Genomic DNA, 112,648 nt, shown 5'->3' on the forward strand with positions numbered 1-112,648 from the left:
AAACAATAAAAAAAAAAGAGAAGCCTTATGTTCACCATGTCCAGAAGTGTCATAAAATTATCTGGGCTCTAAAGGCATCTGGGACTGGGGACTGATGCAGTGGGATTCCAAATCTTTTTTGGAAGAAATAGATGCCATATATTTCAGACCAAAGATGAAAAGGACGATCCAGACTGTTATCAGCAACAAGTCAAAAAGCCAGGTCTGTAGTGGTATGGTGGTGTGATGCAGCATTAATGCAGAAAAGTACATTAAGACCTTCAGGACCATATCTTTGTCATGGCTGCAGAACACTTCATCACCAGCTCCAAAACATATTTTAAATGTTTGACAAAAAAGCAACATTAAAAAGTGATACATGCTTTACTGACATAACTTTTCGGAATGTGTTGCAGGCCTGAAATGCAGAAATTGATGTATATTAATAAATTACATTTTTAAATTAAAGTTGACGAGACAAAACATAAAAGATCTTGTGTTCAAAAGACAAAGGGAATGTAGGAAACACTGTGCTTTTTTAATAAGCATTTTCCATACTGTCCCAAACATTTTTCTGATTTGGGGTTATACAATACTGATACCAGTGTGTTTGGGGAGTTGAGGGCAAGCTGGTAACGTATAAGTGCCTTTTGAATTACTTATAAAAATGTAAAGCAATAAATGATGCTAATGTATCAACAATGGAATACAGGCAAGCTCTATTAAATTGTGTTTAATAGTCCTTTTCACACCTTACAGACATTAAGGATTTCTTGTCTTTATCACATTATCCTCCAAGTGTGTAACTGAATCCACACTAGCAATGGCAGCCTACACAGAGTAGTTAAGGGCTGTAGTTCATGAGTACTCTTATACACTTACATACACACATTTTTGGACACTGGTAAACAGACTTTTATTTACCATTCTTTCATTACATTCACATTAAATACAGCAATGGCATATTAAAATATGTGTTTCTATGGAAAGAAATTTGGCTACAGTTGATTAGACTAGATAGACTAAATAATAAATGCATTTACGGTATTTGTATTAATCTTTTATGTTAAAAAGTGCAGAAGACAAAGTTACTAAAAGCACAGAGAAGACAGAAGACCCGACAATAAGAAGCCCACATCCAAGCCAAGCTCACATTCAACCGTCACGGTAAGGCATTTTTTTTATTTCATACTGAGAAAAACATCTTTGGCGCTTCTCTTTTTTTTATACAGCAGATCATGTCAGGCTTTAATCTGTAAAGTTCACTGACCTGTTTCCTTTGTAATTTCAGGCATAGCAATCTTAATAAAGGAGTAATAGGTAAAGTAAGAGCATCTCTATACCACTTTTTAAGACGTGACTTGAAACTACAGTCATCGAAACCACAGTTAAATCATACTTAGTAAGATTGACCTTAATATTAAACCTAATATTTTAAATCTGTAGAGAACAGGCAGATCATGAAGTACATACTGGAGCTTTATCTGTGGTATTTTTGTAATCCAGTATAATTTTGAAGTATGTGTAGTTATTATAGTCTGACTAACAATTTTTAAAACAATTTTAATCCAATATGAATTTGCCTTGTGTATAATCCCAGCTAACAAAAACACAGATGTTATTTTCTGACAGTTATCACTGTGTTTGGCTTAATTCAAGTATGAATCTGCAGTGTGTATCTGCAGTCTCTTAGAAATAATCGTGGAGTGACTTTAATCCAATATGAATTTGCAGTGCCTGTAGTTCCTACTGTTTAAGTGATGGTAGTTGTGTTGTAATATGTTGTAACAACATATTTTGACAGAAATTACCACAAAACATTATAGCCTGTGGCATCAGTGGGAATATGGGAATTTATGGCAATTACACTGGTACTTTATCCTAAACCACCTAACCAATCATACTACACTTGTTAAAATACAATTCTTACTCAGATGAAACTTACTCAGCTCCAATCGGACTTCAATTAACCTTCTTGCATGTAATAAGGTACTGCGGGAATGCCTGTGTGTCATTAAAGATAACAAACAACGTTGGGGAGTCTATTTTATCCGTCACACTGTGATACCGGGCAGCTATTTCAGAACCCTCCTTCGGTGGCGCAGCTTTCATTTCATGTCTTCCCACGGTGTAGTCTCCGGTCAGCACTTTGGCTACAAATATAAACTTGTGTCCGTCAGCGTTTTGTGGGGAGTAGGTGTCCGACACAGACAGAGCAGATTCTACAGCGAAGTACACACCTTGCCCATATACAGTAGCTGTGGGAAATAAATATATATTTATGTTAGTATCAATGACTGAATAAGGTAATAAGGAAGCATAATGTCAAGTTCGGTGTCTAATGTTTTCTTCTAGTAGTCTAAATGTAGCTAACACCAACAATTAGCCTTATGCTAACTGTAGATAGCACATGCCTAAATCAACACATACTCACTTACAGTTCTTTGTGTAGATGCCATTTCTGTTGGTTAATTTAATTAACCAATTAATTTCCTCTAATTAATAACATAATTCATCACTGATTTCAGATTCAGATTACTTTATTTATCCCCAAGGGGCAATTCAAACATCTATGTAATGCTGCAGGCCGGAGCCCAAGTGGGCGTGGCTAAAGGGTGGAGCATGTGTCAATCATTGTCGACTGCAGCCAATCAGATACTACACTTTTGTTGTCAATCACTTTTTATTAAGCCAATCCTCAGACAGACCAAGCTGTCCATCATTTTTTACTGCAGCCAATCACCTTAACAGATCTGTTAAAAGAAGGCGGAAACTGCGTTGCTACTGGTTAAACGTAGCGCGATTTAAACATCTGAACAGCGGTGAAGCTGAATGTGTTTTACAAAATACTACATTAACAGTTTAAACACATTTATGTGATACTGTAGTTAGTCCTGCTTATATGCCACTCTTAAACAGAAGTAACTGAATGAAAACATTAGAAAAGCCCTGACTTTAGATATTTTTAAATCAAAGATACTCGTTTTTCTGGAATGGCACTTTCGTGATTTTTTTCCTTTATTGCAGTAATTCCAAAATTTCTCCTCGGGGATCAATAAAGTGTCTGTCTGTCTGTCTTGCATTAAATCGTGTATACGTATGTGTACGTATATATATATATATATATATATATATATATATACAGGTGCTGGTCAACGAATTAGAATAATTTGAAATAGTGCAATCATGAAATTCTTTGAATGCATTTTTTGTGCAGAAAGCAAATCAGGTGTTCACCGCACCTGTCCTACTCGTTAGACTAATCACAGAACTCGTTACCTGGAAAAAAATTTGCTCAGCTGAGCTTTCCAAAAGGCCCATTTAGGCCATTTAACTGTGACACTGTTGTTTTATTGAATTAGAATAATGGAGAAACCGTTTCATTGAATTAGAATAATTTTTATTATAATTACAATCATCACTTTCTCAGTATTTTGTGGCTGCCCCCTTGGCTTGTATGACTGCCTGAAGTCTCCGCGGCATCGATTTGACCAGCTTGTCGCAAGTTTCCGCACTCACAGCTTCCCAGGCAGTGGCGATGTTCTGCTTCAGTTGGTCCAGCGTAGTAGGCTTTCTGTCGCGAATTTTCCGCTTGACGATGGCCCAAAGGTTTTCAATGACATTGAGGTCAGGCGAGTTGGCCGGCCATGCCAAAACTTCAAGCTGTTTTTTAGTGAACCAATCTTTGGTCGACTTTGCCGCATGAGCCGGTGCAAGATCCTGTTGAAATATGAAGTCTTCTTCGCCGAACTGTTCCTCAACAGTCGGAATCAGGAACGTTTCCAGAACATCTTGATATACGGCAGCATTGACAGTCTTCTTGAGGAAGCAGAGTTTCCCTACACCTTGAGCGGACATGCATCCCCAGACCATAACGCTCTGGGGAAACTTGACGGATCTTTTCACGCACTCGTGGTTGTAGGTTTCGCCACCACGACGCCAGACATGAGGACCTTGGTCACCGAAGGAGATGCAGAAGCGTGATTCGTCACTGAAGACCACTTTCTGCCAGTCTTCAGCAGTCCACTCGCCATGTTCTTTGGCCCACTTCAGCCGTTTCTCCATTTGTTTCTTGTTCAGCATCGGTTTTACTGCTGGAACGCGAGATTTGAAGCCGAGTTCGCGCAGACGACGGTAAGTGGTTGATCTGGAGACGTCAGCGCCGGTCTGCTTGTTCCACAAGTCGGTGAGCTCGGAAGTGGACTTGAACCGGTTGCTGACTGCGATCTTTCTCAGCTGCTTGTTGTCGCGAGCAGAAGTTTTTCGGACGCCGGAACAGTTGGTGCGCTTGCTGCAGTTTTTCTTCAGAGCTTTGCAGACGGAAGACTGGCTGATGCCGAGCTGCTCTGCAATTTTAGTTTGGGTCAAGCCTTGTTGGCGAAGAGCTTGAATTTGAGCCACTATTCCGGTTGAGAGGTCGCGCTGCTTACCCATGATTGATTTTACAACTTAGAAATTCTACTCAACCCTGACTTTATACTGCACAGTGAACACTCTTCACAGAAAACAAAAATTTGAGCATTTATTCTAATTCAATGAAACGGTTTCTCCATTATTCTAATTCAATAAAACAACAGTGTCACAGTTAAATGGCCTAAATGGGCCTTTTGGAAAGCTCAGCTGAGCAAATTTTTTTCCAGGTAACGAGTTCTGTGATTAGTCTAACGAGTAGGACAGGTGCGGTGAACACCTGATTTGCTTTCTGCACAAAAAATGCATTCAAAGAATTTCATGATTGCACTATTTCAAATTATTCTAATTCATTGACCAGCACCTGTATATATATATATATATATATATATATATATATATACACACACACACACACACACGTATACACGATTTAATGCAATAACAGCAATAAAGGGAAAAAAATCACGAAAGTGCCATTCCAGAAAAACAAGTATTTTAATCTTTAAAAAGTCAGGGCTTTTCTAACGTTTTCATTCAGTTACTTCTGTTTAAGAGCGGCATATAGGCAGGACTAACTACAGTAGCACATAAATGTGTTTAAACTGTTAATGTAGTATTGTAGTATACACATTCAGCTTCACCGCTGTTCAGAAGTTTAAATCGCGCTACGTTTAACCGGTAGCACCGCAGTTTCCGCCTTCTTTTAACAGATCTGTTAAGGTGATTGGCTGCAGTAAAAATGATGGGCAGCTTGGTCTGTCTGAGGATTGGCTTAATAAAAAGTGATTGACAACGGAAGTGTAGTATCTGATTGGCTGCAGTTGAAAATGATTGACACATGCTCCGCCCTTTAGTCACGCCCACTGGTGCTCCGGCCTGCAGCATTACCCTTCTCAATTCAAAGGGCATGGTGTCAGAGATACCCCTCGCTGCAGAACCACAAGTCCAGGGGGTGGGGCTGGATCTGATCCAAGGGGTGGAGCCTGACCTCCTTTCATTGGTTTTAAGTCATCGCATTTCAATTCGTCGTTAAACTTAACACGTGTCGCTTACGTTTCCCGACCAGGACTTATTTTATCTTATCAAATAAATCCTGGAACCCAACCTTAAGACTTTTACCGTTTATAGATCAAAATGTTATTTGCTACGTAGCACATTTAAATCACACAATACAGATTTAAAAGAAGGAACATGTCTGTGATTACAAACATAATAAAATGCTGTAAATTTCCTATATAAATATTAACTATTTCATTTTTATCTTTAATAAAAAGGGCCTAAAGACAAAATAAAAAATAAATAATTAAAATAAAGGATGCCAATGAGTGTCTTATCTACCAGCTACCATGTTCATTTATTATTACAGATATTAATACACAATCAAAACGGCGAACAAAAAACAGAGTTCTATAAAAAGAGTGTAACGATGTATAATTTTTTATCTTTAATAAAAAGGGCCTAAAGACAAAATAAAAAATAAATAATTAAAATAAAGGATGCCAATGAGTGTCTTATCTACCAGCTACCATGTTCATTTATTATTACAGATATTAATACACAATCAAAACGGCGAACAAAAAACAGAGTTCTATAAAAAGAGTGTAACGATGTATAATTTTCACGTTCGTGATTGTTTACTTGACTCCGAAAGGCGAGTGAGTAAAACCGGATGGGGAAGAGTCCGATCTGCTTCAGACCAATGAAAACACGACGTAGGAAGAGTTGGATCAGATCCAGCCCCACCCCCTGGACTTGTGGTTCTGCAGCGAGGGGTACTTGTGGCCAACATCTGACGCTCTGAGAGGCACTTTATGCCCAAATAAGGCCTTCCCCTAATCAGAGCACATGCGCGCACACACGCACAGCCACCCAGCCCTGATTAGAGATCGGCTTCACCTGGGGAGAGTGGCTAACAAGCCCGCTGCTTCTCTTTGCTGTCGCTGAGTATTGGTCGATCTCATGGTCTGTGTTTTCTCATGCTTCCAGTCGGTTAGCTACTCTACGAAGCGTTCTTTATTCCCAAGCATCCTCCCTGCCTAAGTATACCTGTTTCATTTCTTATTTTGTTTGTTTGCCCAGTTATTTTTTTTAGTCTAGCTGTTTTTTTCTAAACTCTGCTTAGCAGTTTTCTGTTTGCTATTTTTTAGTCCAGAGCTCCCTTTGTTTTTCCCCATTCCCAGTGCTACTTCCTGGTCCTATTGTTTGGCTACTCCCTGGTCCTATTGGTTTGGCAGTCTCCCTTATTCCCTGTTTGAAAGAGAAAGCTTCAATAAATGTATAAATAGAAGGTGGTAAGAATGTTCTTAATAACCCCCAATGATTTCAACTTCCTCAGCAAGTTCTGTCTGTGTCTGATGGCATTTCTTTAGTATCGTCTCTGTGTAAGAGGAAAACTTCAGCATGTTGTTGAAAATTGTGCCTAGTTACTAATATTCCTTCACAATCTCCAATTCCTCCACCTGTATGATTTCACAGGATTTGCTTAATGTGTAAGGTGATAATAAAATAAAAAGCACATACTGATTTAAACTGCCCTCTGAATGTGCTAGCAGGAAAAATACAGCGCATCCAATAAGAATGCAAACCTTGTACATGTTTTATACAGCAATAAAACGATTATTTGCCAGCAATTCCTTAACTACAACTTAATCTATTTTACTGTATACAGCATAAGCTGGTTTACATATTGATACTCATATTTTACCAGTATACTTCCAATCCACCTGCGGAATGAGCACTTCTAGGCCTGCAGGATGAGGTAATGTAATCTCCAATAACCTGCTTATGTGTTTTTTTTTCTATAACACACGTTTATCTATAAACGTGGATTAAAGTTTGTAATGAAGCTTAAAAACAGCAGCTGACTCTTAAGGTTAAATTTTGCGAACATTTTTTATTTTATTTTATTTTTTTTACCTCAGAACTACACTTGAAGAAGAAAATGGTGCAAAAGAATTTTGGCTGAATAATTGTTTTAGTTCGGGTCAGTTACGTACCATTTTTTCCACAGAAGCTCCTGTTGAAGCCATGAACACAGATTTCTTTGACGCTGGTCTCGCTGGTGCCGTGGAACAGAGAGCGCTCCACCTGTGGCTGAGTCGAGCTCTGTTCCACACTCGCCTTCTTCAGCCTGTACTGATTATACAGCAGCTTGTTCATCAGCTTCTCCACCTGCACACACACACAGCATCAGTCAAGAGTAATAAGGAAACAAGACAAATAATTACTTTGAACTAATTCACAAAATAAAATATACAAAGCATTGTACACATTTTACCTTAATGATTTTTATTCTGTTGTGGTATTCGTGAATGCTGTCATAGAATTGGCTGATGACATCCTGAAACTCCTCAGAGCCCTCATCAACTTTAGATGTGTCTGGCACATCTGAGAGCAGGCTATAATCATCATCTAAAGAAAATGATATATGGATGCACAGTATTAGAATTAGCTTCAAGCAGCAAGTGTACCGGTACACATACAATCAATGTACTTAATGTCTATTTTTCATTTACAAATTGAATTTCCTGCTATACACATCAAATCAAATGTATTTATATAGGGCTTTGTCACAAAGCAACTTTACTGAACAAAGAATCAGATAAAACACTGAACATAAAATACAGAACCCCCAGCGTAGAGGCAAGCAAAAACTCCCTCAGAGCCTGTAGTCTCTATACAAGGGCTTCAAAGCAGGACATTTATCAATAAAATGTTTTATGGAAATCTGTTAATGTTTGGAATTTACTTAACACCAAAATGCTTTGAGAAAGTTAAAATAAATTTAGGTTCAACATCCAAAAATAAATTTAAGACAATAGAGCAGAAATTGATTTAAGTCAGGGGTGTCCAAACTTTTTTTGTTGGGGGCCAGAAGGAGAAATATATTTGAAGACATGGGCCACACTCTGTAATAAAACAAATAATGAAATATACCACTTAAAATAATACATTTTCCTGATTACTTTCATTTACACACCATTTTGCTTGAGTTACTATCTTTATCTGTATTTGACAGTGTTGTGTAAACTAAGATTTTTCAAATTTTCATTTCATGATGTCTCTTAATATAAAACTGCTTTATTACGGCAATTTTTAGACTCATTTGCCCTTTTTCTGCGCTAAAACTGCACACTCTCTCCGCTTTTAGACTCTTTGGCCTGTTTTTCTGAGCTAGAAATGCGCACTCTCTCCGCTTTTAGACTCTTTGGCCCGTTTTTCTGAGCTAGAAACGCGCACTTTCTCCGCTTTTAGACTCTTTGGCCTGTTTTTCTGAGCTAGAAACGTGCACCCCCTCCGCTTTTAGACTCTTTGGCCCGTTTTTTTGCGCTAGAAATGCGCACTCTCTCCGCTTTTAGGGCGTTTTCACACCTGTAGTTCGTTTCTCTGGTCCGAATCAGTTGATGAGTTTGTTTACTTGGAGCGTTTTCTCCCTCTGTTTAGTCTGGTTTCACACAGGCATAAATGTAAACGCACCAAAATGCGCACCAATAAACACGCAAGCGGGCTGTGTCCTCTGATTGGTCAGAGCGTGGTCTGGCGTGGAAGTAAATATACATAAACAAAAAAAGTAAATATAGCGAGAAGATTCTGTGTTCCAGCGCATATATGTGTTTTAACACTGAACGCTGAAACTTTGCGCTTTTAAACACAGTGTTTCTATGTGCAGCGCAGATGTAAACATAGTAAACAGAGTTACACGGCCGTGAGCAGTGAATGCGGCGCAGATGGCGCGCGCACGGACACAGCGTTTGTTCTTAGCTGTGGTAATTAGCGTTATCTGGCTAATATATCAGTTTAGACTGCGTTATATCAGCCGTTTAGCTCAAATAAATGGACTACATTTAATAGCTGGGTCGGATCGAGACTGGATCACGTTCTCACCAAAGCGAACCGCTCCAGAGTTCGTTTGGTACCAGACCGAGACCACCTCCTCTAGCTGGTCTCGGTCCGGTTCTTTTGATCCGCACCCGAGTGCGATTACTGTTTTCACACCTGCTCAATCGAACCGCACTAAAGTTACAAACGGACCAGAGTTCGTTTAAACCGGACCAAACAGTGCTGGTGTGAAAACGCCCTTAGACTCTTTGGCCTGTTTTTCTGAACTAGAAACGCGCACTCTCTCCGCTTTCAGACTCTTTGGCCAGTTTTTCTGAGCTAGAAACGCGCACCCCCTCCGCTTTTACACTCTTTGGCCCGTTTTTCTGAACTAGAAACGCGCACTCTCTCCGCTTTCAGACTCTTTGGCCCGTGTTTTGCGCTAGAAATGCGCACTCTCTCCGCTTTTAGACTCTTTGGCCCGTTTCTGACACCTAGCGTTCAAACTTTGAATCTCACATTATAAAAACCTGCTTAACAGCGGGCCAACTTTCATTCTATTTCTAAAATACCTCGCGGGCCGCTCCAAAAAGGGAAATGGGGCCGCAAATGGAGAAATCTGGCATGTTGTATATCAGTCTACATTTTTTATTAAATTTATTGTTCCTGATAATTTATTATGTCTTTAAACGTTAGTAATCCAATGCTGTTTGTTTAGACAATTCATTCAGAGTTTGTAACTATTTAAACAATCAATCTAAAAGAGCAAGTCTGGACAACAAGAAACTTTTCAGTCCCTCATTCCAATATTGTTCCCTATTTTAATGACCTATAGGCGAGCAATCAACCGCACACCTTGCAGCTTGTTTTAGGGTATGCCAGTATGTGTTTATTATGTGGTATCGTCATTGACAGACATCATTTAACCAAGGGTGCTCAAACATACGCTGAAGACTGTATATATATATTCTAATTTCTCAATTATAATGACTCCATTCTTACCTGGTAAATCAGTATATAAATCCTCTGAGCTGATCTTCCGTGCAATAGGCACACTCTTTCCAGAGGACACGCTGTACTCCTGCATCTTCTCCAGATCGATGGTGTAGGGCTGACTGTTGAACACAATGTCTATCTTCTTCCGTTTCAACCTCCAGGCGTTCTCAATAAACACGATGGCTTCTGGAGGATATGGAACCGGTCCTGAGCTGCCCTGTTCAGTTCGTACCCACTGTATAGTCTTCAGGATCTCTGTGTCTGAGGTTGTGTTGGCTGCTCTCTTCAGGACCTCCCTCAGGTCAGGCAGCGCTTCAGAGACATAGTCTTTAAAGCCTGTGACAGTGGCTGTGGTGCCCTGGATTTCAATCTCCACTGCATGCTTTTTCTTTACAAGCTCTATACACCTCTTATGGTATGCTGAAAGCTTCCTCAGGCTTCTATGTTCCACTTTTTCCTCACAATGTCTCAGCCCCACCTTTTTACTCAAAGCTATGTCCACTCTGATGAGATCATGAGGGTAGCTGGCAAACACCTTGATCTCTGCAACGTTGGCTGATTTAGCAGCCTCTTGCAGAGAAACGTCCACAGCCTTCTCCAGCATTTGACTCTCATCAACCACCATGCTTTCACTTCTGGACAGCTCCAGAACCTTTTGCAGCTCGTCTTCGGTCAGTTCGCTTGGCCTTTGGTTGGTCTCCATGGACAACTGAATAGCCAGTGAAAGCTCTGCGTCCTCCTCCAGGCTGCAGGGGTTCAGGGATGAAAGTTTGCTCAGATCCGCAGCTGCGGATGAGTCCTCAGCCTGCATTTGCGAGCCATCTCCGTGCTGATCTGCTGAAGGATCAGAGTACAGATCCTCTTCCTCTTCCATAACGGTCTCTCTTAAACTGGAGGGCTCGGAAGAGTGGTCGAAAACAGACAAAATCCTTTTGGCTTCTTCAATACAAGCTGAGAATGAGAATCAACATGACCCTTGTTAGTCTTTCTGAACTAGGCAAATTTATAAGGCTTTAAAAAACATGTTAAAACATCCAGGCAGTTTTAAGTCCCTGTTTACACCTGGTCCCTTTGTGACTAGTATCTAGATTGTCTCCTGATTTTGTTAGTCACTTGAACTGACCAGGTCTAAAAGTAGTCTTTGTTTCTATAGCCTTCTGCAACTAAGGTCCATTGGTATGCAGTGATATACAGCTTACAAGAGACTAATTTAGCTTACAAGAGATCTAGCTTTATTCTATAAACTACAGAAAACATTCCGCTCAAATTCCAAATAAAAATAGTCATTTAGAGCATTTATTTGCAAAATAGAGAAAGATAAATAAAAAAGATATAACAAAAAAATGAGTTTTCAGACCTCCTATAACGCAAACAAAACACGTTAATATTCATAAAGATTTAAGAGTTCAGAAATCAACATTTGGTGGAATAACCCTGTTTTTTATTTTATGGTTTTCATGCATCTTGGCATGTTCTCCTCCACCAGTCTTACACACTGCTTTTGGATAACGTTATGCCACTCCTGCTGCAAAAATCCAAGCATTTCAGCTTGGTTCGATGGCTTGTGATCATCGATCTTCTCCTTGATTATGTTCCAGAGTTTTTCAATTTGGTAAAATCAAAGAAACTCATCATTTTTAAGCCTCTTATTTTTTTACAGAGCTGTATATATAGAAATGCATACTGCACTTTAATTAAAATTACCTATAAAGAATCATTTATAAAAGAGTGTCCTTTAATTTTTTCCACCCAACAAACTATTTTCGCATTCCAATAGTTTGTATTACTAAGGTTTTTTAGAGAACCATTGGCTTTACTAAAGAACTCGCTTATTAAGTATGTAGTTGACATACTTTAGCATATTATTGCAGTTTCTAGTTAGGCAGTACAACCATGATAACAGTAAATGATAAAGCAAAAGAAATTTTGTTTCCATAATTGGGACCCTTTTAGGGAATACAAACACACCCTTTACATAGCAAATGCTTTTGTATGATAGAGTACTAAGTATAAAAATGACTAAGATCAGACAGCAAAAAAAAAAAAATCGCATTTGTTGCACTGCATCTGATAAGTGCAATTACAAGCATTCTGGTAAGTGCAAATGGTAACCATTTAAATGCTCCTAAAAGAGATTTCATTACATTTTGCATTTGCTGAGAAACTGAAACATACAGAAATGACAGTGAAAGTGAACAAAGCATGCAAACTGATGGGGTAGACTAATATTACAGGATCTACTGTAACATGAATATTACTTGGGCTATGCAGTGTTGCACAGCTAAAAGCTTTATCCTTTTCATTTAAGCAATGTAAGTTAGGTGCATGTTGATCCTAGAACTGTAAAACTATCATGATTTAATTCCTAGTAATTACATGTCAGTTGGGCGTCAACATGTTTTTTTATAGTATAATAGAAGTATTTATACTATTTGTACATTAAACAAAAAAGCTATAAATAAGCCACCTGTAGTGCCCTTGTCAGCAGAGGGGATGCCACTGGGGTTCAGCTTAGTCGCCATCAGAGGTTGGTCAGGCTGACCAGAGGAGTCCCGCGAGAAATTCTGACAGGACGTCATTTTCCATGCAAGCTCAAAGATATCCTTCAATAAGAGCAAATAAAAGACCAATGCAAAATTTACACATGCGCACATGATGATATAAGAAACACAGAGCCTAATTTTAGAAACATATCATATTGAAACATTCCCTACAGAACTTTCATATCCGTTTTATAGTAGTTACTAAATAATTCATAGTACACACTGCATAAATCATAGAGGAATAAGCCATGATGAAAACTAAATAATGCATAGTAGATACTGAATCAGTTAGAGTAGATAATAAAGAATAAATCATAGTAGTTATAATTAATAGTTTATAGTAGATACTGAATAATTCATTAGGGACAATGGATAAGTCATAATGGATACTTAATAAATCATAGTAGTTACTGAATAGTTTATAGTGGATACCGAAAAATTCATTAAGAACAATGGATAAGTCATAATGGATACTTAATAAATCCTAGTTGTTACTGAATAGTTTATAGTAGATACTGAATAATTCATTAGGGACAATGAATAAGTCATAATGGATACTTAATAAATCCTAGTTGTTACTGAATAGTTTATAGTAGATACCGAAAAATTCATTAAGAACAATGGATAAGTCATAATGGATACTTAATAAATCCTAGTTGTTACTGAATAGTTTATAGTAGATACTGAATAATTCATTAGGGACAATGGATAAGTCATAATGGATACTTAATAAATCATAGTAGTTACTGAATAGTTTATAGTGGATACCGAAAAATTCATTAAGAACAATGGATAAGTCATAATGGATACTTAATAAATCCTAGTTGTTACTGAATAGTTTATAGTAGATACCGAATAATTCATAAGGGACAATTCGGGATAAGTCAGAATGGATACTGTAAATAATGGATTAAAGAAGCTTAAGTGAGCAGAATCAGCAGTGTTTACCTGATCCTCCAGAGGCTCCCAGTGCACCTTCTCCATGCTGATATACACCTGAAACTTAGCCGTCATTTCTCCCAGGATGCTGGTGCCCTCCTCCTGCACAAGGAAGCGGGCGATGCCCGGCTGGGTCACAGTGATGATCTTGGTGAGTGTGGAGTCCACCACACTGCCCAAAACCTCCGCTACCATCTGACACTCGCTGGCATTCCCTCGAATCTGCCAATCAAATTCAGAATCTGAGCTGATTAATGAACTTCAGAAACAATCTCCAATGAACAAAGGAATAAACTCTGCTGATATTAATGACAACTGGTAACTTACTGGTAACATCACTTACCATTAAGCCGTCTCCTGACTCCAGGGGTAAAATGGTGGTGAGCTGGTTCATGTCGAACAGCAGCTGCTGATGGTGGAGCTGGATGTAGGTTAGCATGGCCGGCTCCATGCTCAGAACTCTCTCCTTTTGAAGTGGAGTGCTGAGAAACTGGATTATACGCCCTTTCACGTCCTCCTCCAGGCCTCTCAGTGTTACGATGGCGACCGCACTGTCTGTTATTTCAGCACAGCACATGTCCAGCGACTTCTTAAAGTCGTGAAACTCCTGACAGTACAGCATGCTTTCATATTCCGTCTTTAAGGGAACAGCAGCTTCGACAACTAGGCTCTTAATCTTTTCGCAGGCTTGGTTGACCATGTGCATGGTGGGTGAAGTCACAATTAACACGCAGTCTGACAGCATGTAAACAGACGGAAGTCCCTGTTGTCTCAGCAGAGCCAGAACTTTATCTTTAACACCTTTCTTTTCAAGAAGCTCTGCTTTCAGAGCACACAGAGGAAGGTGGACCTGCGTGAAGCCGCTGAGAAACTCCAGGATTTTGTTTTTGAGTTTTTCAGCTTGCAGATGGCCTGCCCCTTTTATATGCACACCATCTTGCTTGAGAGTGATGTCAAAGTTAGGATAAGCCGTTTTCAGATCATCCAAGAGGCCACTCAAGCCAATCAGCTGCAGTTTGGTGGGATCAGGTACAGATAAACTGCAGACTAATGGCTCAGGCTCAGAAGGGACCACCTCCATTGCATCTTTCTCATAATCCACACGTGCAGCAGCTGCAACAGGGGACAATGTTGGAGGTAAAGATGTTTTTGGAGAGACAGGGCTGGAATGCAGTCTTGGTCGTGGTTGTGGTTTTGGAGTTAAAGCTGGCTGATTGTGACTTGCTGTGATGGGCTGTGATGATGTGCTGCTCAGTGGCTCATTTACAGTCTGGTTCTGATCATCTGACGGCTGATTTGTCCCATTTATCAAACTCTCAGATGCCTTGCTTCCTGCTGATTCCAAAAAGGAAAAATAGGGCTTGACTTTTAAGTCTGTTTCCTCTATTCTGTGGGAATTCTGTAGCACACTGTCCACAGCTGTTGAATGCAAGAAATGACAAAAAAAGACATAATTTAAAAGTTAAGAGTTAATTTTTACATACGGACATATGGGCGTTAAGCACATATGAAGTATTTACAAATACCAGAGTATTTCCTTGTTGGGTGACTTACTCGATTTCAAACTCAAAAATCTTATGTCTCAAAATGAAAGAAAAACAAAGCGAGCACATCAATCAGAGCAGAGAAGAGCATGCACAGTGGTTTGAACTTGTTTTGATCTGCTGGACTTGGTTACACATTTCAAGCACAAGGTCCAATTAAAGTGCAGCAGTGTGACATTTTGGGAGTGTCCATGTTTACATAAGTGATGTAATATATAGATGTAAAATAAAAGTCATGTTTGAACTTGATCATAATACATTAACTTGTACATATACAAATTAATCTTAAACGAAAGCTTTGCTTCTTCTCAAAATGTTATTTACAGTCATCTGGTTTGACCTAACAGACATTGTTTTGTTTTTTGGTAGTTTTCATAGGCCTTGGTGTCAAATTAATTATTGACATTTCATTAAAAAAAAAATCACCTAGAATAACCTAGAATAAAATGATAATAGGCATTATTATCATAATAAATTTCAGAAGTTTTGTACTTTTACTTAAGTAAAGACTGAAATGGAGAATGTATGCTTTTAATTCAGTACTAATTTTACTTTAATTCAAGTATATGGTTTGTGGATTTTTGTTTACCACTATAATAGCAATTACACCACAATTTCAGTTAGCATTTATTACAAACTATCAGACGATGGTTATGTTCCAATCTTTTATTCTTTTTCCAAGATTTTAATAGATTTCATAAAATATCTGAAAAAATTGTTTTAATATCTAGCATCTAAGGTTGCAGTTAAGGGTTGTGCTTTAGGCTGTCATTTTTAACATCTTCGGCTAAAGTTTTAGAGTCTAGAATTTGGATCAGGGTAAAAGTTTACAGTTTTAAGATTTAGGATCCAAGCTCTAGAATCTAGAGATCCGGTTAAGGTTAATATTTAAGTTTAATCTAGGGTTAGCGACAGAGTATAGGCTGTAGGGTCTATTATCTATGTGTAGTGGCAGTGGTGTGTGATGGCAGTGGTGTGTAGTGGCAGTGTTGTGCAGTGGCAGTGTTGTGTAGTGGCAGTGGTGTGTGATGGGGCAGCCACTGAATGTCTCTCCATATGATTTATGAACTTACACTTTATGTCCTTAAAAGTGATCTTGGTTTCTCCACCTGCTGTTCTGCTGATACTCATCACTGGCCCACCTCCACTACGACTGCTCTCAAAGTACATTGTCAGAATGTCTTCCGTTACACTGGGGGGCAGATTCTCCACCAGAACAGAGTCAGTGCACTCCACCTGCTCCAGACTGATCTTTGCTCCATCAAATGTCTTTTTAGAGACTTTCTCAGAAATCTTCTGAAAACCTGCCAAAGCACATAAAACACAAAGTCCAGCACTGGTTGGTTTATTTTTCAACTACAGTAACATTAATAGTAACAAGTGTATACATGTCTAAATTAAATAACACTAATAAATGTTTTTGTTCTTTCAAACCATTCTATAGAAATGAATAAAAAAAATTGGCATATTGTAAAATTTGCAACATAAGTCCATTTAAACAGTAGAGACCAAATACATTTGGTGGGCCTGCTTCCTGCTCCCAGAACAAGTATCTCAGACTGCTTTCATTAAGTTTACAAAACAACCTAAAAGACCAGAAGCAACACAGATTTATTAAGCTGGATATCTAGTAAGGGTGTAGTCACATTAGGTACGGTTTGGTTGAATAATGCTAGAGCACGAGGTTCTGCCCCCTCCCCGCTCTCCCGCCAGCCTGCACTCACACTGCGTTTAAACAATCCGTGCCAGAGCACGCTTACAACATTAATCACTGCTTAGTGGGCTTGACAATATTGTGCTGTATTCCACATCCCCACCATGAAAAGCACCCTCTCTCAGGAGTGCCTCTTCTTGATAAATGCAGAGATAATCCGCTTTAACTTACTTAGAAATATGCGCCAAAATCATGGTTATCCTAGTCACCCGAGATGGGGTGCTTTTTTTGGCGGGGGAGCTAAACACTGAATTACTGACGTCATCCTGTTCCGTGCTCATGCACGAATCGCACTCACACTACATGTGCTGTTTAAACAATACAAGTGCAGTAAACTGTGTATTGGCAAGAACTTGGTGACACAATACATATTACAATACAGTGGGGTTACAATTCAATATATAGCAATATTGTATTGTAAACTGAAACAGAATGATCTACACTGGGTTACCCAAGAGCATCTTAGTCTGAAGATAATTAATAAACTAATATTAAATTATTAAACTTATTAAATGTTATCCGAGCACCACACTTACCACACACACCACACTCACTCTTACTGTCTACTAGTTAAATTATCTTTATCATTTATTCCAAATTAAAAGCAGTAACAGCAACAACCTGGGAGTTACAATATTAGCTACTCACCCTCAGTCAGGGGGTTTCGGAGGTGAATCAGGACCAGGTCCCGTCCAGGTGAGGGGTACAGAGAGAACTCGTCGGTTCCAGTTAGATTCTCCACAAACAACTCCACCATGTCAAGGACTGTGTTGGGAGAAAGCCCCCGAAGCACAAACTTCCCATGATCCTTTGAAGGTTTCTTCCGCACGGTCAGTTGGCTATTGCTTATTGAATGAGAGGCTTTGGACAAGACTCTGGCAGCAACTAGCCGAAAAAAAAAAAACACAATTTACTGCTGTAACTATCACGATGTATGCTTTCACTTAGGTTACATAGTAGAAGGTTAGATGTAGCAACCTAATAATAGCAGCAACCTAATAATAACTGTCTTGTTTTTGATCAGAATAATATAATTTCCAACAAATAACAGTTCAAACTGGTGTTTAAATATGTATAATATCTGAAATATCTAAACTTAATCTAACTTGAAGAGCAAAATATTTGGATGACATTAGACTTAAACACTCTTCACTAATAACTTAATGGTACTGCTATTGTAACCTCTATTTGTTATATATCTCTGTAAATCTGATTCAGGTCTTCTCCCAGTTTTAATGTTTATGTATTGCCTTGCAGAGATATACACACCAATCATTAGATACGGATAACGACCCACAATTCCCATATTACTATTGCTTTTTTATTTAGCAAAATAACACCAATTTTTGCTACTTTGTAATATTCTATATCTTATAAGATGTGACTATATATTAGAAAGATTTAAAAAGTCAAAAAATAAGAAATATCATTTTGTGTGTTTAACCCTTTATTGTATCTATTTACTAATGTTTCTAGCTTTAGATGTTGTTTAGTTGTTAGTTTTGAGGGTGGGCACAACTTTGTAATATTTTGTTTTGGGGGAAATAGCTTGTATCTGTGTATAATCAGAGCCATGTAGAATCAAAATAATAAACACGTTATGTGTCATACTGAATCTTGATCTCAGAAACTAAACTCATCACACAATACATTTGAAAATGTGCATCATTAAACCTGTAGTAATTAAAAATATAGTAAAATAATATATAAAAATAGAGTTAAATGAAAACGCTAGTTCCTAACTTTGAAGCGTTCAATATAAAAACAGAACTTAATCCGAGTAACCTTATTCCCTTTATAATGCTACCATTTACCTTCATCAATGACAGATAATCAGCTAAATTAACACTTCTTTTTTCATTAATGCTATGCTATTCCCATTATTAAATCTACACTTTTTCTTTTATTAATGGCAGCATATTGCCTTTATTAATGAGAGTGTATTGTCTAAATTAATATTAATTAGTTACATCCTTCAATGACAGCTCATTATCTGTACTCATAATACCTTTTACCTTCAGTATAATAACCTTTACTAATGACCAAAGGTGTCAAAAGTATTTACATTCATTATTTGGGTTAAAGTATAGAAACTAGGGTTTAAAATGCTCCAGTAGAAGTTCAATTCAGTTCAAGCTTTTCACTCAAATAAAAGTAATGCTTTAAAAACTACTTAAAGTAAAAAAATAAAGTAATGTAAGGGGGGAAATGCCATTAAGGACAAAAACTTATGCCCCACCCACCCATAATAACTAGAATGTCATAAAAAATGTTTCAGCTGAATATGTGCCCATTGAAAATAAATGCATTCTAGTACAATGCATATATATTAAAGAAGATCTTGATACTAGGCTACATTTGCATGCTATTTTTCTTGCATGAGTGTAGTGTGATGTGTGCAGGTGTGATAGATTGTAAATAAACCAATAGGGTGTGAGAATGGTATATGTTTATACTTTTCATCCAACCACAATTAGATTTACTCTATCCGAATTTTCTCTGACTTATTAAAAGGTAGAATAAAAACAAGCTGTAATGAAATAGGAGTAATGAGGGTATTTTTAAAATGTAAGGATTAAAAAGTATAGATCATTGCATAAAAATGTAAGAAGTAGAAGTAAAAGGTTGTCTGAATAATAATTACCAGTAAAGTATAACCAAATGTAAGGTAAAAAATTATTTGTACTTCCTTACTTGACATATCTGCTAATGACAACTTATTACAATTAATAATGTTAGCTTTTAACCTTTATAACATCTACCTTAACTAATACTGTTACCTTATTGATTAAATTAATGCCACTTTTCTACCTTTATGAATGTTTCCTTTTTGTTTTTGCTTGATTAATGGTTTAGTATGCAGTGAAAGTAAATGTTATTAATATTTTTCAGGCATTAGGTTTTCTTACCCTCAGCTTTTTCAAACTCCAGCAGGGCTCGGTCTCCATTTCTGTCCAGTGAAATCACGGTTCCTCCTCCTGACCGCTTGTTTTCAAAGTACAGCGATAGGAATTCGTCGTCCACATCGTCTGGGATTCCCAGAACCTCCAAGATTCTGTCCTCCGGGTTACCATCAGCCATCCTGATCAGCAGGAAAGACTGCATTCACTACAGCGAAGTGCTGCTGCGCTTCCTTAAGCACAGGCTTCAGAGCTTCTTCTACTGACTATCCAAAGTCCATCATCACAGTCCTCCTCCTCCAAATCACCAAACACCAAGCTCTTATTAACTACGTGCACAGAACTGTCCTTAACCAAGTGCTCATGAGTATATGAGAATATTATCCTGTAAAAACACTGAACTGATGAGCCGCTGTTAAAGATAAGTATCTATCTGGTCGTTAGGAAGAAACGAAAACACCGCAGAACTCGACCGAGTGTTTGTGCATTAAATCGCCATTTTTTAAATCTGTTCGTGCTGGGATTCAGAATAAAGACATAATCAGATGATCTGAATAAACGCTCGCCTCGCCTCGCCCTTTTCTCACCCTGTTCACATTTATTATTCAGTTCTAATGAAGAGAAACTGAAACCACGAGCGGCCCATAATCACACAACTCTTAAACGCGCAGTCTTATTCTACACAAACACGAAGCGCGGTCAGTTTTACCTCAAATAACAGTTTAAATGCATAAAATCTGTGTTCATAATGTCAAAATATTCGTTTCAATCAATAATATCCCATATTTACATCCCTGGACTCACCTGCAGTCTTTCTGCTTGGGTTCAGATCATGACGCAGAATAATACTTCCTGTTTCTGTCTTTCTTTTACTGGTTTATTACTTAATGTTTATTTAATTCATTTAATTCTTTTTTTTATTTCAATCCAGCCTGAACATCAGCTAAAGTATTTTTCTTTTAATAAAAAACACAGACAAATATAAAAACAATTGTATAAAAGGCTGTTTTAGTACCAATATGTTTGTAATATAAAAGTGTATGTGTTCGAAACTATGATAAAATAAAACATATTTAGGTGTTAATATATGTGTTATATTATGTGCTTAGTATGATTTAGAACATTCATATTGCCATGAAAATCCCCTGTAAAAAAACTATATGGCATAAAATAATATAAAATATCTAGCTTAGCCTACTTATCAGCATATGTATTCCACTTGTATTAATATATAAGAAATATTATGCAATTCAGTTTAATTTAATTAATTTATTTTTCGAAACATTTAGTTTTATATATAAAACAAATAAATAAATAAAAGTCCTTCTAAAACAACAGGTGACTTAATCGACCAATCACAGCGTTGGAAACTGACCACCAATCACACAGCCGTTTTTTAGGTAGTTAGCGGAGGAGAGGTGCGCATGCGTAGTCTGTTCAGTAGCGTAGAGCTAACGCACGTTAGAGGTAAGTTAGCAATCAACTCTCTCTCTTTTAATTATATATAGATTTATAAAATGATTGATACAAAATAATAGAGCTGCAGTATAATTAATGTACGATACTTACAAACATTTTTGTATAGTTCATTGATCTCACTGCATTGTTTATTTAGTGTCTCACGCTGAAGTTACTGCTAGCATGCTAACGCTAGGTAGCTATAGGTTAGTCGTCTCCGTGGTTTGTGTGGTATTGTGCCCGCGTGGATCTCATAATCTCGTTTTAAAAAAAATTAAACTTTGATGGATTAATCATTGATTAATTGTGTTTTCTTTTTGCAGATGGATCCACAGAAAGATATGCAGCCCCCCAAACAGCAGCCCATGATCTATATCTGCGGAGGTAACTTAACTAAGTTAACTAGCTAGCTAACACGTGTCTCTTGTTTCTGTCGGGGAATATGAGATATAGGGATGGACAATATGATTATGATTATATTTTATGTTACTATAAATTCCGTAGTAGTGTCCCTTTTGTTAGCGTATTTCCAGCCAACATTCCCAGCCTATTTCCCTAGTTAGACTTCTCATACGGGCTCTACATGGGTTTTCTGCGTTGTAATTTTAGGACCCTTACTAGCATAAATAATACCAGATTTGTAACAAAAGTCATTGATCCAGAATATCATGATACTTATAATGCATGCCAAATATCTTCATATATCCAAAATTTAAAGAAAAGATACTGGACAGATAAAATCGTTTTCAAGTAGATATATAATGGGAAATGAGAAGTGTGAATTTTTCTTTTTGCTAAAAACAGCAAAAAAAAGTACTACCCTGATGTGATATGGTTTGATATGTTAGGTTATAATATTGTTCACGATATTCAAAAATGTTAGTGATATCACATACGATTCAATATGGCACACCCTTACTCCCAACTAAACATTAAATAGAACTGTCGCACCTTTTTCTTTCTCTCCATTGCAGTTTTGCATGCCATATGAATACAAGTTACATTCATCTATATGCGGCGGTCGCTTCCTCAGATACAGTGACCACTTGCGCACTACATTTAGGCTCCTTTGTCTGTCTCAGTGACTTTAGGAGTTACGCTTTGGTGCAAAAGGATTATTTAAGCTCTGCCTGGGCTTAAACCCTACAGTGTTTCTGCCCTTCAAGAGTTTTAAGCACAAATAAGCAACGCACAGTTTGGCACACATAGTACCTGCAATACAGATTCTAAAGCTATGCTATATTCAAAAACTGCACATAGTAATAAATTTACATTTATATGTACATTTGAGTGTCTGCTTTTCTCTCCATCATCAAGATTTACTGATACTGGAATTAAAATATAATGCTCAGTAAAATTCTGCATTCTAACAATGTTATTAGCCATATAATCTTCAACTACTCCACAGAGACGTAAATGAATAAATGTCAAAGTAATGCATTTTTCTAAAATTATTAACCCAGATGTTGGGAGTTGATTTATTTTAGAGCATTAAGTGTAGCTGTGCATTTTTATATAAACATCTGCTTAAATCTGCAAATACTTTTGTATTATGAAAAAACATAATCACAGTTTAACAATACAGTAAACAGTAATTTGACAGTGGTTGGTCTATATGTGAAAAACATACTCTACTCCAGTACTTTTTTGCGCCTATATTGGTTGCTGATGCATTATTTGCTAATGCTGTAATGGAAAAAAAACACAATTATTAAATGACATACTTTTAAATGACACTCAACTCCTTTACCTTAATCGAAGATAAATAGGCACCTTCTGCCCACACTATTTTGATTTAATATATTAAATGGTAAATTAGTTTTTTTTACATATTTATTTATTACTGCTTTGATATTGTCTGCAACAAGGTAATGTCACTCTTTGTATTGGCTCCAAAAAATGTCCTTGCATGAGCAATTTCGAGTAAACTTATACAATCATATTTTGTTTGTTTTACAGAATGTCACACAGAGAATGAGATTAAAGCCAGAGACCCCATCAGATGCCGAGAGTGTGGCTACAGAATCATGTACAAGAAGAGGACAAAGAGATGTATCCTTTCTGGGAAATCCCTAAGTTCTTGTGCTTGTGCACTGATGAATAACATCGCTATTAGTCAGGCCAGGGTGGTTTCTGGATGTAGTGATCCCTTAGGCTGCACTACTTTAGGCTCCTTTGTCTGTGTCTGTGACTGTAGGAGTTACGTTATAGTGCAAAAGCACTCCTAAAACTCTTTCTGGGTTTTGACTATTTTGTGTCTCTGCCTAAGAGTTTTAGACACAGAGTATATAGGTCATTTAGGACACTATGTGGATCACACAGTTGCGTGTTGCATCCAGTATTGCAATTGAATGTATTAAATGAAAGTGTTGCTAGGGGCAACAGTGTGCTGTTTGTGAAGTGCCTTCTATGTTTAGGTGAGGGGGGAGGGGCAGGGACATTTAGAGTTTAGATCAAAGAAAAGGAGTGTTTTGTTCCCATGAGCACTTTTTTTTTTTTTTTTTTCCGGGAATATATAAGGCACTTCCATTTAGATTATTATTATTATTATTACTATTACTATTATTATTATAATTTATATGTTTATGTGCATGCAGGGACGTCCTCTACTGGTGTGAAGTCTTATTTCCTTAACTCCAGCTTTCAGTGGTTGTGTTCGATGCACGATGAGCTGGAAACTGTCCTTCTGAACAGACTGTGAATAGGTTTTTTTTTTTTTTTTTTTTTTTTTTGGAAACTCAAATTTTCCTCACCATTTTAAATGGAACATGTAAATACGTGCATATAGTTTGATTGTTAGAAATAGAAATACAGCTTTGTTTATAAAAAAAAGTCTTTGTGTGGTTCTTTGTTGGTGGTTTTAAGTTATTCCTTACTCCTTTTTGACTGAAGATTTCTTTTTCTTGGTACTGCATTAAAAAATAAAGCAATGTTGAGTTTATATTTTGGGACTGTGTATTGGCAAAAACATGCTCATACAGTATGCATCACAACATGAGGTTTACAATTCCATATAATGTGATGCTTACAGAAAGGAATCATATTTAGCAAATCTGAGTAACAAAGTTGTTTTTTTGTCATTATCATATTCCAAGACTAAGTACAGTACTGCTTGTAGTGGTTGGGGTTTAAACACAACACCATCAGTCTGCCACCAATCTTTACCTGTAAACTAATAATGAAAAACCCATACAGCATTGCAAGACTGCTTTGAGATCAAAATGTTCCACACACTGCTGTTCTCTATATTATGTACTGTACAAGAAGGGATGCTTCATGGGAATGCTTTAGTAAATGGATGAAAAACATTCCACTATTGAAACAAAATAACCTTTTTTGAGTTGTAAATTGCTTTTTAAAAATCCATGTCTGTGGTTTTCTTACACTGTGACATTTCTCAGTTAAATGAATAAAAGTTAATCTTATGGGTAGACCTAAGGCTTATTTGGACCTGATTAGTTTTAAGATAAAATAGTAGCTAGCTACAAAATGTTGCTTCAAGAAACAGTAACAAAGCTTTTTAAGCAGGTTTGTTTACTAGCTTAATTTAACTTACTACAAAACCTCAGAGTACACTGATTTTGGAAACATCACACTAGACCTGGCTGTAAGACATAATAAAAAAACTGAATGTCTCAATGATATTCTATGAATATCAATTATATTCTAAGATTTTGAGATGCACTTATTGTCACCATACCAAAATAATTGCCCAAGTGGCAAAATGTATTTATTTATTTATTCGTTTATTTGCTTAAATCATCTCATGATGCTGGATGGTCAACTGTGGTCTTAAACCTTTTACTCGTTTACTTTTTTTTATATTGCAAAGTTATTTAGTCTTATTATTATTAAGTCTTATTAGATTTTTTTTTCGATATTTAGTCTTTATTTTAACTAGGAACTAGCAAAACTAGCAAAAATGGTAATTTTAGGAAACTTATTTTAAGCGATTATTTTATGAAGGTGTTTAAAAACCTGTTATAGTTGACTGCACTACAATAAAAAATATTAATAAAAATAAACATTATTATTAATATCCATATACAGCTAGATTTGTTTTGTTAAACATGAAAAACATTTTTTTGGTTAAATATTTTATTTGTTTAATACTGATGTTCTCTACAGTTGAATATAACAGAAGATTAAGTGATATGGGGGTTCCCTGAATGCTGTTTTTTGCAGTGTGTGAGAAAGAGGGCGAGAGAGAGAGAGAAAGATATAGTGGTGTTTTCCGGCTCTGCAACACACCGCATTACTGCAGTTCCTCCTCCGGCTCCTCCTCCTGTTCAGCGTCACGCGCTGCTGAGCGGCTCTCCCTCTCTCTCTCAGTCCGCAGAGAGGAGCAGGCGGAGCGGCAGGATGAGCGGCGCAGCGGCGCGGAGTGAGAGATAGAGAGAGAGTGGGAGCTGCTGACTCGGCTCTGGAGGGGAGATACAGCCGGACATGGGGAACGCTCAGAAAAAAGAGGGAGGGTCCCAACACTCCCGACCCGGGACCCCCGGCTCCAACTGGAGCTCCAGGTCACAGAGTTCTCCCGGGACTAAGCCTGAGGTTAATGGGACTCATCCTGTGGAGAGGCGGGTGGGGGAGGAGAGCCGGGGCATTAGTCCTGCAGAGAGCAGCGGGACGGGGGCAGAAAACTGTAACCTGGACGCTCCAGCCGGAGCCCTGCCCCCTCCCCTCGCCCGGCTGAAGAACGAGGGAAATCTGCTCTTCAAAAACGGCCAGTTTGGAGACGCGCTGGGGAAATACACACAGGCTATAGAGGGCTGCGAGACAGCAGGTGAAGTATATCAGCTCAGCCGCACTGTAACACTGTAAATACAGGGCATTAACCGGGTACACAGAGGCTTAAACACCGCTTTTATAACGAGTCTTACATTTAAACTGATATCCTAAGAAAAATCAGCTGTCACAGAAAATTGTAACGTAAAGTAACTGAAGAAAAATGTAAAATAATTTTATTACAAGTCATTGTGAAGCAATGAAGCAAACTGTATTGTATTGTATTGTAGTTTTCCAAATATTGACCCATTTATCAAAAATTGTCACAATCTCAAATCAATTTCTGACATAAAATATTTGACTTAATACATTAAAATAGTGTATATATTTTTTTGTATACAAGTAAGAAAAAAATATGTTTCAAAATATTAAAGTGTCACACAAAAACGCTTTATGTGGATTTTTTTCACTGATATTTATTCTTTTTAAACTGATATGCTAACAAAAAAACAGCTGTCACAAAAAAAATAAGTCCAGAAAATGGTAATGTAAATAAAAATGTAAAATTATTTTATTACAAGTAATTGTGAAGCACTCATTGTATTGTATTGTATTGTAGTACTCCAAATATCAATCAAATCATTTTTTGACATAACATCATATGACTTTGAACCAATTCAAATTTCATTTATGTCAGAAAAGTGGAAAATGAAAAATCAATAAAAAGAAAACTCACATACAGTGTTTTTGTGACAGTGACTGTATTTAATATTTTTAAACATAATATTTTCTTAACTGTATACAGAATATTATATCTACAGTATTAATATAGATTTGTATTGAAGACTAAATGTTATTCATGTAAAATGTTAACTTTAATTTAACACAGTAGGTGTGTAACCAATATATCAATAGTCTATATTACTCAAAAACTCTTATACCGCTTTATAGACAAGCTTAGTACTATTTTACATACAGTAATGTTTTAAATATATATTTTTTTTATAATAAGAGCAGTACGTTTGAAATATGTCCATTACAGTGATCTCTCCTGCACACACTTGTACAGACATGGTTTAAATAACGCCCTCGCCTGCAGTGTTTTTTCTCTTTAGAGTGTATTTATACTGAGCTTGAGGAGTGTGTAACTGTGTATTGTGTAAGCAGTGTACACAGTGTATGTAAGAGGTTATGTACTGAGTCATCCAGGAGAAACTGTAGTTGATCTGAGTGCTCGAGTGTTTTTAGCTCTACTGTTCGAGCTGATAGAATCAGCTGGAAGGTTCTAAATAGTCTCTTTTTTTTAACAGAAGTGCCGTATGATTCTAATATTAGTGTAATATGAGTCTAAAAGGAGTGTGTGTATGTGGAAATGGTCTTTAACGGAAGTGACGCAGGCACTGAGGCCTTTAAAGGACTGTGTGTAATTTTCAGGGTGTGTTTAAAAGTGATTAGGAACCAGGTTGGGGCTGTTGCAGTTTGGGACAGAATATGTCCTTGTTTCTAACCCATTGTGTTGCAACTCACAATGAGTGTGTGTGTGTGTGTGTCCTCACTTCCTGTCACCTCTCACCATAGTGACAATAACAGAGCTTCCCCATAGAGACTTCCCGTGCAGAAAACACACAAACTGTATTTGTTAAATTTCATCAATATTTTTTCTTTATTAATGAAACCAAATGCATCCGTATTCTTTCTTTTAATTATTTTTTTCTATTATTATGTTAGGAATAAGAAAAATATTTTGAAATGTTTTTCTAAATGAAACACAATGCATTTGAAAGGTTACACTCTACCAAAAGGCTGACAAATAACAGTACTTACTGAATTAATAAACATTGTTAAATGATTAAGTAATGTCTCAACTGATTATTAATTCTGTTTTCTTTGCAGGTATTGACAGTCCTGAAGATGTGTGTATTTTGTACTCAAATAGAGCAGCTTGTTACCTCAAAGATGGAAATTGTACAGACTGCATTCAGGATTGCACCAGGTTAGACACCACATACACACAAACACACACACACACACAGCCTATACTGCAACTAGAGCTTTAAGAAGAAGGAGCAAAAAAACATTCTGTTTTTAAGTAGAAATAACATTATGCCACCTTAAAGTTTTAATTACTAGAGAGGTTTGAATGTTGTTGTAATTAAATTGTTGCTGTCGATAGTAAACGTCTTCTTTTCTTGTGAAACAAACATGAAATGTTTAGATTTTAATATTTCAAAGTTAGAAAATTGTAATGTAGGGGAGCCCGAGTGGTCCAGTGGGCTAAGTGCTGCCACTATGATCAGGAGATTGTCAGTTCGAATCCTGTTCATGCAGCTTGCCATCAGCTACCGGAGCCCTGAGAGAGCACAATTGGCCTCGCTCTCTCTGAGTGGGTAGATGGTGCTCTCTCCCCACATCACTCCAAAGGGTGATGTTGCTCAGCACAAGGCGTCAGTGAGCTGATGTATCAGAGCCGAGTCGCTGCGCTTTCCTCCAAGCTAGCTGTGATGCTACTCTGCAATGTTGCATCAGCAGCAGCTCGAAAAGAAGCAGTGGCTGACTTCACATGTATCAGGGGAGCCATGTGCTAGTCTTCACCCTCCTTGTGTTTGAGCATTAATAGTGATAGGGGGAGTCCTAATGAGTGGGTTGGGTAATTGGCTTTGTAAATGGGGGAAAACATGGGATAAAAAAAGAAAATAAAATTTTAATGTGGAGGAACTTGTATTGACTTGTATAAAATAGAAATCAGTTGCACTGGCTATAAATAAAAAACGTAAAAATGTAAAAATCTAAAAGTGTAACAATTCCGGTTATTTTACCAGATATAATTTGATTTGAATTTATGCAAGACATAAAATATTACCAAAACCTGACTTTAAATACATTTTTATAGACCTGCAACCAATGTAACAATAAAAACAAATCATATTAAATAATTTCATTTTTACTCATAAAAAGTAAAAGAAGTTATTGAAATAAAATCAAATTTGAATATCAAGATCTGTCTGTTGCACTTAAAAACTAAAGATGCAAAACTGTAGAGTAAAACTGTTAGAGCTTGCAGAGTTTGGATTTTGCATACAGTAGATGTAAATGCTGCTTGAGAAACACAGCCCTTCTGTTCTCACCCCTGTCAGTTCAGTAGGAGTGTAAAGTGTAGCTATAACTGCAGGGAAAGGCTTGTGATTGTGAGTGAGAGATTAGCACACAACACAATTATCCGAGCTAAAAAGAGCTTCACCTCCAGACTGTCTACTGTCATTAAGAGCTTCTACACCAGAGACACAGAGTGAACAGGGGTGTTACATAACAGAATACAGGGAATAAATATATTACAGAAATAAACATTTAATTAGCGTATAGAGTATATAAATTGTGTGAAATAGAGTATATAAACATCAAAATACATTCTTTACAGTTCACACCCCTCAAACTGCTAATATATATATATATATATATATATATATATATATATATATATATATATATATATATATATATACATATACATATATACATATATATGCGCACTGGATTGACAATAATAAATATATATATATATATATATATATATATATATATATATATATATATATATATATATATATATATATATATATATATATATATATTTATATATACATTTGTCTTTTCAACCTGCAGACTTTTAGCTTGGTAAATTTATCTGTCCTGAGTGTCCTGAGTGTGTGTTTTAAATTAGGTACAGGAGAGATAATCAGAAGTCCATTTACATATACCAGCCTTAAAGGTATCAGGTGTTTAATTCTAAAGGATAAAAAAGCAAGTTTAAAGTTTTGTCAGACCAATTAATTTAGCTTTTATACACAGCCTCTGTTTCTAATAGGGTGGGCGATATGGCCCTAAAATAATATGCAGATTTTTCATGGTATTTTTGCGATAACGATAGTCTTGGTGATACGATACACTGTACACTACTGCATGGAACTACATGGAAATTCAATTTTATTGAATTCTAGTAGCTTTTTAATGGGAAATGAGAACAGTGTGTATTTTTCTTTTGCTAAAAAAAAAACAAAAACAGCAAAAAGTAGTACCCTGCTGTGATAATAAGGGGTGGGTGATATGGCACGAGATTTCAGGTTATAATATAATTCACGATATTCAAAAATGTTGATGACATTATTGTGTACAATACGATATGGCACACCCCTAGTAGCTAATTTACAATAATATGCAACAGTTTCAGTTCCTAATGCACAGTTATAATAATGTGTCCTGTGCTAAGTAACACTGCATACTGCAGAAATCACAGCTTATAAACCCTATTTGTAACTGTGAAAGGTCTTTCAGTTCATGTAGTTTGATTTATGTTCTTTGCAGAAGGCAAAGTATAGAGTTCTGTTAGTTCAGATAGTTGCATTCAGAGTTTTAAAAGTCTGACTCCAGTGTCTCTGTTACACTTCTGTAATGATTATGATGCTGCACAGTGCTTCTCCTCCTCAATCCTACTTAAACTTTCATTCAGTTTCACAGCATTTACTTGAATTTCCTGTCCCACACACATATGAGTAGTTCTCTAAAAGAGATGTATTTGGTCCAGATCCTCCAGATTTAATTTTGACTTCCACAGTTCCCCTGAACTGCTATAACCTTTATAATCATCTAATAGGTTTCTGCTGTGTTATGATCATTGGTTCTGTTTAGTTTTAGATCTTAAGACAGATGCTTAGATAAATTCTTGGTTGCTGAGTGTTTGCACAAGATTTCAGCGGTCAAAGAATGAATAAACCTTGGAAATATAGTTTAAATGTTTGGTAGAATTTGCATTAGAATTTGCTAAAAATTTGATTTATATTTGATTAGCTACAAACTGGATTATTTACTGATTTTTAATAAGAAACAGCAACAAAAAAAGTAAGAAAATGTGTAATTTGACCAAGGGTGCAGAAATTTATGCAGAAGATTGTATATGTGAGTACGTAAAATTAAACTTAAAAAAAGAATAATGTTATACAAACATAAATGTTTGCAGTGCAGTGTGCAGTGTTTATGAATGGACATTGCTTGCTAATCCATGTGGCTGAGGTCACTGCAGGACCCATCTGTATTGGTCATGTGCTCACAGATTAGTTCTGATCCCTCTCTTTCTCTCTCTCTCCCTCATCCTATTAAAATCCAGAGCCCTGGAGCTCTGCCCCTTTTCCCTGAAGCCCCTCCTGCGCAGAGCCATGGCCTATGAGTCGCTGGAACGCTACAGAAAGGCCTATGTGGATTACAAAACTGTCCTGCAGATAGATGTCAGTGTACAAGCAGCTCATGACAGTATCCACAGGTAATCTTATGACCAACAGGACACACATGCACTTTATAGTTCAACCAGGAATAACATATTACACAAAGTACACAATCCTTGTTCACTAGAATTTTACTAACATTTTTACAGTTTATAAGCTTATAATGTATACATTCTTGATTTTATATTTAATACAATTTAATACAATACCAAGCATGCATTGCACATATGCCATACAGCCTTTGTACATTTCTGTGGAGCTAATGGCTAGATAAGTTTGAATCTTCGAACAAAAGAGCACAGTTAATTATTGGTATTTTACATCTAACAGTAAAGTGTACATTGTTTGTACACTATGCACAAAAAATGTCATAACCCTAACAGTAGTGCTATATTTACTATATAGAGAACAGGGCACAGTTTCAAACACAGCTGTTATCTCCCAACATTAGTTTATCAATTCTTCTTCGAGTACATACCCAATAGGTTAAACTAACGAAGCAAACCGTAGACTGGACACCAAACATGTCCTGGCTTATTAACAACATCTAGGTTAGAGAGAAAGGGGAAATACAGTTAACGTGAATTTGTTTTTTTTTTCAAAACTATGGCAAAGTCAAAAAGTACAGCAAGTCATCAGTTGGCAGTTGACAGTGTTTAGAAAAATGAACAAATCAACCAAATGAACCAGTGTTAATTGGGGAAAACATTCTAGACCCTTTTAAAAAGCCACAAGACTGAGCAGCACACCAACCACACAGCTGCTTTTGATGTTCCTTTGGTTGTTTTGATTCACAGAACACAAATTATTATACAGGAAATGTGGGCCTATAAAAGCCAAGTGCTTATTAGCAGGAGCAAAATGCTTAGGCTAGGCTGTTCTGAGTAAATGAATCTTGGATAAAGTGCTGTACCTCATCAGGATCACGAAGATGCTGATCGAGCAGGACGGTCCAGACTGGAGAGAGCAACTTCCGGAGATTCCTGTGGTTCCACTGTCTGCGCAGCAGCATCGCAGGGACGAGCCAAGTGCTGAGGTTCTTCAGGCCAGAGCGGCCAGAGCAGAGCAGGAGAAAGGTCTGTCATAGCAGCACACAATCAATCACATGATAAAATCAGAATTAAATTAAGTCCATTTGACAATAGGACCACTGGTGGCAAATCTGGCATTCTACTGCATCCCTTTTTCTCTTTCATCTTTTGGCTCTGAGTTTTTTCTTTTTTTTTACATTTTAATCTGCAGTACTGAGCTGCTTTTGGAAAATTATGTGTATACGCACTGATATTTCTAGGTATATCAATATTTACCCGAATACTAACAAACACTGCATGCTACAGTGTTGTTCTGTCAACATAAGCTAGCTGGCTGGGAGAGGAGTGTCTGAGGACCTGTATGTTCTGTATCTGTACTTTGAGTATTGACTATTGAATGATTGTTTTAACATGGTTCATTCAGAGAAGCTCATTAGAGTGGAGTGCAGCTTCTCTCAGCAGTTCATCAGCTTTATTAGAGCAGGGCGCTGCTGCCCTCAGAGCAGCAGATGCAATATACAATTAAGGAACGGCTGTACTCTAAAACAGTGTAGCAACATTTCACTAATATATTCTATAAGGCCTCTAGCCATTTTAATTACAACTTACACTGCAGTTTTAGGTTTACATTAGAGTTGCTTTAAGTTTTTTTCCATATATACTTCTTTTACTGTACTCAATACTCCTCTGTAGGGTGTTAATTCTTTACTTTAAGACTGTTCTCATTTGTTGAGCACTCACTTTCTATGTGCCAGTTCTGCTTTTTAAGTTTGTGTTTACATTTGAAACAGACTTGAATGATGGTTTTATAGTTGCCTGTTTTAGATTACTGAAGACTCATTTACGCTCTACAATAAATACGGACAAGGGGAGCCTTTTTTCCATATTCTGTGTCCATATTTGTGCACACACTTTAAAATAAATTGTGGGGGCAATGCAGCAAACAGTTTAAGCAAAAAAAAATATCACTTCTATATGGACATGACAAAGAAGAGGTTCTGACAGAAAAGAGATAAATGGTAGTTTAACTCTGTTTACAGCTGCCTCTTTTGTCTTTTTTTGTATAAACAACTTGCTTGTTGTTTAAAAATGCTTATCCCTGAACTGCCGTAATGGATGTATTGCTTAACATCTTATCCAATGTAAATAACGCATAGGGTACATAGGCTATGATGGTTGCGACGTTTAAAAAATTGTAAATGAGCCTTAAGATTATATTATGTACAGTAATTTTCGGGCTATCGAGCACACATGAATGTAGAATTAAAAAAAAAAAGTTCTACTTGAAAAAATAATTTGTACACATACAGGCCGCACCTGACTATACGCCACAGTTGTCCATGTTATAACATCACATATTTACAGAGAAAGGTGTTACAGAAATTTAATTAAATAGACTACGTACACTGTTGTGCTGAATTTCGACTCCCCGGCAGAATGTAACTCCCCTTCGTGTGCACGTGCATCATGTAAACATGCGGGCACTAGATGTTACACACACGCTGCCGGTTATAATGTTTTGGGAAATTATTTCATCCAAGTCTTTCACTCAGCTTTAAGAGGCACGATTCACTCTGACGTCCAGTAGCTGCAAATGCTTAATTGTCCTGACGAGCCCTGAATTAATGTACACACTTCTCTCTCCTAAAAAAAAACAGTTTATTTGAGTGAAAAAGCACTTTTGTTTTTTGTTTCCACAGTAAGCTTAAATTTTCAATGTTTTAATTAAACTGGCGTGTTTTGGTGGCATGAAGCTTGTTAGCCCATATAAAAAAAATAAAAAATAAATTGTTGCCTCACCGCTATATAAGCTGCACTGTTCAAAGCATGTGTAAAATGTAGCGGCTTATAGTCCGGAAATTATGGTATGTTTATTACACAGAGTCATTTAGAGCCATCAAACTGGGCAGAACACATTCTTACTCGCTCTCAGCTGTAGTCTGCTGTATCTGCCTATCTGTTCTTATTTTTCCAGCTGCTCAGATTTAGATTTAGAATTCTCTCTTAATGCAGTTTCTTTTTTATTCTCTGATGAATTATTTAGTTGTGGCTATTTTACACCTCTTAGAGTAGTTGAGACAAAAGCATTTGATCATCTGATAGCTGTTTGAGTTGTAATATTTAGACCCTTAAGAGTTCTCTTACCAGGACTTCACAAAAAAAGGAATATTACTATTTACGTTAAATTACAATGACCCAGCATTACATTTTACCAACATCTTGTTTCTACACCCACTGTCCATTTTTTTCAGCACAGTTGCTTATATAAGTATAATTTGTATTTGTATAATTACAGACTGTAGACTGAATATTTTCTAATATCCTCCTTTCACCCTGTACTTCAGTGGTCAGGACCCCACAGGACTTTCAAAGAGCAGGTATGAGTGGTGTTTCATTCTCAGCACTCCATTGACTGCACTGACACCGTGGTGGTGTTTCGTGTGTGTTGTGCTGACAGGAGTGGATGTGGTGAAACAGAGTGAAAAAAGGATAATGAAGTACGCAGAGAAACAGATACAAGACTATAGGTTGTAATTATCAAACTACAAAGTGTTCCTATATGCTCAGTGCAGCTGAATACATGCATAATAGCTGTACAATCAAGGACATAATGTTATGCTTGATCTGTGTACACTCAAATATTTCTCTCACTTATAATAAATTAAATTAATTAAACTTGAACAGCACAATTCATTTCTTCTCTTGGCATATCTCACCTTAAGAAAGCTGGGGCAGACATTATCCACCTCCAAAGCCCCCAGAGCTGAAATGCTTAAGTAGCTTGCTCAAAGGCTGAGAAGTTGGAGCTCGCTGACACAGGCTTTGTACCCACAACCATGTGAACGATAACCCAGCTCAAGCTTTCGCATAGTAAAGCAGGGGTGGTTCTCATTTGCTCATTTGCAGCTCTGAAGGATGCTAGGTAGGACCAAAGTCCATAAGACTGCAGTCGTAGCAACAAGCCTTGCTTGAAGGAGGAACTTAGAAACTTTAAGCTAAGTCTGACTGAGACTGAGACTTTGTAGGAGATGACTCCTTAAAAATACAGAGATCATACATTCATAGTCTTAAGGCTGGATAAAAAAAAACATACAGTATCCTTTCATACAGACGTCCACTATTGAGCCTTTTGCTCCCTCTCCCAGCTGTAAGGAGGATTACAGGTTAAAGGTGCGTTATCTCTGGTCTTTCCGATTGTATGCCTGGTTAAGATTACATAAGCGTGATAACACAGAGCAGAGGAACAGAACATTCTCTGAGGTGCTTCCCTCTAATCCGTGCTTTAGTGCACGTTTTAGATAACAGTGTGTCATGCAGTGTCAGAAACCATATAATTAATTTTATTAGAGACTACTAAACAACTCTACCCAGTTTCAGGATGAGTGTGTGATGATCTATGTACAGTGTTAATTAGTAGGATGGAAGTTGTTGGATTTGTTACTTGTAAGCTACATTAGCCTCATTATCTTTAACTTGAGTCACCAAACATGAATTGGCTAATCTGCATCATTTTGGATGAAAGGTGGAAAATTGAAATACGATTTATGCCAAACTATTACTGTATTTTTCGCATTATAAGGTGCACCGGAATATCAATAAACTATCTATTTTTAAACTTAATTTAGCTTAGCTAAGATAAGTAATCAAAACTGTAATACTAAGATAAGTAATCAAAACTGTAAAAAAAACATTTCACAAAAGTCAAAGGAGTGCTGGATGTAAATCTACACAGATTCCTCTCCTGAAAACTAAAGGGCTTCCGTTTCTTTACAATGAGCTTAGCTAGCGGTAATACTAATACTGCTCCAGCAGTGATATCCGGGGTAAGCAGCAGGCTACAGTTAGATATACTCACCTCTAAATGGCCAAAGAGCTAGTGCTTAGCGCGGTTAGCGTGTAAGGCTAATACTGCTCCAGCCCCAGTGCTGGAGAACTAAACTTAAACTCCTTTATAATGCTGTATTTCAGCGGAGTGGCTTTACTGCTCCTTACAACCTGACTGATAAAATTAATTCATACATAATGCCAACCGGATTATAAGATTGACGATTTTTGGGAAAATTTAAAGGATTTTAAGTGCACCTTTTAGTGCGAAAAATACAGTACTTTGAATTTGGATATTCTTAACTGACATTAACCTATATGAGCTATATTTATTTATTTTTTCATTTCCTTCAGCCTTTCATATAACATTTAAGGTTAGTAAAGCAGTCATAATGAATCCTATTAGAAGTCTCCTCATTCATTACGGTTAAACAGGCTGCCTTTATAAAAACTAGTGTGCCTTTAACTCTTTGCCATCTTTATTAAGAAAATCAACTATGAAAAAATTGCCTTTTTGTACATGTATTGGGGGCAATTGTATTAACAATAAGCGTTTGTTTATTTCAAGACCGCTTTTTTAAAATGTACATTTCTATAAAATATTTCAAATGACACTTAAAGAACCATTAAGGATTTTATTTTTTGTAGTGACTTGTAACATGATCAGGATGTATCACCAGATATTAAGGAAAAATGCGTTCAAGCACTGGCAGCTCTTGTCAGCAGAGCTTCATCCAGTATTTTTTTTTTATTTTTTTATTTGAGCTGTGTGAAATGTCATGGAAATCTATGTTGGATACATCCCTCCAAATCTGTCCACTTCCTTACCCCAGTCCCATTTCCACACCCCGTGTTGCCAGATTTAGACAGCAGCATGAAAACTATTTTTCTGCTAAACAGGTAATCATGGGCATGCAGCTTGCCATCAGCTGCTGGAGCCCCGAGAGAGCACAATTGGCCTTGCTCTTTTCTGGGTGGGTAGATGGCGCTCTCTCCCCACATCACTCCAAAAAGGGTAATGTCAATCAGCACAAGGCATGTGTGAGCTGATGTATCAGAACCGAGTCGCTGCACTTTCCTCCAAGCTCTACTAAAAAGCTGCACAGAACATTAATAGTAGTCCAGTATATGTAAGCAAGAATTATAGTAAATTGTAGTTTAAATGAGGAGGAGAATGTAATAGAATGAGGAGCAATTGGATAGATAGATGGATGGGTGAAAAGATGTTTAATCCCTGTATTCAAGTCTTTACAGTTAGGAGTCTTGCCGACAGACTCTTATTGGTGTAAAATGGTATACTAGCACTTATTTTAAAAATACATTTAGTATTGAGTGGTAAATTATATCCATTCATTTATAGGATTCTTTCGTCAGTTTTCATTGTAATAAGCCGAGCATCTGGCAGGTGTTCAGTATGACTCACCTGATGCATGACCTTTTCCTGTATGAATTGGTCTCATCTTTACTTTGCACGAACAGTTGAAACAGACCGAGGCCTTCAAACCAGTTTACAAACACACACACACACACATGTGCACCCCCCCGCACGGCTGGCTGTGTTTGTCAGCACAGCAATGTCTGTCAGCTGAATCTTTTATGTGGAAGTGTAATTGAAGCGGCTGGGGTTCGTAATGGAACAGGGCGGCTCAGGTGTCCGCTTGGCTTCAGCAGGGAAGTCGTACATGACTGACTGTGCAGTCGGGAGGCTGTGGAGTTCAGCTGCTCGTGCTTATCTCATATTTACACTGGGGAGTGTGTGTGCAGTCTGTCAGAGGGGATTATGTCAGACTGTGTGAGAAAGTGTCACTAGCAGAACAAGGGGTGGACATAGAGCTGGGCGATATGGGAAAAAATCTTATCACGATATAGTTTTCCATATCAGTCGATATCGATATGTATCACGATATAAATCAAATCACTTTGTGTCACACTTAAAGGTTTGTTTTTATTAGTGAGAGAATAAGGGAGTGATGGAAGTTTTATCACAATATTTTTTTCTGTATCTCCATAATTATTAGGGCTGGCCCGAATAGCATTTTTTGAGCTCCGGATATTTGGCAGTAATTGGTAGCGAATATTCCAATATTAGTTTTTAAAAAAAACAAATTAATCATGAACGCGAGCCAGAACCCGAGCTTGAACGTCAGCCTGACTCAGGCGCTGCATGAACTCGGGCTTTTTTCCAATTTTTTCCAATTTTCCATGACTGAAAAAAAAACTTGGGCTATAAGCTCAATATTAAATATTTCGTTTGTTTAGAAATTATTTTATATTCTTAAACCATGTTAAATTATATTAGATTAGTAGGGCTGGCCCGAATAGCGTTTTTTGAGCTCAGAATATTGGGCACTGATTGGCAGCCAATATTGGAATATTTGTTTTTAAAAAGACGGATTAAAAACTGATTAAAGTAAAACAAAAATTGCAACTCGGCCCCTTTAATTCACCACAAAGTTTTCCAAGACCCAGCCGGAAAAAAAAAGATTTCCCACCTTTTCCTCAGCTGGGTCGGGCTCAAAAAATGATTTGTGATAGGCTGTTTTTTGGTTTGTTTGTTTAAGCACTTAGGCTTTTGTACTGCTGCAGTGCAATATTTAGATTTTATATTCTGAAATTCGTTAGGTTTTATTTCTTTTAGCATTTTGAACTTTTTTTCCAATTTCAAATTTATTTTTTTCTGTTCGTTATGTTCTATCGGTCCTTGCGTTTTTTGTAGTTGAAGTTGAATTTAATATTGAAGTTCAATATTTCTAATTTATATTTTGAAATTCGTTAGATTATATTTATTATTGTATTTTGAGCTCACTTTAGTTGGTTATTTTCCAAATTCATATCTATTTTTCTGTTATTATTAAATGTTATTAGCTTATTAGCTTAGCTTGTCATTTAGCATACAGAACTTCTCACGGATTTTTAATGAATGTTGATTTATTAATTTAAAAGCTGTACCTTATTAAAAGTATTTTAAGCCAGACAGACACTGTGTGATTTTTTAATGAGTTTATCTGCACTTTTAAATGGTTTGTCCTGTAGGAAACGCACACGATTTGTATGCTGACACTGTTGTCTGACTGAGGAGCTGCTTTCCGTCAAATGCAGCCTGTAGGCAGGAAAAAATCCAGCCAGAACCGACCATATCATGAGCCAGTTTTAAAGCCAGTAATTTAGTAGAGCATTAAACTACAAATCTGAGATGTACCTGCTGTACTTCTTAATCTCTGCCCCCAAAACGGTCCATTAACTTGCTTGACAGACGCGTCAAATCCCCCGCGAGCACGCGCGGCGCACAGCGCACCGATTAATTCATGCGTTGAGCTTTAAACGCGCAGCTGAGCTGTAATTGGGGAAATATCACAAAAATCACAGTGTGATTTGTTACATTAAAAAAAAGACCATTTTCTTCCGCCTAATCTGAGAGGAAAGCGGTGTTCTCGACCGGCCCGAGTTCATGCAGCGCCTGAGTCAGGCTGGCGTTCAAGCTCGGGTTCGGGCTCGCGTTCAGGCAGATAATCTAAATGATAAATGATTTTGTGTTTTTGCACTTGGGCCATAAGCTCAATATTAAAAAGTTCGTTTGTTTAGAAATTATTTTATATCCTTAAACCATGTTAAATTATATTAGATTAGAGGAAAGTCATTTAGACATCATTCTTAAGGTGTTTTTGTCCTGTTACCGCTCCGCAAAAAAACCTCTTCCTTTAATCCGCGCCCCACATACACATTTTTGCAGCACCTGCCCCGAGGTCCTAATATAAATTGAATTAATTACATTTAGTGCTTAAAATTTACTTAAAATTTATTTAAAACGTGCTGAACAGTGCGGCCGTTTATTCCCAAAGTCCAAACACTATGGTTGTTTGCGTGTGTCGGGCCATACTCCACTATTCTTTAGGGTTTTTTGTTGCATGCATGAGAATAACTATTACAATTTTCTTAACTATTTATTAATTTGCTCCAGCGTCTTCTGGATTGATTACACGTTGTGTTTTCGTTGTTTGCCGCGCCACTTAGACGGAAATGCAAATGAATGTTTATCGAATTCTATTGCACAGGCTTATCATCGTCATCGAGGGAAAAATTATCGCGAAACAAATCGATATCGTTATATCGCCCAGCACTAGGTGGACATCTTTACCAAGGTATAAAAGGCCCATTATGACTCGACAGACATAAAAGTTTATCACCAATACTGATTATAAACAGATAAAACATCAAAACAGCCAGCATAAAGCCTAGATGATAAAAAATGTAATTCCAGTAACATAAATAGAGGTGTCAGAATGAGTTATTTGGCTCCAGCCATGAAAGAATCACATTTTCATCCAATGGGATTTACAACCAATGGTATTAAAATATCCACAAAGTTTGTGTTATTTATCAGAGTTAACATATCACAACATAATCACTGGCAGAATCCCCACAGTGTATTGTCTCATCGACTCTATCTCCTGATTTTGCTTCAATCCCAGCATGCTCTTTGCCCTTCATTCTTCTTTGTTTGGGAATATTTTAATTAATTTATTAATGTTTGTGGTTCTACAAAGAACTACCTACAAAATATTATTTTTCTACTACATTAATTCCAAAAACTGTGTAAAATCTTTATTTAATGTGTTTCACGGGTGTAAAGTTGTAAAATGTCTGTTATATGTTCTAAATTTTATTTTGTGTGATTTGCAAATCATTGCATTCTGCTTTTATTTGCTATTGTTTACATTTTTCACTGTGTCTCCACTTTTGGGATTAAGGGTATATAAAGAAGCATTTCTCCAGGCAAAAACTATGTATGCACTTATATTGTTGTTTAATTTACACCTTAATCCTAAAAAACCTCTGCTTTAATTTACCGGTAATAAATATATCTTATATATATATATATCTTAAGGTTATTCAAATGGATGTACAGATATAGAGTGTAGTGCTTTACTACTATGACTGACAGGTGTCAAATTTTAGGTGAACAGCACAAAAAACTCACAAAAGTGTAAATAAAAAATCTAGATGCATGATGATATCAGAATCTGTAGATAATTATTTAAAATCTAATTGGTGATATATACTTATCAATTTCAGAAGAGCAGAATGTTTAGGTGATTAATATCAGAACCTTTTTTGTAACTTTGTAAATGATGGGATGGGTATACTCCCAGTTTCAAAACTTTACAATGTATTACCATCTGGAGAAATGTACATGAAAAATGTTTTTTGCATCCCTAAATAAACACATGAAACATGTTATAAAAAGCAAACATGCTATTTTAAATGTTCTTGGATATCAGTGTCCTGCTGTGCGTATTATTACTAGTACTATTTAATAATAATTTAGTTTGTATTTGTAGGTACATGTTGGTATCAGGTACTGCTGGACTTGCTGCACATCTCTGTGTCTCTGATATAAAGTCCTGGAGGTCTAAACAGCTGTTTCTGTATTTTCCTCCTACAGCTAGACAAGCGGAGGCTCGCTTCACTCTGCTGAAGCAGGAGGGCAACGACATGGTGAAGAAAGGCCAGTTTGAGAGCGCCATAGAAAAATACAGCGAGTGCCTCAAGATCAAATCCAGTGAGTGCTCCATCTACACCAACAGGTATTCTTCTGAAGATCTTTTTAATTGTAGCAGCTATTAGTTGTGAGGTTTGTGTTGAAGACATGTTTAATGTAGGGGATGAGATAGAATGTTTAGAAACTGAAGGGGTTGATGTACAAGCTACTGTATTTTTCGCACTATTGGGCGCACCAGATTATAAAGTGCACTGACAATTTTTGGATTGGGGTAGTAATGAAGAGATTATAAACTGTATAGGGGTTGTCATAAGGATTCTTTAAGATGTAGGGGTTGTAATGAAATGTTTACAAATTGTAGGGTTGTGATGAAGATATTCTAACCTGTAGGAGTGGTGGTGAAGGGTTTATAAGCTGTAGGGGTTATTATCAAATGTAGGAGTTGTGATGACTAGATTATAAACTCTAGGGGTTGTAATGAAACATTTATAAACTGAAGGGGATGTAATAAAACATTTATAAAAATGTAGGGTTTGTGATGAAATAGTTAAACTTTAGGGGTTGTAATGAAATATTAATAAAATGTAGGGGTTGTGATTAAATATTTATAACATGTAGGAGTTGTAATGGAATGCTTCTAAATTTTAAAGGTTGTGATTAAGAATTTAAATATTTAAATATATCAATCTATCCATACCTCTCTATTCTCATATCTCTCTCTCTCTATCCTTCCCTCATGCTCAATCTATCCATACCTCTATTCCTCTCTCTCTCTCTCTCTCTCTCTCTCTACCCTTCTCTTTCACTCAGTCTATTCATATCTCTATTCCTTTCTCTCTCTCTCTGTCTCTCTCTCTCTATCCTTCCCTCATACTCAGTATATCCATAATATATTCCTCTCTTTCTGTCCCCCTTCCTTTTCCATTCTCTCTTTACCTGGGGGTTGTGATTCATTATTAAACTCTATGAGTTGTGATAAAGACTTTGGAATTTGTAGATATTTCATAAGAAGTTTATAAACAGTTGTGATAAGTTTTAAACTATAATTTTAAATGTGATATGGGACATGCAGAAGACATTATACGGACAGTCAAACAGGCCTGTGTAGTTTTTTAAATTTTAAGTTTTGTACAACCACCACATTTGTCTAATTTCCTTTTTTTTTTTTAGAGTTCTTAAAACACAAATGGTAGCTGTAATGTTCCCTAAAAAAATACATCATAACACAATGCAATATTGATGATTATTACCCGCCTCTACCACTAATGCTGAACTTGACAAGAAAAGCAATGCTAACGTCAGCAGAGTGCAGACTGAGAGTAGTGCTGCTTGTGTGCTTTAGATTTCACTACACTCCAGACTAATTATAGAGCCTTAATGAAGCCTATAGAACAGCAGGTACTGCAGAACGGTGCTGTCACAGTTTTTGCTCTAAGCAGCCGTTTGAATGTGCTGAGAGTCAACACTGCTGAGAGGTCTGTTTCATGCCAGTATTCAGGATATACAGGCCTATGGCAACGGGCAATAATGCTCAGATTGTTACAGTGATACATTTCATTCATAGTTGTTTTAAAAAGGTGTATGAAGGGTTTGGTCACTACTTACAAATTAAATTGTTAAAAAATAAATTGTTAAAATTTAATAAAAGGTACTACAGTATTTGCTCTTCATGAATTTTATCAAATCAATATATGTATTTTGATGTTTATGCATACACACAAACACAGAAAACTGTGTAATAACCAGTCTTTTTTGAAAGTGCCTTAACTACTAACCTTAAAATGCCATAGCATAGTTTAATAAAATCTGATTCATTTTTTTGTCTGATCTCCAGGGCAATATGTTACCTCAGACTGGACCAATATGCAGAAGCCAAACAGGACTGTGACACTGCACTGCAGATGGAGCCAACAAATAAGAAGGCGTTTTACAGACGGGCTCTTGCACACAAGGGTCTAAAGGTGATTACGGTTTATAATATTAATATGATTATATCCCCAGACGGAAATGATGCAATAGAATATCTTGGGCATTGCACAGGATCAACTGGGGGGTTTGGTGGTGAGGTCTAAAAAAAAAAAAAAGAAAAAAAGAAAAGCATTCACTTTTCATGCAGCTTAACTGACAAACTTTGAATAAGCTAAGCTAAAGTTGTTCTAACTTCACATTCTTCACATCCCCTTCTTTTTTAACTTTCTTACATTCCACCTTAAATTATTTTAGCAGATACATTGTACTGCTGCAATGTACACAAGGTAACTGCTACACTATAAAAGTGGAACAAAATGTATACAAATTAGAAGCCATCTTCAGCCTTGTTTTAAAATAAAGACTAGCACAATGCTATCTGTCAAATATTTGACCATTATGAAGAAACAACAGCTCTTGACCTAGGCCACCTCTGGCAACCAGGGGGAGGCCTCGAGTCAATACTGGACAATGTTGTGAAAAGTAATCACATTCAATATTCAGGTAGAAGTATAGATACAAGGGTTAAAATACTTCTGTAGTTAAAGTATCAACTCAAACTTTTTACTCAAGTAAAAGTGTAAAAGTACTGCTTTCAAAACTACATAAAGTAAAACTAATGTAAGGGGGTAAAAATGCCATTAAGGACAAAAGCTTAGGCTGTGCCACAGGAGCCAATAGTGCACTACCCCCCCTTCCCAAAACACATTTTTCTTAAAGCCACAATGAATATGATGTTATTTTAAAATGGGTTATCTGTAAAAAGTACAGATAACTGTGAAAACGTGAGGAGTAGTAAAAAAAGGAGTACAAAAATTATGATCTAGTAAAGTATAGATAACCAAAACATTTACTTAAGTAAGGTAATTAAGTATTTGTACTATTTGTCAAAATATTTGACTGTTATGACGGGATGGGACAGAGACACTCCTTCCTCTGTGTCTGTGTGTAAAAGAAACACAGGAAAAAGCAGATACACAGCAATAGGTGTCTTAGGCTATATTTACATTGAGTCACATTGCTCAAATTCGATTTTTTGTTCAGATCAGATTTGGCTATCTTGACAAATGTAAGTGATCTGTATCTGTGTGTAATGTAAAAAAAATCTGTCCTTTCACATGCGCACATTGATACGAGTATAAATGTTGCTTTCTTTACCAACAACAAAAAAACAGCATATTTGAGAGACGACTTGTAGCTTTATAAAGGGAAATGGATGCATTAGCAGCTCATATGTGAAGCATATTTTGCTCAGGTCGAGGAGGTGAAAAAAGGCCAGGTGATTTGCTTCTGTTTTTTTTTTTGCACCTATAGCTGCGCATGTGTAAACGCAAAAAATGAATAAAAATGAATTCCGATTTGACTGTTTACATTTATATCGCATGTCCATGGATCAGATAAGTATCTGATTTATGAAAGTGACCCAAATCTAATTAAAAAAAAAAACTCTAATTTGGCACGTGCACGTACATATATATATACATATAATGTGTATATTTATATGTATATATAAATGTATATATAAATATTAAATTAATTTATAAGCCTTATTAGTATATATGTCTGTCTTTGTTTAAAAGCATAATATAAAGTATTTCAGCATGAAAGCTCATATTTGTAATGTGTGACAGCGTCCTGTATCATAACTATATCTCTGCTGTTAGTGTGAAAATCGGGTATAAATGGGTGGAGTTGTGATTATTATTATTATTATTTTACACCTTCCTCAGTGTAAATTATGCACTCTGTGTGCAGGGTTGCCTCCTCCAATATGGCGGCCACGCAGTCACGCCAGGAGGCAGGGTGTGCGGCATCTACTTATAAGATACCTTTGGCCGTTTCTCAATACACAAGTACACAAGGGTGTACTCCCGTACTTGGCAAGTACGGACTTCGGATCGCGAATGCGGACTCCCGAGGACGGGAGGAAGCGGGATGGTTGTTCTGTAATTGAAACAGCTGTGTACTTGATGTACTTGAAAGCGTTGTTCCGAAAACATAGGAGCACATTTTCACCTAGCCGCTTTCTTATCAAATAAACCACATATCTGAAGTCTAAACCTCTACATTCTCACCTAAAAATAACTTAAAACGTTGTTTTAGCACACAGCAGTACTGTTTTGAAAACGTACAGATGCTTACAGTTATGTACCTTCTCATCCTTCATTACGCTGATACTGCTGAGAGGTGCATTCTGGGTTATAGGGCTGTAAGAAGTTCACACAAGTCACCTTCCATGCATCCTTGATAAAGTGGGAGGAGCAAGAACACATCCGGGTATTAGTTGTGTACTTGGCAAACTGCGATCTTCTGAATTGGAACAGTACTTGGGCTGCGACTGATGACGTTTCACGAGTCCACAAGAACGCAGATTGAGAAACGGCCTATGTGTCTTATCCCTTATAAAGATGTCTGTCCAGGTGTTTGGTTTTGAGCTCGATTGGCTCCAGTACTGACCTGAGGCCTCCCCCTGGTGGCATGTACATGTACATGTTTTAGATTTCATGGTCCACTGGCAAATAATTCCACTCAGCAAACTCTAAACTGTTTTGTAGTCTTCTGAGAAGTTGGTCACTCCAGCTGCAGATCAGAATCACATTTGTTTTAGGCATCAAGAGAATGCCAGAGGGCGCTCTGCTACAACTGAACTAAAGAACAGCATTTAAACAGTCAACATTCAATCTATAAGAAAATAGATAAATAAACAGATATAGCTCAGTTGTGTAAAGTTGTAAATCTAAGCACCAGTCTTACAGTCTAGCTAGCAAATTACATAGTATAATAATATTCTGTGCTCTGAGGAGATGAACATTGTGATGTTGGGGTTAACCATTAACAGTTCTCTTCATGTGAAACATTTTGTTTTTTCAGGCTACAGTGCGCTACTTAATACTTAATGTTATAAGAAATTATAAAAGTAGACAGTGAGAGTCCATTTATAATTGAACCAGCATTATCATAGGGGTGTTCATTTTTCAGGGGCCCTCAATCAGTTCTGCTGTCTTTACCTGCTCTCTTCTTTACTTCACAATTCAATTCAATACAATTCCATTTGCCTGTTAAAAAAATAACCACTTCAGCAACCCAGTCATATTTTTCTGAAATAAGATTAAAAATGCTGTGTGTATGTTTTGATCTTATGCAGGATTATTTGTCTGCCAGCACTGACCTGCAGGAGGTCTTGCAGCTGGACCCAAATGTGCGGGAGGCTGAACAGGAGCTGCAGGAGGTTACGGTTTTACTGAGGGAGAGTCTACTGACTGCTCAGGGTAAAAACACACACATACACACATACACACATACACATCACTGCTGAAACAAAACATTCTGCGTAGAATTGAGCTTGTAGGTGGTTAAAGTTTAGGTGTTAAAGAGATTAGAGTTTGCTAAAGGCAAAATGCGAAACTTAATAAATCCTGGTGGATCCGGTATTATGATGTTCCATATCATTAGAATCTTTCTTATTGCTTAATATGCAGCTTAATAACATAAGCAATGATGGCCCTAATGATAGTCCGATGATGATGCACATATTTTTAGAAATATGTCCTCTGTGATTTTATTCCCTTCGGGAACGAGCATGTATGTGTTTTTCTCAGACGTCCTCTGAGTAAATTACAGGCTGAATTATCTACTGTTTTCCACTGAAATCTATGGTCATCCGGTAATTTAAGTCCCACATCTCTGATTTTAGCTATTTGTCCACTGCCACACTCCGTAATTACACTTCGCGTACGTGTTTTCACGGAGATTGACGTAAACACAACAGCGAGTGGAAATAGAGGAGCTACTGAACTGAAAGTCACGTGACAGAGAAAGCCCAAAAAACTCACTGGTCTTCTGTTTTTTTAAATTGCAGTCCGGATGAGTAGAAGTGTGAAATATTTTTCACAGACGTCCCCCTGAGAAACTAATCTTGTCCAGATAGGGCTTAAGTCTGGTCACATGACTGTAGTAGACAAAGATATGACTTATTTTCTTTGGGTACGTTTGTTTGTTTGTTTTTTCCAAAATATCATAATTGTGCATCTCTCACTGTGAGTGTGTGTTCATCTGCTATAAAAGCAATGCTGCATGGAATATTGACAGATGATGTTTCTGTTGAAACATATAGAGAAAACTAATAGCAAATACTACTCAGGCCTGTTTAACTACTAAATATCAGTGTTACATTTTAGCCCTATGGAAAACTTATTGGCCTCTTCTCTGTCCTTTAGGCTGATGGGGTTTGATGGAGATCTTGAATGTGATGGAAAACGGTGGGAAGAAGAAGCCATCCTCCATCAGAGCGAGATACGGTCAGTCCTCCACCAACAGCAGCAGTCAAGAAGGAGCTCCAGCCCACAGAGTATCCAGCTCAAAAGCAGAAAGGGATAAAACGAAGAAAAACCACAAGCAACATTTCATCTGCTAAAGCAGCACCAGGTTCCCCTGGAGAAGAACAAACTGCCAGTTCTCTTAAAGCAGCTGGTGAAAGCGTTTGGCCCCCAGACTCAGCCAGCTAGACTTCCCCGATTCATACAGTATAGATGCATGTTGATTTTGCCACCTGTTAACTGTTGCTTTGAATTAACTTTACTACAGAGTCCTGCTGGATCTGGCTGCATTTGGGACGTATGTTTGGAATGTTGGTCTGAAAGACGCACAGCAGCGTGTGTTTAAGACGTGCCTTCATCCGGAACCACCACTACAGGCCACTCAGAGTACCTCCAGTAACTCAAACTGACTTTGTTCTCTCAGGATCAGGGTTAATGCAGTGCTGGCAACCGCAGCAGCGCAGTGGATCATTTTACTCCTCATTTCACCGACACGCATCTCATGCTTCCAGATTAAAAAGTAAAAACATGGCAGGTGGTTCCCAGTGCGAGAAATGCTGTTTAATGTGGTTCAGCAGCAACAGAACAGCTCTGTAAATGTGTAAATGGGTCAGTTGTGGATTGGTTTAGAAGGTGTTTGAAATGCTGAATGTTGTCTTTTAGGATGTGAGTAGAATGTAAGAAATTCATTTCTGCTGTAAATTGTGCAATATCATAATAAAAGCTTTTTAAAGACTGATATCAATTGTGAATTTTTGGTGGTGAGTTATATGTCACTATAAATTTCTAAATTCCAAAAAAAAAAAAAGTTTATTCTCATCGCTTTTACAATCACCTTTTATTTCCACTATATTGAGGATAATCCTTATTTTCAATACAGCCAAGTATTTACAACTTAAAGTGGCAGTCTGTATTCTTTTGTTCTAAACTGAAAACAAAAGCTTTTCTGAGTGGAGAAGGGATAAAATATTGTATTTAATGGTACCAGTGTGCTGGAACAACCATCCCTGCTAAGCCTAATATATTCATCCTAAAAAATGGAGTGTCGAGTCGCATCTTTATGTATTTAAGTCACACCTACAGCCTCTAAAAGAAGAAAGTTTGTAGTTGAAGTAAAGTTTCTGACTGATCACACTCTCTCTCTTTCTCTCTAAACAAAACCTGGAATTGGATTCATCCGCTCTAAAAGAAGGCCGCATCACAGTCGCCCAGTTTAAAATGATTCTTCCGCACACTTGGTGCAATTACCTTTTCTCACCAGAGAAGATCCTTAATCCCAAAACTTAGACATCCGCTGTAAAGGAACTGAAAAAATTATTTTAAACTTCAGACACAAAACAATAACAATTATGCTAAAGTGGTAAGAGCATTAGAAAAACAAACTAATAGTTAAACTTCAATTAAGAAGAAATACAATAATGCAGCTAAATCAGATTTTCCCACTTCAGTAAAAACTTGAGGAACGTGACAGGTAATCCAGTCATTAGAGCAGGTCTGATAATTAACACAGTTTATAGAAATTTATCCTCAAAAATAATTGCATAATTTTTGTGTGTTTTAGGCCTGCAACTTATTCCAAGAGAAGTTGAAATGGTAAAACACCAAAGGAGTCCGTGGTGATATTCAACATGTGTCACAAACCCGTGTCTGTAGCTCTTATTAACAAATACACACTATAAACACTTAAACTACCTATCTGTAGAACAGACACATTTTGGACAGGTTTGAAGCCCTATAAAACAACTTGTCAAATTACACCACTAAAGGAAACTGAAAATAATACTGAAAATACTGAAAAAGATATTAAAGATATTACTGTATCATTTTGGAGTAATGGGATCTCAAATTTAAGAAAGGTGTCCATTTTTGCATGAATCAGATTTTGGAGTCTTAAAAAACAAGATTATTAATGGCGTCAACTCTAACAAGGAAAGTCTCGAATAAAGCTAAAATATTAATCATATTCATTAAGTTTAAAGTAATATTACTAGAAGAACTTGGAATAATGGAACGGCATCTTAAAAAAATAATTTGCTAAAGAAAAGGATGTTTTAGAAACCAGTAAAACTGACATTTTAAATTAGTTTCTCTAGTTGTCTTATGAGTTTTGTGTTACCATTATAGACCACATTTTAGAGTCCTTTTAAAGGTGCACAGACAGTTGTGTGTTCAAGACTAAGTATTTGATTTGCTTATACTAAAGGAGTCAATGTTACACTGTTCTACAGATGCATAGTTCTCTTTCTGGTGAATATTTGTTTATAAGACCTGGTTAAATTGTGTTTAATGAACTGTTTTTATAAATAAATGTTAGGAGCATCTGAACTGAATATTAGAGAGCAATCTATGCATATATTACCTTTTTTTAAAAAATCCACTGGATAAGGAATTGCTTAATTTCTTTACTGTGTTGTTCGTTAAACTGACTGGAAATGCATATTTATACATATTGTAAAATAAAATTAAAATCAAAGCCACCAGATAATAATAATGACCATATATTATGAAAATCTTGCCTAGTATTTCCTTAAATTCTAATTCTAAACTAATAGGTATTGTGGTATAGAGTGGACAGTGGACCAACACCAGCAGTCTCTCCAAACCATCACTGATTGGTGAAATCTTCCCACTAGACCTTGAGCAGAGTGGACTCTGTTTCCTTGATTTACAAAAGAAATGTAAAATTTACTGATGATCAGTGATGGTTTGGAGTCGTTTCATCTGCTGGCGTTGATCCACTGTGTTTTATCAAGTCCAAAGTTACAGCACTTCATGCTTCCCTCTGCTAAAAATGTTTATTGGAGATACAGATTTCATTTTCCAGCAGGACTTGGCACACTGCCCACACTACCAAAGGTACCAGTTGGTCTTATATAACATTTTCTGAGACTGATTTTGGGTTTTCGGTGGCTGTAAGCCTTGATCACCAACAATAAAATAAATAAATGCTTTAAACAGATCACAGATCACTGTGTGTGTAATACATCTACATATGAGTTTCACATTTTAAACTAAATTACTGAAATAAAGTAATTAGTTTTATATGTAAAATATAGAATTTAGAATTTTACAGGTGTGGCTTTAAATCCTACAGGTCTCAGATTTTCAGAGTCTCAGAGTCTCAGGCCTCTACAGGGCAAGCATACTGCTTCTGGCCTTTGGTTGGTAAAAACCATCCCCTCCACTCCCCCTCACACACACACAAATCACAAGAGACATGACACAGACATTCATTGTATCCATTTCAGCAGTTTGATTCTCTTCTTTTATTATTCTGAAAGACACAGAATGAAGGAACAACAAACGTTTTTTTTCTCTAACTCCAAAAGGCACCATGAGTCAACATAGGTACAAAAAGAATCACTTGTATTAATCATGAGGTGTTTTCTGAAACGACCTGAATGCATTGGTGTGATTTTACCATCATAACCTTTAAACGTCAGAGAGGATTTACAGGGATTTAAGCAGATCCAAACCCTTTTGATTCAAGCATAAAAACCGAATGTGCAGGAATACTCCAGCTCAGCCCAAACTCCACCAAGCTGCTTCAGCATATTCCAATTAACTTTTAATTTACTGTACACGCATTTAGAGTGATCAAGCTCTGTTCTCTTTTTAAAAAGTAATAGAAATGTGCTGACATTCATTCTCATTATGAATGGTAATCGACTGTGTGCTACAGATCCAGTACTTAGGGATTAGGCTGAAAATGGCAGAGTATTCTCTTAAATATCAGTCTCTCCTATTCACATAGCTTTGCTCAATGAATAACAATTTAGAACCCTGTTTCACACAGACAGAACACATTTGAGTAAATGAATCAAAAGGGTTTCGAGCAAGTTTCCTCACCCTACCAGAAGGGGGTGCTAAAACAAGCCGTATGCAGAGCACCCCACACAGGGATTCAACACAAACTTTCCCAAACCAGGAAAGAGAGAGAAACACTAAACAAGGAAATCATAGCTTTAGAAAGTAAAATAATCATTTACAATAAACAAGAAACAAAAATATCCATCATTGCCTGGTCCCTCTTTTTTTTTTTGTCAGATAAACGCAGCTATGAAGGCATCATAACCCCGTAAAAACTGTCTGCAGAAACCTTGAGAGTTATGAGTAGAAGCGGATCCCTCCAACCAGAGATATAACTTGGTCTACATAACTGAGAGAATATATATGGCGTGTGTTTTTTTTATGTGTAATGTCTGACGCCTGAAAGCACTAGCCCACAATTCATGAGGCTCAGGCGGAAAAAAAAAAACAAATAAAAATAAAACCCCCGATCACAGCAACCGTCACTGAAATAGAGGCATATGTGATTAAACAGCTACATCATCAGCCAACATCCGTATCTGTCCATCACTTGCCTTCCTACATTCATCTGTTGCTTTTCACAAGTTTACTCCAAGCTTTAGCCATTCTGTAATAGGTGAAGCCAAAATGGCACCCAGTCACATCAACAGTTACCTCTGAAACCCTTTTTGAGCGACTGCTCACTTTCTCTTTTTTTTTTTTTTTATTTTAAATCTTTTTAAATCGCAGCATGTCCCGTCTTTAAAGACACCCACCGTCACATTCTGTGATCAACGGCCAACTTGGAAAAAAAAAAAACTGCCACAAAACCAAAAGACACAAGCTTTGCTTTTTTTATAATATATAATATATATGAAAGAAAAAAAACAGTCAGTGTGCAATAATCCTCAGCAAGAAAATCGGCTGTGAGGTTAGCTTTGAAAGCTAGCATTTGGGTTAGCTCATCTCCTGGCTCCTGGCTTACGGTGTTGTGATGTCACAACCATTGGTTTAATATTTTTGTTTATTTTTGGAGCACTATATCTCAGTCTGAATGCAGGCATTGCGCACAGGGCTCGCTGGCTGTTGGAGGTTATTATTACGTTCTTTAGGAGAACCTGCAGTAACACTGGGGTCCGACTCGGGTGCACAAACCAGGCCTACGTTCTCCTCAGTGATGTGGCAAAGGGGCCGTTCCACTCCGCTCGTGCTTACAGCAGCAGAAGCCTGGGACAGAAGAACCGGGGCGGGGCAGTTTTCCAGCCGATCGTGCTCTACTTCAGGTAGGGGGCTGACTGCCCCGGCTGCATTCGAAGGCCTAGAATGCAGTTCGTGTGGACGGCAGGCGTCCAGGTCGGAGCAGCTGAACTCTGAGAAGTGGCTGCAGTGCGAATCGGCCACAGACGGCAGGCTCCCGCTCAGAGAGGGCGAATCGAATTCGCTGGAGTTGGTGCTGCGCTGCTCCAACAGTTGAGCGTCCATGTCCTCTCGCGTTTCGTTTATTTTCGTGCCGCCACTCTTTTTGCGTAGTTTGCCTTTGCTCTTCTTGCCGGAGGAGGAGGACGATGAAGACTCCTTGGCCCAGCGGGAAGAGCCACACTTGCCTTCGTGTGGACAGCTGGAGGAACACATGCCGCCCCCGCGGCCCCCCGTGCTGCTGTCGTCCATACTGCTGCTGCCGCTGTGGTGACGCAGCTTCCCAAGCTTGGATTCCACGTCTACCTGCACCTCCATACTGCTGCCATCTCTGCAACATACACACATTATTCAATTAATGTTAGATTAAACAAACAAACAGTAAAGTGAACTTTCATAAAATTAACTGGAACAGAACTGACAAGACCCAACCAAAAATGTTTATCATGAATCTGAGTATTCTGACCGATGCACTAAAGAAGTTTTATTTCTGTTTAAAATCTGAGACTTTAAACAGGTGCAAACTTCCTTGCACTAATCAGTGTCTAAAGTAACTGGAATAAATTCTAAGCTTGTCTTTAAGCGCTGTTCTGTACTTTAGTCCAAACTGGTGGAGATCATTGAGTTACAGCTTAGGGTAAAATTAGGTAGGACACATTGTTCAGCACGTTCACACAAAGGATTTCACCAACCTGTCCAGAGGCATGTAAGCATTTAGAATGGATCCAGCCATTGCTTTGGTACTAGCGTTGTCACTGATTGTCCCCAGGCTAACTGTGCCAGACTCTCCACTCAGACTGCAGCGCTCCTTCTGGACATCAGCCTGAACCTCCAGCCTGTGGGAGTACAGTAGAGAACATTAATGCGTGTGTGCAAAATATATTTAACATTTTATATATTCATGTTAAGTATGTGCACACAACGCTTAGAAAGCCTGTAATAAACAAAACACATCTCTCCTGTAATAAAACTATTCTCAAGGCAAAAAAAAATCATAATACTACATGTGAGTACATAGATATGATTATGCTTCATTCAGAACATCTGGTTCAAATGCTGAAGTACAGGAAAAATGCTAGCACTTAATTTAATTTGGGAAAAGTTCCCACAGTTTGTTTTTATAAAGTAACTCTGTATACATTGGTTTCTTTTTGCTTTGAAATAACAATAATGCAAATTCTGGTCCAAAAGTTTTAAAAGCTCTCATCTTTCACAAATAAGACCAGTCTAAACACACTGATCATAATTTGAGTTCTACTGCCTGACGAGAAGTGCTTGCTTAGACCCCAATTATGTACAATCACTATGTAACGTGAAAGTAAACACTCTGCTCTAATAGTGGCTCTGAAACTACATCAAATTCAGACGTGAACCAAATATTAGTTGGACACATTTCTTTGTAAAAGTGATTTAGATGGAAATACCCATCCTTTAACATTTGAAAGGTAATGAAGATAGAAATTTTAACAGCACTGCACTCAATTGAAACAGTCATTCAATACACTATTTTATAACACATCAATATGTTTTTTTTAAGGAATCAAACTTAAAAGGAGGTCATAGTTTGACATCATTATTAACATACTAAAGAAAATTGTATTTTCCTTGTATTCTTTTTGAATGTTTATTCTCATACCTGTTAAAGCAGTTAACCATGGCACTGCCAGACAGACTGCCGGTGATGCTGGCTCCTGCGAGGGCCATGGTGCTGGCGTTTTCACTCAGGTTGTCTCTCATGGCTCCGATGCGCTCCATGTGGCTTCCGCTAGCGCTCAGGCTGCCAGTCAGTCCTCCCACACTGCCCTCACCGATGCTGGGGTTATTCCTGGTCTCTGCAACGGACGTTGTGTCTGTGGACAAACAAATTGTTGTCATAATTCATATCAGTAGTAAAAAAAGGAAGAGAATCAGTAACAAAACAGGAGGTGCACAGCAGGTGTTAACCTGATTCAGCTCTTTAGTTAATTACCTGTGTCACTGAGATAACCAGTGTCCTCAACACAGGAAACCCTTTAGCTCTAAAAGCATTTCAAGGGTAAACTTAAGAATTTTTTTAACATTGAAATTCTGAAGCACTTTGAAACTAAAATACAGAAAGTCTTTGGTACGGCAGATAAAAACATCTGTTTACCGAGAACTTTTACAGAGGGCTAGCAATATAAAAACGATGTAGCCAATACTAATGACTTTAAACTGATGTACGAATAAAAATGTTGATCAAAAACCTAAGGATTCTAAAATATACCAATATTTAATTCTGTTTCAAATTTAAAACTTTAAACAGGTACAAACCACCTCGTACTCAGCATGTAAAGTAAATGGATTAAAATCTACGCTTGTCTTTAAGCTCTGCACTTTAGTCCATGTTTGTGGATAACAGTAGGTCATGGAGCATCAACAGCATAACCGTAATTGTAAAAGGTACCGTTATACCTGACATTTAGTGAAAATATTTTGCATCACAAATGCTCTTCACTAGTGAGCTGAAGGCATGTAATCCTTGAGCTCAGTGTTTCTTTTTCCTGGTACAAGCAGTGCTTTGACAAGGACAAATTCAAGGAGACAGACATGTTTCAAACTGGAAAAACATTAACAAAGTCACTCAAAGAAATCAGCAGAAATAAAAAAGTGTACTGGCTGCAGTTTAAAAACAAGAACTGAAATGACAATGTATAAAATACACTAAGCTACACTTAAAACAAAAAAAGAAAGAAAGAGGAGAATAAAAGTGCCACACTTTAATTCACTCACCAGTTGCAGGTGCACCGCTCCCCACATTCATGTCGTTTTCATCATCAAACTCGATGCGTACACCTTTACCATTTCCTGCTGATACACCACAGCCTCCACTGCGACACAGTGAGATGGGCACCACGCCATAAACGTATGCCAGCATGATAGGGACTCCAATACCTAAGCGCACACAAACAAAAAAAAAAAGTGCGAACGCACAAGAAGTCTTACTATTTATTTTATTTATTTATTTTCACAGACTATTTTAATAAGCTAATCATTGTGAAATCTACTAAATGAGATCTGTTATTAAACTCTATTCTTGGATAAACATTAAAAAAAATATGGCCACAAAAAGACATCATTACAAGAAAATGTTACTAATTACTCTACTGCTGTCTGTTTATTTATTTTTAATTTTTTTTTGGATACAGTATTTGATGTATACAGTATGTATTTTATAAGTGCTTAATACAACATGGACAACTAATTTGTTATTTCTTATCAGCCAAATGCAGATTCATTATGAATCTCTTCCTGAACAACAAGTAACATTTCCTCATAACTTCATGTTATCGGACAGGGTGACCTTTGTCTCGTTGGCTGCAGACTAGAAGGAAATTGGACGTTACTACTGGAAGTTGCATGAGAAGTAAGCATCTGCTCACCAACAGTCACTGCAGCCACTACGGGTGACACAATAACGGAGAGAGTCACTCCACCCGCTATTACCAGGTTCCTCTTGTGCTTTGAGATGTCCTTTCCCTCGTAGCGGTTATGAATCTAGAAAAAATATAAAAAAAAATGAATAAAAAAAATAAAAACTGCAGTTAGATAAACACCATTTAACCTGTTCAACTGGAATTACACAACACTGCTTTATGTACCAACAAAAAGTACCCTAACTGAAGTACGACAAGTATCTCGACTGCACTCCCAGCTTATAAAATCTCAATAGTAAAGCATTAATCATATGAACTGGAAGCTCTTGAGAAATTAAAAGTGTGCCCAATGTAAAGCAGTGAAACTGTATTCTCTTAAGTAGGGGTTCTTAACTGGTCTCGGTCCAGGACCAACATTTTCTCAAGGTCATTAAGTCGTGACTCACTTATGTTATATAATACAAACCAAACCAAAATGTATTTTTGAAAATAGCTTACCAAAACTCATTTAAATATACATATGCATGCAAAATGAATTTAAAAACATTTTGTTTTTTTTATTGTAGTCACTTGTATACATGTAGTTGTTGTCTCTGCATATCTCTGCATTCAGAGTACATTAATACATTAATAAGAAACACTTTCACTTGAAATCAGATAAGCATTTATTATTTTAATTTTTATAAAATGTATTATTTATTTATTTTAACAAGTTGCCCAGAGTGCGTCTGTGACGCACCAGTTGAGAATTGCTCTAAAATGATGTTGTGCAATCTGATGATTTTGGAAAAAGGTAGCATGACAGAATGGAAAATGCAATAAGATTGTGAAAACACTTAAATTACTGTTGAAATAGAGAATAAATATAATAGAATATTAGAGATGCATGTTAAGATTTAGGATTTATTTAAGTGTATATAAAGCTGTATGTAAGTGTGCAGGGTGCGCTTCATATTATAGTTGCTCATGTTCTAGTAGAACACATATCCAAGCCCACTCATATTTAATTTATCTGCATTTATTCAGCAGACGCTCTTGTCTAACTTACAGAACGAGTGCAGAGCAGATGGCTAAGTGACATAATCTAAACCATGTAAATAAGCTGCAGCACAGATAATAACCTCACATTCAACAGCAGATGCCATTATTTACAAGGTAACAATAGTAAACAGTGGAAAAATTGGGCGAGATGGCGCCCACAAGTGTACTAATTTACTGTATTATTTTTCGCTACATATGAATACATTTTACAAATCAACTGCAGTATCTACAAGTCCTGACAGCATTAAAAGAAAAAATATATAAAATCCACCACAAACAAATACAATAAAAAAGATGGTAAACATGAAACTAAAAGATAAAAATAAACTAATAAAAACAAAACTAAAAGAAACTAATTTGACTTGTCTGGAATCCAGAACATTATAAAAAAATATATTTATCTGGAACCAAGCTGACATACATACAAAGCTAACCACACTGGGAAGCTTAGTTATATGAGAAGAATGTGGAAGAACCAGTTCACTCTTCTGCCTTCATCTGTACAAAAACCACAAGACACCTACTTCTTAAGAACTATAAATAAACAAAAGAACATAAAACACCACACCTTTTAATTAACGATAAAATCCACACCAAACATTTAAAGTTATCTTTTACTTTAACTCTTTATTAGCTTTTTCTTTTCAATTTTTATTCGGGCCACTTTCCTGTGACATAATCTGATATGCGATATAATGCAACTCCGTCTGAACAGTCAGATAGGAATATATGATTTAATGCCAATTAAATAAAAAGATCAAGGTTTACAGTGATGGGATGGAGGTAACAGACATTTGAGTGTGATCTGTCTGTGCAACTAAAATGAAAAAGCTCCATGTTTAACACTGCAGTCACATTCGCCTATTTCTTTTCAAATTTCTTCCAAATAAAATAAAAGGTTAATAAATTAAAGAAAAAAATAAACCAGGATTTGGTTAGGAAATTAGATTAGGGCAAATTTACTGTTTGCAGCTAGAATGTTAGATGGGTTAAATGAATGATAGATGGACAAATACAGATAGATGAACAAACAGATAAACAAATACCCAGCCAGCAAAATGATAGTTACACAACTAGATGGACAGATTAAAGGACAAATGGAAAGAGACATGAATAAATAGATAGAGCTACACTTACATCTGTAAATCTGTATTATCTAGCAAAGTGTAAGACCAAGCCAGACTGTCTGTCTTTGTCTTTCTGTTAGTCTTGTCTCAGATATTCATGCCATTTTTTTCACAGAACGTTCCACAGATGGATGTAAAGATACAAAGTGTGTTTTGTTGTTTCTTTCTTGACAGGCTGGAAAAACCCACACAGTTGCTGGTATGTGTGTGGTGCTGCGTATATGTTTCAGTTTCTTTTTGAAAGTTCTCACCTCCCTCAAAACTTTCAAGTTCACAAACCTGCCCGCACCACATTTACAGATCACCTACAATCATAACAGAATACAGAGAAAATACCTAGACTACACGCTGACAAATAGCTGCCCAGGCTGACAGTGCTGTTCAATGAGTGGGACAACTTTCCATGGGTTAATGGATTTTTGTACAAGTTCACATTTTGCTTCATTGGAGATTATTTCTAGGAATACACAGATGTGGAAATTCTTGACTGATACCAATTCTCAATACTAGACATACATGTACAAAGATATTTGTAACTTACATAGCGATCAGACACCCCATTATAACTTTAAAACTATATATATATTAAAAAAAAAGAACAAAAATCATTTAAATCAAATCACTGTAGAAGTTGCACGGCCAATGTTAACTTACTGTTGTATTATGGCCAGCACCGTCTGCTCCTTTTCCGCCATTTAATAAATACATCAAAAAATAATTGGTTTAAAATATTGGCCAAAATAGCTGATGATTCTCAAATAACCAATTATTGCCTGATAGCGATATAACAAAATTATGAATCAGCAGTGCTATTCTACTTAATTTACTTCAGCAGCGCTTGTCTAATAATGTCCTGTACATATGCAGTATTGACAATAAAAGTACTTGACTTGACTAATAAATTTACCTCAGCAGTGCAATTTTAGTCATATGTTTACTAGGGATGCACAGATTTTTGGGCAGCTGCAGATATAAATGTGTATATCTGCATCGGCAAATACATACATAACTACTACACACCCTGATATAACTTTAGAACTTTATCAACACTTTGCCCGCACTGAGACACTAACATGTTACTGCTCTTCATTCAGTCATCCATGCTGCCTTATGCACTTGCCCTCTGGATTTCATGTTGCTGCTACTTCCCTACGCTCCTATTTCAATTATGCGCATTTATTCGTATATTAACTGTTTTATTCTTATGTTATAATTGATTCTTATTTTATATTAAATAATAGCTCTTTTGGGTGGAACTGGGCCATGAGATAACAATTTCGTTCCACCTCATGTACCACGTGATAATTTAACATTTTTTCCCCTTAGAATTGAGTGTTTTTTTTTTTTTATATTTTTATGGTTTCACATTTATCTAACTGGTCCTTACACATATTGGTCACTTTTGAAAATTAACAGGTTAAATAAAACAATATTTTTGAAGCAGTACAGCCAGTGTCCGTCAACTGTAGAAGCATGGCCAGCATTGCTTGGTCCTTTGCCAACAGTGGTCAATACTGGTGTGATATTGTACATCCAAATTTCATTTGTATTTTTTAGTTGTTCTGTTTGGGACTTAAATTAAATTCTATATCTGCAGGTTGTGGTAGTCTGTGTAGTCAGCTGCTAACAGACAGGCTAGCCAGCTTGTTTGGGAATATAATAAAGGATATCCCTAGCACTGACTGCTAGCAAGCTTGTCAAACTGCAGCCTTCCACAGTTTCACAGCAAGATAGCATGATCATCAGCTGCTACATGATTATTGTCTACTACTATTATTTCCTGTGTGTTCAAAAAACCCAAACAAATGGCATGGCACCTACCTTTCTGCCCACATACACAGGAATACCAATGATCATGGCAGGGATGGCGATGCCAGCAATCAGTGCGATGCCAATTGGCGCACCCACCAGCGTCCCCAACTGCCAGAGGATTTTCTTCTTCCGGCTCCAGGGCTTCTTACCCCAGAATGTGCACCCTGAAGGGCTGCGAGAGGAAGGGAGAAAGAGGAGCTTTAGATGAAACATCTCACCAGGTGGCCGTGACTCAGTGTCAATAACGCAGTGGGCTCCAATCCCATTCCCCAGAAGCCCATTCACTGTGCATTTTTATGCTCTCCTTTCACCAACACACGATTCAGCTCAATTAGAATGAAACTAACGTCATGCCTAAATGACCACGCATGCTTCTTAAACGGACATTAAAATGTGAGTGTTTGGACCTACAACACTTTAAAACAACGCGCAATTCAATGAAGCTAATCAGAACAAAACAGACTTACATAAATCAGTATTAAATCAGTATGAAATAATCCCTGACTGCTTTATATGTGGACATTACAGAAATAGATTTATTGCAAGAAAATTGTAGGATACTGGCTCTTTAATGTGTTTGTGTTTTTAGGTGTGTTGTAGTAAAAAACGCATAAAACTGCACAAAATGGGGTACCCAGGCCTGGCATAAACAGCCAGCACTGCATTTCTTCAAGCATATGTGGTAACTCACCTTAAGTAGTGCAGGTCAGAGATTTCTTTCATGCAGAGCCAGCAGAACTCGCAGCCACAAACAGCACACGTCATGTGATTACAGCTACCATCATTCATCTTGATGATGTAGGCGGCACAGCGGGGACAAGGCTTTATGTCGTCTGCTAAATGAGACAATTACAGAGACACACTTCAGTAAGAGGCTGCTTTGCAAATGTCTTCTGTAGAAAAGGCTGTAGAAAATTTAATTTAACTGAAACCAGTTTAGTCTGATTACACACATTTCTCAGGAACATTATAGCAGCTCTGCCGTCATGGTAGAAAACACAGAAATAGTCACACCGAGAGAAGCTTTGTGGTCCTTCTGTGTCCATGTGATGGCAACACTGATTTTTTTTTTTTGTTCCAAAACAGATCATTTGATAGAGATCTAATTTCCAATACATTTTAAAGCCACGATTAAAAGGTATATAGAAATGAGAGTTTATTTACTGACCACAGCAGATACCATGCTGATTTAGAAGAGATAGGCTACCTAAGCATGACAACTGTCTAAACAACATTAAATGATTTGGAGGTAATACAGAAACTCCGTTAGTAATATTAAAATGTTGTACTTTTCTATCTTCCATCAAGTCTTAATGATTACTGGTTTTAGTAGATTACCAATATAAAAAAGTCCTCACATTTTATTGTTATAACCAGTGAATGATAAGCATTTTTATAATGGCCAGGAATGAAAGGTGGATCTAAAAGTTCTTGCTGTCCTAGATGCCCTGCCACATTAGTGTCGTGTATTTATAGCACTCTATTTATTTATTGCTGTCTTTATTGTCCCGTGTGTACAGCAACGTTTCACGTATCTACGTTCCATTTGGCCCTGTGTGAAGTGCTCTGTGTTGCACTATGGGTCTGAACAGGGTTGGGTGGTATCCACTTCTTTCATACCGTCATACCTTGTCCAAACATTACCACGGTGTACAGTATTACTAGGGCAGGGATTTGCGTTATCTGTGCAAGCCCTCTGTTTATGTGGATACAATAGCATCAGACTTTGCATTCTTTTTAAACTGAAACCTTGTCAGAGAGAGTAAAGTCTCAGCCAGTTAACAAGATAGCGTTAGCCAACCCCTTTCAGAGAGCACCCCTGTCCTGTGACTATCCTAAAAACACACAAATCAATTAGCTATTTTAGCAGCTAGACACATAGCAAAAATGTAAATACCTCTGTATACCGTGTTACAACTCTTCCCCCCAACCCTAGGCCTTAACCATTTCACACACAAGTTCTATTGATTACCTGCAGCCCCGCTCTCCTGGCTGTAGCTGAGTGAGGACGATCTAAAAGGCCGCAGTCGGAGGCTCTGAGCTCTCTGCTGTCTCGCAGCATCGCAGGTTTGGTTTGGGTGCCAAAGTTGTTTGCAGTGGTAACAAAACTCCGTCCCACAGCCATCGCGTCCACACGTGATCTTTGGGCAGCTGGCACAGCCGAAGGCAATAACTGCATACCTGAAACAATCAAAATAGACAAGAAGTTAGAGGTGAAAAAAGAGGAAGCATAAACCCAAACACAGAGAACTGCAAATTCTCTAATTGTAGCAAAAGCTACAGTTTGAAACAGAAATGGCCTGGCAGTAGAAATGGCGGCTTCTGGATGAACATGAAGGCATGTTAGGTATTGTCTTATTCCAAAAGCGGTCAAACCAGCAGCTCTGCTCATCCTTGCCTTTCCATCTGCAATCACTTTAAATTTAACTGATAATCAACCATAGTGCTTTACAGTCTTAGTTAACAGATAAGAACTACTATCCTTTTTATTTGACTAATTATTTAGTACATACAGAGATGCATAAAGTACTAGAATCCCAGGCTTGAGTAAACATACAAGTGCTCTATCCAAAAAAAGTGACTTGAGTACAAGTTGAAGTGTTCCTTAAGTGGAAGTACTAAAGTATTTAACTGAAAGTAAAAGTGCAGTACTGTGTTATTACAGAAAGCAGAGGGAAAGGCAGAATGGGAGCAGCTCAGTGATGAGCAGTTTCATCAAACACAGTGATGGTGAAAGTGTGGTTCATCTACTTCTGGCTCTGGCAGTGATGTCTGTTTGGAATAACATTAATTGTAACGTAAAATGAAGCAGCACATTAAAAAAAACTGATGCAAATTATGAAAATAAAAGATAAAAGTGTGAGAAGGAGAAATATATATACTCCTGTAGAGTACAAATACAGCCTTTTAATACTTTAGGACAGTAGTGAAATGGGTATTATTTTTTATCGTTGTGTATTGAAAGATTGATATAAAAAAAAGGACAGGAAAATTCAAAGTTTCAATAGTTTCAATCAATAGCCCACTGCTAATACAACATGATAAAATTCGAGGAGCAGAATTTTCCAATCATTTTTATACAGGTCAATATACAAAAATACAACCATTAACAAAATTGTATTTATTTAAAAATAAAGCTGCTTTATCCACCAGTTTTAGATTGGGTGCTTTAGAAGGGAATAGATTTAATGAACTTGCTGTAATTCATTTTGACAGATGTTGCTGTTCTGATTGTAGCTGCTGTGTATGGCTTGTAGGTGCTGACAATACTCACTTTATCTTTCATAGTGGATACTGAATCAATTATAGTATATGCTGAAAAGTTTATTCAATTACCTACTAAGAATGATTTAGTATTTACTACACATTATTTAGCAACCACTTTGAATTATTACTACCAAGTTGTGGTGTATCCCCTATGAGCTTTTCAGTAAATACTGTACACTATGAATGATTCAATAATAGCAAAAAAAATTTAGTATCTCTTTATTCGGAATATACTACTAATGATTAAAATTCCCAGTTAATTGTTCTGTTTCCATCATGACATACTCAATACCTGCTATTAAGATATTTAGTTATCTACTATGATTTTGTTTCCTAATAAGATATAACTGAATGGAGCTTTTTCAGATTTAAACAGTCAACAGTTAATAGTGCACACCAGAAAGTGTTAACGTAAAGCACTGAGATTTCAAAAGGAGTGTGTGTTAGTCTTCAGACGCAGACAGCTCCTGTGATTAATTCCAGTGTTAATCCTCCTTCATGAGCATCCCTGACTCATGGGTGTAAAGCTCTGACCTCACAACTATTCATTTTGATTACACCTCTTCAGGACACGTTCCCCTGTCTGACACAGAAATGTTTTTTTAAATTCATTATGATTCAGATAAGATGATTCAGAAGTTAGTTATAATTCCTGATTATAGTTCTTCAAACCTGAAGGCTGTAAATAAAATGATTTCGATATGGATGACATGTCCAAAACAAAAAACAAACAAGAACTGATGACCACAGTACATACTGGGACATAACGCTGGATTTAATTGGTTTCTGCAGTCACACACATGGTCCATAGTTTTATCTAATAATTGACATGGACCTGCAATGTTCCATGACTGAGGATTGTCATGCAAAGCTGCTGTAATCCTTCGGATCAGATGTAAAATTACTGGCTAAGCGCACAAATTGGGTAAATTCTGCAGACATGAACACATTGCTGCTTGATTTTATTTATATTTACTTATTATGACAAAATATTTGCAGTCAATACACTGACCAAATAGTACCAGGATGCAGCACTTTATCCATGTTTGGCTCCATCCTCTCATTTGATCAGAAAAAAAGAAACAGAATTTAAGCGAGACACATTTATTTTTAGGGTAACCATTACGCAAATAAATCCACTGACCAAGCAGAACGGAACACACTATTTGAGTTGGCAAAGCAATTAACACAAGCCAGCTCCTCTTGTCATGGAAAAAGTAGCTCACTAATGCTTTACTAATGACACTGTTCTTCAGACTTCATTATTAGCACTAAGTACTGCATATTTGAAACCGTAACTATTGAAAACAATATGTATTTTTTTAACATGTGGATATCATGTTTAGGCTGATCAGAAATAAGATAATCCACGAGGCTAAAGAAATACAGCTTATGGTGAGGTGTTAAGATGTTTAGTACTCTCTAATAAACTTGTATCTGCAGTTACTGGCACTCTGCTACTGTAAATATGGACTAATACCAAGCAGGAGTTTGGAGAACCCCTTTTACTTAACAACATGGCTGTTTTTCCACAAAAAGACAGAAAATACTAAATATAATATTACATACATGTCTGGGAAAGCAGAAGCACATTTCCAGCCACCACAACATGAGCATGTGAGCGCACACACACAGACACACAGACTACAGTAAACTGAAGTATAAAATATCACCACACAGCCGCATGCTGTTTCACATCATAAATATTTTAGCATAAACGTGCATGCATGGTTCCTCAGCCTTAAAGGCATAGAAACTTAATTTGATACCCAAACAAAACACAGGTCATACATGCCCCATGTATAAGCCTTTTTATGTACTCCATAACTACTCTTGATGTAAGAAATGATCCATTTCTGTAACACTAAAGCCTTCAGATTTATGTTTTGGTGCCCATATGCCCCAATCACCCATAATTCACTTTGTGTGTAAGTATCTATATATAATATGTTCAATACATATTTTCATATACATTTCATAGGTCAATACCTGTGTGTAAATATTCTGGAAATTAAAAATGAAAGAAAAATGGGTGCCAAAAACACACACGCACACAGTTCATTTCTCAGCAGAACCACAGAGAGGGTGATAAAAATTCTCCCCTCCCAAAACACACCCTTGGTCACAAGGAGGTGAGAGATGAGTGGTGCAGCCTGTGCCTCAGTTTAACTGTAAACACTTACTGGACCATCTCTCTGCAGGGTGTGAACAGGGGGGAAAGGACGGCTCAGATAAGTCATGCTAAACTCCTCAGTGAAGAACCCAGTCTTCTGTTCTGCTCTTTTTACATATGCCAGTCAACACCTTGATTTGATTGGTGAAAACAAAATGAACATGACTGATCAGTGCATCTATACACAGTCGACCAGCAAAGATACATTGGGTATTTCATGTGTGCTTATTTAGTTTGCAAAACAGACTGCATAAGAATTCAGTAACCAATCAGGTTAGTCATTTTTCCCTAATATATTGTTCCTTTAAACAATGTGTGCGCTATTGTGGACTTTTATTATCTACAATTAATAAATCAGTATAAAAGCTTTAAGGCTTCTATGTTCTGATATTTTGACACAGGTAATGAGTTCTAATGAGTTCTAGTCCTTCTAATATAAGAAATAAACCATGAACATATGGACTGAAAAGTGAACGGTTGGCTTGGAAACTCAAAGTCTGTTGCTGTTAAAAAATATTGATTGATGGGGGCCTCTTTAAACATGGCATTTCACAAAGATTTTTGCATTGTTTTTCTTTTTTGCCCCACTTATTTTCAAACTTAGGCATTGAATGTGTTGCAGAAATCCTGTTGAATCCCCTAGTGTATATATTTTTTATATGGAAATTTAAGGAAAGTCGAACTGTCAAACTGATCGAATCACTTTTATGACAGCACACACTAATCAGAAAGTCTTAACCAGCAAACACAGTGATAAAGCAGTGTGTTAAAGATAACACACACAGAGAGACAGTAGTGTTAGCTAGCAGATGAATAGTAATCAGGCAGGGGTGAAAGCAGCGGACGGCCTGCTGCGCTGCTGTAATGGGCTGATGACAGAGACTCTATTCAGCCTGACAGTGTCACCAGTGTCAGCCCTGAGAAAGTGCTGATGACGGCACACTGCACTGCTTTTGGCTGGAGGCTTTGCTCTGAATGTCAAACTCTGTAATTCTCGTCCACACAGAGCAGAAAGAGCTTTCTCTGCGGAGAGAATACCTGCATTCCTGACGCATGACGGCACGGAGCGACACGGCATAGCGAGAGCATCCTGCAAAACTTTGGCAAAACTACAGCACAGTAAACTGTAAATGTCTACACACTTTTGTCATTGCATCCATCATCATAATCAGAGATCCAAGTTAATGAAATAGATTTCAGCTATTTTTTTTTTTGTCTTACCTACAATATGTACTCTGGCGCCCTTCGTGCACTATTAATTGCATATGCTGTAAACATTGCTGGACATTTATTTACTTTTTCAATTAGGAGACACATTCACAGATCTTTATATACCAGCACTGAACCATCTGTCAATACAAATGCTACAGAAAAACAAAATCATAGCACATCCACAACACAACCCAGAAGTTTACTCACATCAGTAGCTATAAACAAAATGAACCACAGATCTCAGGCATTGCCAAAAAGTGTCCAATAAGCATTTAAAGAGCACTAAACATAGCACAGCTGTAAAACATGCATAGTGTTAGTAAGAGTGAAGCAAAAACCTATGTGAAACAAATCGATTTGCTGAAATATCCTTTTGTAAAAGTTTGAGTTATAAAAATGGATCTGCCCGTTAATAAATTAAAACTTTACTTTTTGTTTTGTGCCATAGTAAAGCATGCTGGAAAAAGAAGAAGAAAAAAAATACATTGTAACACCCTTTTGATCAGTTGGACTATAATAACTCGCAGGTAGTAACAGAGCTTTCACAATCTCTGTTTTTCAGCACCAAGATAAAGTATTTTGATACAGGTTAATGCCAAAATCAAGAGGGTGAATCTCTAGTTATGAAAACAGCCAGCATGAAGATGCACCTTAAATCTATGTGGTTTTCTAAATTCTAAACAGTTAAACTTACTTAAACTAAACACAATTACACTTACAACCTCTAGAGTTCACACCAAATCCGCATTCAATGACTGTTTACATCTAAACCACTAAGCAGGAACTTTTAAAGATCAGTGGAATTCCCCATAAATTTACCACCACAGGATGTTCAGATGATCTCTATTTACCCAACGCTTTTTAGGACAACCATTCATTCATGTCGTTATCTAATAAGTCTGTCGTGTGGCAGCATGGAAATGCACAGAGCCAAAGGCATCCATTTTCAGATCAACCTTTCGAATGAGGGGAAAAAAGTGATCAGTGATTTTGAGTGTGGGAAGAAAATGGTGCATGGTGGTATTTACTGTCTTCAATGGAACAACCCATTTAAAATCTGTTTCTGTAGGTTAACCTTTTTATGGCCACAATTTAACCCATCTTTTACTGGTTTCTAATTCCATGATCACATCACATGAAGTCTCAAAGCAAAAATTGGTTTCATGAACACAAGTTCAGTGTTCTTCGCTGCATTTGAATTACCAAATCTAAAACAAATATAATTCCTACTGGCAATTTTATGCAAAGTTAAATTGGTCCTGAAAAATCTGCAAGAGTTGTGTGACTCCATCATGCAAACATGGATCAGGGCCTCAAAGGAATGTCTTCAACATGTGGAATTCATGGCATGAGGAACTGAGGTTGTTTTTGGATCAACCAAGTAGTATTACAGTCTTCTCAACAAAGTAGTTGGAAAGCTTATACTTGAAATATTTAAACTGCAGTCGATGACAACCCTGTTCTGCAATGTCTGTCTACATCTCTTCCACAAAGTCCAGCTGCTGACGCTTCGTCACACTCTTCCTTTCATCGCGCTGCTGGAGAACGCACACACGCTAGGTCTCCAGAAAGACTATTTATACACACCCACATACGGGTGAAGAAAGACAAGGAAGACGACCAACTCTCTTTCAAAAGGCCGACAGGCTGCGAGTGCTCACGTGCTTTAGACCAGGGGCCAAGTACTACAAATGTAACCCCCTAAAATACACAGTTAGCTTTACTATATTACCAAGGACTGCTATTATTGTTTGTGCTACTGTAGCCAAGCAATGCACCTAAACATAACCACAATGTCAACTCTACTAACCATAACATCTTAACCCTAATCTAAATACAACCCCAACTAGGGTTGCAGCGGTAACCGGTTTCACGGTATACCATGGTATTAAAATGCACGGTTATCATACCGTGTGTGTTTGCTTATTACCGGTAAAACGCAAGCCAGCGGAGAAACTCAACCGCGCATGCGCAACTCTGCTCCGCTTCAGCTACTCAGCCCTCCAGCACACAGCGGTGAGAACGGCAGAAAGTGCATCAGACTAAACAAATCTCCGTCCGCCTAAAAAAAGGCTAAACTAAAATCAGCAGTGTGGGACTATTTCGGAGACCCGCCGAACGCACCCGAAGATGGTTATCCGATTTGTAATAAGGTAAAGGTGGACATACGTCAAACCTGTTCTCCCATCTCCGAGAACACCACCCCGCTGTGCAGCGCAAAGTATGTGTTTAGTTTAAATTTTAATCTGAACCTAAATAAAACCTCTTTGTAGTCGTGCACAGCCCATGCGGTAAGCGCCCGCAAAAGCGCTGAGTTATCCGAAATTTGGGCACGCAGGTACAGGCGTGAAGTGCGTGCTACGATGGATTCACGTGTCCGTGTAAAGGTCCTAGCCGGACTGGATGTGAAAGACGCCATTCATTTACATGCGTTCATTTTCAAATTCTGACGTGCCTGTTTTTCATATGTTAAAACCAGACTCGGTGTGAAAGCCTTAAAATAGAAATCTCTATTGTCAGATCATGTCAGAAATAAAATCCCCTCTTTCTGCAGTATCTGGTTATATACCAACTTGGCAGTAAAACGGACGTTTACAACAGTTGTTGATCAGACACTGACCCAGGCTCAGTTTATCAGATATTAAAAAAATTAAACTTAAATAATGTAATTGAATATTTTAAATACAGGATCTTTACTTCTTAGAGGACATGTAATGTGTGTGTGTGTGTGTGTGTGTATATATGTATATATATATATATATATATATATATATATATATATATATATATATATATATATATATATATATATATATATATATATACATACACACACACACACACACACTATTTATGCCCTTAAGAGCAGTGGGAAAACTGGTTTCCTTCACCTGATGGTGTACAGCTTATTTTTTTAAAGGAGAACTTAAAATTATAGTTTTTACAGGTTTCTACAATAAATAGTTAATTGAACAAAAAAACTTTGTTGTAATTTCTATAAGGGTCAGTTTAATAATATATGTAACAAACTGTGATACCGTGATAACCGTGATACCGCGGTATTTTCTGAGAAGGTTATCATACCGTGAAAATCTCATACCGTTGCAACCCTAACCCCAACCTATGTATCCAAAAGTTGCATCTAAAGTTTTTGCTTTAAAGCAAAAGTAAAAACTAGAAGAATATCTTATTATGTTGCCTCTTCATTGCGGTGACATTTGGTCCTCACAGAGATAGTAGTACAAGTACACACAAACACACAGCAGCTGCTCCTAAAACTCCTCGCCTGGACGCCATGTATCATAGCAAGCCTTTAAAACAAACTGAAAACAAAACAATAGAAGAGCAGTCACGTGGCATGGAAAGTCATACTGCTGGCACAGCGAAAGGATATTAGCATAACTCCAACACCAATACCATACAGAACAGCAGAGACTATGCCTGTTAAAATAATTAGGTTATCGATTTATTGTGCAATATATAACCATACACAAATCATTTATGCTCACTTCAATAGTGCCCATTGTCTTTACATAGCAATGTGCAAGGTGAGCCTATTCGCGCACATTAGAGTATATCTCGACTGTTAAAATATGTAAGATTTATTTGCAAATTCATGATATCTAAAAATATTCATAGTCCAATTCCAATGTTTGAATCGTACTAATTAAAAGCTTTACTGCACTATTATATTATCATATCAGTGGCATAAAATGGTCTTAAAATACATAATTTATCTTAAATTATTTCTAAAACGATATGCTGTCCAATAAAAAGAAGTTATCATAACCGGCTTAGAAGGGATGGCCTGCAGCTTCCAGTCTCACTGGCTAGTTTATGAAGATGGGTGTGTCGTAGTACAGTCTACTAAGAAATGTGCTTAGGTCTATTTGTATATCTCTGAATATCATGTTACTGATACTCGCGCTCAAGTCCTCAGCCAACATTTATGAAATCATGGATATTAATTACAAACTGGAATCATTACAGTCTGCCAAATACATTATGCTGATAAAGGACTCACAAAGCAAAAGCACTGTAAAGAATGATGTGCAGAATATTCTGTAAGTAAAAAAAGATCCCTGGGAACTCTTGTACAAGCTTCTTTACCTTAAATGTTCAGCTCCACACCACCCCTTTTTCACATTGTGAACATCTAACGTTTAATTCACCTCAGTTTAGCTTGCTGCCTATGATTTCTGCGATATGGAGAAAACTGAATCACAGAATTTGATTGAGGAATATAAGTGGAATTCAGATATCAACATTCATTATGCATAAAAATACTTAGACGTGGAAAAGATCTATAATAAATATCTGAAAACTGCAAATGTTCTTTCAGTACATATAAAAAAACTGCTTCAGTCTGCTTGCATATATCTGACTAGCTGGTGTGAAATGTTCAAAAGAAAAAAATAAATAAACAAAACCGATTTCATAGGGTTTTCCAACTGTATTCTGCGCTCAGACCACCTTCCCTTCTCTTTGTACCGAAAAGCAGTCAAAGAAAAGAATGCTGATTTATTAACAACTTACATTTCACTTGCATCCAGTTTACTATTCTGTATTGCATTCTGCACACAAACAGATCTGTTATACTGCCTAGAATTTAGCATCAACATTAAGCCATCAGTTACCGAGTGGTCCAGCGGTCTAAGGCGCTTCCACTATGATCAGGAGATCCCTGGTTTGAAAAGAGGCAATGGCTGACTTGTGATGGGGGAATATACAGTTGAGTAGCAGCTGAACGGGTGGGACAATTGGCCTAGCTAAATTGGGAGAAAATTGGAAAAATATATAAAAAAGAAAAAACATTAAGCTAGCATGTCAAGCTTGAGCAAAAAGGAAATGGATCACAATCTTAAGTTACAGTTAGAGCTCCCAAGGTAAAAGGTGCAGAGAAGGGTCTTTGGTAGTCCACACTACCGGAGTAATCTTATTTAAAACCCAAATCTTTTATTATAATATGTGCTCTAAATAAATTATCCAGTGTCTGTCTCCATAGCACTACTAGTAGCACCATAGTACCACTACTTCCAATGTGTCAATTAACAGATTATGATTTCTTGCCATAATAAAAACTGAGATAGAGCTACAGACGCTCATTCGGGTTGAATATAAACACCCTGTAAATGTATGTATTGTGGTACAAACTAGGGGTGGGCGATATGGCCTTAAAATATTATCACAATATTTCATGGTATTTTCGCGATACTCTTGGCGATAAATTCGTTTTTTTTTTTTGTTTTTTTTTTTTTCAAGAATACACTACTGCAACAAAATTACAATTTAATTGTATTATTGCATATGATTTATGTCACACCTCTACCTGAGATATTAAAAAAATGCAAGAATTTGATCAGATTTGTAATAGAAGTCAACGATCCAGAATGTCATGATACTTATAATGCACTCTAAACATCTTCATATAACCAGGATTAAAGTAAAATAAATGCTACTGGACAGATATAATCTGTCAGAGAACAATTTAAATTTACTTTTGCTAAAAACAGTAATAAATAAATAAATAAAAAATTAGTACCCTGATGTGATAAGTGGGGATGGGTGATATGGCACAATATTTTTAGGGTATAATATTATTCACGATATTCAAAAATGTCGGCAATATTATCGCGTACGATATGATATGGCACACCTCTAGTACAAACTGAAGCATATGTGTGCATCCCCACAGCAGCTATAAAAGTTCACATAGTGTTCCTTGAGTGAATCAGGCTGTCTCATGACGAGGAAAATTTAAAATGTTTAAATCTGTTGCGACTGCACAAGTTAAAGAGGAAACACGTGTCAGCGCACACTCTCCCACACCGGTGACTGTCATGCACTATGTACAAACACGACCATGCTGCATAAAGGTTATTACACAGTAGGGGCAATAAACAGGTTCTTATGACATTTACAGTAAAACAGCCTCTACACACCCACTTGAAAAACACCACACCAAGACAGACAATAAAATGTGCTCCCTTAAACAGGATTTGCTGCATTCTGTTGTGAATCATAGCAACCACACATCATTATCAGTCATGAAACTTCACAGCTTTCACAGTCTGTGGCAAATGTTTGAAGAGCGGCGGCCAAAAGATCACCACTGCCAAGCACCAAAATGTGTTAAACAGAGAGAAAAAAAAAGATATATAATATAATTTAATAATATAATTAAATACATTTGTTACATAAACCAATTCAGAATGTTACATATTGAAAATTATGACATCAAATCAATGGTTTAGAGTAAATACAAATCAACAAACTTATTTTAATGACAGTCAGCTCCTTGCAACAAAGAGGGAGCGCATAAACCAGTCAAAACTAAAAAGCTGCAGAGTAGAGATACAAGCTTCAAAAATAAAAGGGAAAATCTCAGACATTGTGATTTGAGTCATAACACACATAACTAATCTTACTCAAAATGACCACAGGGTGTTCGGCTGCACAAGAGAACACGATCATAATCATCCTGGGCCAAAATACTTCACACTTAAAATACTATCACACTTGTAATCAGACCCTAGATACAAATGGTCCTTCCATGTAGAACTGAATATGTTAAAAAGCCACAAAAAAAAAAAAAAAAAAAAAAAAAAAAAAACCCTCACCTCACTAAACAGAGATATGAAGCATAAAGGTGGCTACAATTTTAGGATTCCAGATACTAGTCACATGAAGTTAACTGGGTACAGGTTAAAGACTCCGTTAGAACAGATTGGTTAGACACTCAAATTGCAGTTAAAACACAAAGACACGTAACTAGAAAGTGTAAATGCATGTGATTGTAATTGTAATCAGAATACTATACACTAAACACTAGTCTCAGGTATATGTGGGGTCACAGATTAAGCAGGAATTCTGAATATTTGACAACACACAAGTCTCTGTGCAATCTGATAAATGACTTTAAACACCAAAACGGTGGTATTAGTATGCTCATGTGAGCATCATGTGAGCACTTGTAGTGTAATTTCTACTGTCAAGGGGATAGATTTCAGCACCGCAGTGACAGACAAGAAAAAGCAATCCATGTTTTCAGAAATGTGTGGGGAGGGCCTTAAGGAATAGCATAGACTAGCATTTTACCTCCTCCCTCACTCCTAGAAGAATCAGATGTGCTAAATGAGGTACAGTACAGTATGGCGTGCTCTGCCCTGCCGGGAATTGAGCTGGACAAACTGTGCAATGGTTTCACAAGGAAAACATTGCTAATAGACCACTGCAGTCGTGCGTCAGTCTGTAGTCTTCGTATGGCTTTCGTGTCTAAGTGTTTTTTGCCTATGAGCAAAATTAATAGGCTTTTCAAAAACTGGCCTTCATCACATTCTGTACTAAATAAATATGTTCAAAACCCTGCACATTTTATTCTGTGTAAATTTACCCCCCTAACATCACTAGATCCTCTGAATGTCGAGATTGTTTAAGCTTTTGGCTAATGCTACAGCACAGTGAACTGACGTCCCAGTGCAGATGCAGAGATCAGAAGGGGACTCTATTTGGCGCAACACCAGCAAACTCCAGTCATATGTTACACACAGCTGATCCACCTAATGAATCAATTGCCCTCACTGAGGAGAACTGACAGTATTACAGCAGGAAATCACTAAACCAGCAGCACAGAGTAACCACAGAATCAGCTTTAAAAACTATAGCAGGTTTTACCATTGTAACTGAGAAGAATGATAATGGCGTATTTGGGTGTTCTACAAGCTACGGTATGAGCTCTAGTTATACTGGTCCAACACCACCCTGATTATACTCACAGACCAGCTACACCAGCAAACTCAAAATACATCATTTACTGCTGTTGGAGCCTGTTTAAGAAAAAACTACCCTTTTCTAACCCGAACGCTTCTTTACATTTTAAACGGGATACTTGTTTTTCAGCATTACCTCCAACAACAAATGTACCCAAATGTACCCATTCCCACATTCCATTTATATGCTTTTACTATAGTCATCTGAACATTAGCTTCTGCAAAGATAAAAAAGTGACACCACAAAAAGTGAAATCTTAATCTTACCCGCAGTCAGGGGCAGGGCACCAGCGGCAGTCGGGGTCGGCCACGAGCCAGCGGCGGAGCATAAACTCCTCGTACTTCTCCATGAGAACGCGGTCTCCAAGTATCATGCGAATGTCATGCGGATTGAAGCGCTCAGAGCACTCAGGGCAGCTGATGTTGACCCTGCTTTCGGAGATCTCAATGCGTAGATACTGTCGCAGGCAGTCTGCACAGGAGCGGTGGTGACAGGTCATGATATCGGGAAAGCGGTCACGGGTGTGCCGCAGCAGACAGAGCGGACACTCCAGCAGCTCTGAGGAAGAAGAGGAGGAGGAGGAAGTGGAGGCCACTCCGGGAGTGGAGAGAGAGGAGGAATGGTCTACATGCTGCTGCTGATTCTGAAGTTCAGAGTGAACACTCTCGATGCTCGCGATGCCATCCACTCCTCCAGCCAGGGCACGGGACTTACGAGACTTGGGTTCACCACGGCGCCGTCTGAAGAGCGAGCGGAGAGAGAGGCGCCGCTTTTTAGGTGTTTTCCTAACAGAGGGAAGGCTGACTGATGATGCCGCGGAGGGGAGATCCCTCTCCGAGCCCTGGGGCTGATGATTTAGACTCATCTCTCCTGAGGGAATGCTGTGGCTGGGCTGAGGGACTTCAGGGAGGTCAGGGAAAGAGGAGGAAGAAGAGGAGGAGGAGGGAGAGGGAGGGGAAAGAGGGGGAGGGGGGGACAGGGTTTTCGCAGGGGATTGGAGGGTATTATGACATGGCGACGAACCCCCTGGAATCCTGTCCCCTGAGCCGGGCGGCTCGGACTGGGCCAGGTGGGGCAGTTCGGAGTCAGCCTGGCTCTCTGCCGCACCTGAGGAACAAACAAGGGAAAACTAAGTAAGTACAGATTATGAACAACATAAAACAGAAATTTCAATTACTGAGGAAAAAATAAAATAAAAATCAGAACAGATCAAATCAGCTATATGATCTACACAGTGACAAAGTTTACAGGCAATATTTCTGTCATTCCTTTATTTAAATAAATGTTCTAATGTTAATATGACCTATTCAATCAAGTGTTCGTTCTGCAGTTGACTTAATTAATGTGTCTACCTGTACAACGATCCTACTCCTAAAATACATATCCATGTGGACTACAATAAGGACAAATTATATATATATATATATATATATATATATATATATATATATATATATATATATATATATATATATATATATATATATATATATATATATATATATATATATATATATATATAGTGGTATAGCTTCCAGTGAGAGTTTGGCTTCTGGTTGACAAAACATCTCCAGTTCAGACAGATTTGATGATTTCCGAGCATGGACAGTCCGCTGTGAATCACATCAAAGATTTTTAATAATATTCAGCTCTGGGAACTGACAATGCCATTCTGCCTAGATTTCGAGCAGTGTTCAGGGTCGTTGTGTTGTTGAAGTATCCAGCCCCGGCACAACTTCAAAGTTGTCACAGATTCCTAAACATAGTTCTCAAGAATCTGCTGATATTGACTGAAATCTATGCAACCCTCAACTGTAACAAAATTCCCAGTACCTGCACAGACAAAACAGCCCCAGAGCATGATGGAACCACCACCAAATTTTCCTAAGCCAAAAGTAGTTTGGTGTGAGCATGTTAACAGTGTTGCTGCACATGAGTAGAACAATTAGAATTTACTGTTAAGCACAATGCTATTCCAGTTCCTTCAATGTGTTATATAATCAAAATCATACCACAAAAACAATAAACATACAACTTATCATACAGCACTAACATGGATTACTTCAACATATGAGGACCATCTTTATGGGTTCAAAAACGTGCAATTTTCACCTACAGCAGAAGTAAAAGATTATCCTGCTTGGTACTGTTTATTTTTTTCATTACCACTCATAAACCCAAACAAAATCTTCAAACATCTGAGGTTTGCCGCCAAAGTAATAAACTTTAACACTGCAAGAGGAGCCTGGTCAAAAGTCATGTCTCACACTTCCAACTATGGGTAGAAGCTGTTAATCCCACATGCACTCAGTACATTTTATATGACTGGGTTGGTTCAAGCAATAAGTACTTCACAGTAGTGTAGCTTTTCCTATACATTTCAATGGGAGATTGAAGGTAAATGAGGAGATTGCAGGAATGTGGAATGACAAATTTGGGTAGAAAAAAAAAACATTAATTTAGTAAACTTTGCACAAAACAATTATCAACTTTAAACAACTTTCTTGTTTTACATACTGGCTTTAAAACCAATTTAACAAATTAGTCTTACATATACAGAAAGAGAATATTGGGGCAGAGAGAAACTCTTCCCTGATTGGTTACTGCCACTTTGTGTCCTTGCTAATTTACATAAAGTTGATTTCTCAGGGTCACGCTTGCTGTCGCTGCCCCTCATTGAAAATGAATGACTTCTGGCTGCTGAGTTTCACACTCAACCACTTCCAAACCTCTCCATTTCAGTTACTAATTTCCCACTAACCCTGCTCTGCTCTAGGGAGGACACCAACCACTTTTCTCCCATCCCAGCATCGTAAATTAAAAAGAAAGTGCAAAAAGAAAAAGAGAACAAGAGAGAGAGAGAGAGAAAGGGGGAGAGAACATTCTTATCTTGCCAGAAATTAAACAAAGAGATAAAGAAATAAACAGACTCTTCAGTTTCCTGTTGGTGGCAAATTACAGAACATAGACCGGTATTACCGTCAGAATGTCGCATGTCATGTCTGAGATGCTCTCAAAGTTGCAGTGAGGCAATCCAGAAAAGAAAATAGAGGCCAAATAGTGGTGAAACAGATTAACAAACAGGCAAAGGCCAGCTTTCAGGATCTCAAGTGGGCATCAATTTAAAGCAAACAGAGAAAGAGAAAAATGTATCTTTATTCTACAGACTGCAGATTAATAATAATAATAATAATAATAATAATAATAATAATAATAGTAGTAATACTAATAATAAAATATACTCTGACAATGCAGATTATAAAAAATTATTGATATAAAATTTTCATGTTAACTAATCATTTGTAACAGTACACTATGATGCTCAAAGTGCCAGAGGGAAACAGCTGCTCACAAAAAAACAATTGATTAAGCTATGAAGTTTAAGTTTTATCGGTTAATTTTTAAATTGCTATGTTCAGGCAGAATGACAGGGTTTTAGACTAGAGCTGGTGATGTAAAATGTGCATTAGAACAGGAGATGTGATCACACCAATCAGTGATTGATGGAAATGGCAAAAATTGCTGACTAAAAAAAAAATGTTAAAACAATTATTAGTTGCTGGTTTCACACAGGCACACATCACTCTAAACGCTGCAAGCCGTAGGAAGCGATTACAAAGTCTGGAACTCTGGGTGAGGCGTTACACCTCATCACATTCTGTAAATGTTGCCTCCAGTCTTCACAAACACAACAGCCTGCATACGTGTTTCCATCCCTTACTCACACTAACATACAAAAAAAAACAACAGAGAAACTTCCAAAACACATCAGATGCATTTATTTTTAAAGCAGAGCTACCTCTGTGGATTTCAATTATCCAATTATCTACTTTTTATTTGTCAGATTAAAGTCATCAAGCAAGAGAAACTTGAATTTTTGGTAAGTAGTTAAATGAATAGTAAACCATACAGAGTTTGACACCTTACAGGAAAAGATGATCCAAGGTTAAACTGAAAAGACTGAGACTCCTTCATATCAGAATAATCCTACAAATTCATAAATTATAATATAATATTTTAAGGTAGCATGACAACTGATTACAGCTGACTAATCACTGACCCTATTCCACAACCGGACATGTGGTTCCTGCAATTCTTTGAAGATGATAAACACTTATTAACCAGCTAACCAGTTAAGTCTACCGTTTAAACGTGGCACAAACCCCAAAAATATTGGTCTCATCTTCATAGGCAGATCACACAAGTTTCACAACCATCCTTAGCTAGGGCTTTAAGAAAGTCATATAACTGGGCGTTCCATATCAGATCTAATGCAATAGTATCGCCATAATTTTGAATAATGCAAACAATATTATACCCTGAAATATTGTGCCATATCACCCACCCCTAATAATCACATCAGGGTACTACTTTAATAATAAAAAAAAACATTATATATCTACTAATTAGCAGTCATTAAACTTCCATAATTGAAAAAATATAAAAAACATATAAAAAAAAAAAAATCACAGAAAAAAAACGCTCCTGGGTCCAACTCACATTCTATCCCTGGTGGTTTATGACTTGTTCATAGGGTGCTAGCTTCAACATGACACCCAAAGGGGTAGCAAAACATTGCCCGCCATTTTATTACACCAAATGTATCCACCATTCTATCAAAGACACGGGAGAGAGGAAAAAAAAAAAAAAAGATCCTATGGCAAGATTCCTATGACGGAAATCCTATGGCAGCAAAAAAAACAAGTGTTATTCAAACATCCCTCTGCACACAAGTGCAATTAAACATAGCAAAGCAAAGTCAGACAGGGCAAACAAGGAGCTAAAGGCCCTTCAGTTAAGCTGCTGCACTGCTTGTGATCGTGTGTGTTCCACTGGAAAACAGCGCAGATAAAGTATAGCCACTTCAGATCCATTTGGCTCACCTCAGCCAGTTCATTAGGCTTATCAGAGCACAGACCTGCTCATCTGTATAACCTCTAAAGAGAAACGGAGAGCGAGAGCATGAGAGCAAGAGCGATAAACATGAAAATGGCAGAGTGCAAATGCACATTTAACTCCAGCTTTTGCTCCAAAGTCTGATTGTTTTAAATGATGTACAGAGCTAAAATCCAACCAATAACACAATGTATTAAAATCAATAATAAACCATGCATGTCTACTGTATATGTGTATTTTTAAAAACAAGACTTAATCTATGGGATTTTTCATGAATTTATTTTTACTGGTGGCTTCATTAACAATGTTCTGGGGATTTATAAAGCTACTTTTCATTATCCTTTAAAATTAAAACAGGCTGTGATTTTACTGTGCAAATGGAGTTACACACAAATCAAAAAAACCCTTTAACATGGTTAGTACCGACTGTTGAATGTTGGCGTGTTGTAGGTGTGGAAGAGCCCCAATTAGCTCAGTTTAAACTGAGAGTAACTAATGTTTTGTAATTTTTTGTTATTATTTGTAAATATGTAGTCCTCACACTGAAAAGACACAAAATAATGTATGAGTAACAAACATTGATCAGACAATGATATTTTGGTATTGATTCCACAGAGCTTTAGTTCTGTTAACCACAGCTCTAATTTTGTTCTACACAGCTGGTTTAGAGGAAAACTCTAACCAGGCAGTTCTACAAGTCCCTCTCAGACACGGCAACAGCCTCTAACAAAATACACCAATATCACAAGCTCTACAACTATCAAGACCTTTATTGCTATTTGTCTTGCCTTTAGAAGCTCTATAGAAAAATATTGATTGTATAGCATAAAATATTTAGGGTGTGGATGTGTATTACATCAACATATTAAGTAATTTTTAAAACTATCCAGATGTGTGTGGACAGTGCTTGATATTCCACACCCAGATCACTAAGAGAAGTGAGAAACAGTAAACAAGTGACAGTGAAAAAAGAGTGAAGAGAAGAGTTTCTATACACGGTTTAACACTTATTTTCATATACTGTACTGAAATTATTATGGTCAGGTCTGACTGCAAGTCATGAAGGGTGTAGTAAAATAAACCATTACGAATGCTACCACGAGTGTGGGTGTACGTGCACGCATGTAGGGGGTGTAATTGGGAAAAAGATATGTGACCACATGGGCTACTGTGCAAGATTAAGCTAAGATGTGACGATAAAGATAAGAGAGAAAGAGAGAGAAAGAGAAAGAGAGAGAGAGAAAGAGAAAGAGAGAGAGAGAAAGAGAGAGAAAGAGAGAGAAAGAGAGAGAAAGAGAGAGAAAGAGAGAGAAAGAGAGAGAAAGAGAAAGAGAGAGAAAGAGAGAAAGAGAGAGAGAAAGAGAAAGAGAGAGAGAGAGAAAGACAGAAAGACAGAAAGAAAGAAAGACAGAAAGACAGAAAGAAAGAAAGACAAAAAGAAAGAAAGAAAGAAAGAAAAAGAGAGAGAGAGAGAAAGAGAGAGGGTCTCACAGTTTATGTAAACACTAAAGCAGTTGCTATTTACACCCATAAGAGCCTCACTACTGTTCCAATTACATACTATAAACGTTTCTACAGTAAACAAACAAACTAAACTTTAAGTCCCAGCGGATGGCAAAACACACTGGATGAGGTAGAAAATCCAACACACACCAGATTAACTCACATTAACCGCATGAGCAACAGACGGCTAAATAAAATTCTTATCAGTGATTCTAATTGGAGTTGGGCAACTTAATGACAGAAACTGTTCCTCTAGAATAAATATCAGCAAATTAAATAACAAAACAAGGCTGTAAAACTCCAACTACCAACAGATTAAGTTATGATGCTTCAGGAAATTATTATGCGCAGAGACGCCGTATCAGTATAGAAAGAATCGTAAATGGAGAAGGGGGAAATCATAAGCCTGAAAACAATATACACAGAAACTACACCAGATAGTTTCTATTTAGTCTACATCATGGGTGTATATTCCTGGTCCTGCAGATCTACCACTGTGAATAATTCAGAGCCAACACCCTGGCGTCTTAAATGTTCACATGTCCCTAAATAGCTTAATTACCTGACTCAAGGTAACCTGTGCAGGGTGGGAGGTCTCCAGGGCGAGAAAACTGTTTGAAATGTTCTGACAAAAATCATTGGTGTGGCAACACCACCACACTGAACAGGGCAGCCAATGGAAAAGGCAGCAGTTGAACAACATTATGACAAACTTAAGAAGCAACAGTTACTGATACCAAGCACAAGAATTGAAGGCCAGATGATACAATGAGCCACCAAAAGTTCCTGAAATTATACCAAGATGAACTAACTAGAACATGATAAAAGGCCAAAGCATTGAAAAAAATTATTTGCTCATGATCCAAAATGTACATGCCAGTCAGTAAAGCACGGACTGGCAACCTTTTTCAAACGTAGATGAATTTCTGCTGAAGTACAGACAAGAAAAAAAAACTGGAATAACAAGAATAACCAAAAGAATAAAATTCTGGGATATTTGTGTTAATGTGTGTTTTTTTTTTTTTTTTTTTGACGGCCAAGTCCAATGGTTTATCTGTAAAGTAGATAAAGAAAAAGCAGCACTTACCAAAAACCAAAACATGTCCTGGCTGGTAGATTGCAACTGGGGTCAGTGTCCAGTGAGGTTAATTATTTGTTTTTCTGCTAAGTAAAAAAAATCAGTAATTTGTTATTGTTGTGTGTGTGCACGTCCACACGCTCCCCGTTAAAAGTTCTCTTTACAGCCACAGACTTCATTCCATCAGCAGCATAAGCAATTGTGCTTGAGGGAAACCGCTCCCTTTCTCAGGAGTACTGACTAAACCACTCCTGCATGCATGTGCGCTTCAGTCTTTTGGCTCACACACATACTGTCCTTTTCCTGTGGTTGGGAAGTGGCTGAGAAGCAGCTCAGGAAAAGCAGGCCTGTGTACGGAACGCTGTAGGATTTCTGTAATGAGCTTATTTATGGAATTTCCTGCAGCGCTCCTTACAGGACAAATTTCCTCATTGCAACAACACGCTCAGCTCTGCTCCTCATACAGCCAAACAATAAATTGCTTGATCATAATTAATCACAATAATATGTTTTGTACTTCACATTTTAAAACAGAATGCTATAAAAAAAATAATAAAAAAATCAGCTATCTGACCAATCCCTATATTCTGTGGTATAATGTATAAAAATGGCATCAATATCCACCTTATTTTACATGACTAGGGATGGGCAAATTTGTTTACCCTGACAGACACAGTAGGTCTATTGACACATTACAACCAATAATGGGATAATAAACGGTGAAAAAAGAAAGATCAGTTAGAGGGTACTCTAGCAATTATGGGAAGAGGAGGAGAATTTTGCCCAAATAATAATAATATTATGAACACAAAGAGAAAAAAAAAAAAGAGAGAGACCTGTCTATGGTTGAAGGTGTCAAATTTAAAATCAACACCAGGGACCTCATTTATAAATCTCCGCATGGACTGTGGAGTGAAAATGGGCTTACGCACAAAAGCTAGAAAATGGCATTAGCTCAAATAAATACTTATAAAAAATGTGTATTTCCTGTTTACAAAATCAATCTTCTTTAAAATGTGCACAGGTGAACCAGCTCTATATTCAGCTGTTTTTACACCACCCACATATACCCACAAATAGTCCAGACAAATCACATTATAAATACTTAAATTAGGGCTTTCACTTTCATTCTTCATTTCAGGAAATATGATAATTGGTAAGTTTAAACAGGTAATTGTCAATCGTTCTTAATCTTCCTTTTCTAAATCTTGAATAATGCGGTAATAACTAATATGCGTGAGGATGTTTTTTTTCCGTTTACATTTGCTTACTCTATTGCCACACAAGCTCATGACATTTTCATTCTTGTTCCTCCACAATGTATACATTTCCTTGATGTTGTGGATGTTAAAAACAGCACCTTCAACCACAGATGTAAGTCATATTGTGCTCCACAACTTTCTGGTCTCTTGTGTTGTGCAGAAAGCTAGCTGCTTTTATAACATAGTAATACAAAACCAAATATTGGTTGGTAAAATAGCAAAAATGATGCAGCACATGTCTCGATACAACCTGGCATTCTGTCCAATTCATCCAGCACCAGTGCTGGAGCTTAAACGAGAGCTTCTGTTCTCTTGCATTTTCTTTTAACCATCTCCAACCTCTTTTGTACCAATACTCTCTCAAGAAATTTACTTCGGTCAATTGAGGTGCTTAAAATAAACCTTTGCTTATTTAACCGCAACGTAATCCAACACCATCCCAACCAAACCAGAGAAGACCAGAGCCTTAAAACCAGAAAAGCCACTCAACAGAGACAGGTGGCACTCGGGAGACCTACAGCAGAGCCAATAAGCTTCACTCAATATTAGCCATCAAATAAAACAGCCTCTGACAAACAGCCTAGTGTTTGTGGTAACAACATCGAGACAATAAAAGCTAAATGTGTAGAACACTAGCCTGAGGCACATTTATAATAATTATTCAGGGACTGAATCAAGACCAATCTGTAGTGGATTTTAAATATAAATAAAAATTAAAGTGTTTTTCTATATTAGTTTTCCCCATTTTGAACAACAGCACACTGGAGTATGAAGATGTATAAAAATGACAAAATATAACTGACAAAAAAAAAGATTGAATCGAGTGTGAACACATGGCTTACTAAGTTGATAACTTGCTTTTCAGACATCATGATATACTTTAGCCTTCGCAGGTTGAGTCACCTGAATAAATGTAAAAATTATTAATCTGTCCCAACTAAGACCATGAATATTAGGTTACATTAATAATGCAGCTAGAAGTGGCTCAAATCTGATCCCTCTCATCATACGCGACATCATTATGGTGGTAAAAAGGCAAAAATATACTGATTGACATTTTCGATTCTGATTTGGCCAACTTTCATAGCTGATACTGAAATCCGATACATATTCAATATGCAACTTGTCAACTTTTCTTTTAATTGTTGTAAAAATGAAATGCTTAGATATAAACATGAAAAAAGGCACCCATTAGTTGTTTTGCCTTCTCATACGGGAAGGTCAATAGACATTCTTCAGTTCCTGTAGATTTGGTGATTTCCCTGCTCACGTACACATAGAAAGTTTGATAATTAACAGAAGAGTTCTATCTGGTCTGTCCAGGCAGCAAAACCACCACACTGCACTCAACACAAAGTAACCCAGAACTGAAACGGAGGAAACCTGATCTAGAGTGTGTTCTTATTTATTAAAGGACCCCAGTATTCATTTAGTAAATTCATTACATAGCTTACAAGTGAGGATGGCCCAGCCACTTTATGCACTGCAAAAGTGGCTCTGTGTTCAAGACTAATCTGAGCAAAGCTTCATTCATAAGTACGAATGAAAGAAGCAGATTAGCCTGCCAGCTAGCTCAGCTGACCCAGACGTTGCTCATTCACCTGAGCTTGGCAGATCAGACTGTATTTAGATTGAGCTCTAATTTACCATAGATAACCCCAAGATGTGCTATGTTTAGCACCTCCTCTAATCCCAGGGCCGGGCATGGTGAAGGAAAGGGCTGAGGTGAGTAAGCAGACATGAGGACGGACAGAGTGATGACTCAATAAAAAAAGACCATCCCAGAGACCAGCTCACAATGAGCAAAAAATAAACTTTAAACATTAATATATTAAAAACTATTTAATAAAAGACATTAACTTTGCTAAGGTCATTTGTGGAAATGGTATGGTTTCTGGGCAAATTATGCAGTAAAATTAAGAGTTAAAGTAAGAGTTAAGATTAGATTAAAACCGGTGGTTCCTATTTAAAAACGTATTTTACTTACATACCCAGTTACATATTTACTATTTAAAAATACACAACATGCTTTGTTTTTAAGTGGATTCAATCCTTCAGCATTTGTGTATGTTCTCTGAAAGCTTATTGGTACGGAGAGGATAGACCAGCACTACTGAAAACACTAAGGGGACAGTGTAGACAATGACACAGAGCCATTCCATTATAACAAATTTGAAATTTTGGCTAACTGGCATTAGGCCTGGACAATAATTCGATATCGGTATTTATCGCGATAAGAAATGTTTCAATAACGGTGATATCATTTTTGTGGTATATCGATATGTATTATTTACAGAATCTGTCACGGACAGGCGTTTTACTGGCGTCAGCTCGCCGCACAGCTGAACACAATCAGCCTCCGTAGCTGGACTATCTCTGTGCGTGATGATGTAATCACATAGGCACGTAGCCAGATAGGCTAGGCTAGGCTAGGCTAGATTTGGCTAGGCTAGGCTAGGCTCGGGTCCGCTACGCATCTAAAATGCCTTGCGCTGGAGCCAAACGGAGCCGGGACGAGCGGATCCAAGGCTAAGGTAGGCTCGGTTCGCATCTGAAATGCTCCGCGCTGGAGTGGAACGGAGCGGAGCCTAGCCTAGCCTAGCCTTGGGTCCGCTCGGTCCGCCCACGGGTCCGCTCGGTCAGCGGTCAGTCGCGGGTCCTCTCGGTCAGCTGCGGGTCCTCTTAGCTCCCAGCACGGGACATTTTTGATGCAAAATGAATGCCCCTGCCGCTTCCACAAGTGATCAATTGAAGGAGGGAGGTCTAATTCAGTGGTGAGGATTTGGTTCAACTCTCGAAGGTCTGCTAAACTTCAGTTCGCTGCAAATTGTGCCGGAGAGTGGAGCAGGTTAGCAGCGGTAACGTTAAAACATCTAATCTGTTCCACCACCTCAATCAGTTCCACTACATACAATATTTTCCTTATACTGGCTGAATCCCTTTTATAGCGTATGTTGTAAGTTATTTAAGTTATTTAAAGTTTATGAATCCTTTAGGTTTGTTTATTTGACGGGGATATCATGTTCCTTTTATGTTTATAAAGAGTTGTATTTTGGCTGAAGCACTTTTGTAGCTTATATTGTAACTAAGTTATTTATAGTTGATAAAGCCTATAGGTTTGTTTATTTGACGGGAAAATCTTGTTGCTTTTATGTATATAAAGGCTTCTTTTATTCTTTATCCTAGTTGAAACACTTTTGTTTTGATCTGTTAAATTTGTTTACAAAAGAATAAGAAGCTCTGCTTCTGTCCTAATTTAAAGTTATTTTTATTGGTAATAGTTATATAGGCTTATGTTTGACAGGGATGTCATGTTTTTATTTTGCTATATGCAAATAAAATTGAGCATTGATTTATCTTGACTATTTTTTATTTCTTAAGTATTATAATGTTTTCGTGAAAGGAGGTTTCAAAGACTTAAATTAAATTTTCAGACAGTAGTAGGTACATATTTCCATTGCAGGGATTCTTCGCAGTTTTCTGTGGCCTTCTAAGTATTTATATCGATATCGAAATTATATCGTATCGACCGAAATTAAGGAATATATCGTGATATGAATTTAGGCCATATCGTCCAGCACTAACTGGCATGTTATCCACCATTTATCACTGCTTCTTCACATCTTTTCAGATTAGTACATTATCATGACCTCCTCCACAGTCACCATGTTTGTTGTCATCAGAAACTATCGGCCAATACACCACATGAATGAGACAAAATAAGACAGAAAATGATAATAATAAAAAACACATGTACCGTTAAACCCCCTAGAGACTAAAAGGAACATTACCAATAGCTTGTCACACAAATGCTGTGTCTCCAGCATTATTATTTTACAGGAAGCATAAAATGTTTTAAACTTCAATGGAAGTAATTTTAGAGCATTTCTATTAAATCACAACACCACAAGCATCCCATGCCTCAAAATGGAAAAAAATGATTAAATAGGTGCATCTCTTAGAGGAACAATGTTGTCTTTTCGTCACACTGTTTACTTTAGTTAAAGATACAGTCATGGCACCGCCGCCAAACAGATTTCATAATCACTTGGCTGCACTATGCTAAGAGTTAGATAACAGCAGATATGGCCTCCTGATATTGTTCAAAGAATGAATTTGCTCTAATATCCCAAAGAAATTAAATTAGATTAAAATCAGGTGGCAATAAACTGCTCACAGTCACATAACTCTGCTGCATTTCATTTAAAAACAAGAAACAATACTAACTTCCTTCCTTTTAAAACTCAGATTCTTTTCAGATTCTTCTCAGTGGTCAATCTGGTTTTACTGCCTGAGTGCAAGAGAGCCTAAGATAGGGCCAGTTAAACTGTAACTGTACTTTAAAGGGCGACTCCGGACAAAACTAGCATGAAAATGTTATTTGTTAGGATTGACGGAATATTCTATACAGCAGGATGGCTTCCCTCAGCCTAATCGCTTTGGCCAATTTGAATGTCATTTTCTTCCAATGGTGCTCAACCAATCCTGTCAGCTAGCTTAGCCACTGTGCTACAGGCTAATAAATAGAAAAACAGGCAGTTGTCATTTTATACAGTTTTCCAAAAGTCCACCCTAAATCAGACTTCCACAATCAAATTTGAGTCACCAGATGGCAGATTTTTCAGAGCTTTTCCAGTAAAATCTTGTGCTACAGACACTGACAAACCACTGCTGAAGAAGAACAGGAGTATGTACAACATGTACACTGTCGATTTCTGATAGAGTGCCCCTTTAACATAAATGGCAGAGGCACAGGTTTTGTATTATTATATTCTTTGAAATAACAAGCAGTGTGTTCAACTTGCAGGTATGCTAAACTACTCAGACCTCATTTTTCAAATTCAAAAGACAAGCAATTCAAATAGGCAGAAAAAACTGAACAGCCCCATCACTGAGGGCTCCCTCTCCTTCAAATAGGAAAATGTAATAAGTTAGTTTCTTGTGTGTGTATACATACCTTGTTTGTTTGCAGTAATCGGTACCAGAGTGTGTGTACTTTATGATCAGCAAGATTAATTACACCTCAGTTAGGAAATAACCTGCCATGTTGCCAAATTTATTGACTGTGTCTGTCAATGTCTGTAAACCCATATGACGTTCTTAGCAGCTGCTGGTGCTGCAAAAGCAATATGACCAATTGAAAGCCCCCTTACATACTATGCAGCTTATGTGACTTCCCCAAGCACTGGCTTCTTATGTACAAACTTCAGGTTTGGGCCCTGGTGATGCCCATTATCATTGGTACAATGCTACCCAGAGCTGGAATCTTTAAGTTGATGTATCAAAATGAGCAGTTATTAATAAATGAGTTAACGGGTCAACCATTCTGAACACAGCAACACAGAACTTTAACGATAGTAAACACCAAACATAGCCAAGCATATTAGTGTTTCAGACTAAAATGTGCCCAAAACACACATCTTCATGTGAGTGCAGTCTAATGCAGCCTGATTTACACCTTTAATCGCGTTACAGAGGAAGCTGCATGTAAAGGGCCTTTAAAGCCGGTTTAGTTCTCAATCTGCAGGTTCTTGTTTCAGCCCGTTTCAGTTTTCCTGCCGTTTGCATCAAGATGCCCCGAGGTACATTCCTTTGGCTGAACTCAGTGGCAGTGACTGGCACAGATAAAGAGTGCTGTATGGACGAGCTTCATTGCCAAAAGCAACTGGTTTGGGTTTGGTCTGCTAAAATATAACTGCAGATGCTTGCCAAAGTCTACTTGCTGACAAAATAACACATTGTCCTTTGCCTCTTTATAACAGTTAGTCTCCTTTCACAAACGCTTGTGGTGAGAATAAAATCCATAGATAACGTTTAGGGATATACATGAGCTTTGAAATTAACTGTAAGCAAGCCACCAGGTGTTGATGTTAAGTCAAAACTTCCATCATTATTAAAAGTCCTTAATAGTGGAGATGTGGTCAATATAATATTTTGCTACTTTCTTTAATTTATGGTCAGCAGTGGCTCTTCTGTATGTGTGTCTACTTTGAATCTGACAGACATTTGAGTTTTATTTCAATAGCACTAACCTACAAACATTTCTAGTTGGTCAGTCTTTCCAGCATCTCAGTAGCTCAGCATTCTCTCACTATAGGCAAATAGAAAAACTCAAGATTTTGATTAAGGTTAAGAACCAGCATGAAGAATGAAAAAAAAATCATAAACACTTAAGGCTAAATCTCCACAGCTCTTAACTTCTAGGCCAAATTTTCCACGCAATAAACACTCAGGAAGCCATGGAAAAGAAAATAAGCAAGTTTATGAGCTTCTGATGAGCAAAAACAAGCATGATTGGCAGAGCACAGCAGTGTGACACAGTTTAAGTCCAAAACGCTTATATTTGTATAAACTCATTTGTATCTAGCAACTAAACGTTTGTACACTAAATAACTAGTTTGTATTCATCATCAGTTTCTAATTAACTTTCCTTAGTTTTGTTAAAACAGATGTGGGAATAGATGTGTTACAATTCAGCGGTGGAAACTTCTATGAATGGAAAGTTTGCTCTACATGAATTATAAGGGATTTTTAGATTCATTCTCAGTTTACACAGAATGTTGTTTTTCTTTTACTGGACGTGACATCATGGTTTCTCAGAAGAGGAAATGGATGAAAACCAACAAATCACGCGCACTACAGTGCTCACCACGAGCCGGCAGAGAATAAGCTGCTTCCATATAGGCTTTAACTGCTGATCCGCTCTTTTACTGCTGAGCCAGTGTACTGAGAAAACAGAACTGAAGTTCAACAGACAAAAAATATCTTCCTTATTTAGAAGAACAGGTCAGTTTACAACATTAATTGAACATACACATTTGACTATGACTTTACCTTTCAGAAGAAAAAAAACAAACAAACAAAAAACTGAAAATCAGCTTGTCAAATACTTTCCCACAACCTTACAGAATATCAGTTTCAGGCCTAGAGTTGTAATATGGACTGATTTTCAGGTTCAGCTAAATGGTCAGACATACATACTTGATTAGTATCAAGCATGTTCATATTTAACAACCATAAAACAGCAGCATCCCTGTGGCCAAAAAGTTAGTTTTCAGCTACTGATGCCCACTTTGTTAACTTATCTAACTTCTTATGAACTTCCTCATCTGTTACCTTGACATTAGGAACGTAAGGATAAGGATAAGGCAGCAGTGTATTCTGTCCAGTACCGCACTGTGGCATTTCAATTCAATAGAACATTTGAATCTGCAAAAAGTGTTACTGCTTATTTGAAGTTTGCAACAAAGTAATAGTACAACATTGGACAAGAGAGGGAGTTCATTTTGCAGATTGAGCAAAAGGTAGACTTTTAAAAAGCTTTAACTAACTTGCCATTTTAATTAAGAATGTTTCACACTGATGGTTTGACACAGAGCCTTCCACACCGCTTTTAACTGTCCATAGTATGCACCCGTATTTAACTATAAGGCGCATCATTATACTGTGCTCAATTGTCTCAAGAAAACAAAATATATTTCCCAAAAATATTTCTAGAAAAGTTTCAGTTAAAGTAGTTTTTGATTAATAGGGACACTCCCACAAGACAAGACAAAAAACCCTCTGATGACAACCTGAAAAAGAAGAAAACTACAGCTGCTTTTGGGCTGTTTGAAATGGAAGCTAGAAAGCTGGAAAACATTTTAAACAGCCTCCAAAAATTTCCCCAGAGCAGTTTGTTTCTGATAACTTTAATTTAAGTGTGTCATCAAAAGGGGAATTACCTTGTTCCTTTTGTTTTTACAATGTGTACGCATGGACGACTCACTAATGGAAACTTGTTTGTTTCATGAAAGGATAAATATTCTAGGTCCCAATGAAATCATTTTTTTAGAGAATGTTCTATTTTATTGCTATGAGGCAATTAAGAAAATCAACATAATACATGTTCTGTGATTGATTAATCAAAAGGATCACATTTAGTCACATTCAAAATATTTTAAACTGTACAATTAAAATGAATTTTACCAGAGCAAATGAATTAATGAATATAGAACTGCTATAGATCTAAAAGCTCCCTGTGATAAACATCAGTTAGAAACAGATGCTGTAATTACTTTAGATCTCTTACAACACAAAACTAATATTTATAGCTGCAACTTTATGTGCCTAAAAATTACAAAACAATTACAGAAGACAGTCACACATGCCAGAGATTATTTTCAGGAGAATCTAGGCTACTCGAATATGCCTTAAAGAGTAATTTGATATGATTTGTGGATAAAGGCAATTAGTATACACTAGTCCTTAGTTATTGACCTGAGAACACCAAAATCCAGCTAGAGGCTCATTGCTAACTAACAGCCAAACTCAGCATTAAGAATTGGAGCATGTTAGCTTCAATGCTAACTCTTTTTCACAGTGTTCTGCTATTTGATGTGTATGTCTTTACGTTACTCCAGTGTTAAGTTATGCTAGTCACAGCACAGGCCTGCAGTGCCAGGCATTTGTATTAGATTGTCTAATATGAAGTACTAGGCCTGTCGCGATAAATATGTTATCGGCTTATCGTATGATAAATTTTTAACCGCGATAATTTTTGCCGATATCGATAACAGCGAGGAGAACCATCAACGCGAAAGAGACGGTATGTTGACTTGTTTCAAAACAGTGGAAACGAAGTTGCGATCTCATTTAAAGCACAACAATCCAGCCAATTTTCCGAGCTGAATATTGAATATGAATATTGTTACCCTCAGAGAGATCCTGCATCAAGCCCCACATGATAAACATGTTTGCGTCCCTTGCTCAGAATTTGTCTGACAGTTATGTTAAAAATTCCCTTTATAGCAAGAGTTCTTGCCTGCTCAACCATCTGTGTGATCATATGGACACTTGTGTCTTTGGACGCCAATTTGTGTTTTACAGTATAGACATATATAATCAAAAAAGGATAATCTGCAAGTGCCTTTGTGTTATGTCCAGAGTTTTAAAAAAAAGTTGTATTAATGTAAATGTTACTTATCTATACGTTGTTACTTTTTGTTGTTTAATATTTAGCGCAGTTTTCTCAGAACCCACAAAGTCCCAGGGTGGTTGTACTTTATTTGATTTATTTTGAACATTAAAATATTTGTAAATTGGAAGCCCAGTGTCTGTTCTTAATAATATAAAAGTTAGTTTCACTGTAAAATGGTGTAATATTATTGTTATGCTAGTATTTTATTACTGTTGCACACTGTCTTGAAGCTCCTTTGCACCTCTTTGCAAACTCCTTGAAACACCTCTACCACTGCCACCACATAACATAACTAATAAAATGTCTAAGACAATGTTTACAGAAAATGGATAGCGTTGGTAGACATTTTTGTGCAAAATCCTGTAATATCTTGTCATTCTGTAAGACTAAAATTCTAAAATAATACATATGGCATAAGGTAGGAAGCTAAAATCATAATTTGGCTTTACTGCAGTGAACTGTACCCTCCACATGTAGGGACAGTCCATGTACCCTGCTTTACTGCCAGCATGAACCTTATCTGATACAGTGAGATAGGTGTATAAAGTTTGACAGAATTCATGGTGTGCTTCGGTATATTATTCTACTGTGGCATGTTGATAGTGCTGGTAGTATGATGCTTCATTTCGTATGGTGTTTTAAATTCATCTAATGTTTTAAAATAATTTAGACAAAGGGCAAACACTTTCAGAAGTAACTTGTTGCTAGTGACAATCAGTTTAGCACACATGCCATCAAGCCTGTAAGCTTTAAGCCCCAGAAATACACACACACAAAAGACAAAACCATGTATTTTTTTTAACCACAAAACTACCAATCTTAAAAAAAACATGGTCTTAAAAAAAGTGTGTCTTTCTTAAATAAAAAAGAAATAAATGAAAAAAACTTGAAAACTTCTTGAAAACTAACAAAAAAGTCACATTTAAATCACATAATGTATATACAGCTCTGAAAAAATAAGAGAGCACTTAAAATGATGAGTTTTTGATTTTACCCATTTAAAAATCTGATGATGGATGATCACAAGCCATCAAACCAAGCTGAACTGCTACCAAATATTTATTTCCAAACTTTATGAATATGTCCTTGTTTTTGTAGGTTTTGTATTATTTGAGGTCTGAAAGCTCTGCATATTTTTTTGTTATTTCAGCCATTTCTCATTTTCTGCAAATTAATGCTATAAATGACAATATTTTTATTTGGGATTTGGCAGAATATGGTCCATAGTTTATAGAATAAAAGAACAATGTTCATTTTACTCAAACATATACCTATAAATGGTAAAAATTGTAAAAAAAAAAAAAATGGGCTCATAATTTTTTTTCAGAGCCGTATGTATACACTGTGCTGATGTAAATTCTGAACATATTTTACAATGCTTAAACAAGAAACAAACAATCAGCTAACTTAGCTGCTAAGACTGATCTGCATCCCAGATCATCGTGCATCCCTGATTCAGACCACCCACGATTAGGCAATGTCTAAAAATCCAGCTCCACATTACAGAAGCAGGAATAAAGTACAACACACTTCACTAAAACTTACTCATACCCTCAGTATTACGACAGAGAAATCCCTGTAGGAAGCCGAAGGACAGATTAATGGTGAAATCTCTCATGGCAGGATCATTTCACAGCCCGGCAACAAACAAGCTTTTATAAAGGGATTTACCAAGATTTTTATTCGCGTCTGGAGTCTTATATAAATCAGAAGCTAACGCCTCTTCCAACACTACCACACACAGTGACCTAGCTAACAAACTAGCTACCGACGCTTATATTACAGTTAGTAACAGCGGGGTGTTTTCTAAAGTCCTGTACAAAGTATCGTTAAATTCAACACGTTAATTACATTAAGGTTCTGTTCAGTTATAAAACCTTGACTTTACACTACGGCTAAGCGTGAAGGAAGCAAGGGTTAGCTATAACCGATACAAATGACCAAACGGATGATTAAATACCAACAATACAACACATACCTTATTAATATACAATAGCTAATACATCAAACGAAGCTCATATTTGTATCAAATGTAGCTAACAAAAGGAAACGAAACACACCGCCAGAGCAGAGAGATATGCGGCTAGCGGGCGGGCTAGCTACACCTAGGTTAGCTTAGCTAGCGTTAACACAGGTTAGCTAACTCCCAGGCCTGCTGCTTATTAAAGCTATTTTGTGTTCTCTGTAGATTCCCCCTTCTAAACTACAGACGAACATTTCACACAAAACACAAACTAAAACACAAAGAGTCGACCTTAAACTCGGTTTGCGCTGATTAACAGATGAACAGAGTCGACCTTTAAAGCGTCTTTTACGCTTTGTTTGGCGAACTGTAAACGTTATTTATGCTAGGCTATCTGACGACGGTTGGATATATTTGAAGTTGTGAGAAAAGCGAAGAGATTTTTTTTCTCTCAGAAATATCTTACCTTTCGAGTCACCCACGTAACAGCATTTCATTCCACTAGGCGGGAAGGAGCGACAAACACCACAGTCGAGTTAAAATAAACGCTTTTAGAGTTGTTCCTTACTTGAAACTTATCGACTTCTCCCCACCGTTCTCTGCTCTCTCTCTCTCTGAGTCACTGTAACCGCCTCTCTCTCTCTCTCCCTCTCCCTTCGGCCCCGTCCAAATTCACCATCTAAACTCTAAGCCCCGCCTCCTCCTCCAAGTCCGCATATCTGCCAATACCATGACTTGCAAGGGATCGAGTTCGAGTAGGCGAGGGTTAGAGTGAAACTGTTGAATTGGAACGCGCCGGCTGCCTGCAATTCTCAAATTGTTTTAAAATCGGGTCTCTCGCGAGAGCTTACCATAACAGGTCATAGATCCGACTAATATTGGCTTTTTTTCTTTTTCCGTCACATCTGTTATTTACTGTATATGTATAGTTAATGAGGTCAAATTTAATTTATGTTTGATTTATGTTCTTTGATAAATTTTTTGGTCTACCTTGTGACGAATGATTGTTGATGTAAATTATATAAATACTTTTATTTTTTATTGTTTATCCCATTTTCACCCCAATTTTACAAGTCCAGATACCCAACCCCCTCATTAGTTCTCCCCCTATCACTAGTGACGCCCCAACACCAGGAAGGTGAGGACTAACACATGTCTCCACCAATACATGTGAGGTCCTCCACCACCTCTGTTCAAACTGCTGCTGATGGAGCATTGCTGATTCGTTTGGAGGAAAGCGCAGCAACTCAGTTCCAAAACATCAGCTCACAGACGCCTTGTGTTGCTCGATATCAATCTAGGAGTGATGTGGGGAGAGAGCGCCATCTACCCACCCAGGATGAGGATGAAGATTCGAACCAGCGATCTCCTGATCAAAGTGGCTAATAAAGCTAATAACTTGGTTGTGCCATTCTTGGCGTGAACAACTGCAATCAAGTTTTACCAAATACTGGCAATGAGTCTTTCACATCTCTGTGGAGAAATTTGACTCACTCTTCTTTACAAAATTGTTTTAATTCAGACACATTGCAGGTTTTTGAGCATAAACATTGCTTGTTTAAGATCGTGCCACAGCATCTCAATCAGATTTGGACTAGGCCACTTATTTTTTTACCATTCAGATGTGGACTTGTTTGTGTGCTTTAGATCATTGTCCTGCTGCAGAACCCAAGTACGCCCGAGTTTAAGGTCACGAACAGAGGGCCGATATTCTCCTTCAGGATTGTCTGGAAACAAGCTGAATTCCTGGTTGTGTCTATTAGAGCAAATTGTTCAGGTCCTGAAGCAGCAAAGCAGACCCAGAAAATCACACTACCTGACATTCAGTATAATGTTCTTTTTCTGAAATTATGTATTGTAATAATTTAGTTCAGCTGGTCCCTGCTGTGAAGGTCCACCAGTGTTCCATGTTTTCTATTTTTGTGATTAATATCTTTCTCTGTGGGTCGCTGGAGTCCCAAAGCCTTAGAAATGACTGTGACTTTTCTCATCTATTTTTGAATTTCTTCAGATCACGGAATAATGTGTTGCTTCTTGAGATCTTTTATCTGCTTCATGTTGTCCGACAAGTGCTTTTCAAGTGATTTCTTGATTCTACACTTGTCTGGCAGTAATCAGGCCTGGTTGTGTTTATGTAACCTGAACTCAGCTTTCCAAAAAGTGTGCTTAATCACAGTTAATTTTTGGGGGGCAAAGAATATTTCACACAGGGCTGGATTGGTTTGGATAGTTTTCTCCCTTAATAAATGAAATCATGATTTAAAACATGCTTTCTATATTTGTTTGATAATCTGAAAAATGTAAGTATGACAAAAATGTAAAAACTAAATAAATCTGCAAGGGGGCAAATACTTTTTTTTACATCACTGTATGTTATATTAAGCTGCATTCCATTGTATCATTAGTGCAGGCATAAGCCACTATATATACAGCATATCACACATTATTTTTACAAAAGAAAAATACTTTTAGCACGGTTTATAACAAAATATTATGTTTTTATGTGATTTTGCTACATTTTTACATGGTCTAAGTCTGTTTTTTATTTCAAACATTTTACAAATTCTAAGGCCTGCTTTCAGTAGGTTTAAAACTTGGTTTTAATATGTTTTCAGACGGTTTCATATTTCCTCTTGTTCAGACCGTGCTATTTGTGTCCTGCTCTGTTTTTTTTTCTGATGAAAAAGTTAGGTAGGGGATTCTTCAGCTTTGGTTTACGGCTCTTTTGTTGTGTTACTATTTTTGGTGCTGCTGCTCAGGTTTCGCTGCAGCGTTTGCAGGCATGCTGCTTTGATCTGTGCACAACATTTTTGATCTGACGGAGCTACTCTTTCTGCAGGGCTTCATTCTGACACCCAAACTGCCCCACCCTCCAGAGTCAATAAACTGTACAATATGTTCATTCATGTGGGCCCAGACTTCTAATTAATTAATAATCTCCCCAATGTATTCATATTGTCCTCCAACACAGGCTTAGACTAACACAATGTTACTGTGAGGAGGAAAGCTAGCATGTGCTTCCTCTAAGACATGCAATTAGGCTGTGACCTTGGCTTAAACAATGCATATCACAATACATATCATCATACAGGGGTTAAGACTCAATATATTGCAATATTTTGATGGGGAGGTACCACCAGACCTGGACTTGAAAGCCGTGATATCATTTTTGGTTAAGGATGACAAAAATATTATGAAATTAGTAATTCAAACCCACCTTTGTCATTGGCTGTTTTTTTCTCTTTTTTCAGCTTTTTTCTTTTCTGTTCTAGAGGGATACATTTTTTTAAGACATGGCTTTGCCGACTTGCACTTACTTCACTTCTCACATTAATTATCGATAACCAAAGAGGTGCATACCTGCATTTGCCCAACAGTGGCAGCAGCCGACTGCAGGAATCGATACAAGATCTTAGAAAAGAAATAAATGTTGTAAAATGCTAAAGGCATTCCAACCAAATATTAGTGTGTGACCTTTTTTCTGACCAGGTGGAGTATATTGTGTGACAGATCTACCTAGGAGAAGCAGAGTAAACATGGAAACACAATGCTGAAAAAAAAAGAAACGGCCTTGAATGAGGTTGTGGGTGGGAGAACAGGGTCAGCATGGTCTGTACAAAATGAATGTGAGGAGCACAGAGGTCTGTGGTGGGTACAAGGCAGATCTTAGTTTCTCATTATTTCCTTTGCACCTTAAATAGTGCAGCAGTATGGGACACATACGAAAGCTTGTTAGAGTAGCTGCTGCATCATTTAAGTTGGAATGCAAAATTAAATACAGAAACCGCTTAAAAAGAATACATTTACAAGAGAGGCAAACACACGTCTTAACTAAATAGTTTTGTTCACCATGGCTAAGTTCAAATAACCAGGGTGAAATTTTGCCCTAATGTAACACAGATATGTTTTTTTGTTTGTTTGTTTGTTTTTCTTATACAATTTTAGATGAGTCAGATTTGGGTCACTTTAAGATGTAAATCTTATAAATCTATTCCCTTTAAATGTGTTTTTACCCAGATTTAAAGTTAAGGCCAAGCTATAAGAGTCATGAACCACAACTGTGAAAAACATTCATTTAGTGAAGTGAGTCTTTTGAATGGTAGTACATAATCACTTCCTGCACTTCCTTTAACTCAGGCTCCCTAAAGAAAAGGACCATTCAGTATAAAACAGACAAATGGCCAGTGCTATGTGACACCAGTGTGTAATAGAAACAGGTGTTTTTAGATCTGCCACAATTTCCCCATATACTCTTTCGCCTATAAAAGATTGCTGTTTTTGTTACATAATCCCTGATTTTATTCTTTGGAAGGCTACATGTTTTTGTCAGTCAGTAGGTGCCGTGTTGAGGCAACACTCCCCCTCATTTACAGATAATTGCAGGGCTACTGAGCAGGGGCATTACAAAGAACCAACTGACCTCATGTTAACACATGAAATAATCTGCATCACCACATAATGCAGACCTAATGTGTTTGGCAAAAACTCTTTCTATTCATCTTCATTTTTTCTCTCAGGTCAGTTTCAGAACTTCATTATGGAAATGTCCTCTCAGGTTCCTGCAGAAACTCCCCTGGCAGCTATGAGAGGAATGAGCGTTATGTAAATGCAAAAACATGCAGGTGCATTTCTGAAGGTATTTTATACACTCTATACTTTCAGTTTACTGTAGATTTATCAGCTTTGTACTGTGGTTACAAGAAAAGCAAACACACATTTAAATGAACTAGTTCAATTAACCAGGATAAAAAGAATTACGTTTAATTTTTGCCTCATTGTGACACAGATCTGATTATTTAAAAAAAAATCTGATTTAAGATGAGTCAGATTTAAATCCCTTTCAGATGTGACAAAGTTATATAGAATCTAATTCATATATATTCCCTTCACTGAAAAATCAAGCTTTAAATGTTTGTGTTAGCTTCATGCTAACATATTATTAGAATCCCTTAAGGATGCCAGCAGAAACTAGCATCATAAAACTTGTTTTTGAGCAAGATTTGACAGTTATGGCCTGAAGTGAAGGCCAAGCTATAAGAGTCATGAACCACAACTGTGAAAAACATTCATTTTGTGAGGTGGGTTTGTGAATGGTAGTACAGAATCGCTTCCAGCACTTCCTTTACCTCAGGCTTCCTAAAAAAAAGGACCATTCAGTGTAAAAACAGCTAAATGGCCAGTGTATGCTATGTGACACCAGAGTGTAATAGAAACATTTGTTTTTATATCTGCCACAATTTGCCCATATAGTCTTTTGTCTATAAAATCTATAAAAGATTGCTGTTTTTGATACATAATCCCTGATTTTGCTTTTGGAAGGCTACATGTTTTTGTCAGTCAGTAGGTGCCGTGTTGAGGCAACACTCCCCCTCATTTACAGATAATTGCAGGGCTACTGAGCAGCGGCATTACAAAGAACCAACTGACCTCAGCTTAACACATGAAATAATCCGCATCACCGCACAATGCAGACCTAATGTGTTTGGCAAAAACTTTTAACTGAGCTCATTCTATTCGTCTTCATTTTTTCTCTCAGGTCAGTTTCAGAACTTCATTACAGAAACGTCTTCTCAGGTTCCTGCAGAAACTCCCCTGGCAGCTATGAGAGGAATGAGTGTTATGTAAATTTAAAAACATGCAGATGCATATGTGAAGGTATTCTTATACACTCTGTACTTTCAGTTTACTGTAGATTTTCCAGCTTTGTACTGTGGTTGAAGGTAAAATGACAGTGTTACATAATAGCCATAATGGCTGCTTGTATCCATTTCACATGACCTGAAAAAAATTATCTGCTCTTTTTGCGTATGACTAAAAAGTCTGTTCAGTGGCCACCTCCTCCACCACTATAAGTAAGGCTATAATCACATTACCAGGCTAAAGTGACTCAAATCTGATTTTTTGCTAAATGTTGCTCAAATCAGATTTTTTTTCATGGCTGTGTGAATGTGCCAAATCTTTTTTTTTTTTTCAAATCAGGTTTGAGTCACTTTCATTTGTAGTTCTAAATCGGATACTATCCAAGCCATGGACATTTGACATAAATGTAAACAGTCAAATCAGGATTCATGCGTCTTTTTGCTTTTACGTATGTGCTGTATGCTTCTCTCTTGTACCCACACATCTCTTGATGCAGCGGTGTAAAAGCAAGCCGCCTGACCTTTTTTTACCTCCTCCCCTTGAGCATGTACTTAAATCTTTGAATCTTGAATCTTAAATCAGACAAGCTGTCTGACAAGCTGTCTGACAAGAAGGCAACATTTTAACGCGTATCAATGTGCGCATATGAGACATTTTATGGAAAGATTCATTCACATTACACACAGATACAGGTTACTTACATTTGTGAATGTGAACCGTCAAGATCAGAGCAAAAACTCAGATTTGAGCAATGTGACTTGTAATGTGAATGTAGCCTAAAAGTTTTTAATAAAGTGGTTAGTCCGTGTTGAGTTCCATGAGTGTTTTAAATAATTTAAACACATTTTCTCACAACTTTCTCACAAGCTTTAGGGCAGGTTATAATTCACTTGGTCTCCAAACAGTGGGAATTTTTCAATGTGAAGTCAAAGCTACTTTGCTGTTCAGATTTAAACCGCACACAGACTTTTGACTGATATGTAGCTTAGCGAGAATAGTTATGATTGTGTTGTCACAGCAAAGGGTCTGTGATTGTAGGTCTGTGAATTACCCTGCTAAAAAAAAAAACAGCATCGCCAGCTCAAGCTAATTAACCAGCTTGTTTTTTGTCCAGTATAATGGTTTAGCTGGTCTACAAAAATGATCAATTAAGCAAGTTAAATAACCAATAGGACATAGGCTTGACCAAAGGCTGGTTTTGAGCTGGACTTTTTTTTAGAAGAAATAGACACATTTAAACTGACAGTTTGACCAAAAATATTCTGTTATCTGAAATAAAGTTTATGAGAATTTAATTCATGAGTAAAAAAAATAACTCCAGACAGTTTGAGGAGAGTGTGTGACAATATAGTCATGTGTATCAGCATGCTAACTGGGAAAGCTTCCATTACATTTTAACTACATTAACCTAACAGTTGTGGTGTAAAACTAAAGAATCAAACTTCTGTCCAAAGCTTAGACTTTATCAGACAGCAGGTTCAATCCCTGGTGAGTCATCTGTGGCTTTATCTGAGGTGGGTAAAATAGCTCTCCCCCCCTTATTATTCAGTGTGATGCTAGCCAGTTTCAGTTAGCTAATGTATTGGTATTAGCAGTTAGCGTTTAGCTTACCAATGGGTTAGTGGTAGTTAGATTTCAAAAGACGCAGTGGAGCTTCATGGTACTATGTGTGCTGAATGGAGTCGAGGGAACAGTGTGTGTTCAACAGTGTTTAGCTTCACTGGAGCGTCACACTGAGCCGCATAGTTGCTAAGCACTGAGGCTCACAAATAGCAGTTTACAACAATGTACATGACTGAACATGCCCAAGAATATTTATACACACACACACACAGCTTACCAAACCCCCGGAAGACAACGATTACAACAGATTATTGTGGTGTTATAATCAAGTATATATATATAAGTACCAGCTTCTGACAATTTATGCGTTTTGAAATACAGGGGGATCTTAAAGTCCCAAAATATATATTTACTTCATTAAAAAACAAAAAGTAACAACACAGGTCTAGGATTTTTAAACAATTAATACAAAATAAATAGTAGTTTACAGTAAAATGAAGAGGAATTATTGAATATGCTTCTCTTTTTCATAATAAATATTCAGATTTATGCTGATTTGTGACTGTCCATGTTGAGTGTACCGCTAATTTGTTTAAAGATGGTTGGGTTATCACCATCAGCTCCCTCTTACAAATCTGTAATTGAAGTATTTGATGTTAAGTTTGGTTGCAGTCGATTTCTAACATTTTATGAAGAACAGTATCATCATTCTTTCCCTGCTTAAGAAACTTCGAGTTTTAGTGTTTCTAGTTAACTGATTGTCTACATCAAGCGGCCTCAGATTTCTCAGTGTTTATTTTGTCATGTCATTGCCAAAAGCCCTGTGTGGATGAGATTAATTTCTCAGAGGGTCATGTGGTAATTTTTCCTTTTATGGGGGTCCTCTGTGTTTTTTCTTCCCATTCAGATTGACCATGTACGTGACGTCCTTTGAGAAAATTACAGGCTGAATTACTTACTGTTTTTTGCTTTTTTTTTTTAGTCTGGACTGAGTCCAAATATCATTAAAAGCCTTATATTTCTTACTTTTAATTGTTGTCAGGGCACATTCTCTCATAGAAGCTTTAGCTCATCTTAGCGGGAAACAGAGCTACCTCCGGTACTGTAATAGGATGGAATTGTAAATTGTTTAGTAATTAAGCTATAAAATACATGAACTGCACTTTTACTGTTAATACATTTCAGTTTATTGTACAAACTGGGTATCCAGGATAAAATCCGCTTTGTTTCAGGTTGTTTAGGCTGTGCTGTAAACTCAAGGAAGGCGGTCTAAGAGAAGAGCAGGTTTACCGAATAAGCGAGTCTGGCTCTGCCTCTTGTCTCTGCTGCACACAACCTTGTTGCAAATTCAACAACGTGGAGAATATTTTTGGTCTTACAGCTCTGGAAAAAAATAAGAGACCACTTCAGTTTCTAAATCAGTTTCTCTGATTTTGCTATTTATAGGTATATATTTTTAGTTTTATTCTATAAACTACAGACAACATTTCTCCCAAATTCCAAAAAAAAGAGTCATTTAGGGCATGTATTTGCAGAAAATGAAAAATGGCTGAAATAACAAAAAAGATGCAAAGCTTTCAGACATCAAATAATGCAAAGAAAACAAGTTCATATTCATGAAGTTTTAAGAGATCAGAAATCAATATTTGGTGGAATGGCCTTGGTCTTACACACTGCTTTTGGATAACTTTATGCCACTCCTGGTGCAAAAAATCAAGCAGGTCAGCTTGGTTTGATGATTGTGATCACGCATCTTTCTCTTGATTATATTCCAGAGGTTTTCAATTTGGTAAAATCAAAGAAACTCATCATTCATTATTTTTAAGTGGTCTCTTATTTTTCTAGAGCTGTATATAGAACAGAATTAAATAAAACTATGAAGTCCATGTTATGTACAGACCCCTTGATATGTCACGTTTTACGTGCTGGAGGCATCATACAGTAAGGGGTGTCCTAGCTTAGAAATGCCTAAAATTGGGGTGAAAATTGGGTTAGTTATTTAAATCTACAGAGTGTGTGTTACAGCAGCAGTCATGAGCAGATGAAGCTGTTTGTATTTGTGTCCTAATGTGGCTGCTGCTTTTAGAAAGAGTACAGTCAGCAGTGAAATGCTCCAAAACCCTTTAATCTCTTTAAAATATGAGCAGCAAAACTGACCCCAATATCCATCATCTCAGATTTTGGACCTAACTGAGAAGTGCTTTAACTCACATGAGGCCCATTTGTGCAGCTCAGAGAGGAGAGGGAGAGTCTGGAGCTTTGTGTTAGATTGATGTAAATCCGGTCTAAATCAGTAATCGGGGAAACACTCCTAAATCTGCTCTCTGAAATATAGCACAGTGTGAAACACCCTGCAACATTTGGGGGGTGCCTAATATTGGCTGACTGCCAATTCACTGCTCAAGCGTTGTAGAACCGTAAAACATTTGGTTAACTACCCAGAACCTTTTTTCAGTGTTTTTCCGTATCCTCAGCAGCTTGAAGTGTGTAATCGACTCCTCGCTACACAAAAATACCCACTGCTTGATTACTGTTGCCCAGTTATTAAGCATTTTAACATGAAAACAGCACTAACAGGATACATGTCACAATTCACAACAGAACAGTACAACTATGGCCCTATCTGGATGGGATTAGTTTCTCAGGGGGTGCTGGGGTAATTTACTCTTTTATGGGGGTCCTCTGTGATTTTATTCCCATCAGAACGACCATGTATGTGTTTTTCTGAGGCGTTCTCTGAGAAAATTACAGGCTGTTTTACCTACTGTTTTTCACTGAACTCCGTGGTCCTCTGGTAATTTTAGTCCCGTCAGGACGCACATCTCTGAGTTTCTTCACCTCGTGTTTAATAAAATAGCTATTTGTCTACTGTCACGCACATTTCCACAGATTTCCACGTAAAAAGACAACAGCGAGAGGAAATAAAGGAGCTACTGAACGAGATGTCATGTGACCAAGAAAGCCCAAAAAACACAGTGATCCTCTTGTTTTTTTAATAGCAGTCTGGATGCAAGAGTTTTATCACTGAGTAGAAGTGTAAAATATTTTTCATAGCTGTAGCTGAGAAATAATCTTGTCCAGATAAGGCTTAAGATGATAAAAAAAAAGAAATCATAAGTTGGTACTTTTAAAATTTTAACAAATTTAAAAAATGTCCAGGGATTTAAATTTTAATTATTTTAGTGTCAGTTAAACTGTAAGTAAAACAAACACTGTGATACCATACTCCATCTGGTTATAAAGGTCCATGTGGTTTTGTGGTCATATCATAGTTTAAATTCCAAACTTCAATAACAAATACATACATTTTGTTCATAAATAGTTTAGTTAATGGTTGGCCAAAAGCCATTGATTATAAACAGGTTCAGAGTTGCCCATATACTCATTTCTGTCTGGGTGGTTAGATAAGCTCTGCCATTGGTTAGGACTTTTCTTTTAAAACTGCAAACAGTACCTCACAAAATTAAGTACACCCCTCCCATTTTTGTAAATATTTCATTAGATCTTTTCATGGGAGCTTCACAGGTGGCCACTGGGATCTTCTTCCCCTTCAAGCTCTGAAGCAGTGCTGGCAGCACTCAACTTCTTTAGGTGACCATTGCAAGGCCTGTTCTGAGTGTAATCCGTCTATTTAAACCACTGTATGGCCTTGGGCATCGTGCTGCCTCTCAGATTCACAGTGCTGGCAATCTTCTTATATAGCCTAAAACATCTTTATATGGAGCAACAACGAGTTCTTTGCCATGAAGTGCCACGTTGAAATTCCAGTTACCAGTATGAGACTGTGAGAGCAATAACACCAAAGTTAACACTCACCATTCACACCTTAGACCTTGTAACACTAACGAGTTACATGACACCAGGAAAGTAAATGGCAAATTGGGCACAATTTGGCTGTTTTCCCTTTACATTGTAAAAACGTGTCATGTATATTTAAGGTTGTCCCAAAAATGTATAATAAAATATTTAAAAAATGTAAAAAATAATAATAATAATAATAATTATCATCACTGGTCTATTCATATGTTTACAAACTCCCTCTACATTCAGGCCTCATCCAAAAGCCACTCCCCAAAACCCATATGAACACAGCTTGTTGTAAGTGTTTTATTAAAACACTAACAACACTCATTCACAAGTTTGGAACAGCTCAAAAAGTCCTAGTCTACTGCTGATACCTAGAGGTTTATATACTACCAGACTCTCATAGAGTCTCTATTACAGACATCATACTTCTCCTGCAAGTTACGGGATTTTCACACATATTAATAGGTTGTGTGAGTTTTTGCAAAGTGGGAAGTCTGCTGTTAATATTATCATACCAGTGCAAGTTGACCCTTTTTTTCGCAATTGTGCCCTGAGTTTAAGTCATTGTTCTAACAGTCACAATAAACACTGCTGTTCACAGAGAGTTCTCTAACAGCAACACAACAAACAGTAGGCCTACAGAGAGCACTTCAGTAGTTCAGAAAGAGGGAATTGTTTCCCAGCTGCACCATGAAAGTGTGCGGCCTGAGATGAGAACAAGCATCCACGTGATTTCACTTTTTTTTTATTTTGAACAAAACGTTGAAAATAACTCATTACACAGCAGCGGAAGTGACACATGGTCATTGTGTTTATTTAAATAGAGCCAAGTGATCCCCTCAGGATGTCTATCCATATCTGTGCAGGCCTTGCTAGACAGGAAGTGATGTAAGGTGAAACGGAAAAGGTGTAATTTGTGCCTGAAGCTGCAAGTCCGAGTTGGTTTGTGCTGTGGAATCTCTATGTAATTCTCCTGGGAGCAGTAAAAGCGTCGAGGCAAACAGCCAGACCGGGTTTTTCTGTGTGTTTGAGGGCTGGGCTGCAGCTGTCCGAGGTATTTTAAAGCACTGTGTTCTGTTTTAGGAGCATCGAGCCACTGAAAATGGAACATTTAATGAGGAAGGAATCCCGGGACAATTTTTTTGTTATCTACAAACATTATTTTACAGACAGTGACACATGATATTTGTAGTGTTGTTAATGGAAGAGATTTGTTCATCTTAAGCCATTTTATGTCTTTTCACCACACTTCTACTGTTCTAGCCCTGGGTTGTGCTGATCCCCAAGAAGCAGAAAATTATTTTCTGCTGTGTCTGTAACTCAAGTCTTAACTCATGTTTAAAGAGCAAGGATTTCCCTCTCTACGTACATAGTAACCCATAGAAGCATGTGGCAACATTTGCTGTTTTTTTATCAGAAACACAGTATGTAGAGATAGTAATGTAGACAATGTTTAACTGATTGAAGATGGTTTATCCGTTTCTCAGCTAACAATGCCTGTTGTCACATATGTTTCTGTCTGTCTATATACACTCAACAGTGTGATATATATGTAGCCCTACTGTTAATTGTATGTACATTCATTTGCTATTTTATCTGTTTAGATTTTTTTTATGTTTGCAATAATCAGCATAATCCACATTTAATTTTGATCTTCCAGCTCCACATAGTTTAAAATAGTAATCCTTTAAATAAATAATTTTACACAATTTTACTTCTTTTCTTTATCACTTAGATTTAAGCTTTAACTTATATTTTCTCTTCTCCGACATTTTTCAGCGTTTTATTGTTTATAGTTTGTGTGTTTTGATGTTTTTTTCTTGTATGAAGTTTTAATACTTTAATCATTTGCTAGATCTATCATGTCCTTAGAGAACATTTACCAGTGGTCAAGAAGCAAACCATAATAGGAAAGTAAACCTGGCACACACACACACACACACACACACACACAATACCTCTTGGAATGATAATCCAGAGGTGGGTCCAGATGTGGATTTGTGGGCCAGATGTGAACCTCATTCATAATTTTTTCTACAGAATGAAAATACAGTCCTTTGCACACACATATACAGTACGAATTAGCAGAATAATTCAAATTAAAGAAATTATACAAGCCTGACAATAAAAATAAAACAGTGTCTTGCAAAAGTATTCATAACCCATAAACCATTTCACATTGTGTCACCTTACAACCCCAAACTTAAATATATTTTATTCAGATTTTAAGCCGCCTTTCACTGCAGTTACAGCTGCATGTTTTTTGGGGTATGTCTCTACCAGCTTTGTGCATCCAGAGACTTTTGCCCATTCTTCTTAGCCCAAGCTCTGCCACTGTAGTTCTGGGTGTAAGTTTAGGGTCATTGTTATGTTCTACTTTGTGTTGGTCTATCACTTAAAATCACAATAAAATACATTTATGTTTGTGGTTGTAAGGTGAGAAAATGTGAAAAAGTTCAAGGCATAGACTGTATATAGCTGGACAGAGCATCGTCTCTTAAAAGTGAAGCCACCACAGGTCGGGCGCCCCCTGCTGTTCGGCTGCAGAAAGCTGTGTAACTCCACCCATCCCCATAGGTTTCAATGGCAAAACAGACAACATTCAATCACGTTTTTTTTCTAATATTCTGTAATTCTACCTCCATTATTTAAATGCAGCAGCTAGTGTAACCTCTGCTTATATTGTCAATTTTTTATATCCCCACAGAATTCGGTTTTTAAAACGTTATTCAGCTCTATTCAAAAAAGGTGTGGTTATTGTAAAAGGGCTGGTTATGGGCGGGACCAATAACAGACCGTCAGCTCCGCTCCGTCCCGCTCTGCAGTCTGTGACCGCGAGGCAGCCCTCGGGGGCGGGGTTATTTAAATGAGTAGGCTGCTCTCCACAGTCTTTCTCCCTCCTCTGGTCTCTACTGCGCAGAATCAGGTGGCAGGATCGCCAACATGGCGGAAGATTTTGGCTTCATTTTCATTGAATGAATGGGAACGGAGACACGGCGTCCATCTTTTTTACAGTCTCTGGTTCAAGGGGTGTGAATATGTTTGCAAGCCACTGTACATAGACAATTCTAGCCAGATGCCATAGGTCATAATGAGGAAATGTGTTATAGAAGGCATTACCACCCACAGTGGACAGCTCAGTGGGTGGTACTGGTCTTTTATTCTTAACTTCTGAAATGGAACGTCCAAATAATCTGGCCTTGCTCAAACACCAGTGTTCAACCTCGCTCACGAGATAACACTTATTTATACATGTGAAAAAACACAGACGTCTTTTCTCATACCACAATTGAACTCCACAAACAACAGCAATCAGGCCCATTTTACCACAGTATCAAAAGGACCTTTGCGTTATCAGATACACAGCTGACTATGAGTATAAGCACCATGTGACAATCATACAATGACGGGGGTGAGTTTAAACTGGAATTTGGTCAGTTTTGTTTATCAAAGGCCTTTTTTTGTCTGGTTTACAATTTCTTCTGTTCCCCTTTGCAGCAGTATTAACATCTACTCTTCTTGAAATGTCTTAACACCAAATATTAAGATACTACTGTGAGGAGAATTTGATTGAATTCTGCCTTAAAAGAGAGAACAGCATTGACTTCAGATTTCTGACATTAGTTGATGTAGTTCTACTAGCTTGGGTGGTGCTGGAGGGCTTTATACCCCCATAGCACATACCTAATCCTGGATATTTTGCATGTTTCAGCAATTGGTGCACCTCAAAACCAAAAAGAACACACTCATAAAAATGGGTCCACTAGGGGTGCAATAGGATATGGACTGAAAATACAATATGTGATACTGCTGTTGAATATGCTGTTAAATATCCTAAATACCAATATTGATTTGCAATGTAATAAATTAAAATTCTAAAGTAGTTTGAGTTCCTGAGAGTTTTTTTGCTTCCGACAAAGCTGCACTTATTTTTCCCAGACTAAGAAGTAGCATATTAACTGTGCAGCTCTATCTCACTCTACATCCAGTACAGTCTACAGTGAGAATGAAGAGCTCCCTCTGTTGCTGCATGTGGGTAATTCATCCATTCATACATTGTCAAAACCCGCAATGCTGCCGCTGGTAATTTTAGAGCTTAAATATTAATTCTTCAATAATGTGTTGTTTAGGAGCTAACAGAGTAGCTTGAGGTCAGTGTGCTAGCCGTAAACGAAGATACTATTAGCACACAGTTTCTGTGTGTGAATTGTGAGCTAACATTTAGCTTGTGGTCAGTGTGTTAGCATGGCTCTAAGGTTTTAGATTGTGGCCAGTGGGTTAGCTCAGAGCTAACATATGTTAGGCTGTGACCAGCTTGTTATTTTAGAGCTTAAATATTAGCTCTTAGCTAGTGTGTTGGCTAGGTGCTAACATATTATCTTGAGGCCAGTGTGCTAGCCTTAACTGAGATACTATATATTAGCCCACGGTCAGTGTGTTAGCTATGAGCTAACATTTTTGCTTGTTAGCTTAGAGCTTAGAGCTAAGGTTTTAGATTGTGTCCAGTGTGTTAGCATTTGGGTAATGCAATTTCGAAAAATAATTTGATTCATCTTACAATTACAGCCCTAGTGTTCACATACTTTTAGACATACATACATAACTGGTTTGATTTGTTTACAGCATATACAGCCTGAGCTCTTCTCATGTGACAGACAGACTGAACGTCTGTGTGGTGAAAAAAAGCTTGACTGAAATGAGGAGAAAGCGTAGCCAAGACAATTCAAAACATTGCAGTATCACAACGAGGCTCTTTTAGTGGCAGAAAAAGCCTCTTACGCGTCTGATCTGTTTATCCTGCTGTGACCCTGAATGGCACTTTCCAACAAACACTGGAGCAGCGTTATCACAGCACGATAAGGTCAGTGGTTTTTCTGCCACGGCCGGCCTGCCTTTCCTCTCATCCTCTCACACGTTCCACATTAAACAAATATCAGTCTGGAAATAAAATGTTCTACTTGATATATTTTCCATTAATTACTGGCCCTGCCTTCATGTTCTCAAACACGGAGAACAAAAATGTGCTTCCTTCAACTGTGCCGGTACTGTGATTATTATTGTTGTACCACTAAGCTCCTCTGTTTTAGTGACGTCATTGTGCCCCACATCAAACATGGAGGAGCTTTTTCTCACACACACATATATACACATACAGAGCTTCAGGAAACCACACAACACACTTTTTCTTCACTCTGGACCCGTGGAGCTTGTCACAAACCCCCTGGGTTGGGTTTTTATGTCAGGTGTTTGTGAAGGCTGAACACTTTCTTTTGTCTACTAACTAATTTCATATGTGTTTCTTCATAGTCCTTAATATGCATCTACTATATATTAAATAATGCAAATATATAACAAATTTGAATGAGAATGTGGGTCCAAACCTGTGACTGGTACTGTACATTACTTCTGATCAATAATGCTGCATTCCATTTTAATTTGTGTATCGGTATTTGCTAGTTCCAAGTAGGACATTTTTACTGGAACGCTCCTACAAGTTCGGGTTCTTACTAGGAAAATCGTAAAAGCCACACCAACCCCAAGTTCAGAATCCAAGATGGCCACCCCAGTAGTATTATAGCCACAGTTTTTAGCTCTTCTCCTTGACTAAGTCACTAAATCAGTTGCACACACAGTACTGCCCAATCTGTGGACATGTTTTCTTGGTGTTTGAATTTGCTAAATCCTGCAAACTTTTACATAACTCTAGATTTCAGTAAGATGTGTTGTGCTGCCATGCACCATATGTTTCAATAACAAAACCTCCATTTATCCATCTATATTTTTTTTCTTAAAACTGTAATTTTTTTGTCCACTGTCCATTTCAACTGTTAATTTTCCCTGTGCTAATACTGGCACATATATATATAAAAAATATACATTTATAAAAGAGGATCTGCAGCACCTATCATTACATGGAGTAGCTGTCAGGAAAGTTACTGTTGGTCACATTAAAGGAGGAATCCGGTGTGACATGGAATTGGGGTGTAGAGAAACTTACAACTTGTAGAGAGATTTTGTTTTTGTCAAATAGCCCACCTCTGTTTACCCCCAACATTCCAATATACAGCTGAATTTTAGCTGATGCTCCCAAAAGATTTAGAATGCTAGTGATCGGGGCATAGCGTTGCCCGTGCAAAAAGAAATCACTATTTTACACAAGCCCATAGTTCAATTAATAGAATACCAAGGGCCCTGAGAACTTTGAATGTGCACAGGAACCTTACTTTAAAAAAACTGTTTATAAACACAGTGCGTGGATGTAGTTCTATTCTAGACTGTACTATTTGTAGTCTACTCTGTCTCAGCCAGCACTCTTGTTGCATGTATTTTTTGGTCTGGTGCATGCTGATTTTCTAACAGCAGTTCAGGTGTTAACTGGATCATAGTAGCTTTGGTTTGTCTCAGCCACAAACAGAGCTGAGATTAAGTATTGTAATTTGATGGAAATGTGAATCATTTTGTCATATAATACACAAATTGAAACATTACTAGATTACTCCTAGAGAAAATGAGTCTTTAGGTAAATAATCTGCTTTGCTTCTTTTGGTCTTTTAAATCGTGCTGTAGGTAGTATCGGAAACGCTCAATCTGGGAGAAAGTGGTGGGCCTACAACAAAAGTAGAGAACCTTGTCTGGTCTCTACTGCTAACTCTCTGGTAGCAAATACATTTATGTAGAACAGAATGAAACCATGTTGTATACAGTCATTAGGTCTTTAAGGAAAACCTCCTCTTTCTTAATACTCTAAACGTGTACAATGGAGTTAACCCTTTATGAATCAAACTAAAAAAAAGAGAAACATTAGATGATTTCTCTACACAGTACATAGGTGCTTGTAATGTATTGGCGACCTGTTTTAAAAGATTGCTTTTGGCACCCCCTGGTGGCCACTACAGTTTTATGCATTTTTAACCCATACAGGCCAATAACCAAATACAATAAAGATTCAGAGAGGAAGATGTGCGTGCAAAAAAAAATATTTGAATCCGAAAGAGTTCGTCAGAAATTCATGATCTTTAAAAATCCTTCA

At 37.3% G+C, this 112,648-nt stretch overlaps 4 protein-coding genes across 6 annotated transcripts; 2 read left to right on the forward strand and 2 right to left on the reverse strand.

Annotated features, from left to right (window-relative positions):
- Nucleotides 1-697: 697 nt before the first annotated feature.
- parp10 (poly(ADP-ribose) polymerase family member 10) lies at nucleotides 698-20,698 on the reverse strand. Its single transcript, XM_049476379.1, has 11 exons — nucleotides 20,651-20,698; nucleotides 19,856-20,028; nucleotides 17,595-17,831; nucleotides 16,306-16,536; nucleotides 14,032-15,107; nucleotides 13,698-13,910; nucleotides 12,674-12,809; nucleotides 10,213-11,157; nucleotides 7,670-7,803; nucleotides 7,389-7,563; nucleotides 698-2,237 (listed from the first exon to the last, which is right to left on the reverse strand). Exons 2-11 carry the CDS (start codon nucleotides 20,025-20,027, stop codon nucleotides 1,942-1,944), a joined length of 3,615 nt encoding a protein of 1,204 aa, XP_049332336.1. The 5' UTR covers nucleotide 20,028; nucleotides 20,651-20,698; the 3' UTR covers nucleotides 698-1,941.
- Nucleotides 20,699-21,210: 512 nt separating this feature from the next.
- Nucleotides 21,211-24,041, forward strand: polr2k (RNA polymerase II, I and III subunit K). Its single transcript, XM_015608077.3, has 4 exons — nucleotides 21,211-21,313; nucleotides 21,628-21,688; nucleotides 23,264-23,356; nucleotides 23,952-24,041. The coding sequence occupies exons 2-4, from the start codon at nucleotides 21,628-21,630 to the stop codon at nucleotides 23,972-23,974; spliced, it is 177 nt and encodes a 58-aa protein (XP_015463563.1). The 5' UTR covers nucleotides 21,211-21,313; the 3' UTR covers nucleotides 23,975-24,041.
- A 1,581-nt stretch (nucleotides 24,042-25,622) lies between these two features.
- Nucleotides 25,623-48,684, forward strand: spag1a (sperm associated antigen 1a). The gene is made up of 8 exons (XM_007230816.4): nucleotides 25,623-26,090; nucleotides 27,926-28,025; nucleotides 31,191-31,343; nucleotides 32,227-32,381; nucleotides 41,605-41,746; nucleotides 43,496-43,622; nucleotides 46,775-46,898; nucleotides 47,847-48,684. Exons 1-8 carry the CDS (start codon nucleotides 25,751-25,753, stop codon nucleotides 47,849-47,851), a joined length of 1,146 nt encoding a protein of 381 aa, XP_007230878.2. The 5' UTR covers nucleotides 25,623-25,750; the 3' UTR covers nucleotides 47,852-48,684.
- A 3,458-nt stretch (nucleotides 48,685-52,142) lies between these two features.
- On the reverse strand, nucleotides 52,143-95,288 carry rnf19a (ring finger protein 19A, RBR E3 ubiquitin protein ligase). 3 transcript variants are annotated; one of them, XM_049476380.1, is made up of 10 exons: nucleotides 95,177-95,288; nucleotides 75,214-76,054; nucleotides 62,498-62,706; nucleotides 61,217-61,361; nucleotides 60,535-60,697; nucleotides 56,552-56,666; nucleotides 55,902-56,063; nucleotides 54,787-55,000; nucleotides 53,843-53,986; nucleotides 52,143-53,481 (listed from the first exon to the last, which is right to left on the reverse strand). In XM_049476380.1, exons 2-10 carry the CDS (start codon nucleotides 75,810-75,812, stop codon nucleotides 52,773-52,775), a joined length of 2,460 nt encoding a protein of 819 aa, XP_049332337.1. In that variant the 5' UTR covers nucleotides 75,813-76,054; nucleotides 95,177-95,288; the 3' UTR covers nucleotides 52,143-52,772. The 3 variants fall into 3 exon arrangements, with proteins under 3 accessions (XP_049332337.1, XP_022538773.1, XP_007230877.2); XM_022683052.2 differs by having other exon boundaries at nucleotides 61,217-61,358; nucleotides 95,075-95,250; XM_007230815.4 differs by having other exon boundaries at nucleotides 95,075-95,249.
- Between the last annotated feature and the right edge of the window lie 17,360 nt (nucleotides 95,289-112,648).

The sequence above is a fragment of the Astyanax mexicanus genome, chromosome 3 (genome assembly GCF_023375975.1).
Source record: "Astyanax mexicanus isolate ESR-SI-001 chromosome 3, AstMex3_surface, whole genome shotgun sequence".
NCBI lineage: Eukaryota > Metazoa > Chordata > Actinopteri > Characiformes > Acestrorhamphidae > Astyanax > Astyanax mexicanus.

Excerpts from the sequence above, each read along its gene's own strand:
- parp10 (XM_049476379.1), bottom strand. The coding sequence starts at position 20,027 with ATGGCTGATGGTAACCCGGAGGACAGAATCTTGGAGGTTCTGGGAATC. Across the intron at positions 13,911-14,031 it reads AGTCAGGAGACGGCTTAATG|ATTCGAGGGAATGCCAGCGA; the intron begins GTAAGTGATGTT and ends TTTGATTGGCAG. Across the intron at positions 7,804-10,212 it reads TTTATATACTGATTTACCAG|ATGATGATTATAGCCTGCTC; the intron begins GTAAGAATGGAG and ends CATTTTCTTTAG.
- polr2k (XM_015608077.3), top strand. The coding sequence starts at position 21,628 with ATGGATCCACAGAAAGATATGCAGCCCCCCAAACAGCAGCCCATGATC. Across the intron at positions 21,689-23,263 it reads CATGATCTATATCTGCGGAG|AATGTCACACAGAGAATGAG; the intron begins GTAACTTAACTA and ends TTTGTTTTACAG. Across the intron at positions 23,357-23,951 it reads CAAGAAGAGGACAAAGAGAT|TGGTTGTGTTCGATGCACGA; the intron begins GTATCCTTTCTG and ends TCCAGCTTTCAG.
- spag1a (XM_007230816.4), top strand. The coding sequence starts at position 25,751 with ATGGGGAACGCTCAGAAAAAAGAGGGAGGGTCCCAACACTCCCGACCC. Across the intron at positions 31,344-32,226 it reads GCTCATGACAGTATCCACAG|GATCACGAAGATGCTGATCG; the intron begins GTAATCTTATGA and ends GTACCTCATCAG. Across the intron at positions 32,382-41,604 it reads CAGAGCAGAGCAGGAGAAAG|CTAGACAAGCGGAGGCTCGC; the intron begins GTCTGTCATAGC and ends TTCCTCCTACAG.
- rnf19a (XM_007230815.4), bottom strand. The coding sequence starts at position 95,105 with ATGAAATGCTGTTACGTGGGTGACTCGAAAG. Across the intron at positions 56,667-60,534 it reads CTGTGTATGTGGGCAGAAAG|ATTCATAACCGCTACGAGGG; the intron begins GTAGGTGCCATG and ends TATTTTTTCTAG. Across the intron at positions 53,987-54,786 it reads ATGGTTAACTGCTTTAACAG|GCTGGAGGTTCAGGCTGATG; the intron begins GTATGAGAATAA and ends GTACTCCCACAG.